Source organism: Epinephelus fuscoguttatus, linkage group LG11 (genome assembly GCF_011397635.1).
Source record: "Epinephelus fuscoguttatus linkage group LG11, E.fuscoguttatus.final_Chr_v1".
NCBI lineage: Eukaryota > Metazoa > Chordata > Actinopteri > Perciformes > Serranidae > Epinephelus > Epinephelus fuscoguttatus.
In genome coordinates, this window is record NC_064762.1 from 26,703,617 (window position 1) to 26,838,506 (window position 134,890).

A 134,890-nucleotide genomic window follows, 5' to 3' on the forward strand; every position below is an offset into this window, starting at 1 on the left:
CCTTGAAACTAACTAGTTTGTGAGTGTTTCTGGCTATTCTGAATGGGCAGACCCTGCCACGGTGGGTGTTTTAGCACAAAAAGTCCGCACAAAAAAGAGAGCTTGAAAGAGAAGTTTAACCTTGACACACCTGGTCAGTTAACAATCAAATACTTTGTCTGAAGCAAACTGTTGTCTAAAGCTTCCACCAGTGACTTCACAGCATTAAAACAATTTCAGAGAATTATTTTCCCAAAGTCACAGTCATTGTTACTCTTCTTTCACATTAAAGACTACTAAATATGATGTATATTCTGATCTTAAATCCCACAGAGGAACAAAATCCATATAAGGAAGTGTACCCAGAAATGTGGTCCGAACCTGAGGCAGCGTACACACCTCCACCTGCCAAGAAACCGCGCAAGAACTCAGCTGAAAAAGCAAAGATCAGAGAGGTGATCGACGAAGGGACCAGAGGTAAACATACAAACCCCTTTCATCTGAAGCTTCAAATATTCAAAAATTAACCTACAACCTCACCGTATATTTATTTAAACAGTGAAACGCCCAGAATATTAAATCAGAAAAAGACGGTTTCTTAAAACAAACGATGTCATGGGACTCAAAAATTAGGGGCATTTTCATCAACATCTCTAACATTTACACTTTCGTGGTACCTGACTTTTGCAAGATTTGCACTATATATTGTCTTATATGAATGCTTGGCTGTTTTATAAACTGTCTGTATGTGTTCATATTCAAAATGGTGTGTTGATGTGTTCTTATGTATTTTCATTTTCCAGAGAGGCTCATATGTGAGATCAAAAAGAAGACCAGGAACATAGAAGGTAATAGTTACAGGTTTCTTTCAAACATCATTTTTCATCATTCTAGACTTGAAATGAAGAAGTGATTTATCAATTAATCATATTCTTTAAGGGGATGGACTGTACAATGCCTTTTGCTTGAAATATTTTGTTTTATATAGTGTTGTTCTACACAATTTTTGCTTAACCCTGACTATAGAGTTGACTAGAAGTTCATTTTTTATCACGTTCTTATATGGCTGGTAAATAGTGTCAGCAGTAAGGATTTGTTAAGATCCAATTAAAATATCCATCAAACCCTTTACAAACCATTTAATATAACTCCCACATCATTATTTAAGAAAATAATATCCCTCTGTAGCAATCATCTTTAGTAAACAAATGTAATTTTGTTACATTATTTGCCATTTTTTCCCACTCTTAACCAAAACAGGGGATAGTTGAGCTTACAGGACCTATTACAATCCCAAAAAAATAATCAGCACTTGCCTGGTGTCTTGTGTTTCGAGTGGGGGAGGAGTAATCACTTCACTGGGGTCACCAGGTGAGCACCCTTCTTCAATGGTGTTTTGTTGATAGGCCCACGACACCTCCAGAGGGCTCAGCGGTGCTACTTGACGTGCCAGGTGTGCCCCCTTCTGCTTTTACCCCTCATGCTGGACACCTTGCACACCAGTTTGAGTCCTTCCTTTTCTGCCAAAGCCAGTTGCTGCTTCTCTCAGCAGCCTCTGATAGTGACTTGTCGGCTTGTTAGAGGGCCTTTTCTCGAACCCCCATGTTCTTCAGAGGCCTGGTTGATGACATGGCTACAAATCCTCTACAGAGAGCACCTGGGTACGCCAGCCACGTCGTTCTGCCTCAGCTGCTATGTCTGTGTACTTCAGGCTTTTGTGCTAATAAGCTTCCCCGACTGCAGCCTCCCATTGTACTGTTAGCCTCATGGTGTACAGGGACTTCTGCAAGGTTGACCACGAGATCAGGTCCGGCCTGAGATTAGTTGTAGCAATCTCTGGTGGAAAGATGAGTTTCTGATCTGGATCAATCTGCATTCTCCAGTCTCGGGCAGTATCCAGGAGGGTTGCTTCCACTCTTGCAAATGGTTTCACCGGAGGCTGTTCTGCTTTCATGAAGAGGGTGATGTTTGGGAATCAAGGCATAGGAGGAGGGAGGGCATTGGTGGTAATTCTCCTTCCTTCCTTCCAGGATGATTGCCGGTTGACATAGGACCTGATTGTGCCTCCTGGTGTAGTGACCTTGAGACACACTGATTTTGCAGCTGGTAAGGATGTGCCACAATGTTGCTGGAGTTTGGCAGAGAGCACATGAGGGATCTTATCCACGCCACTGGCTTAGGTTTGTGTGTGGGAAGAACATCTGAGGTGGCCCTGATGATGAAGCTAATTCGTCTTCCTTCCATCTCACAAAGATCCCTCCAGGGGGAGTTTGTGATGTTCCAGATCTTCCCAGGCAGTCCATTGGCCCTGTTTGGACTGCCTTTGCGCATCTGTCTGCCTCCTCTTGGTGTCGGACCTCATCGACCATCAATTTTCTTCTCTGGGTGGATGTTGCCTTGTGCCATGATAGTCCACGTTTCTGATTCAGATTCAGATTCAGATTCAGAATACTTTATTAATCCCCGGGGGGAAATTGTTTAATTGTTTCCCAAGACCAAAGCTGCTCTCATCTTTCCTTTGATGTCTCTATGCCTGACAGCAGATTTTGCTTGCTGTATGGCCTCTAATGGGGTTCAATTCCTCCGGCCTCTGAAGGAGCTCCTTTGACCCACTTTGAAGTTCGGATGATCACTTCCATTGCCAAGGTGAAGGCTAGCAGGGAGATGGTGCATTCTGCCATTATTCCCACTTCCAATGATTGCCATGATGTTTTGTATTTTGTTGTAATGTGGAATTTCTGACCAGGTTTGTGATGTTTTTGGCTCATGAAAGAGGTCAAAGGCTATCCAGATGAGAGAATGGGGGAAGGATCCAAAGGCATTGGCTGGGTTCAAGAATACGAGGTGCAGATCTTTTCCTCCCCTTTTTGACTGGATGTGGTGCCATATCATGCTTATATGTTCTAAGCATCCTGAGAAGTTTTTTCAAGTCGATTGTTATTCTTTAAGCTACAATGCTAGAGAAGATCTACCCTTCAAAATTTAAGCGATTGATCTGCCAGAATATGTTCAATGTTCAAGGCATCCATTTACTTGGGGATCACCACTCCCCCTGCTCGTAGCCATGGCTCTGGAATGGTTTGCTTCTTCCATGCCCTCTTCATTTGCTTCCACAGGATCGTAGGACATTAGGAGTGTTTTTGTACAGCTATGGCACTCCGTTTGGTCCAAGAGCTCAAGCTGCCCTTGCCTTCCTCTTGAGGGGCTGTCATCTAACTGGTGCTCTGGCTGAGGTATTTGTGGCATGTTTGAAGGTATCTCCCCACCACTCATGTCTGTGGATGCCTGTCTGCATTGTTTTCAGGTGGTCCTCCAGCTCCCTCTTTGGCACTTTAAGTGAACTGCTCTTTTCCTTTCTGAAAAGTCCTTTCACACATCTGAGGGGATCCTTGTAGAGGGATGTTCTTGCCATCTCCTTCCTCTTGCGTCAAGGTCTGAGGTTTTCTGCTCTTTGCTGCTTTACCAGGCATCCCTTCAGATCTACTTGCAGAAGGTCAATGCCCACTCACTCCTTCAGTGAGGATATCCTCCATTGTTTCCTCAAGTCCCTTCTTTCTTTGATAGTTTCTTGCTGCCCTCTGGACTTGGGAGGGGTCGTTGTTTCCTTCTCTCTTGGTTCTTTTGTTCAGAAATTTTCTGCCCCATATAAGTAGATCAGATGGCTAATTCCCCCCAGTTTCTTCTCCATTGTTCCTCTGAGTCTTCTAAGGATGTTGCTCAGGTCTGCATCGATTGTTGCCCACTCTTTCTTGCTGCTGGATTTTGGCCCCTTCACTTGAAGTCTGTGACCTTGGATATTTTTCTCCAAAGCAGGCTGCGCCTGGCTATGTTCCAGGTTCTCAGGTGTCATGCTCGAATTTCTCTCAGCCACTGGGGTAATGATGCTCGGTGGACTGTGGGTTGAATCCTGCTATAGAGCTTCACTCGCCTTACTTGACCTTTCTCTTAGCAGATACTGGTCAATGCGATAACTTTAATTGTATCTTGAAATGGTATTACATCATTTATTTGACTGGTATCATATCATCAATTGTTTGTTTCTGTTTATCACAGAGATAAAGTCTGTTTTACAAATTTAGTTGAAGAGTAACGGTTAAATTGCATTTCTTAATTGTAAATTAAGTTGAGGGTTCACTTAGCTTAAAGCTGTTCTGAGTGTTTCTGTAGCTCAGGGCGAAACATCTCTGGAATCCAATTTTTGTTCTTGTTTATATTTTTGGTATTTAGCTGATTCATTTATGCAGCAAGTGTTTGGCAACCCAATAATTCACTGGTCGACTGGAGTCAGGGTCTGAAAATAAAAGAGATTATGAGCTGAAAGTTATAAATCATGGCACATGAAAGGTAATTATTGAGTCTGTATTACGGCTCATAAGCACATTGTGGTTATTTTGGGCAGTAAAAGTCTTGTTGTTAAATTACTCTATTAATGTGGCCAAATGACTAAACAAAGCGTCAAATAATGTAATCATGTCTGTGTTTGATTAGATATCTGCATCTCCTGTGGAAGCCTCAACGTCTCTCTGGAGCATCCTCTCTTCGTAGGAGCAATGTGCCAGGGCTGCAAAGTAAGACACCTCCCGAGGAAAACAAAGAAAAAAATCTTTTATAAACTGAATGGCACTTTGGCCTGGGTGATATTGATTTCAAATGTGTCACCTAGCTCCAGTATCAAGAATAAATGGATTCACTCATATACACAGGAAGCAAAATACTTGCACCAAACACTTCTTCACACAAAAGCTGCAACTAATAACCTCTTCATTATTGTTTGTTTATTTAATTAACAGATTATTTGTCTTGTCTATTAAGTATTAAAACATTGTAAAAAATGTCTTACACACTTTCCCTGAGCCCATGGTGACATTTTCAGCCTGCTTGATTTGTTCAACCAACAGTACAAAATGCAAAACATGTTATAAAACAGAGAAAAGTCTTAAATGCTCTCGTTGGAGATGCTAAAGCCAGAGAATATTTTACATTTTGGCTTAATAAATTCCTTAGACGGCAAATGTCTCAGCTGCTGTCGAAGTTGCATTTCGAAAGCAATATATTGTTGAGCATTGGTTGAATATTGGTGACATCTGTAATATTACATACACACATGGAAACAGTAGAAACGCAAGATTTCATTATGGCGGACAACAAAGACATACTTCCCCTCTGGCTCTCTCCTGATTCTGTTTTGTTCCTCTGGCAGAACTCGTTCCTGGAATGTGCCTACCAGTACGATGATGACGGCTACCAGTCCTACTGCACCATCTGCTGTGGAGGCAGGGAGGTGCTCATGTGTGGCAACAACAACTGCTGTAGGTCCGTACAAAACTGTATATATACATATACTGCTGACTTCAGGATTGCCAAGCACCTTCTTTTTGTGGCCACAAAAAGGTTTTGGATTTCACATATACAGAAACAATTTACCCACAAATGTCAAAACATGATGTATGGCTCCTTTTATTGGTAATTGAGTCAGTCGACTCATGTGAAGCAGATGTATTTATGTGAATATAAAGTTTATTTTGGCATCCAGGCTCTGACCTCATCACTGCAAACATTCAACAGCTTAACACAGCAGATATTTGGAGTCATGCAGTATTGAAAGAAGCACTCAGATCTTTGTAGCAATACCAGGGTGTAAAAATACTCACGAATCCTGCTTTCAAATTCTTGTCGTGTCCCTAATAATGTAAAGTATGGTAGTGCTTGATTAATGTTATTAAATTAGCTTTTTAAAATTGTTTTTGTAGTACTGTTCACTTAATTTGACGGCATTACAGTATTGAGAGAGGGAGTTCCAGTGGTAGAAACCAAAGACAAACCAAACACTGGCTTTAAATGCAAGGAAAACACAGGTCTCATGTTGTGTGTGTGTGTGTGTGTGTGTGTGTGTGTGTGTGTGTGTGTGTGTGTGTGTGTGTGTGTTGGCAGGTGTTTCTGTGTGGAGTGTGTGGATCTGTTGGTAGGAGCCGGCTCGGCGGCAGCGGCCATCAAAGAAGACCCCTGGAACTGCTACATGTGTGGCCCCCGGAGCACCTACGGGTTACTGCGGCGACGGGACGACTGGCCCTCCAGACTACAACACTTCTTCGCCAACAACCATGAACAGGACTTTGTGAGTCTGACAGATGACTTGTTTCCATTTCAGCTCTGTTCTTCACATATAATAAATATTTAATGTTGATGATGATCATAAAGATGATAGTTTCCCTGAGAATGGGTTCACAATACTATTTATAGCAGCATATATGATTACAGTGTGCATCCACAATGTTTAATGATACATCAGTGCAGCATGAAGTGTGTCCCTAGAATAATAAGGATTTTTTTAGTGTTTAAAAAGAGTCTACTGCTACATTGATGCATAATAAAATGCTTATTTTGTGCTTAATTGACAGTATTACAGTATATTTATGTATTTATTTATTTATTTAACAGGGACAGTGCACAGCTACTTGGCTGCACTACTATCGTTTAAACAAATGAAGTTATTGTTATTATCATATTCCATCTCACACCTCTGGTGACACACTCCAGACTCTGCTACTTCTATATTCACATGTGCTTCTGTACTGTATTATGCCTATATTGCTTCTACAATTACCCATTACACTAACCCAGTCCTGACAACATGCTGTAAGTCAAATAGATGTAGTAAATATGACATATTTGCCCTCTTATATCTAATCTGTTATCATAACCTTGCTAGAAGAATTAGGCAAAATATATCACAGTTAAATGGGATGCATTAATATCTTGGGATCAGCGAGGCTTCTGCTCCAGGGCTCGTCAGCTGTAAATTATCCATACAGGCTAAAAGACATCAAAACAGACCATGTTCACATTAAATTATTGACGCTCTCCAGCCAGACTATTTTGCCGAAAGATCACATCATCATCATAAATAAGGTTGATATGTAATGTGTAGCTCTGCCTTCTGCTCTCCCCTATGTGCTGTAAAGATTAATATTTATTTTCTCTTGATATTATTATTAATGTCTCTTCTTCCTTTTTACTCTCTCTTTTAGGAGCCAGCCAAGTTGTATCCTCCAGTTTCAGCAGAGAAGAGGAAACCAATCAGAGTCCTCTCCCTGTTCGATGGCATTGCCACAGGTACATAGTGTATGTGTAGGACTGCAAATAACAGTTGAGCAAACATGAGCATGTTACAGTCCTGGCGGATTATTATTGTGCGCCTCATCCTGTACTGCTTTAATATGCACATTCAGCACATCCAATGCATCAGAACATTGTTTTCTAGTTGGAGCCGTGCCTCGTTTTCAAACTGTATGGTTTGCCTAAAATGAACAATAACAGCAATATAGTCCACGATGACCAGCGCTAAAATAAACCTGCGTAGTTGTGCCTCCATTGTGACATTAGAAAGTATCACATTTATCTTGCAAGTGTACTCAACGTTTTGTTTACTTCCTGGATTTTTTCCACATGGAAATTCTGACCAATCAAGAACAGCTTTCTCGTGCAGGCATTTTATCTGGTCCGCTTGTAAATGCTGCCATGAGAACACAAACCAACTCTAGGCAATTATGCAACTTTGTGACAAAATAAGTTCTTGATTTGGACCAAAGCAAGACAACTCTAGGTCTGAAAGCACCCTTAGTCTTGCTTTTCAATTGATTTATAAACTGTTTTGTCTTTAAACATCAGAAAATATTGAAAATGCCAAGCTCAAGTCCCCAAAGCTTATAATTCCATGTTTAAATAATATATTTTGTCTAAGCAATAAACAAAAAAGAGTGAAGCTGAAACTGAGGTTTTACATTTAATTAGATAAATGACTTAAAGGGAAATTTCAGTTTATTTCAACCTGTCTCCTATCGTCCTAAATTTGTTTCAAGTGACTAGTGACATACAGATAATAGTTAGCATGTTAGCTGTTAGCCTAGATACAGCCGGGGCGCATAGGAGCGTCAGACCTGTTAAAACGTAATTGAACGGGCATACTTCAAGTGCAAAGTTGGTCCACTGAACAAGCTTTTTTTCCCACAAAGACCGCCTCATATCGTTAGGATAAATGTCAGAGAACATATAGAAAACGACATGTAAACGTGTTGTCTTACCTTACCGGTGTGCTGCCATGCTTGTTTACCATCTAGCTCTGCTTTCCAAAGCGCGGCCCAAGTATCGCGAGAACAAGCAGCGATCTCGTACCGTGCCTGAAATCTCACGAGCTCTAGATAAAGCCCAGCTGGATACTACTCCAGGTGGAGGTGTGTCGTCCTCGGTCACATCCAGACCTTGAAAATAAGGCTGCAACCGGTCCCATTCCTTGCAACAGAGGCATTCCTCTTCTGTGGGCACTGGGGTACAGCATTCACAGGTACACCACCAATCGCCAGAGCTACACAGCCTTGCAGCAGCCATTCCTCCTCTCTCGTCCTCTACCTGTTGCGCCTCTCTCTCTCTCTCCTCCTCCGTTCTTCAATTTCACAAAGCTCTTCGTCAGTGTATTCTGGCTCAAATAAATAAGGGCAGCCATCAAACTCTGCAAAATCAAATTCCTCCTCCACAAAGTCGAAGTCTGGCAAAAAGTCAGCCATTATTCTATAAGTCTTTCATAAAATAAATGAATGAACTTTTCAGGCTACTGTCTGGTTCTGCCTTCCAGCTGTTGCTGCTTGTTATCGCAAGATTTCGGGCAGGGTATGAGATCGCTGCTTGTTCTCGCGATATTTCGGCCGCACTTTGGTAAACAAACATGGCAGCACACTGGTAAGGTAAGACAACACGTTTACATGTTGTTTTCTATATGTTCTCTGACATTTATCCTAACGATATGAGGCGGTCTTTGTGGAGAAAAAGCTTGTTTAGTGGACTAACTTTGCACTTGAAGGTTGCCCGTTCAATTACGTTTTAACAGCTCTGACGCTACTATGCGCCCCGGCTGTATCTAGGCTAATGGCTAACATGCTAACTATTATTTTTATGTCACTAGTCACTTGAAACAAATTTAGGACGATAGGAGACAGGTTGAAATAAACTGAAATTTTCCCTTTAAATGATTAATGCATTCAAAAAATGTCGCTGACTAATTTGTTGTTCATCGACAAATCAATCATTTAAATAGTAAAATTTAGCTTTTGATCTTTCTGTGAGACTGTAAGAGAAACACATTGAATTATTCCACTTCATACTGCCACATGATTTATTTGTTCTGAGGAAAATAAATGTTTCAGGTCTCATTAAGTGGTTGTCAACATGAATCATTTTGCAGTGAACACTCCTTCAGTTTTTAATCTTCATTTAACTGAATGAATTTGTCTATTTGTGTGTGTGTGTGTGTGTGTGTGTGCACTCAGGTCTGTTGGTGCTGAAGGATCTGGGCATGCAGGTTGACAAGTACGTGGCGTCTGAGGTGTGCGAGGACTCCATCACTGTCGGCATGGTCCGACACCAGGGTCGCATCATGTACGTGGGTGACGTTCGCAACGTAACGCGCAAACATGTGAGTGAAACTCCTCCGTGCTTTAAGGCAAAATAATAATGATGCGTAACATCAAAGTGTAAACACAGCATGATGTGGAAATGTTGATTTCTTTAACATGCCTGTTGTTTTTGAATATTTCACTCCATCAAACTGTTTCTTTTAACCCTTTTTTTGCTGATGTTGACCCATGCTGTAAGATCGAGGAGTGGGGACCATTCGACCTGGTGATAGGAGGAAGCCCCTGCAATGACCTCTCCATAGTCAACCCTGCAAGGAAAGGCCTTTTTGGTAAGAGGCTGTCTTTGAATCTAAGTGAGTTGAACGTTACACAAAGGTGTAAGATTTTTCTGCTGATTAAAAATTAAAAAACTTGAAATTGCTCAGAGGCAGATGATGATCTTTATGTGGAGGGAAACATGGAGATTAAACTTTCTCTTTCCTCCGACAGAGGGAACTGGACGGTTGTTTTTCGAGTTTTACCGTCTGCTGCACGAGGCTCGACCAAAACCGGGTGATGAGCGTCCGTTCTACTGGCTGTTTGAGAACGTGGTAGCTATGGGAGTCAGTGACAAACGGGACATCTCCCGCTTTCTAGAGGTACAGCAGCATGAACACAGCCACTGTATACACCGATCAGCCAAAACATTAAAACCACTGACAGATGTAGTGATTAATACTGACCATCTCGTTACAATGCAATGTTCTGCTGGGAAATCTTTGGTTCTGGCATTCATGTGGATGCAACCTAAAGCACTTCAGTCATCCAAACACCGTTGTGAACCAAGTCCCTCCCTCATGGCAATAACAGTTCTCGATGGCAGTGCCCCCCCTCCCCAGCAGAACATGAACCATGCCTCACCACAAAAACTACTCAGAAATGGCACGAGGAATGTGACAAAGACTGCAAGGCATCAACCTGGCCTCCAAAGTCCTCAGATCCCAGTCTGATCGAGCATCCATACGACATGCCAGTACCCCACCTCACAACCGACAGGTTGTAAAAGATCCACTGCCAGTGCCCCAGTACCAGACTCCACAGAACTTCCCTTGAGGTCCTGTGTCCATGCCTTGACATGTCAGAGCAGAATCTGATCCAAAATGGATACAGTGGATCGGGGGTACCAGAGCGTCCCATGAATGCTTGCTCAGATTGGGATCTGGGGAATTTTGAGGCCAGGTCGATGCAGTGATGTGTCAAGTGGTATCCACATGAATGCCAAGACCCAAGGTTTCCCTGCAAAACAATGTATTGTACAAGATCATCAGTGTTATTCACTTCACTCACCAGTGGTTTTAATGTTTTGGCTGATCAGTGTACGTTATAACATACATACGTATAAACACAGGTACATATAAACCACCCACTTTATGTTGCATTTTGGCTGCGTTCACACTGCAAGCCTTAGTGCTCAATTTGGATTTCAGCAATATGCCTTTTGCCATTTGTTTCATTTAATTATCAGGGGAAGAAACATCTTAACAAACTTTAAAGAATTTTCTTATCTTATTTAAGGATTCTTTCATGTCAGAAAAACACCAGGGTCTATGTATGATAATAATCACAGTATGACACTTGGAGGAGTTGCCCTCTCAGACAGTAGATATTCATATTTAGTGACACAGGAAGTAACCCTGCTGCTCCTCTTCAGTGTAACCCAGTGATGATCGACGCCAAGGAGGTGTCTGCTGCCCACCGAGCCCGCTACTTCTGGGGAAACCTGCCAGGCATGTCCAGGTGATGCAACACACACACACACACTTTCCATTTACTTGGGTACAGGTCAGTCAAAGCTGATTTAAGCCAGGCCTGATAGACTTACTTCACATGTTTTGATTTCTTCCCTGCACCTTTCAGACCTCTGACAGCCATGTCGAATGACAAGCTGGAACTGCAAGATTGTCTCGAGCACGGGCGTACAGCCAAGGTATCCACCCCCGTGAGCGTGTGTGCATAAGTGTGTGTGTATGTGCTACTTATCATATGGCATCTAACAAGTTTGGAAAGTAAAAAAGCCAAATGTGGGAAATTGTCACTTTTTATTTGATGGATAGAAAAACAAAAACTGGTGGAAAAAAAGTCAAAAGCCCTTCTCAGTGGTGTCAAATAACAAAATGATAAGCCTGCAACAACTGCCAGAAACATATACAGTTCTATACTTTATATTTCATTTTGTGGACTAATTCTGCAAACATGTACCCACTGATGTTTATTTTTACTGCATGTTCCTGCTGCTACAGTTTCACTTCTGCTCTTCCAGCAAGAGGAATTGTCAGTCAGCTCTTCAGCAAATAACCCTCTGAAGATGACTTTATACACGATGTATCATAGAAACCTGCTGTACATAAGGAGGACAGCTGTAGGATTAAAAAGGGTTTGTGTGTGTGTGTGTGTGTGTGTGTGTGTTTCTGTCTGTCTGTCTGTCTCTTTGTGTTTGTGTGTGTGTTTGGCTCTGGATTTTAATTCCAGTTTGAGAAGTTGCGTACGATAACAACACGCTCCAACTCTGTGAAGCAGGGGAAAGACGAGCATTTCCCCGTCTTCATGGACAACAAGGAGGACATCCTCTGGTGTACCGAGATGGAAAGGTACAGTGGTGTGTGTTTGTGTGTGTATGTGTACCTGTCTATGCTCTGCTAGTGTATGTTGAAGTCCATCTAATTTTATGTTAGCATGTTTCTAGAATGATAAATATGAGCGTCTGAGTTTATGTCTGGATTCTTTTGTGATGTTTGATTGGATTCTGTTTGTTCTCTGATGCACTTTGTGTGAATGGCATTGTTGTAACTCAGTGTTAGAGTGCACCTACTTATTAGTTGACAGTTTGTTAAATTTATTTTTCCAGTTCTGTCTTGGTGTGTATTTTTTCTATAAACCTTTCCTTTATGAAGCACCTGATACAGTGAGTTAATTTTCAAAGAACAAACTGCAATCTTGTGTCTTTTTGTGCAATATTTGGAAAGGTCCCCATTAAAACATCATGAATTAAACATATATTAGGAGTTAAAAATGAATTAGTCAAAAATCCTCTCCAAGTTTACAGCTGTTTAACTGATTTTAACCAAAAAATAAAACAACCAAGCTTGATTTTCACTTAGATTTTATACCCTATACATCCAAAATTACTTTTTCATTACAGTTAACAAGGTCCCAAGCACAGCTTCTGAAAGTAAAAAGATAAAAATAAACCAATAAATAGTTTGCACTATAACTTGCACTTGAATTTATGCCCAATATTAAGATAACACATTTTTTTGAAACAGACAAAACCCAAAATGTTAGATATGGTTGTCTGGTCTTGGCCTAGTCCACATAGACCCGGGTGTATTTCCCTCCTTGATTCTCAGAAAATTCTTGTCCACATACATTGTTCTGAAAAATTGCTGTCCAAATGAAAATGCAGAATTACAAATGTAGCGCTGTCAAGAGCACACCAAACCCACAGGCAGTGGTATAACCTTAACCACACAAGGAAGAAGAAGAAGTAGACAATTTTGGCCACTTGGAGCATAGATTTGAATAATAACTAGATGGCAAAATGGCGCCTATTCAGTCCTATGGAGTTTTTAACTTCCTGGTTTACTTTCGCAGTATGCAGCCCATTGAATATGCGCAGTAGTGTTTCTCCCGCTGATCCCGCCCACAAGTTTCGGCTTGGCTCATAGACTTCACCTTGTGATGACTTCACGGATTTTTGAATCACGTTTCACTGCTCCAAAAAAGTTTTACAAATATAAACCCTCAATAGATCAAAATAATTGACCTTGTTTGCAGGTCAGAGTGTCCTCTTTAATTGTCTGCAGGGGTTAAGTGGCTTTCCGTGGGTCCTACTTGGAGCAGTGAACTCTAAAGAACATTCTATGGATTGATAAAGAGCCAAAAACGTTTAATTATTGCGTATAAAGTTGCTCAGATGATCAGCACTTCTCCCACATCATGGAGCCCGTAGTGCTGGTGCACTAGAGACTTCTGTCTTGTCAGCAATGTTAGAGCCAGCACTACTTTGGTCACATCTGCCATTACATGAAATGTTGTCTCATTTGCAATAAGACGACAAAGGACAAAGGACATAATGGTGCTCACTCTGCCATTATGTCAGTCTAATGTACTCAGTGTTATGTTATACTCAGGCTGCAGCTAATGGTTATTTACATTATCGATTACTATCTGGACTAATTGATTAATTGTGTGGTGTACAAAAGGTCACAAAACAGTAATGAATGTGCATTACAATATCTCATAGCCCAAAATGATTTCTTTAAGTTGACCATCTGACCCACAGTTCAAAACAGTAGGACAGAGAAAAGCCTTGGTATTTGACATTTCTGCTTTAAAAAAAATAAACAATTTATTAATATGAGAATAGTTGCTGATTAACTTCATGTTAATCGACTGTTGATTGACTTATTGTTTCATTTTAATCAAATGCAGTCTAAAGTAATCAAATGTCGTGTGTGTGTGTGTGTGTGTGTGTCTCCAGGGTGTTTGGTTTCCCCGTCCACTACACCGATGTGTCCAACATGAGTCGTCTGGCCAGGCAAAGGCTGCTGGGACGTTCCTGGAGCGTCCCCGTCATCAGGCACCTCTTCGCCCCGCTCAAGGAGTACTTCGCCTGCAACTAGTCACGCACCAACTCTCTCTCACATGCAGATACACACACACACACACACACACACACACACACACACACACACATATATAGACACACACACATACACAAACAGTATGTAATGACAGACACACAGTATACAGCTAGTGCGTGAAGGTTGGCTGAAACAGGATGACACAGATGACCGGACATACACACATATATGCACATGCACACACTGTAAAGGACTGCTTCCTTAGATCCCATGTAGACCACTGGCTGAACTTAGTCCCCTGGTGCTACCTTGCTGATACATACACACACATGTACTGGTGCAGGGTTTCTGTACTGTATATGTTCACACACAGACTTCCTGTCCGACCTTGAAACTGGTGTCTTCTGGCTTTACTGTGTCACAGCAGCTGGAGCTCAAACCTCCAGGGGGCGCAAAACTGACAAAGATGTCCCAACTTTCTGTTTCTAACATCCCTTTGAGTGCATCCACACACCAGTGAATCTCTCTGAACCATAACACTTAACTGTAATCATGCATAGTGACAGTGCTGCTGGTGTATTACAGTGCAATGAACATACAAACACAAACACACACGCATACACACACCCACACCAGTTAATGCTCGTGGTGCTGGTCAGGCAGTGATAAGAGTCCAAATGGTGCCACTTTAATACAACACTTTTACAGTTTTTGGTGCTCTTGGAGACTGAACGGTCTCTGGTTGTTTCAGTCGCTACAGTTTTGTGTCCCTAACGGAGTTAAACCAAATGCTTACAAGCGGGTGGAGGCAACAACGGCCAAGAGAGGGGAATTTTCTAGATCTATTTATTTGTGGAATATAGTAAGAGTGTGCAGGAGAGTGTTCAAGAGGAAGAACAAGGTAACCATGATCAGACAGATTCATACGAAGCCTTTTTTTAACATGACTACAACTAAATCAGATTATAATTTGTTAAGTTTTCTTGGTGGAAAAGCTGCTCTGGAGTTATAAATAATTAACAAACAAAAACAAACATTTGTGTGGCAAAACAACACCAAAATAGGTCTGAATCTTCCCCTGAGGAAGACCACTTTTGTCTTAAGTATGTCAGCGATTCCCGCAATATGAAATACTGAAATATAAGTGAGTGAGTTTTGGGATGCCGCAGCAGTTTGGGATTATGTTTTCTCTTTGTTAATGTTTGCAATGCTGTATTTGTTACATAAGCTTCCACTAAAGATGGTGCTAGTCTTCCTGGAGTCCATAAGTACACACAAACATACACGGGACAAACTCTAGACACTGACAATCAGAAAGGAAATCAAACTTAACAAGAGAAACATAACAAAAATAAAGAACTGATTATAAAATAATTTAAAACAAGACTCATTTGGAACATAATCTAAAACAAAAATAGAGTAAGGCCTCATGAATTTGCTTTACTTTTAAAAAAAAAAAAAAAAAGTAGTATCATAGTCAGTATCATGGTGTAAAGCCTTGTAACTGTGAATTTTCATTGTGCAGAGCGCCCCCCAGTGGTCAAACACACCAGTGTAAAGAGAGTGCATAACAAGGACACACACTAATGTTGGGGTAAAACAATCCTTTGTGTCAGCAGTCACTGGATTAGAAAAACTGTAAGAAATAAAGACTTAATGAAGTCAGCTTTAAACATAATACCTACTTAGTACCAACTAGCACTTGTCTGCTTTTTAAAAATATATTATTTCTCAGTGGTTTTTGCAAAATTGTAGGCTGTAAGTGTACATTAAGGTTAGCTCATGCTTAGGTGAATATGCTGTGATATTCTGCACAATAGTAGCATTATAAGAGTGGGTTTTATTCCCTGGTGTTTGGTGTCAATAACTAATGTCAATAACATTTGTAAAGTGCTGTTGTGTTACATTGGTTACTGTTAACTGTCGCGCGAATTACTGTGATGTTCTTAATGGTGCAAAATTGGAATAATACTGTATGTCACTTTAGTAATTATGTTGTTTGCCTGGCAGAGGCTGTAAACAGACATTACCCAAAGCTGAGGCTGGATGTAACAGTTCATGTCTGCATAAAGTTATTCCCAGTAAACCTGGAGCGTAGATGTCATAATACTGTACCAAACCTCCAACTTAATGGGATCGTTTCAGTGAAAAAGGACACTATTTTATCATGTTGATGTACCGGAGGGAAGTTTCTGTTCGAATAATCCTTAGACAAAGTCCAGAAAAAAAGTTATACTGTGAAAAGACAACATGAGATAGTCTTTCTATGTAGCCTGGTTTGTTTTTACCCATCATGAGAGTGATTATGCACCGTCTCTGCCGCTGTTAGCAAATATTGTGACCTTTAAAGATCATGAATACCTGCCAATATCATTTAATGCTTAGTTTGCTAACCTTTCAAATGGATTGTAGACTGTAACTTTGTTTATATATAAAATATATATTGTTCATGACAGAGATACAATACAGACCTTATCTAGGACTCTGATGTTACACTGCATTAGTGTGGGCTTTCTGGATTTTGTATCAAAATGTCAGCTTATGAAGAAAAAGTAATGTCCTCATACTTTTTCCATGCCACAGAAGTTTAAGAAAGACAACATCTTGTTTGTACTTCGTCAGGTCAAAGTGTTTTAGAAGTGGAAACCACACTTACACTTATACATTATGCACACTAGTAGGTTGACAAGCTCAATCATGGCAGGTGTGTTCTGTTTCTCAAACATTTTGACCTGGCGAAGATCAGGCATTACTTTTTCTTCATGTATGCTGTTTTCTGACAGCCTTGCACCTATGTTATATGCGCATAATTGCTCATTTTAAACTCCTTAACCATGCTCGAGAGTGAAATATTTTAATTTCATTTTAAAACTTTTCTCCTCCCCCTCAAAAACCCCTAAATGCCCATGTTTTCTCACAGACATTTCTTGATTTTTTTTTTAAAACAAGCAGACTTTTATTTTGTCAAAATGCAAGTGTTTCCTGTCTCTCAAAGGTCCAGTGTGTAAGTTTTAGGGGGATGTATTGGCAAATATGGAATTTTCTCTGGTGTAGAACATGACCCAAAAATAAGAATTGTGTTTTTGTTACCTCAGAGTGAGTCATTTATATCTACAATAGGAGCAGGTCCTCATCTACAGAGATCGCCATGTTGCACCGCCATGTTTCTACAGTAGCCAGAACAGACAAACCAAACACTGGCTTCAGAAAAACACAGATTTTTTTTTAAGCGTAAAACTGGTTTATTCGGTGTTTTTTACTAATTTTAATCACCTGGTCCGTTTGTTTTGGAAAAGAAGAGGTCTCTTGTTGAAAAAAAAATGTTTCCACTGTTGCAAGCTGTAATTCTCACCATTAGATGCCAATATGTCCCCCTAAAACACACTGTCCCCATAACAGCTCTACAAAACCAATATATCTTTGGCTCTACCCAACAAGTTTAAATTCACCCAGTGAGATTATTTCTGCCTCCAGAGCAGCGCAGCCTCTGAGAAACACCAAACTAAAGACTTTTTAGGGAGTTCATAGTCTTGCTCAAAGCAGCATCTAAAGTCAAATGAACTCATTTAAACCTGAACCCTTGTTGTTACCATACAGCTTCTCTTGTCTTCTCAGCCAGAATGTTGCCCTTTTTTGTCTGCTTAAAAAGTGTAAAGTCCACCAGCTCTTGCAGTTACGCTCCTTCTTTGTTTCATAGGGATCCAAAATGTCATCCGGCAATCGCAGCGACATCCATTGAAACCAGAGGCAGACCTTTACTCTGTAGAAACTATGCTGGTTTTCTACTTCCTACGACTGAAACAGATAGCCCTGTATAAATAACTGGTAATATATCACACAGATATAATTGTACTACTTGATTCTGGGTTGTTTCTTCTGCCTTTGTACCCAATGCATGCTGGGATGAACTCAGCCGCTCTGTGACCTTGAACAGAAATAAGTAAAGAAGGTGTGTCACGATGTTTTATTTACACAGGGCTGTCTCTTGAGAAAACATCTCTTTCAGTCTGGTGCTTTTGGTCCACAGACGACCATCTTTTTCCAGGAAGCCTTCCGATCCTCTGACCTTCCTCAGATACCAGCTAACAACTGGACACATGCAGTCTATGCTGACACATACACACATACATACACACACACACACACACACACACACACACACAAACAAACACACACATCTGCACAAACAGTTACAAAAACCAACAATAAACCAGCAGGTTCAATAGTTTTTGTCCATCATGTTTACGCTCCGTTTCTACAACCAACCTTCAGGTGCTTTTTAAACTCTTAAAACTCTTTTTTACAGTGCTCTTGCAGGTTACTCACACACACACATACACACACACACACACACACACACACACACGCACACACATTTGCTGGAAACACAGTGCAGACTTTCACGCTTGCTCTAAACTCCTTTCGCTACAAAACATCAACATAAACACACATGCATACACACTGTGTTTTAGCCGACCGCCTGTTGCCACCAGGCTTCCCACGGCGCCGCAGGGCGTGACGTCATCCACCCTGCGTTGCTTGGTGCTCCCAAATAACCCCCAACCCCACCCCTCCCACTCCCCGACCCCCAGGTGCTGCATGTCAGTCAGTCAGTGTAATCTCCGATTCCATGTTAGATTAGGGAGTAATGATAATAATAATCATGGTAATAATAATTACAATAATAATCTGTTATTGTGTGTGTGTACTGTTCCAGGTTGGTGCTCAGTTCAGTTCTGTCTCAGCCTAGAGGGGAGAGAGAGAGGCTAGAGAAAGCATATATTACAGTTAGTATAGTGACTTGTTCTATTGTACCCAAGGATGCCGGAAAGAAATTGTTAAACTGATGAGCTAAAGGACACTCTTCTCAAACAAGAGCGAGTTGAAATAACACCGAAGGTAGTGTTGTAATGGAGTTGGAACTACCAACATCATCAATCAATAAATATACAAAAATCACACCCAGTATGATCTGAGTGAGAGCTTTCTCATTCAAACCAAATTAACATTTTCAGACTTCTTCTGAAATATTGGGCAGTTTTATCTATTTTAAGGGTGCTAGCAACAATTCTTTACTGATCAATCCACCGAGTTTTTCTCGGTTAAAGGTCCAGTGTGTGGGATTTTAGAGGGTATATTGGCAGAAATTGAATATAATATAATAACCATATTTTCTTTGGTGCATAATCACCTAAAAAAATAAGAACTGTTGTGTTTTCATTACCTGAGAATAAGCCATTTATATCTACATAGGAAGTGGGTCTGTATAGATAGCCATTTTGCGGCACTATGCTTCTACAGTAGCCAAGGATGGACAAACCAAACACTGGTGCTAGATAAGGCCATTCACAGTTTCGCGTTGACCATCGTAGTTAGTAACCATTGTGTGACAAGCAGCGTCAAAGAGACACTGATTTCAAAAGTGAAAATGCTTTATTCAGTGTTTTTACCGGTTTAAAACGCGGGGTCCACTTGTTTTAGAGAGGAGGAGACCTCTGCAGATAATTTGGCTCCCGGTAAAACCTCCTGAACATTTGGATCTTAGGTTATCAGAGAAAAAAGGTGAGTACACGTTAGCAGGTTCTGGGCTAGCTGCCCATCTGCGACGAGCTAAAATTGTAGAAGGAATACTGATTTGTGACGTGAAACTGCTTTATTCAGTGTTTTTACCAGTTTAAATCACAGGGTTGTTTATTTTGTAGAGCAAGAGACCAGCTTCCAGTTAAAACCTCCTGAACAACAAACGCTGAAGGAATTCTAACTGGGAGAAGTTTCGGCTAGTTGCAATCTGCAATCCTCACTGCTAGATGCCACTAAACCCTACACACTGCTTCTTTAATCGTTCAGACTTAAAACAAACCTCAAATAGTGAAAAATACCAATCTAAAGTTCCACCGAGCCAAATATGAGGTCTTCAAACATCTTGTTTTTTACTATCGTAGAGGACATAGAAAATCAGCTAATATTCATATCTGAGGAGCTGGAGCCAGATCATTTTTCACTTTAAATGATCAATCAGTCATTAAAGCCGTTGTTGTTGCTGCAGATTCATTTTCATTCCAGCTTTTGTTTTACCCCTCCACACTTCTAAAAAAATCCTTCAAATGAAACAAAGTGAGAAGGGAAAATCTTCAGTGTTTCGTTGTGTTGATTTGCACAATAAAAACAACTAAATGGCATACAAACAGCAATGAAATAGCTGACAGTGGTTTAAAACCTTTCCAAAGGTTCCTAAAATAACTCTTAAGGGGCTCAGTAGATGATTTAAGGGAAAAGAAAACACATCTCACAGAAAATTGTTCAGTTTTTAATACATTTACTCCATTATTTTGCTTTTTTCCTGTAAAATATTGGATACTCTGACCTTCTTGTGACCCATAAAACTCCTCCTAATGAGACAAAGACAACAGGCAAAAATCACTCTTTATTGAACTGCTCACAAACTGCATCTACACTAAGTAAAGTTAACGTGTGATGAGTTGGCATTGCTTTGTTTTAAGAGGTTAGAATCCACTTTTTAACAACACATTAAAGGAATCAAGACAATAAAAGTATGCTCTGTAGAAGGGCTGGGCAATATAGAAAAAAATAGATATTACAATGTTTTTGACCAAATACCTTGATATTATGACAATATTGTCAGGTTGACTATGAGATTTTTGACTAATACCCATCAGTAATGTGGATATAATGACTAAGTGGCTAAGGGAAAACAGAACAGAACAGCTCAAACTGTCTGGTAGGTTCAGAATATTGCATCACTTTACTGTAATGCAGCCTTTAAAACCAAGAAAAGACAACACTTACTATGTCACAACATCCAAAATCTAAAACAATATCTAGTCTCTTATCACAATATTGATATAATATTGATATATTGACCAGCCCCACTCTGTAGGACTTTACAGAAGATGCAGTTTAACCAAATAAGAGAAGAAGCTCCTCTTATATCTGAAATTTTTAACTCTGATTATGAAATGTCTGAGAAGATGAAGACATGAAATGCTTTCTTGTCTTTGACTTATATCTTGAACATAAAAAGACATTAACATCATACATTGTAATAAGTTGAGTTTCCTGACATATCAAGGTTGCTCGTGGTTCACCAACATGTTACGAGCGGTTACGACCAGTTGTTGCTGATTTTAAAGGCTCACAAGCCAAACAAAAAAGTTGTAAACCACCGGCTCAGCAGCAGAACTTAAGATAATTTCGTGTAATTTCAACAAGTACCTGTTTGAGAGTGCAGTCGGACAGAGGCGAAAAGGAATGGAGTCGATATTTTTAAACGATGGGTGACTCGGTGATGATGTTTCTGTTCGCCTATCAACAGCTTTTAGGCTGAGTGATGCGCTGTTTTCAACACTGATACACTTCCAAACACATCAACACACAGAACACTGTTATTAACACACAGAGACACATGCACAACACGTACAAATACAATGCTGTGGCGCATGCAGACACTCATCTCATGGACTAAAGGAAAGATGAGCTTTTAGGAAAAGAGGAGGACATGGTGGTGTTTCAAAAGGTGCTAAAATTTTATCTGAAAATAAGAAAAATATATTGTTAGGAGTATAAATCAAGTTTGTCTTTACAATGACTGTATTTAAGTTTGTCGTAGTAATGAAAAGGCACTATTATTATTTTACTCTTGTATGAATATGAACTAATTAAAAGGCATTTTAACTTTGTACTTGAACAATGTAAGAAATGAACCGTGAATAAAAAAAGGACTGTTTCTTGTGATTTAGTCTAAAGGCTCGGTGTTATCTACCTTCATGTCAGTCAAAGGTGACAATCGTCAATTTGAGGTTTTATTTTCTTTTATTGAACTGTCTTTGATGTCAGTTTCCTCTGACAAAGGTTGCTGACATCAAATCACACAATAACACATCAGCAGGATCTGGTCCACTTAATGTATGTAGATGTAGAAGTCAAAATTCGTACACCCTTAATGTCAGTGTATGTCTGTGGGGTTGAAAGTTATGATGTATGTTTTTCTTTTTTAAATAAGATACAGCTCAGTGTTTCCAGTGTGTTGAAGAACAGGATGGATTTAAATACACTCAACCAAAATTTGAAACATCTTTGTTTTTGCTCCCATTTTTCACAGGTTTAAGTTAAAGATCTGAGACTTTTTATGCACCAAATAGATATATATTTCTTTAACATTTTGGCTGCAAATTTGTTCAAATCCTTGTTAGTGAGCACTTCACCTTTTCAAAGATAATCCATCCACCTGACAGGTGTGGCATATCAAGATGCTGATCAAACAGCATCATTACTACAAAGGTGGGCTTTGAAATTGTCACAGTAAAAGACCACTCTAAAATGTGCCTTTTGATCACACAACACAATGATACACATGTTTTGAGGGAGCATGCCCTTAGCATGCTGACTGCGAGATCATGAGAGCAGCCACCCCAACAGCTGATGCAACAGTTGGTTTGAAAAACCGAAAAATTTTCGCACAAACTATCAGAAACTGTCTCAGGGAAGCTCATCTGCAGGCTTGTTGTCCTCACCAAGATAATCCATCCATCTGACAGGTGTAGCATTTCAAGATGCTGATTAAACAGCATAATTACTTCACAGGTGTGCCTTCTCCAAAGTGCCAGACACCATTGTCAGTGAACAGTTGCCCACTCAAGTCAGTTAAGAAGACAAATGGCCGTCATGTCAAAACCCTGGTGAGTATGAAAAGCATGCTGATGATGATGGTTTGTGCAGAGATTTTTCAAACTAATCATTGCATCAGCTTTTTGGGTGGCTTGTCTCACATGATCTTGTAGGTGAAGATGCTGGATGTGGAGGTCCTAAATTGGTGTGGTTACATGTGGTCTGCTGTTGTGAAGCTGGTTGGGTGTAGTGCCAAATTCACAGAAAATGCACTGGAGAAGGCTTATGGTAGTGAAATGAACATTCAGTTCAGGAGCAACAGTTCTAATGGACATTCCTGCAGTCAGCATGCCAATGGCACGCTCCCTCTAAACTTAGCACATTGTGTAGTGTGATCAAACTGCACATTTTAGAGTGTCCTTTTATTGTGACCATCCCAAGACACACCTGCTGTTTAATCAGCATCTTGATATGGCACACCTGTCAGGTGGATAGATTATCTGGGAAAATAATAAGTGCTCAGTGACATGGACTTCAACAAATTTGCAGCCAGTTTTTTTTGCATGCATAAAGAAGTCTTTGATTTTTACCTTAAACCTGTCAAAAATGGAAGCAAAAACAAACGTGGTTCAAAAATGTAATGCCACATTCCTCTTACCAAAGTTGCTTCAGTGATTTTAGGGTAGTTTTGGCAGCCTTCATGGATGATAGATGTGTCTTATTGGGGAAAAAAGTATTTGTTTCACATTTAGAACAAAAGAAACACAAGACAGACTCCAGATCAACCATGTGAGTGCACAAGTACAAGTACACACAATATATTTTACTTAAGACTAAAATTGTGAGGTCCTATGGTCTCATGGGACGTTGTGATGGATTAAGATATTGTATAAACGGCCATTATTACGGTAATTTGAACAAATCTCAATTAAACACAATAGACAGTACCTAAGAAGGTCACATTATTAACTGCTCATTATCTAGTGCCTGCTCCCTCTAAGATGACAGTTTGCCAATCTAGACATTTATGATTTATCATAGCATTCATTCAGTCATCAGCCGCTGCTCTATCATCACTTGAGAAATGATGTGAATTTACATCCACAAACAGTAAAAGACAGACTGGTAGTAAATTACTCATCAGTTTACACCTTTAACAATCCTCTGTCATCACTGCTGTCACCTCCTCAACAGCAACACACCACAGCACCAGTCAGTCACGCTGCCAAGAAGGAGGGCCCTGTCTCCATGCTGTGGTCCTTCAGCCACATATTGCTGCCTTCAAGTGCTCCTTGAGTGGATGACATGAAGCATTCAAGTGCTGCGGGTCAGAAATGATACCAAACTGAATGCAGTGTCTTTCTTTTTTTTGTACAGTGTTTCATCTTAGAAATTAATCAGCCTGTGCAACATTTATTTTGTGATGCAGCATAATCTGTACAAATTACATAACAGAGGAAATACAACATTTTCTAGCATTTTATGCAGGTTAATGGAGGGTACATTCATCTCTTGCAGAGTTTAATCTTTATTCCATGTAGCTTAAAGAATACATGCTTGTTAATCCTATCTAACTGATATACGTTTATTGCAGGGTGTTTTCCATTGTCTTCTTAGAGGGAGTGGGCAACAGTAACAGTACTGATGTGGGCCTCTAAAGCCAAGTAGAACATTGGACAGTCCAGTATGTGCTGCTGAACTTTACAAAGTACTTTTACCTTAATTATAAGATAATTTTTTTTTTTAAAACAGAAGTTTTTTAATTTTTTTCAGAGACAAAATCAAAACACATGAATAAGTATTTAACTGAATAAAAAGAAATTAGAACCATGGCATCAAATTACAAAAAAATATACATGACTACACCTTAGATTATATAACTGATATGAATAAATAATAGTAATAATGTAAATAAATATAGTATATATGCCTGTTTGCAGAAATAATGAGTCAAGTAGTGCAATTGTTATTGAGGTAGAGTGACTTGTGAGAGCCTTTTTGATGTTAAAACAACATATTTATAGCTCATTATAGTTTATAGTTAATAACTGTCTCAGGAAATATTGCTGATTCATGGTATCACAGCATTGCAGAATGTATATTATTATCATTCAAAATGGCCCGTAAAGGCAAAAAAATCGAAGGGTTATTTTTGGTCAAACAAACATTTTATGACTACAACTGAAACTCAAACCCATTTAGTTAATAGAGGTATGAGTAAAAAGTCTCCACTTTGAAAGTAAGTAAAATAATTGCATAATAATTGCATTTTTTTCCCCCAATATGGTAGATAAGCAAATACACACGAGGTCGGTGCTCACAAGAAGGACGTATTGCAACAGTTCAATGGGCCCCTTTAGTGGTACTGCACCCAAAGAAAACACTGGAGCACATGATTCACCTAAATATTTTAACAGGGTGCAAAATGACCAATGTTTCGATGTGCATTGCGTCTTTACCAGTCAAACAGTCATGGTGCTGATTGAAAAAATGAAATAACCTCCTCCATACCAAGAACAGTCTTTCATTAGACAATAATGATGGGAGGCACTCAATCTATAGACCAATACAATGACAGCACTCACTAAAAAAACAGGTGTGACATTGTGAAACAACTATCAGGTATATGCAAACTATCACAAGCTATAATAATACAAAATCCTCTTAATGAGATAAGGATCGCAAATAGCACGAGAGACTCAGTTCTTCATTAAGTCCTTGTGGTTCAAGCGTGTTTGATACAAATGCACACACACACACACACACACACACACACACACACACACATATATATATATATATATATATATATATATATGTATGTATATATATATATATATATATGTATATATATATATATATATATATATACATATATATATATATATATATATATATATATATATATATATATATATATATATATATGTATGTATATAAATTACTAAGAAGGCTTCCCTTTCCCCTTCTTAGTAATTTATTGATCATATCACCTTCTCTCTGGGAGGGAGAGATTCTGAGCCTCTCATGCTTTTTATGATCCATATCTCATGAAGAGGTCGTTTGCACCTTATTAAAATATTTAACTGAATCGTGTCCTCTAGTATTTTCTTGGGGTGCAGTGCCTCTGAAGTGGCCTAACAACATTTACTGCTTTTGTGCTCTCATGGTATTTATCACAATAATGCATAGTTTCTCCATAGATACAGCACTGATTAATAGTGGTTGTGGTTAATAGTTTACGTTTTTATTACCTGTACCTCACTGATTCGATTTAATCATGAAGAACATTCGCAATTTGCAAATTATCTTCATCTGTCCGACAGCATTTGAAGGTAACATGTCTCTGGAGGCAGCAGACACGCCCCTGTCTACTGAGCAGAGGAGACCCCTCCGCCAGACACGTCTCGTCTCCTATTGGTCAGTTTCTCCGTTGCTCTGGTCGAAGTGGCTTCTGATTGGCTGCTGCAGGACTGATTGAAGCATCTGCGGCTCGCACTGTGCCAGCTGTCCTCCTCGCGCACTCGGCTAGTGCTGGGCAACAGTGAGAAGCTCCCGCAGAGGAGGCTCTGGGAATCTGGAAGAAAAAGGGTAAGGAGCCAAAAATAATGAGAAAAATTAAGATGTCAGGGCTTATTTTATAAAAACTAGTAGTGTTTGTCAAGACTGGGAGGAATTAATTGTTAATATTCAGATTTAGACCGTTAAAATGATTGATAATACGTCGTCTGACGTTAATAACCGCAGGATTGAAACGTTAATAACCGTTAATTTTCCACCTGCTAACGTTACATTAATGTTAGCTTAATATCTGCGTATTAATTTATATCTTCAGTCATCCACTGACGTGTCTCTCCCCCTACATATGAATGTGAATTAATTAATGCGAGCCTTTTCTTCACTGATATTTTAAATGACATTGTTTGAATTTTACATGACGCTATTTCTGAGATAAACTAATAAATGTTGCAAGCTAGCATCATGTGCCTCTCAGCGACGAAATATATGTGTGTGTGCGCGCGCTTGTATGTGGCGTGCCATCAGTGCAATAAGGCTGTGTGCAATTTGTGTTGGTGTGTGTGTGTGTGTGTGTGTGTGTGTGTGTGTCAGCCGTTATGTAAGTCTCATATTCGTTTATAGGTTTGTCTCTGTTCTACCAAATACATTGAGTCACAGTGATGATGATGATGATGATGATGAAGAGGAGGGTTTGGAGGCGTCATGCATACAAACGAGACTGCTGGAGTGTGTATGTGTGTGTGGTGTGAACTGAACAGGTGATTTGATCTTCTTTGTACCGAGGGTTTTTTGTGCATGCAGACCTGCTCTGGTTTTGTGGATCAGGAGGAATTGAGGCCTTCACATCTTTGCTTTAAGGATCCTCGAGGATGCTTTAGGGGGGCTCCAGGGGTCCTCAGTGCAGCACAGTGAATTGAATATATTAGACAGCATCCTAATCACATGACGTAATCTGTTTGCCTACACATGCTGTGTTCCATTAGGGTTGCATCTGTCATTATCATAAACAGTATAATGAATCACGTTTTATCAGTTGCATAATCTTGTAAATGCTAAAAGATCTATATGAACACATCATGCATTTGCATCAATATGAAGCACAAAAGAGGCCAATCCTTACATTTGAGAGGGTGTAGTAAAAAGAATAACTATTCAGTAAATGGGCAGCACGTTTATCCAGTGAGCTAGAGGGTTTCTGGGTGGAGTACTGCATCTTCTCCACATAAAATTATGGCTGAGTCTCTCTTCGCCTGCTTTCGTTTCCTCCCACAGTCCAAAGACGTGCAGGTTAAACTACTGTGATTGTGACTCTTACTTGTCCAGAGGTGTGAATGGTGTCTGTCTATATGTGTTAGTTCTGTGACAGAGGTGGAGCTGACACCTGACCCAACATCTTGCCCAGTGTCAGCTGAGATTGCCTTGCAAATAATACAAATAATAGGAGGTCAGGATGTTTAATAAATGACTGAAACAGTATATTAATGTCTATCGACAAATCGTTAAAGGTCCAGTGTGTAGAATTTAATGACATCTAGCAGTGAGGTTGCAGAACTGAATCTTCTCCCCGTGCTAAGCATGTATGAGCACTACGATGGCTGATGCAGAAATGCGAGTGGCCCTATCTAGAGCCAGTATTTAATTTGTACATTCTGGGCTTCTGTAGGAGAGGATCTGCTCTGTATGTCGATATAAACAGCTCATTATAAGGTAATGAAAACAGAACTGTTCTTATTTTCAGGTGATTATAAAATATTGAAAACATAGTTATGAATATTATATACCATTTCTGCCAATAGATGTCCTAAACCCTACACACTGAATCTTTCAGTCAAGTAATTGGTTCAGCTACTTTGTTGTTTAACAGATATTTAACCACCATTAAATTAGCATCTTCTAAAATGTCCTTGCGGCACTCTGGTACCTTTTGCACTATACATGTCTGTAATGTAACTAACAACCAGTCTAAGCTAAATTTGTTGCTTTAACAACATTGTGTTGAACGTGCAACCAGAACAAAAAGGAATTAGCTCCTGTAACCAACAGTACAGTTTCCATCGCCTACCTACAGGTCAAATAGGTTGACACCTGTCTTCATGTTTTCACATGCTTGGAATGACATGAGAAATTATAAGGCCAAAAGAGTTTTCTTTTGTCTTTCCCTGTATGACTGCATTCTCAACCTACATTAGAAAGTTGCCGGGTAAAAAATTAACTCAGCAGCATACCTTGAATTACGTATTTGGGCATCTAGGCTGAGAATGAGTTACTGAATTGCTGTACTTCTTTCAGATTATGTAGAATGAATGCCTGAAGTAATTTATTTTACTGCTACTTTATATTACTGATATTACTGAGGTTCGCTGCTAAATTGGGGTTAAGTTTCACTTGGTAGAAGTCTGATTTAATAAGTCAACAGTTACAAAAACATGTAAACTGTGTCATTAAGGCAACTGGGTGGAATGGGAAACATCATGTTTATTCACCTGACATGGAGCCAAAATTAATACTGAATTAGGATAATTGTTCACCAAATGCGTTAACATCTGTTTATGAGTCGTAAGAAAACATATATAATCTTTTAGAGGAAGTCAGTAATTACCATAAGCTAGCTCGGGCCGTGTTAAATATATGTAACAATATGTTAACAGAGCAACCAATACTTCGAGATGGCTGTCAAAGATGGCGGAGGTATGATCATGTTACCCCCATCTGAGGTGTAACAGGTAGTGCGTTCCACAAATTTTATTTCCTATTCGCTCTAGAATAGAGGATTAGCACTGCATCGGGTACCATTACTGGAAAAATCCAGTTTAGGTTTAGTGCCAGAGGTCGTGCCCATAATTCATGCAAGATATCATAGGGCCTAGGAATGAGGTGGACACGAGTCAAATAAATGTAGTGCAGTAAAAAGTACAATATTCCTCTCTGAATCTAAGTAGAAGAGGAAAGATCAAAGGTCAGACAAAACAAATATGGCTAAAATTTGCCTGAGACAGAGGAGCGTGAGCAGCAAGAAGAGAGAAAGATGGATTGATATAAAGATGACAGACCTGCCTGCCTCTGACAAAAATGTGAAATGATAGCGTGATAAAAGAGTGCACAGAGAGAGATAGAGAGACGGCCCTAATCCTCCGAGTGATGGCCTAGTTAGTTAAGTGACCGCTGTTGTTATTGTCTATGTCTATGTTTATGTGTGTGTGATTCACTAATGGCTTATTCATCCATGGTCATCCAATAGCAGCTAAAACTCTTTAAACCTCATCCTGTGTGTGTGTGTGTGTGTGTGTCTGTGTCTGTGTCTGTGTCTGTGTGTCTGTGTGAGATGTCTATTCTTATCTCCAATTGGTTGTGAAGTTGTCTGATGCACGTTTGTTCTGGCTTTTTTAAATACCTCTCCTCACACACAGTCAAGGTAATGACACACATACACACACATTAACACACAAACAGACAGTGCACACCATCCCTCCCTGTGGCGATTACTTTCCAGATTGAGCAGGAGTCAGCAGCTGTCCGCTCCTTTCTTCTCACTTACAACATGCATGAACACACACACACATACATTTCCAGGCCACACATGTAGCTTGCACTTGCTCAAAATTAGACATCTGAGGATGTCAGCAGCTAATATGTCACATCTGAACTGTTTCTAAACATGCAGACTTTATCTGAAAATAGATATGGCTGTTCTTCATCTTTATGGGCCCGGAGCCTATCACAGCTGACATTGGGTGAGATGCGGGGTACACCCTGGACAGGTCACCAGACTATCACAGGGCTGACACATAGAGACACTTTTTTTCCCCCCAACTTTATTTATAGAACATTTTGAACATTTTAGACAAGACAATGTGATATACAGCATCAGGTAAAGAAAAAACAAACAAACCCACTGCCAGGCCAATCACTCAAAACCCAAATAAGAGAGAAAGAAATAGATGTAAAGAGCAGTTCAAAAATAGAAATGAAAAAAAAATAATAATAATAATAAATAAGTACAAAAGGAATTGAAAAATAATAATAAATTAAAAAATAAGAAATAAAGGTTAAATGATACTGAATAAAAATAAACAAAAAGTAAATGAACAATTACACCTATCAATCCTCCAACTCAGAGGAAAAGTCTAGAGGATGTATGTGATTCAGAAAAGGATCCTAAGTAACATGAAATGATTTCACCGAGCCTTTTAGTGTAAACCTGAGTCTTTTGAGCTTCAAATTATAAAGCACCTCACGAACCCAACGAGAATGCGAGTGGGGACTGGGGAGTTTCCAATTGAGGAGAATCAGCCGACGGGCCAACAGGGTAGTGAATAATAAATGCTTCCTAAGTCCCCTAAGTCACACAAAGGTTGCAATACGCAAGGCATGCCACGCTACCTTTTTAAAAAATAAATAAAATTTGAATGCAGCTAGTGAAAAAAACGCTTCTTGCGCTTTTTTATTGTTGCCAGGCAACCACAGACTCACCTCCTTCCTGTGTAATCAATCAACTGTTTATTTTATTTATTTTTTTGTTATTTGACAGTAATCAGTATTCCTAAAATGTTGAGGCAAAGGGTACTTGCTGTAGCTGTGGTTGAGGGTGAGAGGCTGTCAGCTAATAGGTTCTTGGACACAGGGAAACGGAGATCTGTGTGGGTACATGAGACCCTAAAAAAGAGGGTGGATCACGGGGAGTACCACCAGTTGGTCCAGGAGCTTCGCCTCGATGATGGACGTTTCCAGGCATATTTTATGATGACTTAGGGGCAGTTTGACAACCTGCTGTCTATCGTCGGGCCGTACAGCTCTCTAGCAACTGCTACCACCACTTTCCCCTCCATTGTTTACCAACTGTAAACTTGATGTCGTGACCACCACAGACAGCCCGCCTCTCAAATCATCCAATTGGACAATGGCAAAAAAGATGACGAAAAAATAGATGATGTGGGGCGTTTTTGTGCATTCTTTTCTTGTATAATATTGTTTATGATGCAAGAACAGTTTGCGTCCGAAAGACTGGCGTTGAGATTTTTTAAAGGACACTGAGAAGTGGCTGTGCCTCTGGTATATTATGCTGGTATGAAAACGTGTGACACTGTGACGATATGACTTTGGGAGTCTGGACTAATTCAGCCTGCTGCTCCTCATTCATTATTAATTAACACCTCCATTAAAAAAACTGTCTGCATGGAGAGAAAATTCAGGGTGTGTCTGTGTGTCAGCATAATGTATGTTTGTGCGTGTGGGAACTGATTGTGCACGTGTGTCTATAGTGTGTGTTTGTGTGTGTATGCGTATGCATGTGCATGTGTGTGCTGAAGCAGCTGGTCGCAGGGTGAGTGAGAAATGCTGCCTGGTGTGTCACTGTTTGGCTTTGTGTGTCTCTCTCTGTCTGTCGGTCTGTCATACCCACTAGCCGCTATGACACAGCAGAAAGCGAACACACACACACACACACACACACACACACACACACACACACACAAAAACACACACACCTGCACTGCACAAGTCTAAAATAGATCTGTGGCATGCTGGTCTTTGGAGTTTTTTGGATGCAGTTCATTGAGGCCACACAAACACTACAGATGACAAAGTCAGCTGTTTTAGGCGGCGTCCACATCAAAGGGCAACACCACCTAAATTACAAATTCCAACATGTTATTCCCATGGCCAAGGAAAGTTTAATCTATATTTATGAATATGAGCTACTGTCTCTCAAAACCAAAAACCAGAGAAGTCTTAATCTTGTGATGTCATCAAGTAGAAAATCTGGAGCTGCTCTACTGACAATGAAAGAGAGACTGATTTTGTGTTTTTTTTTCTTTTTTATGTCTAGTTGAGTTTTATTCTATTGTAGTGTTCACAGCTCTGAAAAAGAAAATGTTCCTATATACTCAGGACATTGTGCTGGGTGCTCTCAGCGACATCTATAACATCTTTCACCATTCGTTGTCAATAGAGCAGCTTCAGACTTTATACCGTATGACCTCACAAATGTGAAGTGAAACACCAAGCCCACCCAAACTAGCTGGCCCACTCCTCATGACACCTCACATCACATCACTTCACATCACGGCACATTCATCATAGCACCTCTTGTTGCCTTATGTCCTATATCGTCTCCTCTGTCACCTCCTATCACATCTCATCATGTTGCCCCACATCTTTTTGTAAAAAATCTGTTTCTAACATGCAACGGGCGCTGCGATTCAAATGCTCCCTTCCTGTGAGCAGCTGGAGGGCTCGCTCACTGTGTGTGTTTGTGAGTGTTAAAGGTGTCACTGTCCAGAATGTCAATTATATAACTTGACTTTAATTTCCTTTGGCTTACAGTCCTCACAGACACACAAAGCTCCCAGTGTCCGGTGCCGAGGTCTGTTTAGTCAGCGTTCCTGCTCCCACTCACAGTCAGTCAGCTGTGTGGGTTCGGGACGGAGCTGACCGGAAAATAGTGACAACAGCAGCTTCAGCTTGTAAATAACAGAAATAGGGGCTGGAATTTCATGTAAACATCACTCTGCATGTCAGACAGACACTGCATGTCATTGGTCCAGTAAATGTAAGTGACTGATCAGTGTCACTCAGAGCATTTGTTGTCATTTTGTGTTTGCCAGAAACAGGTTTTAGTCATGTTGTTTATATCTGGCAGTGACATCAGGATTTAGCATAATGCCAGCAAAGCACTGAAATGGATAAAACTGGCAAACTGTGTTTACTGTAATCCTCCACTGTTTCCAGTTTGTTGCCAGTATGGTGTCAGTTTCCATTGGATTTGTTGTAACATGTGACAGTTCCCTTCCTGCGCAAGTGATAGAGGTCCAGCTGCTGCATCAGTACCACCTAAAAGACTCATATGTGGGTCATTTGTCAAAAATCTGCATCCTTTAATCTTCTGCACAGCTGCATCTTCTTTTCACTGAACGGGGGCAGAATATTTCACAGCTGTTGTGTTAGATATTAACTGAAGTGTTTCCATTTCCTTAATATATTAAGTACGTTGTAGACATTCAATATAATAAACAAACAAACAAACAAATGCAGTATTTACACCTCAGTTGAGAATAGGCCAGTGTACAGCCATTTATACATAATTAATGTGATTCTTATTTAGGCCTTTATATAACCCACAGATTAAATGGATAGACTTTATGACAGAAGGTAGTGGGAGTAACTCAGTGGCAGTTAGATCGATGCATGAACACCAGCCTACGGATGCTGTGGTTGGAAACAGTAGCTTGTCAGACAGCAGCGTGTGATACGAGTCAACAAAAACATTTTAAACTACATTACAGCACTTAAAATGGTTTTATTGTCTACAGGAATGAAAATTGTTACATTAAACTGGTTTTGCCTGATGGAGGCACTACAGTTAAAGGCTACAAAGGTCAAACAGGTAGAGATTTTATTTGAAATGATCCAAAGTAGGAGGAAAAATAGTTTCATGTCCATCACAAGAGCTTTAACTGGAAAATCAGTCTTAGTTTTTTAGTATGCTTCACCACACTACTATGACATGCAGTTGTTTGTGTCTGTGCGTGTGTGTGTGTGTGTGTGTGTGTGTGTGTGTGTGTGTGTGTGTGTGTGTGTGTCTGTAGGCCCTTCCACTGAAAGCACTCCAGTTCCCATCTCCTGGGAAACCAGTCTTTTATTGTGGCTGCCAGGCCTTTAGGGCACTGCTTTCCATACTGCACCCCCTCTCCTCCATCACCACCATGTTTACCACGATCACTTTATCTTTCATCCATACACAATCATCCCCTTCTACTCTTCCTCTATCAGTGGACTCATCTCTCTCTGTGGCCATCCTTATTACTTTGCCTCTCTTTTTTAAGTTCTCTATCTTTTCTCACCCCTTCTTTCAATCTTCTCTGAGATCGACTGGAGTCTGACTTGGTGCCAAATGATTTCTGTTCAGTGCTGAAACAATAGGCTTATGATATGCCTCAGAGAAAACCTAGATAGTATGATCATTTTTCCTGTGAATAACTGTTCTTATTCTCTTCTTTGATGATCATATATTTCAAAAACAGCGTGTTTAGAGCAATGAATATTGTTAGAACTGAGCAAAAGAGTTAGGATGGAGCACTGAAAGGCCATTAGACCATACGTGGAAGATTTGGGTATGTTTTTATTCCCTATAAAGTTATTGACCAGCAGGAAAACCAAAACCTAATATATTTCTTTAAGTGATTTACTACCCAGTTTTCTACTCTTTGGACCAATTTTAGTGTAATCTGGTCACGGTACAAATTTCTCTCCTCATTATTCTGTCCACTGTTCTCTTCCCCTCCTCTCTTTCCTCTCCTTCCTCTCCTATTCTCCTCCATCTCTTTGAGTTTGATTCTTTGTGACTGGGAGGCCATTGTGTCCTGCCATCAAACACATTGCATACAGCCATCCATGCAGAATACACACATGCACACACAGAGAGATGTTTGTAGAAGAAGCTCTCAGTTTGTTGATCCCATTAGACTTGCTCATGCTGCTTTTTTCAATAATCATGTGAAGGTAACCCATATTGTTGCTTGATACTTAGTAAAACTCATGTGAAAAAAATACACTTTTCATTTAAAGTATACTTGAAATATGTGGATATTCATAAGAATACAAAAGCCATACAAACTGGGCAGAATTGATTTTATTTGGTGCAGAAATTTGCAGGTTTAGCTGAAACCTATCATTTAGGTCACATACAATATGCCAAGTTTATCTGGTTACATCAGGGCACTTGAAAGAAGCAGACAATACAGCAAAATCGTCTTAAAATGCCAAACTATAAGACTGAGCTTTATTACTTTAATTATAAAAATGTGTTTTAAAAATGAAACATTAGGAGCCAGTGTTGAAAAAGGGGTCTATATAAATCTCCCAAAGCACATGAACTGAGTACGACATGTACTGTACAGTAACTAACACAACCTGAAATTACCATTGCCAGAAGTTATCATTATCTTTTGTAAAGGAGGGGGCAGGGATAAGATCACAAATACCACCGGGCATTCATTTTGAAAAGTGCTCATTGTGCAAAATACAGTAGAAATCCCTAAAATTAGGTTAATTAGATCCATGTTTTTAACCAAAAGCCCTGTAGAAACATTAAATTCACCTTATTTTTTATTTGTAGAACAAAGGACTGCAACTAACAATTATTTTCATCATTGATTAATCTGGTGTTATTTTTTTGTTTGAGAAAAGGTGAGAAAAGAGTGAGAAATGTCCATAAAAGTTCTCTAAAGACCCAGATGGCATCTTCAGATTGCTTATTTTGTCCAACTAACACTTCAAAGCCCAAAAAATATTCAGTTTACTGTCACATAAGACAAAGAAATACAGCAAATCCTCACACTGGGAAAGCTAAAACAAGGAAATGTTTTGGGTATTTCCCCTAAAAAGGACTGAAACGAATCATCAATTATGAAAATGTTGTTATAAAATAGTTACTTTACTGTTTGACTAATCATTTTAGCTCTTTTCATTTCCCATGTTTTATGTTTCCTCTAAAAACTGAAGTTATATTTGATTCCTTTTCATCATACTTGAGTAGGAGAACTGCAAAATCATTCAAATAAAGTTCATTTAAAACACGTTTTTCCCCTTCCTCATTCAGTTCATAAAGCTGGTGAGGTAAGTGGGTTACTTTAAAAAGCCTCTGCGTTCCATCAGTCCTTGCAGAACTCTGACATTCTGTTATATTCTGTAATAGATTTGTAAATTATAGATCCTCTGCTCACCTCTTAATATTTCATAGGCCGAGCTGACACACTAAAAGCTTGGAGGAAGTTTTCTCTCTCCAGAGACAGAAAAAGACTGAATTTGTGTCTGGAACAGTAACTCAGCAGAAAATACAAGACTGGGGTAATTATAAACGACTGTCCCCTTGTGCTTGAGTGGAAACTTTTAATGTCTGCGACAAAGGTTATGACACACATTCACTGCCACAAGCCTCATATGAGACTTGGCACTTAGTGTCTAAGGCAACAATACACCACTCAGTCAGGATGCTGTTTACCCTCTTGAATGCATTCTTGTTGGCAGCGGCCTTAGATGTGTTGGGGAAGCACAATGAGAAAGGATCTTTGTAAAGGCTGAATTCCTGCAACTAACTAAAGGTGCATGGCCAGGTTTTTCAAAAAAAAGTGTTCTCCTTGATTGTAGTTTTAGTGAAACCTGAAACATTTCTTCACTATCCCTCTCTGTCAGAACTACTTCCTATCTACCTCTTTGTCATAGAATGATGTTGTCAAATAAATCTGTTGCTCCTTCCCCACTGGAACTGCTTTTGTCACCTATGTAATCTTGATTAGACTCCGCTCAAACCATGTGTGTTTTTCAAAGCTCAGTCTTCCTGTGCTTGTATGCAGCATCTCTTACAAATAGGTGACTCTTGGTGAAGTCGAAAGTGGGAAGGAGGGAGCATACAATGATTAGCATTTGGCAAATATTATTTACTTTGTAGTGAAATGGATTTGGGCACAGTGACAATGGATATGCCTGAGGAAGGAGTGCTCAGAGCTGAAAAGATGGGTGGATTTCAGTTGGGCTGCAACTCAAACATGACAAATTAGTCAGTCAGCAACATTTTCTTGGTCATTTTCTGCCTGTACAGAACTCTGTTAACACCTTTGTAATGTAATATTGATGTTAAATGCATTTTTTTGTTCCTCTGGTAGGTCTGTGGCTGCCAACATGGGGTCGATGCGTATCCTCATCAAAGGAGGGAAGGTAGTCAATGATGACTTCACCCAGGAAGCAGATGTCTACATTGAGAACGGCATCATTCAGCAGGTAGACCACATTTACATACAAATGCATTTTTACTCTATCGCACATGTTAAATGTACACTGCATCCTTTATTCCTCTTTACACATTTCTGCCTTTCATGCACCAACACACACACACACACACACACACACACACACACACTCACTGTGACCCACACACTCACTGTCCGGTGTATCCACAGCTGTTAGTGTGACTCATTTCACAATAATACAGTATGAGGAGAATGAACTGCTCACTGAACTCAGTGGCCCCACATGATGATAGTGAAGGCTATAATTAGCCCACAGAATGTTGTCATGGAAATAAGCATCAGTTCACGTGAAGAGGATGCATTTGACTCAGAAACCTGGAAAGCTTAGCTGTACTCCTACTGAAACTCCACTGCCATGGCAGCACATGAGCTTTTTCATAGACTGTGTTAATGCTTATTTCCATCAACTGTATTGTTGAGAGGATCCTGATCCATTATGTTATGTTTAAAATGGTTCCTCAGTTTTGAATTATACTGTAACTGAAATGTTACTTTGAAGAAGGTTTTAAGAATGATTTTAAGAAAATTCTATATATTACCATGCTCAGGGAAACAACCCTCAAGCTGCTATAAAGAACGTGGTGATTCCAGGACGCATAAGATGCCAGCAGTATTGGAAGAACTTAAGAAAAACACGTGAATAAGATTGTTTATTCTGATTTGCTGGGCATTGTGTAGGTGAGAATACACGACAAGGTGTCTAGATATTTAAATAAAAATGTCTAAGTTGAAGGTTAAGAGCACTACAATACAAAGGAGAGTCATGTTTCTCTTCCAGCTCCATGATACTTCCACTCAAGCATGGAGGAGGAGTCTATTAACAGCTGAAATGAGTAATATTAGAGTTAGAAATTAATTTAAAAAGGCAGTGAATTTAGGTGTTGTGGTCACCTGATACAAGGGTACGAGTCTCCAGTCATGTTAGCAGCTCTGTGAAGTGGTACAAGGGCAAAACAGGGCTTTAAGCTAATTGCATAAGTAAGGGCAGTCCGCTTTGAGTGACAGGCTATCTGCAAGGCGTCACTTCAGTCTATGAGTCCGATCCACCCCTTGCCCCTTCCACAGCTCCACCCTCTCGTTCAAATCTGGTCACTTATGATTTAAAAAATCCAAGGTGGCGATAACCAAATTGCTGAGGCTTCAAAATGGGAGTCCACAAACCAACGGGTGATGTCACGGTGGCTACATCCATTGTTTTTGTATAGTCTATGATGCTTACATGCTCACAGTAGCAGTGCTGACATTTAGAATGTTTACCATGCTCACAATCTGTTAGCATTCTAACATTTGCTCCAAAGAAAAATTAAAGCTGAATGTTGTTTCTGTGGCCGTGGTATAATATGCTATGTAAAACCTGTCTTAACCAAAGAGCCTTTGATGGGTCCTCTTTAATAATCCCACTCAGTCTCTGTTCACAATTTAATGGACTACATTAAAAGTACATTCACCCAAACACTGTTTAGTTCATTTTCTATATTAGTCTGACATATTTTGTGGTTCAGATACATAATAATGAAGTTGTATAATTTGTATAACCTGTGCTCTCTCTGGCAGGTTGGAAAGGAACTGATGATACCAGGTGGGGCTAAGGTGATTGACGCCTCTGGAAAGCTGGTGTTGCCAGGCGGAATAGACACCAGCGTGCATCTGCAGCAGACTTTTATGAACGCCAGCATTCAGGATGACTTCTACAGTGGGACCAAGGTACACACACACACACACACACACACACACACACACACACACACACACAGAACACACACATACAGGACTGTGCTAGGACTAGGCCTGTCATCATGCTTGTGATTAAACACATTTAGAAAGCAGAGACAGCTGTCACACACAGACATGCTCTCACTCTCTTGTCCTGTCTACAGGCTGGTCCTCACCCTGTGTTCAGCTTCATACATTCATCAAAACTAATGACCACATGTGTTGTCACACTCGGCCTATAGGAAGCAAACAGCTGTCAGTAGTTTCTGTTTGAATCCTTCTCGTTTTCCACGCACACAGCTGTTCAGTCGCACTGGGTTTATTAGTTCATTTCCTATGGATGCTCAGCATGTTTTCCACTGAGACTCAGAGCAGAGTGGATGATTTAATAATTAGGAGACTTAAAAATTCTGAAGAGGGAGTGTAATTGTTGCCTGCAGCAGTACGTGCTGAAGGATGTTGTGGGCTGTTTTTGTTGTTGTTGAGATATTTTTATCACTGGGGGGGTTAAAGTCATGGGCAACCACTGGATATATGAAGATGTCGCAGTTTTTGTACACACAAGGTACAAGATATAAGAATTGCAGCTCTTGTGATTTAAATTGGGATTTAGATTTTTGAACAGTAGTTTGGCCAAACACTCCTGAAAATCCTTTTAGTTCCATCCATGCAGCCACAGTTTGCATGTTTGCTTTCATTCTGTTTAGTACTATTACAGTCCTGCAAGTAGAGCCATTAAATTTGCGTATGTAAGATTTTGTGGTAAACAATATTACCTGCAGGATTTCTGCAGTGCTGTATCTTCATGAAATGAGGTCTGACTCTGATGGAATGCCAACTGAAGTGCAGTGAGAGGAATTTGGGGGGATTGAATCGTCCATATGCCAGCTTTACCCCGGCAACAACCCCCCAATCATCAGCCCCTACCCACTGACCTCGCTACCATGGCAACTAACCCCCGCTCTTAGTGTGGAAATCAGAGGGGGCAAATGTGTGTGTGTGTGTGTGTGTGTGTGTGTGCGTGCACGCATGAACATAGCAGTATTGTGTGGTCTCTACGGTGACTGCGTTGCTGCGGCAACAGCTCATGTGCAATTGTGATGAACCCCAAAACTATTTCTCTCCGCATCCTCTTCCCTCCCTCCCACCATTTTGTAACAGTTTGCTCCCTCTCACGCTTTCTGTCCTTCCTCCTCTCCTCTCTTCCCTGCTGTTTCCTCTGCCTCACCCCCTCCTGTGTCACCCATTACTCTCCTCTGAGCTCTGAATTGGATGACTGGTGGAGAACATGCAGTGTAGATACAGAGCTGTTTATATTTGCAGTTGTGCACCTTGTATTGAGGTTTTGTGTCCAGATATTGAGCTGTATTGTGTGTACACTTAACTTTAACAGATCTCACTCAGATAAACACACTATCAAATAAATTAGTCAGGAAAAGAATACATGTTTTATTCAATGTAAGAGTTTGATAAAGCATCTGCTGCATGCTGAAATATATTAAATTTCTTATTTGTACACCTAAAACCCACAAACAATATTTAGGCTGGTTTTAACTCAGTATTTGCACGGTGTTTATAAGTATAGAGACCTTCAATAATTTCACAAATCTCCTACCAGACAGGAAGATGAAAGTTGATGAGAGTTTTAGTCGAGTTGCCACAGGAATTATTAAAGGTATACATTTTTGGGGCTTTGGTAATCAAGCGAAAATGATCAGTGTTTTTTTTAACCACCTTTAAAACCTGAAACCTCCAACACTTTATTTGTACTATTAACTACCTACGGAATACAGTGTACTGCACACACTCTGTACTTAGGTTTTCTTAGGGTCTTTAAAGTGCAGTACTGATCGATCATAGTGAAAAAATTAGAATTTCAGATTTTATGCCATGGATCAGATCAGATCAGATTTGCTCATGAAGGACAAATATTCTGCTAAAATGGCAGATCAGCTCTGTGTCTCTCCCAGCATGCCGTTTAATGTCTCTGCAGGCAGGAGAGGGAGATGAGGGCAAGGAGGAGGAGGAGGAGGAGGAGGAGGGGATGAAAGGTGTTCAGCAGTAAAGTGAAGTATGAGAGGTGCTGATAGAGGCTGATCAGAGAGCTGCAGTAGTAATCTGTCTGACACTGATATGCACTCACAGAGTCCAACATACAGAGATCCTCTCATCCCCTCAGATCAGTCAAGTCCCCCCTTCTCTCTGTCTGTCTGTTTCACTTTCTTTTCAGGGGATTATCTTCACAGTAGGGGTTGGGGGTCTTTAATAGAGGAGGAGATTCATGATAAAACAATGTTTGGGGTTTATGTGTCACCATCCACTTTGGCTGTAATGTCAATGATCAGGAACATGTTTAAGAAACCAAAGGGGGGAGCCATCATCTCAACTAAGTCGATGAGATGATGGTGTGTTATAACAGGATGTATAACAGAATCAGCTACACCATATGGATTGAAATGTGTGTGTTTTCTTACATTATGGACCATCAAAATACATCAATTAATCTGTTTCTGTCATCTTTATTGAAATGTCTAAAAACTGCATGATAGACATCTAGCCTGGCCTGGTTTCTACACTGCATGATGGTTTTATTCTGCTCAGCAACACCAGTTACAAATAGTTTCGTCAGAACAATACCAGCTGATTACGTAGTACGACCTGCCTGTCACTGATGATTAGGTATTTGTTTGATCTCTTTAGCACATTTGAAAAGTAGAACAGTCTAAATTTGGATGTTTATTCGGTGACTGTAGTTCCAGAGTCAGTCTAAAAAGAGGAAACAGGGCAGGATGAAAGATATTTAATCCTGCAGACAGTTTCTTTATTTCAGCTTGGCAGAAAGTCTGCTACTGGCCTCTGCAGCCCTCACATTTATGAAAATGCTCCACTATAATATTTAGTAATAAAAATATATACATGGCTTCACAAGGATGCAAAAACCACATTTTTATCTCCCTTAAGCTCTTCTGTTCTGCTAGGTTGTTTCTTTCTCTTTCTCTACTCACGCAATCCCTCTTTTTTGAGAAGTGCACTGGCAGTAAATCTTAATTAAGGCCGTGCAGATAGACACTATAAATCCCCAAATCCCCAGCTGTGTCCACGTCCCCTGAGCTCCGACACACACACACACACACACACACACACACACACACACACACACACACATAGACACACACACTGATAGTGACAGTGATCAATGACACTCTTAATGCACACACGTATGCAGAGACCTCTGATGCTGACGCTGCAGATGATTCGGACTGGTTACTACGGAAACCTGATAGCTCGTTGGCTGGTGGAGCTGTCATTCAAAAGAACCTGTCTGTGTCTGCAGCACGTCTGGAGCATGGAAGAACGACTCCATGCTGACACTTAAACCAGGGTTGTGTTCAAATTTAGGAACATTTCATTTAGGGTATGTTGTAGAAATAATATAAAATGTAGGCCATTTTGTTTTGCCTTTTTATGATATGAGCTTAAAATGAATTGATGAAAGTCTTCAGGAGCAGGGCACATTACAAAAGCAATGTTTGTACTTTTCTCTGTTCATTTCCTGTTTTATGAACAGTTTTTCACATCACACCTCAGAGCAATATTCCTGTTAGACTCTGTTAGAGGATATTGAATGGGAGACTGTCAGTGTAATTCTGGATGGAGGACGTGGAGGAGGAAGAGGAGGAGGAGGAGGGTGGGGACATGTGACAGGCATGGCTGAGCAGTATCTGTTGTCATGGCTACGCAAAAGTGCATTTACCATTCAGCCAACTCATGCGAGTCACTGCAGACCACTCCCTTCACTTCATGAGTCCTCCATCCTTCCTCTCATTCTTTTCTATATCTTGTCCTCTCTAACTTTCTCCCTGCCTTCATCAGTCCCTTTCACATCCTCTTCTCCTCCCTCTCATATTTTTTGGTTTGTCTTAGAGTGTGAAAAACAGGCGTCAGGTTCAGAAGTTTATTATTTTTATTTTTGGCTTTCCTAAGAAGGAGACTTTTGAAGTTCTTGCAAATGCTCTCCTTTGGTGCGCTTTACTAATGTTTTCTTCTCCTGATCTCATTTTGTATGGTATTTGTAAACCTGAAGCACGGAGCGGTTTCTCTAAAGGGAGCAAATGAACAACATTAACTGGATGCAGTGAAATGGAATATAATTTCTTGATATAGGAAATATACTGAGAAAACAAACCTCTTTCCTCATTATCAGTTGTGTTGATTTTAAAACAGATGCAGACTGAACAGAAGATACAAGAATCACATATCTTTTCATAAGCCCTGTTCGCACAGGATGAGTATTACCAGGGGATCTCATGTGGTTTAGAAATGACCTTCTCACATCTCTGTGTTTTGTGCGGAGCATTTGCACGGGATAAGCAAAGTCTGTTTTTTACCCAAATTTATCCTTGCATATGATACACACAAGATTTTGTAACGTCTGTGGACGTCCAAGACTAGTTGATATCATGTCCACAGACGTGATATCAACTAGTCTTGGACGTCCACAGACGTTGCTTGCTCAGTGGGATGCTGTCAAACTTTCATTTATAATTGCCAACGCAGCCTCCATAATTTTTGTTTGGGATAGAGGCAGAAAAAAGGTGCGGAGAAACAAAACACCTAAAAATAACCCCAACTCACAGACATGCCAGTTCACACACGATTAATATTGTCCCATGACCTGTGTTTTGCAAAATATGGTAGGCTGATATGGTAGGCTATTTGCTGTCGAATTTTTACTTGCACAATTATGGACATAGCAGATTTACACAGGATTAAGATCACACACGACTTCTGCAATTATTACAAATGACCAGAGATCCTCAGGTGATGCTAGTCTTGTGTGAATAGGGCTCTAGAGAGCAATATGAGAAATTTAGATGAGTTAAGACTTAAGATGTATGCAGATAAATGGAAACTGATTTTTCCATATAGGATTTCCATATAGGATCACAGTACACTGCTATGCATCAAACATCAATATATTTTTTTAATTGTACACAGAGAATCAGAATAATGAAAAGAAATGCTACAAGCTTAAACTAACTCAATGTTTTGAACATTTTGAACAGCCAAGTCAGTGTTTGTGCATCATCCGTGTTTGAAAAAATCAGTTTACACAACTCGTAACAAATAGACTTTATGATGAAGAGAAAACAGTCCATAAGGAAGGACTATTGCTCATTGTTACCAGGACAAACAGTGTCTATGTGCTTTACGCTGGAACCATTGTTCTGTCCTCTAATCAATCTCTCTCTTCTCTTCCTCTGCCTCCCATTTTCTGTCTCCCTCCTTCCTTCCTCACCTCTCCTCACCCCCCTTTACCTCACCCAGGCGGCTCTGATGGGTGGTACCACCATGGTGATGGCTCTGGTCCTGCCTGAACAACACTGCTCCCTGCTGGATGCCTACGAGAATTGCCGAGCCCTGGCTGACGCTAAGGCGTGCTGTGACTACGCTCTGCATGTTGGGGTGACTTGGTGGGGGCCAAAGGTAAGACCCACAGAGAGGGCAACATGTGAGATGCAGTGCACAGCCATAAAACACTCATATCTTTGTCGTTTCTAAACAGATATCTTTCTTTGTATGTTTTACTCCTCAAGCTTTTCTCCTCGCTGAATGAATAATAAATCAACCAAACCATTTTCATTTCTGGGTGAAATGTGTAATGACCTAGATTAAACCTTACATGAACTAGGTTAATACACATGCTCAGTGGGCACATTAGGCAGATTCTATGAGTCAACGTGTCTCATTTAGCCTTTGGCTTTAATATCTGTGTTGTATCATCTGCTGACTTTATGCCACATCTTATTACATATATTAAAATGTTTAACTCTAGATTGTCTGAACTTATCTGTTAACAACATCCTTGTAATACTATGATGTAATGGCAACTAGGGCTTCAAATAAGTGTTATTGGCAACTAACTGATCAATTATTATGTAAATTAAAGGTCAGGAAATATTTTAAAATGTCCATTTAGAATTCCCAGTGCCTCTAAATGATGTTTTGTGTCTCATTTGTTAGATAAAAACCCAGAGATTTCAGTTTACAGTGATTCAATGATGTGTTATTGATCTCTTATACATAAGCAGTGTTTATAATAACTTACACTTAAGTAATATAAATTGATTAAATGATTTGATGTCTCCTTTCACTGCAGTGTAGTTTAAGTATTTTATTTTACCATATAGTTTCTGTGAATGCATTTTGAGTGAATTAAATACATTTCTATGTGGTGAATGACTGCAATGTGATCTCACTCTGGATGCTCTCCAAGCTCATTTCATGCCCCATATAACAAACACACACACACACACACTAACTCACACACTAAAACACACAGTCTCCCTGCATTACATTAACACTGGCTGATGCTCTCCCCTGTCTGCCTTTGCCGATACAAACCACAACTGTCTCCTTGACCTCTGACCTTTGTCCTGTGATCAGGTGCGCAGCGAGATGGAGACCCTGGTGAGGGAGCATGGCGTTAACTCTTTCCAGATGTTCATGGCCTACAAAGACATGATGATGTTGAGGGACTCAGAGCTCTACCAGACGCTGCAGACCTGTAAGGACATCGGAGCCATCGCTCGTGTCCATGCTGAGAATGGAGAGCTGGTGGCAGAGGTGCACATCAGATAACCAATCACATATTCCTCCATGTTTTACTTTTAATAAGAGATGTTCAGCACAGCCAAAATGACTTTTTATGTCTGTCATAAAAGTTCATTCATTGTGAAAAATATTTTTATGCCTGAAATGATATACACAAGCTATTTTGGCCACTTAATGTAGAAAAATTACAGAAGCTGTGGTCATCTGTATGTGTAAGAAACAGTTTCTGAATTAAACTGAATGTGTGTGTGTTTTGCTAGGGTGCCAAAGAGGCTCTGGATTTGGGCATCAGTGGACCAGAGGGTATTGAGATCAGTCGACCAGAGGAGGTAAATTTACTACACAGGGTATTTCTTGTCGCTCAGTTATTTTTCATTACAGTATTGCATTGCCAGAGAAGTTAAGTGAATTTAAAGCAGTTTGGATTTTCTGTCTTTTTTTTCCCTTTGCTTGAAATGTTAATAATAAAACATAAATGTAAGGGTATTGCTGTTGCTGTGTTTTCATCACTATGAATATTAGAAAGGGAAATTGGAAGCATGACTTTGACAAAACTTTTAGGAATGATGATTTCTGTGGCTCAATTTGTTATTGAAAAACAGTGAGTGGCTGGATGGAGATGATATCGCCAGTTTTACATAGAGATCCCATGATTGGACAGCTCTTTTTACAAAGAACCAAACAATGCAAGCATAATGCCATCCCAGTGTGTGATTTTAGTTAGCATACTGACATTCTGGAAGCAAGAGAGGCATGACAGACATGACCTCTAACACAATACCGTCAGCATTTTATGTCACATAACATACGTGTCGGGCAGCACTTTCTTAGCAATAAGAATGGCATAACATGGCATATGCAATTTACATCCCTGTTATATGGTGGTTGATCTTGTTCTTTGCTCAGAGGGTAAGGAGCTCCTGGACTTCTCCCCAACTTGCAGACATTTTTTTTCAGTTGCTTTTCATCTGTTTTGAGCTAGCTGCTAACTACTACTTACTGCTTTTAAAATCTCTCAGTGGTGGGTCACATTGTTTGCTAGGTCGCACATGTCGCACTTGTCCCGTCTTACCAATTGTCCCTTGTATACGTCAATTTGGCGCCGTTGCTACCTCCACTGCTGGCTTAGGGGCGGAATAGCTTTGTCTCCCCACTCAGTGTTGGTACCTTTTGTACAGAACAGCGAGATGGAATTAAGGCTCAACATTACCACCTTGAACAGGTTGTGTAAAAGAAAGAACTCAACCATGCTGAAGTAATTTAAAAGGTGAAACACAAAGATCCAGCTTTTCTGACTAATTGGTCTAAAGTGAAATGTATGTGAATGTATTCTGACCTTGACCACCCACATATTGTAGATAGAAGTTCATGAAAAGCTCTTAAATATAAATTGAGTGCTTATGAACATTCTCTGTCTTATTTTCTACAGCTGGAGTCTGAGGCTACTCACAGAGCCGTCACCATCGCCAACAGGGTAAACACAAAACCAGATTTCAATATCCAGTGTGTGCAGGTGTCTGTATGTCACAGATTAAACTAATCCACTTGTGATTTCAGGCTCACTGCCCGATCTACCTGGTGAATGTATCCAGTATGGCTGCTGGAGACATGATTGCTGCTGCTAAGATTCAAGGTGAGCTGACTAAAAATACTAGCATGAAAACTGTGACAGTGGTGATGATATGAAGCAGACGATCTTCTTGTGACAAACCACTCTTCTTTCTGTCTCTGCAGGTAAGGTGGTCCACGCAGAGACCACAGTAGCTCATGCCGTGCTGAATGGGATGCAGTATTACCACCAGGACTGGGCTCACGCCGCCGCCCATGTCATTGTCCCTCCTCTCCGCCTCGACCCCAACACCCCCAACTACCTCATGGGCCTGCTGGGAAGGTATGTGTGCAGACAGATAAAAATGTGTCCATAAAATACGGTACTGACTGTAGGAGGTCAATGACATGCACATCCTGTTTTTTTTTTTGTTATTTTTTCTAGTGACACTCTGAGTGTCGTGGCATCAGAGCACCGTCCGTTTACCATCAAGCAGAGAGCTTTGGGCAAGGAGGACTTCACAAAGATCCCTCATGGAGTGGCTGGAGTCCAGGACAGGATGAGTGTCATTTGGGAGAGGGGAGTGGTACGTACACACACACGCACACACACACACACACACACACACACACACACACAGTTTTGAAAATTCATTGGTCAAATATGTTGGAACCCTGTTACATGTTTTCAATGCAGGTTACAGGAAAAATGGATGAGAACCGTTTTGTGGCAGTGACGAGCTCTAACGCCGCGAAGATCTACAACCTGTACCCACGCAAGGGTCGCATCATCCCCGGCGCTGATGCTGATGTGGTGGTCTGGGACCCAGATGCAACAAGGTACGCAGTTGTACCACCAACACAGTAGATGTGTCGCTGTGGCTTAATGTAGTGCAGAACAAACACACTGGTATTGACGGCTCTTCTGTTTGTGCAGGACGATCTCTGTGGGCACTCAGGTGCAGGGAGGGGACTTCAACCTGTATGAGGGATTGCGCTGCCATGGTGTGCCCCTGGTCACCATCAGCCGAGGACGTTTGGTGTGTGAGAACGGCGTGTTCATGTGTGCCGAAGGATCCGGAAAGTTCTACCCTCAACGTACCTTCCCTGACTACCTCTACAAGAAGATGGTGCAGAGGGAAAAGGTGTGCTCACTTTCTATCACTCTGATTACATTATAAAGACAAGTTCCTCAAAAAGTTAAGCAGTTCTGACACCAGGGTTCATGTCATGCTTTGCTGCGTCAGCTGACAGCCAAACTCCTGCAAACACACCCATCATGCTGTGTCTAACTGCACTGATTTGACAGTCTGTATAAAGGATTTAATGCTCCTGCTCTCTCTGCGCGCTGACACTGTTTTTCTGCTGCTGCTGCTGCTGCTGCTGCTGCTGCTGTTGCTGTCTGCAAAAACCTCTTCCACACAGCCACTGCAGGGCTTCTGCTCTGTCTTAGCTTCACTGGATGCTTTAGACTGCTAATGAATGTGAAGTGCTTTTTGATACTTTCTGTGCTGGGAATCAAGTTATTTATATATCCCAGAATGTCAGCTTTGTCTCACTCCATGTTTTTATACTCAGGGCTTGTTACTTGTGAATAATTCATCTGTATATATTTGTGAAATTCAGATTGTACTTGCTGTAGTTTTCTTGTTTTTACTTTTTCTTAGCTGTGCTCACTGTTAGATGTCTAAGTTTAAGTCTTGCAACAGAGATGCAACAACATCTGGGAGCGCACGTACAGAATATTTGGGGTCAGGTTTAGCTGGTCTGCTCATTTTAAATCTAAGCCTGTATCTGTGTATGTGTCTATACTGTATTTACTCTCAACCTCTCACCTCCTCCCTCTCTGTTTCAGACTCAGACTTATAAAGGGGTCGACAGGGATCCCTACTCTGGTGATGTGGCCAAGGTGGTAAACACCATGAAGAAGGAGCTCGGGCTGGGCCCCGTAGACGGAGAGGCGGGCAACAAACCCTGTCCTCGGGCGCACCAGGGAGTTCGAGACCTCCATGAGTCGTCCTTTAGCCTCTCAGGTAGGCTGAAATAAAACTAACATTGTGGTTGTTTGGTAAAAACCTTCATAGCTGTGATTGTGGTGATGATGTTGTTATGTTTTTCTCTAAGGGTCTCAGGTCGATGACCACATCCCGAAGAGGTCCTCAGCCCGGATTCTGGCTCCACCCGGTGGACGCTCCAGTGGTATCTGGTAATCGCTGCTGCCGGAGCTTCACCCGTCCAAGTCTACTTGTTTTGTATAAATCTGCGCAACCAGGAAAACTGCACTGATTTTCAATCACAGGATTTAAAGTTAAGAGAGGAAAATAAATTGAAGCACTCGTCTGTGATTGGTGAAGACTTAACTGATGATCAGTGATCTGCCAAAGTGACTTTTACAAATCTAATTTGTGTTTTAATTAGAGAGACTGACCTGATTAATTATGTGAGAGTGAAGGGCTATCTATGAATTAAAAATGTTTTGCCAAATTCAAGCTGATCATACTAACATTGACAAAGTCTGCTCATCCTCACCCTGCTCGTATCCCGTGAAGAATCGCAAACTAAACTGTGAAAGATCAAAACCAGTACAGTTTTTAATGGTTTGAACCGAAGTGATGTCGACTGAATTATTTGAAAATAGTGAAACTGGATTCAGTGAAATATCTATTATACCCCCGTCACACACACACACACACACACACACACAAACATACAGTACACTGTTGACACCATAGCTTTAGACTCATATGAAGACGTGCGTGGATTCTGTTTGTGATTAATCACCCACTTCGCTCGACTTCCTGCTGCACCGTGGGTTCCCCAGACAGTGTTTTTATTTCCAACGGGTGAACTGTGCTGTGTGGTGATGAAATCCAACTGCTTCAAACACTGTGTGATTTTACAGCTACACTCTCTAAATAGAGTCCGACTCGACCCTATCCATCCTTTTGTTTTCACTGCCTGAAACAACACTCACATATCCCAAAAAACATCCTGCCTCACCTGCAACGTAGCAGGGTCTATAGACTGAGTCACAGAAGTTTAAAACTTGTGGGCCAGTATTGATCCCACAACAGCTCAGTGTAATCTGTCATGAAAAGGTGGTGTCTGTAGACCTTGCAAAGTGCTAGAAGACTGAAGAGAAGTCAGTTTCTTAAAGCAGTCATGAAGAGTATTTGATTTAAAGATCAAAGTGGGGACAACAAGAGGAAAATGCTTTCTGTTACTGCTGCTGATAATACAGATCGTAATATGCTTGCGTGATTTTCATCAATGAAGTTTAACGCAGTGCCTTCTCTTTCGCTGAGGAGATCACTTAGAGCTTTCTGAGTGAAAACAGGAGCTGCTAAAAACACCAGGAGGCCTCATTTATCAAAATGTGTACAAAAGAAACTCTACATTTCAGCGTAAAAAGGCATAGGAAAGACTCAAATCAACTGAAAATAGCATAAAGAGGCTCATTTACATAAAGAAAAAGTGATAAAACATCACTAACAGCTCTCATTTTAGCATCTTTCAGCTCATTGTTTTGGTTTTAAAGTGCACAATTTTACTGTTTTGGTTCACTCTTGCTGCTTTCAGTAACCCTGTTTACAGCAGTAAAGCTCTGATGAACTTGTCGTATGCTGCCTTTCCAGCACCGAAAACAGATAAATAGACAAAGTGAGTCAATAGCCAGTGAGAAGAATGGAACATCAGCTGCTAAAGAGACATGAGTTTTCTGTCAGAAGCTGGTGGAAGACCAAAACAGTTAGAAGGAGAGTGAATATTGGACTTTGATTCATCAAGTCGCCATCAATGCAGCTTTAATGACTATTGTAAGGACTATTTCATTTGGAAAAAGTAGCAGCTTTGAGAGAAATGGACAAATAGCAGAGACAGAGAGGTTTAAACAAGTGGCTTTCTTTAAGAACAAGAATGCTGTTTGATTTAAATGAAACTCATCTGAAAAGAACGATAATCCTGAGTATAAATTGTCCAATCGTAGGACATCTAATTTGGCAAGTGGTTTATCTGTGACTACACTTGTCTCCCACCAGGGGCTTATTACATACTCATGAACATTAGTAGTTTTAAATGTTCGCATATCATCAAGCACAAAAAGAATCTGATAAAACAGAGTCTCTGTGTGGAAACGAGTGTTTAATGTACAAAACTGTCCGTATGCACAAGTGATAAATGAGGCCACAGAATGTCAACAGAAGGCCAAGTAAGTAATCAAGAGAAGCTATGTTATGTTGTTGATTTTCAGCAGCATCTCGTGGGCCATATCTTGAAAGTGAGCTTCCTGTTTGTGGGAAAATAAAAGGGATTGGTATCAGAGCAGTGAGTCTCCACAGAGCAGGACGATTGAGCTGCACAGGCTAAAGGAAACCCCACTGATCCTCTCACCTCCTGACGATGTCTCATTCCTGCCTATCAGTATTATATTTATACATGAACACGTCTTCTCGTCTGTGAACTATATATTTAGTATGTTTGTTCTGTTTTTTTAGTTGAAAGAATAAATGTGCCAATGTGAATCACCCATGCCACACCCATGCATGATGAGCACCACACAGAGGCGGAGGAGGGGTGAACTCTCCCCACAGGCTCACAACAACTGGTGCTGTTTTTTACTCTTACCAACAACAACATTGTTTTATCGTTGGATGGTTTTGTTGTTTTGAAGGCACTGTGACTGGTCAGTGGCTGTGCGTGTTTGTAGATTCTTGTTGTGTTGGACAGTGAACCTGTTGAATCTGTAAGTGGCTGCTTGTTTCTTACCACGAATAACAGCAAAAGAATAAAGTGAGAAAAAACACATCTTGATTCTTCCTGTGTGTCAATGGTTTTTACTGAAATGCCTCAAAAGCTTTGTGGTCACAGTTGTACTATTTATAAAAAAGAAAAAAGTACAATTTAGCCAAAAATTAAAGGTGCAGTGTAGCATTTAGTGCCATCTAGTGGTGAGGTTGCAGATTGCACCCAACTGAAACTTCTCCCATGTGTCAGTTGTGTGGGAGAACTAATGTGGCTGACACGAAAACACAAATGGCTCTGTTTAAAGTCAGTGTTTGATTTGTCCATTCTGGGCTTCTTCAGTGAAGGGTGGAGGACCAGCTCCATATGTAAATATAAACTGCATATTTTAAGGTAACAAAAACACAATGATTTGAGGTGATTATAAACCAATGAAAACATAATTATTCATATTATTATTCTGTTTCTGCTAATATGTGCTGCAAAATCCTACACAGTGGACCTTCAATTAAGCAACTAATCAGTTTACAGTTACAATCGAAAAAGGCAATATAATAATATAAAACCTATTACAAATTACAAGCAATAAAAATCTTAAAGGTTGCATGAAAACAAAAATTGTGACCAGACAATGAAGGAAGAAACCATTTATTATGTGTCACATACAAAAAATATACTAAAGCTTGAGTTGTCTAAATGTTTATCTTACATATAAGACCATGCAAACCTGTACAGATTCTAACCAAAATCCTTTTTAAACCCATGGGACAAACTCACTTCCTTGTACGAAATCTCAGTGCTAGCTGGATGAAGCAATTGATAGCTTCATTTAGTTTTATGTAATCAGGCTGCACCCAGGATGACCTGCCATAAAATATATAGCAGGCTTGGATCACATTGGACGGCAAACTACATTTATGTGACTCTTAGTTACTAGTTTACTTTTACATATATAAAACTCATCTACCCAGTAGTATAGGCTTCTACTTCACTTAAAGATCCTAGGCAACAGGGGCGTAAACATGGACAGTGTAGGCGGTGCAGATGCACTGGGACCCATGAGGTGCAAGGGCCCGTAGAGAGAGTGGGCCCTCCAGTAACGTGTTGGGTGGAGAATGGGCCCTCATGAGAGACTGTCACCTTTGAAATAAGCCTGTGTTAAAAGATGAACTCTCATCAAATTAAAATTGGTGCCATATGCTATATATGCTCTCAAAAAGGCCAACACATCATCCCAATCTTTTTTTTTTGTAAAAAAGTCAGTAGCATCTATAAAAAAAATAATTGCTTATTCTACTATTATTAAACTAACATTATTTTACTACTTGTCCTAATATTACAGTGTATTGCAGCTCTGCCTGTGGATTGTCCAAATCATGTTGCTGTACCCCAGCAGAGGCTGTTACTCAACTGCTGTGGATACATACAATCAGTGTCAGACACTTTTCTGTCTCCATGTCATTACTTTCAAATGTATTAAAAGGTGGAACACTAGAATATGAGTGTTATGTAAGAGATATCACTGTTGATAAGTGTAAGTAAGCCTTAAAAATTGTCATAAAAGTCATGATGTAAGTCATAAAAAGGTCATAGTGTGTGCACTTTCCCTGCATGGCCCTCAATAAAATGCTGGCAAGCTAAAATGGCACTCAGTGATATGAAACTTTGAGAACACCTGCTCTAAGATTTTTGTCTCGAAATGCTCTAAAATTATCCGTTTTGCTGTTCAGTCTCTAAAAATTATCCTGGGGGAATTCCCGACTCTCCTCGTGGGAGAAGGTGTAGGTTAAATACGTGATTACGCCCCTGTCAGGATCTGAATACTTTCCCCAGCTCAGCATGGGCCGCAGTCGTACCTTCTCCCCATCATGTCCGCCCACGGGGACACCAGTTTCATCAAAAACAATGTGAAACGCCTGCAACTGCCCCGCGCATGCGCACTGCGCCAGCGGCTTAGGTGGGAACGCAGTCTCGCGCAGCTTGCTGAGGCAACAGTCGGGGTTATAGCAACGGAAAAGCCCATCATCACAGACAACGGGACGGCTGTGAGAGGGGCAGTGTCGCACTTCAGTGAGTATTATTAACTCGTCTTTACTCAAAATGTCTTTCTTTACGTTTCAAATCAGTTAATTTAACGGCTTGTTTCATTTACGCCCCACATAAATACTTGTGTCGTCCCGTGGCTGACAGTTATTCTAATGTGCGTGTGTGCCATCGCAAAGGCCTTCAGAGGAGGGGGACGGTAGGCTGAAACAAAAAGTCGCGTTTCAGTTACACTTAAGTGTATTTCGAGTTAGCTAATGTCGCTACGGTGAAATTAAACCAGGTGGAAAGTCTTTAAATTCAGCAACCAGCAGCCAGCGGCGACGGACGCTAGCAGTGTTAGCTGGGGGCTAGCAGCGTTACAGTGCAGTCACGCAGTGGCAGCAGTGCCTGTCGCACCGACCGCAGCTGTAACGTCAACTGTCAAAACACTCCGGTTGAGCCGTGAAACTGACCGTCACCGGGCTCTGGAGTTAGTCATTAACACACAAGGGGGGTTACATCTGTCATAACGTACTTTTATAACGGTTAGACCTCATTATATCTGATGAAGATAAGAATAAGCATCATAACGTGCAATAACTGTCAACCTAAGGCTATTTAGCTGGTGGTCAGAGTCCCTTTAAATGGTGATACAATCATGTTTGGACAGACTCTCTCAGATTCTCTATAACCAGTAAGGTAAAGGAAGCACACTTCAATATACTGCATAAATTTCATCAGTTACTTATGCTATATATTAAGATATTTATGCTATATGCACATTTTGGAAATCTGAAATAGATCAGTTGTAAACTAACTGAGCTAACTCAGTCGGGTGCAACGTTACCTTTAGATTTTTTAATACATATATATACAATCATTACAACTTTATGACATAATTTGCAATATTATGGACATAATTACTGAACATTTTTGAATGAAACATATGCACTTACCTGTACTTGAAATTTGATATTGTATAACTTACATACACTCACCATGACACAACTTGGGATATGAGTAACATTAGATCCTTATGTAGACCTTAATAATGTGTGTATTTTGTATTTTGGTGGATTCTATGTATCTACTTATTGATATTTTTATGTTTGAACTCTTTATATATTGAATTTTTGCCTACTTTGCGCTGTAACTGCTGCACAAAAATTTCCTTGAAGATAAAAATACAGCTCTGTCTTATCTTACATCATTTTATTTTTGTGTCTTCATACTAATAACACAGCTGTTTATGACTATTAACTGTCTTTGTCTGCTTGGAAACGACCATATTCATAAATGAAGACATACAATGTGGCCAGATAATATGAAAAAAATCTAAACTGTTAAACAAAAATATTATTATTATTATTATTATTATTATTATTCATGAAATTAATTCTTTATAATGTCAAATATAATGTTAAATGTCAATAAATTGTAATCCTGGAGCTTTTTTTCTGTGTATATGTGCAGAAGTGTGTCTGTGATTTTCCCTGTTCTGCTTGTTTGATTTAGCAGCTTTACAATATGAATAGCCTACTGCAGTATGGCAGCAATACAAGAAGTATGTTAATGTTTTGACCCATCAGATTCTTCAATTTTTATCAAACTTCATCACACACTTTATTTTGATAGCAATTGTTATCAACATGGTGACTCTTCAGTATATAGGTAGGGCCACAAAATGTTATTTAGACCTCATCTGCAATTAACAACTAACAGTTATTTTATTAATTGCCTCCTAGATTCATTGTTTTATCTATGAAATGTCACCATATTCAGTTTAATTCCACAGAAGTCTGTGGGGAAACTATTACAGACATTTACATCTGAGAAGCTATAAGTAGATCCTTTGTCATTTTCACTTTAGATATCTAGCATGTCATTGATTTGATTATCAAAATAGTTACCAGAACACTCTCTGTCAGTTAGCTAGTAGACTAACTGTTTCAGCTCCAGTTACAGGTGCACTGCAAATAACATACACAGGTGAATACAACTGCCACATACCATAAAAGAGAAAAAAAAACAATGCCTGGTTAAGATGCTAAAAGCAGGTAAGAGTTTCCAAAAATACCTAAAACAACCTTAAAAAGAGTTCAGATCCCTTAAAAATGGTCTTGAATAAACCAAAAATAATCAACACTGACAGTATCAAGCCAGATGTAACAGTTCAATAACAGCCATAGATGTTTGGATTTAATGCACCTATTTTTAAGGAAAGAGAAAGCGTTTAAGAATTACACGTTATTATTACGACAGACTTGTGTTTTAATCAGGAGCTAGATGCATATAAACAAGTGCTGTGCTGTGTTGAAGATCTGGAGAACCTTCTGGAAACGGGATCTGTCAGTTGGGAAAGTCCAGGTTTAGGGTTACACTCTTACATTCAGGTCTAGTCAATCATCTTTTTATAAAATCACTGACACACCAAGCAGGTTTTGCATGTCTGTTAGACACTTTTCTTAAGATAAACTAATAATTATTTTAATTATAAATATATTTATCAATTGTGTGGTCTTTAACAAACAAGAACATTCCCTTTAAAAGTTCCCAGAGTCCTCAGTGATGTCTTCAAACGTCTTGTCTTGTCTGAGCAACTGTGCAAAACCCAAAGAGATTAATTTCATTGTCATTTTAGAAACACAAGAGTAGGAAACATTTAGCAGCTGGAACAGCATATTTCTTTCTCATGTTTGTTTTGACACTTGTTTGACCCTTACTCATAAGTATTTAACTAAAAAGTAAGCTAACAGTTAATAGCCAGTGGTTGTATTGTTGCTGGTACTCTGTTTAAATCTGTTAATAATGGACTGTTTGTCTTCAACACATCTAAAAAGGTCTTCGTGAACAGATAGGTGTTTGTTCTTATCTGCACAGTTTGTCTCCTATGTGGACAAGACCGCCAGGGAGCACAATAGACTCTTAAATAAACCTTCAGTGACTAATTTGTAGTCTTAAATGAGTGAAAATAGATTTCAGCGCTAAAAGGAGACAGTGGTATAACCTGCAGCTTCACCAGCCATAGCCAAATCAGCAGCATCTTCCTGGTGTGCCGTGTTCAGTTCACAGGAAATGCTTTGTTATTGTTGGATCTTTCCTTATCTCAGTCTGCCATGTGATGAATCGCTGTTGTACAGTTTTTTTTATTCCTGCTGGATCCCTTTGCTGGTGATCTCAGCTGCCTTTATACACCATGATGAGTGACAGCGTGTTTGACCTGGGCTAAAGGGATTTACTGAAGCAGAGATTAGTGACCCAGTGAGTGAACTAGTGACTGACTGCTAGTTTATCTGTGGCGTTTCCCTCTGTGACCTTGTGGAGGAGCTCTTGAGCAGGACACTAAACTGTTTAGGCAGTTCAATAGAAGTGCAGGTGAAGAGGAAATAAAATTAGCATCACTAATATCTCACATTTAACTGCTTTCTGTCTCCAGGTCTTCTGTAAGGTGGTCCACCACAACCTGATTTGAACGGTTCACACCAACACACACCCAGCGCAGGTGAGTAAAGTGTGTGTTTGTTTTGGTATATGTTTTGGCCTTCCGGCAGATGATTCTCACCCTTTAGGCAGGACACCTTATTTAATAGGAGATCACTAGCACAATTACTTAAGTGTCTTACATTTGCAAGATAATAATAGTGACATTTAACTTCAGTTTAATGTCGCTGCTCTGATCCTGCTACATTGATTTGAATGGGAATATTTCCATCTTCAAAAAGAATGTTTATTAAAAGGTTTATTTTCTATAAATACTTTGTTTCCTGTCACAATTGAGCAATTCTTTAATAACTCTGTTACTGTTTTATCTTAATTTGTGGAAATATTTGTGTCACATGATCGCCACAGATTTAGTAATGTTACAGTACAGAATTATAAACTTTTTTCTTCCTGGCAGTGTCTCCTCTAATGCAGTTTTTTCCTTCTGCTCAGCCATCCTGACCTCTGAGCTTCCCTTACTTATCACATTTGGTGATGCAAAAGATGCAAAGCTACAAATTAAAGATGGAGACATATGGGCTGCACAAATATGCCACAAAAAGAAGGACTGATTAAATAACAAACTGGAAAGAATTGACTCAAAACGTGTCATATTATAGTGAAGAACATTTTTTTTTTTTAGATATTTTTTGGGGCTTTTTAGCCTTTAATGGATAGGACAGAAAAGCGTGAAAGGGGGAGAGAGAGAGGGAGTGACATGCAGCAAAGGGCCACAGGCTGGAGTCGAACCCGGGCCGCTGCAGCAACAGCCTTGTACACGGGGTGCCTGCTCTACCACTAAGCCACCGGCGCCCCAGTGAAGAACATTTTAAACAATATATGCACATATTCTTGTTTATGTAGAGTAAAGTAGTTGTAAGTCGTTTCTACACTTTTTTTTATCTTAAGTTCACAACTAAAGCTGCATAGATAATTAAACTGTTAACTATAAGTATCCATCAGCCTTCAGAATTCTATCATTCAGCTGTTTCATGTAATGTGTTTGTTTGTTTTTGTGTGTGTGCAAAGCAGGAGGATGGCGGTGAATGTCTACTCCACCTCTATGACCATAGAGAACCTGAGTCGCCATGACATGTTGGCATGGGTCAACGACTCTCTGCAGCTCACGTACACAAAGATCGAGCAACTCTGTTCTGGTAAAAAGACACATTTTTTTATGTCAACCTTGTGATTAAATTCAATGTGTATATCTAGCTCTGAAAGTAAATATGTGGGGTTTTTTTTTCATAGGTGCTGCGTACTGTCAGTTCATGGACATGCTGTTTCCAGGGTGCATATTAATGAAGAAAGTCAAATTCAATGCTAAACTGGAACATGAATACATCCATAACTTCAAGGTCTTACAGGCGTCATTCAAGAGAATGAATGTGGACAAGGTGAGAACACACACACACACACACACACACACACACACACACACACACTCACACAAACACACTCATAAACATGCACACATGCAGACCAGATTCGATTTGTCCCCCTGGGTTAACAGAGTTGTTGACATATGAAAGGTGACATAAAATACATCAAGGAAAGATCGTTATTGATCTTTCTTTACACTGAAGCTCTCTTGTCAAAGACACCCCTGACAGCACATACTGCATACTGGAGTTGTGGAGCAATACTGGATCAATTCTGTTGCCTTTAATAAAGTTAAAATTATATTATCTTATGTTAATTATTTTTTTAGGTATGCCTGCCTTTATTTTGACAGTAATAAGGGGAGTTGTAGGAGGTGTCACATGCAGCAACAGTCACTTAAACAGGAGATGTGATTACATGGTCAGCATCTTAAACATGGCCACTGGGGCACCCCAAAATAATAGTATAATAATCGATGATAATAGCAATTACTTTATCTATATAGCACCTTTAAAACAGTTGACAAAGGGCTTTGATAAACAAGTCAAAGCGGAAGCAAGAGACCCCAGAAGCAATATAACAAGAGAAGACACAAAAACAAATTAAAGACAAGACAGATGATTACCAGAAATAAAGATAAAAACAATAAAAACATATCAGTTCAAGTCAATACAATAAAAAGAATAAAATCAATAAACACAAAATAATAAGAAGAACAATAGGGGTAATCAAGAGAGAATTAAAAGGTAAATAAAATGATGACATCACATAAAAACAATTTTTTAAAAAAAGGGTTTTAAGAAGGGTTTTAAAAGAGGTCACTGATTCTGCAAGCCTCATTTCTTAAGCCGAGTGGCCCCTGATGGCAAAAGCACGGTCACCTTTAGATTTGAGCCTCATCTTTATAACGCCAGAAGGGCACCGTCTGTGGATCTAAGGCTGCGAACTGACTTATATGGGGTCAACATTTCCACCATCGAGCTGGGGGGTCTGACCCAGATGTGCTGCCAGGATTGGGGGGATGTCATCTGTTAAAACAAGTGAGAAGGCAAGCTGCTGTGTTCTAAATTATGATAAAGAAGAACTATTTATCATGTTATCCCCAACTTTCATCATTGGATTTTGTAATTTCATACAGTGACATTTTGATCACAGTAGTGTTTTTCAGGTATTAGTATTTGTTTTAGATCCATACGCAGGTCTTTTTGCTGTTTACAAAACCAATATCCAGACGATATCGACCCCTCAGCTCATCTCTCTCTCCATCTTCTGCTGTGTCTCCCTCAGATCATCCCCGTAGAGAGGCTGGTGAAGGGGAAGTTCCAGGACAACTTTGAGTTCCTCCAGTGGTTTAAGAAGTTTTTCGACGCCAACTATGACGGGAAAGAATACGACCCTCTGATGTCACGGCAGGGCCAGGAGGGAACGCCGCCTCCACCTAACCCAGGTACAAGACACACACACACACACACACACACACACACATATACATTCGTCACCATCAGCTGTGTGTGAACTCAAAGGCTTCATTTCATTGCTCTCACCTCTTCATGCAAACACATCCTCACCTCTAACCCAGGTGAACCCATTGTCCACAAACCTAAAAGACCCTCTCGTTCAGGTAACACCCCCTGCATTGAGCGTGTGTGTGTGTGTGTGTCAAGCTTGCAGAGTTTCTTACCTTCATTCAAACTGTGTTACTTTGTTTATGGATTTGTTTATTGTATCTGGGTCAAAATCTACACTACACAAACATTGCTAGCAATGATGGGAAGCAAATGTTTTGCAGTAAACGGGCTGCAACCTGGTAAAGGTGGCTAAAATACCTTTTTGACGTCCACACAGAACATTGCTTAGCTTCTGTGGACATACTCCTTCCTGCTTATCCAAACTGGGAGTGTGCTGACAGACATGTACTGTCTGGAATACACTGACTATGAATGAGTAACCCATACAACACCACTTCAAAAAATCCAAAGCATCCCTTTAAGATAACAAAACAAAGCACACTACAAAGTCATCCTAATAAGGCTGAATCTTTGCGTGGTTGTGCATGTTTGTGTGTTATCTTTTGTACTTTTATCTTTGTGAAAAAAAATCACTTTTTGTAAAGGCCTTGATGCAGAGGACGTTTTTGCTGAGCAAGGACAATTTTGCCTGTCCTCATTTTTTGTAGGGGCTTGTCGACATTTAGGACCCTAGGCTTTAAGGTTTTAAGCTCAGAATTCGGATCAGGTTAGGGTAAGAGTTTGGGTTATTTTAAGTTTCCACTTGCAGTGAAAGCAGGAGGTCAGCAGCACAACAACAATAGCTGTAAGTTTTTTTCTCATCGTCTGCACTGCATCTGTTCAGCCAAGATACTTCTGTGTATTCAGAAGTGTCTGACAGAGCTTGCAGCCAAATATGCAGTTGTGTACTTAGTAAGAGAGACCCAAAGCATTCTCATTTACGCATATATAGTGCAAGTAAAGCATGAGCTATTACAAACCCAGTGTAGACAGCTGCATTGGTTAAAATGAAGCAAATCTGTTACCTCAGACAGACTAACGGCTGACTGAAAAGCCTGATGCAGCCTAAACACCCATCCAAACGAGTGCGGATGTAAACGCGTGTGTGTTTGTGTCCCTCAGGCCCCATGAGAACATCTCCCACAGCACCCAAGACTGTTCCCACCCCCCAGAGGCAGATCAACGTAGCAGCAGCCCGCAGGACCACTCCCATGACCCGCAATGGAGGAGACGCTGAGCTCATAGAGCTCAACCAGCAGGTACCAACTGCTATGATCTGTTAGGCCATTTTTAGTTTCAGACCAAGACACCTCACCAAGGTTCCAGGTTACCAGCTTCTCTGTACAGGTCTCACATTAAATTGCATGACTGATAGTACCCTCCAGTGTTCATGAGGTTTCTCAAAATTGCACCACGACACTCGTTTCACGCTAAGAGCCTTTTGTAGCACAAGCAGCATCATATTGAGAATACCAAATGGGTCTCAGTAGGCCCAGCACTGCTCTGTCATAATGAAATAACAAGACAAGGTCACTTTGCCCGGTCTGTCAGAACTGGCTTAAGATATTCTCACATTGTTACGGGCTGTTGATTATTTCAAGTCTGGTAACTAAATGATATATTAAGTAGCTTATCAACAATTAAGAAATCTGAGTGCTTTTAAAGCTTTATTTGATGCTGCAATACAACACTCGCCCTTCCAAAGACACTTTTTACCTGATGTTTGTCCTCAAATCAACTTTGTATCGCTATTTCTATTCTCCCTAATTTCTTTTTTATGTATCTTAATTACAGTAACCCTTGTGCTGTTTATCTGTTTTTGGTATATATTTATCCCATACTCACACGCTGCTTGACCTGCCTCTCTCTGCTTATAGCTGCTGGACATGAAGCTGACCGTAGACGGACTGGAGAAGGAGAGGGACTTCTACTTCGGAAAGCTGAGAGACATTGAGCTCATCTGCCAGGAAAGTGAAAGTGAAAACCCAATCCTCAGCAAAATCATAGATGTACTGTACGCTACAGAGGTAAGCACAGTCAAATCACACAAATGGAGCACATGCATGCACAGAGTGTGTGTACTTGTCATTGTTGTCATCACTTACTCATTAGTGTGCGCTGGAAAATACATTGAAACATATTTCATAGTCACTTACGAAAAGTAGTAACACTCTTCACACCAGTAAGATGATGAGTTACTGTACTTCACAGTACATTCAACCTGAACCCAATACCAGATTCATACCATAATCAATACATTTATGTAGACAAGAAATCAGGTTGCACAGGTAATCTGAGAACACGTTTCCAAATTCAGGAAGAGAGTTCAGTGTGGCAAACAAACTTATTTATACTTCTAGAGGCAACTTATTCCACCGTATTCCTAGCCTTCATGATACCTTTTGTGAGTTATTACTCTTTCCTATTACTCTTACTCTTTCCTGGAGTGATTGTAAATTAAAACATTAGGAACACACCACCTCTTATACCTCAGACGGGACAACATGAACATACCTCTGCCATCTCTCTCAGCCTTCTTACAGCACTGGTTATCTTGCTTTTTAACCAAGCTTGTTTGTAATTAGCTTGCCTTGTTCTGGTAACATATTGTCAAATTTAACAGAGCCCGAGTGAGCTTATGTTAAACATCTACTTCTAAAAGATGATTGTTATTTCTTACGACTCATAAACAGACACTAACACATTTGGCAACATTTAACATAATTCATTATCAGTTTAAGCGCCATGTAAAGTGAATAAACGTGATGTTGCACAGCTAATCCCTGCTGGTCTGCCTTAATGAGAGTTTACACATTTTTACAGCTGCTGAATTAATGAAGCGGAGTTCTTCTGAGTGGAACATAATGCTGAATTTAGCAGCAGACCTCAGTAATATCAGTAATATATATGTAGTAGAATAAATAATTTAAGGCATTCATTTCATATGATATAAAAGAAGTGCCACAATTCAGTAATACATTTTCAGCCTAGATGACTCAACACATAACTCAAGGTGTGGTGCTGAGATAAAATTGTGACAGGTACATTTCTACTGTTGGTTGAGAATGAAGTCAGACAGGGAAAGGAGGCTGGAGGCATTATGTTTTCTGTGTTGTCTATCCAAATATACATCCCAGTCTCAAGAATGCCTCGAGGGATTTTTTTCAAATTTGGCACAAACATTCACTTGGACTCAAAAATTAAGTGATTAGAATTTGGTGGTCAAAGGTCAAGATCACAGTGACCTCATAAAACATATTTGTTCTGGGCGCATGGTTATTAGTACAGTGGCAGACAGTGAAACAGGTACCAGAGCTTTGCGAAGCATTTTATAAAACAGACAAACAGAAATTTTATCATCGTGAAACATACTTCAAAGTCACCAGAAACAACATAAAACTCACAAAAGTCATCTCCACTGTTCCGACAATTGCCAGCTCAGGTTTAAGATGCTCAAAATCCTCAAAAAAAACCCAAATGTTATGATTTCTCATGCTGATACACACTGACCTCAGCCTTCTCTTGCAGGAAGGGTTCGCACCTCCAGATGAGGATGAAATTGACGAAGGGGCACATGGAGACCAGGAGGAGTTCTGAACTCTTTTCCCTCTCTTTGTCATCCTCCCCTCACCTCTCACCCTTTAAGCTACCTGATAATTACTGTCACAATACCCCTCTTTCCCCCTTTATTTTATTTTTTACAACCTTCCCTTACTACCCCCATCTTGTCTGCGGCTGTCCATATCCATGACGACTTTGTTGCACAGCCTCGCTTCCCAAACTCTTACTAGCAAAGGACACTTAACCCAGACCTGTCTGGACTAGAGCCCAGCAGCCTGGCTTGGTTTACTGGACGTATTCTGACCTGTTACCCGAGGAGACAGCTCCACTGCGGGGCTGGTTTAGCCTGCTAGAATGGTTTATGGTTAATAGCAATGAGATTACAGGGATCCCGCACTGACAGTCGGAAGCCAACAGTGCTATCTGTCTGTCTCTAAGAGGCATGTCACTTTCTCTCACCATGCACTTTGATTGGTGACCACACGGACGCACACATGCATCAGGGTTCTCTGCAGAGTTTATATATGAAACCCACAATGTTTCCACACAATGTGACCAATTAAAGGATATATTGGCTGTTAATTTCACAAGGTGAGATTATAAAATACGCCCCATAGGGGAGAGGCCTGCACAAGTACTTCAAGCATATTTCATATTGTGACACATGTGAACGTATATTTAGCCCCCGGGACATATCACAGACTTTGAACTGCTCACATGTACATGCATAGAGAAGTCATCATTCCCAGGTGAAGATGTCTGCTTTTACTCATCGTATCCCACCAGACGGGGTTTGCTAATGACTTATTTTGACAGCTTGTTAATGAGATAGCATGATATATTTATGTTTTTATTTATTTGTCTTTTTTTAAAATCTGCTCTATACAGTTTCTGAGAAAAAAGAATTGTGGTTTTGGATTTGGATAAATTGAAGGTCTTGCACTAAATGTAGCGAAACAAACCGACTGAAATGATCCAAAATGCCAACATACAGTGAAGATACAGGTAGATGCAATTTTATACTTTGTAGATTTGTTTTAAAGAGGCTTGTTTTTTATTTGCATTGAATTCCTCAATGGCCAAGTTGGAGGCGTCAGTGTAAGAGTTATTTATCTGGCTTTGAATTCTATGAATGAACAAATGTAAAACATTAAAAAAAAAAAGTAAGACACTACAGACAGACACTACTAAATACTAATGTTTGACTGTGTTAATTGAGTTAAACATTTTAGCTGCTATCATTATTCTGTTGCCGTATTTAATTGAGTTTTGTTGCAACGCGTTAAAAACACCACAGTGGCTGCCAAGGAACTACTGTTGTGGTTTACTGTGATGGACAGCCAGACTGAGTGTGATTGACAGTAGTTGAACCAGTCGGAGAGAACAAAACATCAGACCCTCTCTCACCGTTTGTTGCCATGGCAGCCATGTGATAAACTTGCATCATTTGGAGTTACTGCTAGAATGAAATAAAGCTCTGATGTTCAAGAAAAGTCACAAACCATTTGTTGTGTGTGCTCATGTCTTTGTCTAGTTCTTATTAACCGTGTGAATCACATCGCTAACACACACTTACACTGTAACAGGAATGTCGAGAAATGATTTGCACTTGAAAACATATTTGGGGACTAAGAGAGAGCTGTAACGGCAAGGAAACAAAAGTGTAATTGATTTGCTTAAGATTAACATTTTGACCCAGTAGGATGTCCACTGTGGTCAGTGGTTAAGCTTCCACTCATATTTAACAGAAGAGCTCTTGAGAGAGATCCAGGAGGTTTGTGCCAAACACTAAGTGACTCATTTGAGCGACACTAAGTACCTCTTCTGAGAGACACTGCAGCCAGAACTCACCGTCTGTTCCACAGACGGCAGCCAGACAGATAACTGCAGCCGGCCCAATGGTTTAACTGGTCCTGGCACTTGTCGAAGGTGGAGCCAAATGCAGAGAGCTTACAGGAATGAGATGATACATTTCTGGTGTACTCAGGAGTTTGGGGTAAATATATAAGCCTGATTTTGCACTCTCAATGGCCAGCATGTTTGGAAGCACATCTGTGAGAGCAGCTGTTCAACAATGAAGAACATCAGGTCAAAATATAGAAACAAAATGACAGATAAAGCTGCAGATTGACAGCACAAACATTGACATTCAGTTAATGGTACATCAGCAGGAGAGGCTACAAGCATCCCAAAACAACATTTTACTTTTTCACCTGTGGGTAAAGGTCAATGGCTTTATACATACATGCATGCTTTAAAACATGTCATGGGACAACAGAATAGAAATGCACTGAAATATATCACTCAGCTATGTCAAAGTTGTGTTTCTGTGTTAAGCTCGTTTAATGAATAGGAGCATTACTAAATGTATTTGAATGTGGAAAATAGAAATGCTGGTATGCTAAACTCGATTACAGAATATATTTTGTTTTATTTTTCATTAGATTAGTAGCTATAATTGGCTAATTGAGTGACAGGGTTACAGGAAGTCCTACTCATAACAGTGTACAGTCACAACCTGGCCATCTGGTAATGAGTATAACATTTTTGTGGCCCTCTCTAGCATCACAGTTGCCCATCCTTGATTTAAGATACTTGTAATAAAAACTTACAGGTGCAGGGTGGGACTCAGGCTGTCTGAAGGGCAGGAGTAAGAGAAATAAAAAAGGCACCAGCATGTGGAAGGCTCTCTAGCATGTAGGGCAGCCTATGTGGCACTGCATTGTGTTTCGTCCATCGTAAAGCCACCCATTAGGTCACTGCATCTTGTTTTATTCATGGAAAGGGCATCATAGAGGGCACTTTATCATGTCTTTTCTCTACCAGAATGGCCATCTAGAAGGCTCTATATCATGTTTTCTTCTTCTGAGGGATTAGGACACTGCATCACATTTCCTCCATTGGAAGGGAGGGCACTTCATCACTCAACTATGAGGAAGGGCACCCTTGAGGGCACTTCATCATGTTTTCTTAATGTCATGGCATGCTAAAAGGCACTGCATCACATTCTCTCTACTGGAAGGGCACCCTGGTGGGCACTTCATCATGTTTTCTCCACTGGAAGGTCACTCTGGAGAGCACTATCACGTTTTTTCTCTTAGAGGGGTATTCTAGAGGGCACCTCATCATGTTATCTCTACTGGAAGGGCACCCTAAAGGCACTTCAACAGGACTAGAATGGCACCCTGGTGGGCACTGTATAACATTTTCTCCACTGGAGGGGCACCCTAGAGGGTACTCAATCACATTTTCTCTGTTAGAAGGTCACTATGGAGTGCACTTTATTAAGCTTTCTGCACTGGAAAGGCACTCTTGAGGGCTTTTATCATGTTTTCTTAATTTTATGGCACACTAAAGAGCATTGCATCACATTCTCTCTACTGGGAGGCCACCCTAGAGGGTACTCATTGATGTTTTCTCCACTTATAGGGCACCCTTGAGGGTACTCATATATGTTTTCTCCACTGAAAGGTCACTCTGGAGAGCACTTTATTAAGTTTTCTCCACTGGAAGTACACCCTGTTAGGCACTTTGTCACAATTTCTTCACCGGAAGGCCACTCTGGGGGACTCTTTATCATGTTTTCTTAATTCAAGGGCACCCTACAGGGCACTTCATCACATTTTCTCCACTGGAAGGCCACTCTGGTAGGCACTTCATCACATTTTCTGCACTGGAAGGTCACTCTGGAGGGCTCTTTATCACGTTTTTACCACTGGAGGGGCACTCTATCATGTTTTATCTACCATAGGGGCATCCATGGGGGCACTCTAGCTGCAGTTTGCTCCAACATGGGGTCACCAAGTGGGACAGTCCCCCCCTGTGCTGGCTAATTGAATGATATGGTTACAGTAGACTGTCCTACTGGTGAAACTGTACAGTAATAATCTTCCTCAGGTGGTGAGGGTAACTTATTGCGGATCTCGATCATCAAAATTGCTCATTCATGATTTAAGATACACAGTATTTTAATAAAAACACAGACTTGTATTAAATTGAAAGTAACGGTTCAAACACATCACATCTGTGACGTCATGCCGACAAAGAGACGTGGCACGCGGACCGACGGTTAAATGTGTTGGAGCAGTTCAGAGCGAGTCGTCCTGTTTCATTCAGCAGCAGGGAGGAAGGCGGCAGGAAGACACGGTACCCCGACCTAAGTAACACCCCAATCTGGACCAGAGACATGGCTTCGAATAATGGCTCCGTCGGCAAATGGGAGGTAGTGAAGAAAGGGAAGAAGAATAACAGCAGCAGCGCAGGAGCAGCGAAGAACACGAGTGACAAGAAACCCGGCAGCGGGGGAAGGAAAGCCCTGGGCGAATCTAACCAGCCGTCCAGACGTAAGTGGCCCTGCTAGCTGCTCCGTGACCCATTTACCCCACTTCAAAAGTTCAAATGAAGGGAAAAGGAGCTACCTGTGTGTCTGTTTAACGAGCTAAATTATCTCTTTTAATTTTAACTTTTCGCCGTCTTAACGGTAGTGGTGGCAGCGTTTGTACTGGACACGAAGACGGCTTGTAGCTGTCACCTGATTTGACAAGCTAGCTATTGTAGCATAGCATCGCGCAGCAACGCGACTTCCTGCGCTACTTCCTAATTATTTGTAGTCCCGTTTGGTGTTGTCTCAGTTCAGCTAAGTGCTCATACGTAAGCTCCTCTACTGATACATTTATTCCAAAATGAAAGCCATTGGGCATTTCAGCTCAATGTACTCCTTGCCACACACAGCGAGAATGAATTGCTAGCTTGTGCCGTTAGCTTGCTAGCAGCCTTTCCAGCGGTGTGTCAACAAAGGCAACGTCATCGCTGAGGAGCTGCATCTCTCAGCATGTGTTGGTGGCTGTGTGACCTTGTTGTCTTTCTGCTGCTGTCACACTCTTAAAATGCATCTCCAGGGTGCTGTTACGTTGCAGTTAAATAATATAACGCTAAGCTAATGAATGAGGCATCTGCTTATGTCCACTTAGCCTATAGGGACAGCTGTCACTGTGCTGAGTGATCAGCTAGTAATGTGGTGACTTAACCATGTATCCCCTTTGCATGATTTATAAAAGGATAAGGTGGCCATTAAACTGTATTTGTATTGTTGTCAGCAAACCAAACATGCAATCAATCATACTAACAATCATCACATTAATTGTGTGGCCACAGTCTGACATACGTTATTCCTCTATTGCTTTACAAAAAATAAATATGATGAACATGGGACATTTACTGGTCCCATTGTGATTAGCACACTAAATGTGTATTAATTTGCTCCTGAAAATAATCCCCTTGCAATGCACTGTCTACTCCTGTTTGAGTAGCATTTTCTGAAAACAACAGTCAATAGCTGTTAAAGAAAATGATCTCGCTTACTAAAAAACACTGCCCTAATTTTGAAGCTTCAGGTCTGAAATCGGTCTGCTTGGGGCTGAGTGCTACAGACAGTGTAGGGAAGTAGACAGTATTGAGTTTTAAAGCACTGCTGGTTTTGTTGACAATAATAAAAACATAGAATAAGGCCAGCCCTATCCTTAAAGGAATAAAAGCAGACAGTGTAATTATCTATACCCTATACCCCTACCCAAATTCTGTTCTGTTGTGGCATTGGGTGAATTTGCTGGATTTTTTTTCATACATTAGTAATTATTAGTTTGTTTTTCACCTGTAGCTCAAAGTGAAACTCCAGAATATCAACACAGTCCTGTGACTAGTTCAGAGCAGGGATTGGAAGACATCAAGGCTGGTTTACCAACTGGGTAAAGTGGGCAACTGACCTGGAGTCCCAAAATTCCAGGGTCCCCCATAAATCCCAGGCTTACTGTATGTAAATCACATTGACCAGCTTACCACCACAAACAAAGCACAGTGTCAGCTGATGATAGGCGGTATGATCAGTGGAAAGGTGTGTCTAGTATTATTACCTCATTTTGAATCCCTGTTTTGAAGAGTGGAGCCTATGTTAAAATCTGGTTTCACTCATCTGGGGCCAGGTAGTTTAAACTAGTTTAAAACATTGCACAGATTTGGAAGAACTTGTGGTTAAAAAGGTTTGATCAACTCATTTTTGCCCCAAGGACCCAACCAGGTTAATCTTCCCTTGGAAAACATCACAGTAACCACATTAACTCTGGCAGCTTACTGTGTGACAATTCCTTGTAGACCCACCCTCCTAGAACACAATTACAGACCTTTGATGGATTGTTTGTTTTTACATTCAGCATACTCTACATACAGAAGACCTGGCAACAACTACCATCAACAACTGCACCCTCTGCACAGCGACTTTAGATCTCACCCTGCCACTGCGATTTGTTTATGCACCAGTTTCATCAGCAAATCAGCCAGTCCAAAGTCTGTCTGATCACGGTGGCTGTGACTCTGAGTGTGGAGGTGGTGTAAAGGTTTTGTCTAAAAGAAATGCACCTCAGTATGTTGTGTATAAACTCTCCACCCGCCTAGTATTTATGCAAACTGACGCATTCAATCTAAATCACCACTGTCACAGTGAAAGTGTGCCTCAGCTTTACCAGGCCCTACAAATAATTAGATTAATACTGACAATCAATATTATAATCAGCCAAATCTCCGTTCATCCCTTTAAAGGCTTCCAGCAGATTGTTACTGTTGAGTTTGCGGCTTTGGCACAGTTAGTTCAGCTTGAGGCTTTCGTATCTGTTAGAGCAGGCTTCCAAATCTTCTGAGTGGTGTCTTCACAAGGAAACACATTAAGAAAAATCTTACAAATAAAGTGCCTTCAAAATCACTTTATGTGTTGCTTACATTCACCTTGAGAAGGTCATATTCAAGACAACTGATATGTCACCTATATTGAACTTGTTTCACATTACATGTCTGGACAAGTTCTAGGATGTCTGACATGAGCTCTTCTTCCAACTGGAGTGATTATGTAAAGCCCAGTGTGTTATTTATGTGATTTGCATGCTGCATACTTTGAGGGTACCTAAATTTAAGGAGGGTAAATAAACAACGTCAGACGTCATCCCCACTGTTATTGGTTTACTGTTAGCTTTCTAAAATAGTCTTTATTTTATCGTGCCTCTCTCCACTTGATAGAAATTGCAAACTCAAATCTGATGCACACTAACAGGTTTATTATTTATTGCCATTGATTGGTTTAACAGCCCTCCTTACAGTAAATACCACAACCTAATTCATGTGGCTCTTAGATACCAGACAAACATATTTTGACAGTAAAACAGAGAAATAAATGTGATCAGATAAGCTGACTGGCATTGCTGCAGTGTGTTCAGTGTTGTTGAGAAGTGGTTTGCTCTGTATCTATATGCGAAGCATCCTGTCAGCTATTCTTCTGCTAGTGTGAGAATCCATTCCCAGTCCAGCCCCCCTGTAAAAGGGCCACGCTGGGTACTGAACATCTACTCACATTACACCCCAATACACCAAGACCCTCACAGACACCCAGACTGTGTCCAAAAACACCCCCTCTTTAACTTCTCACTACAGTATGTAAAAGACCTGAATTGTTTCCTGATCCACTAAAGGTCTCTACACATTATCATTTCAGGTGTTCATCAACAGAGCTTGATTTAAAAACACTTACAAGACTGAAAAACATTTTTTTGTACAATGTTCCAACCTATGATTACACTTTGTGACTATTTCAAAGACTGTATACCTTGTTATACATCCTTGAAAGTTTTTATTGGGCAGCAGGTAGGAGAGAATATGAATTACGACCTCCACAAGGACACAGGACTAATGTTTTTGAAATTAAAATTCACATAGTGTAATGTCTGTGTGTCAGCAGCCACCAAAATAGTAACATAGTTTATGCGTGTCCTGGGAATGGACAATAAACTACAGAGAAGTGTTTAATACACAAGCCCAAACAGGGTCAAAATGCATCATAATTCAGTCAGAAGTGCTGGGCGGAGTTTGTAAAGTGTCCATTCTGCAGGTTCAAATTGGTCAGGTTTGCACTCTCCGTATTGCTTTCTATTTGTTTTGATTCTATGCTCCTCTTTTGCATGCTTACCTTCTTTAACTAACTCCAACATGTTCACTCCTCTCTCATGTTTGACATTTACAAGGACTGGTGGCAAATCTCCAAGTGGTTTGTTGGAGTGATGTGGTTCGTCTTCTTTAATTTAGTCATGCTGACTAGATTCTTGGAAACACTCGTCTTGGCAGTTGGCCTACTGCAAGTGGCTTACTTTGTCCTGTTTAATTACAGCAGTAGTTGCAGTTGTACTTTAGGTTTCTTCATAAGGGAGTACTTTAGTAAACAAATGACGGTGCCAAGTGTTTGACACAGGTCCTACTTTTTAGAATTCGCTTGAGGTGGAGTGGTGGATTTGGCACAGTTTCAGTGTCTGGACCTGCCTTTGAGAGTATTCACGGTGGACTGGAGCATGGCGGGCTCTGCTGTCGCCGATGCCAATTTAACATGCTGAATTGGCCAAAAAACGACAATGACAACAGCGCAGACTAGAGCGATAGATGCTTGCCGACGGCCCAACATTTACCGATGGCCGACCGTCAGCTTGGTGTGTCAGGGCCTTTAAACTGACTGCAGTGTGGTCTGCAGTGTTTCATTTTCAAGGAAAAGATAATGAGTACAAAACAACAACATGCCCATTTCTGGTCCTGTCACCCAGCAAGTGTTGATTCATCTGTTAACAGCTTATGTCATAGCAAATTTGTGCAAAGCTGTCACAATTCCTGGTCACCAGTCTAGTGGCCTCACTCGTTGTTGCCCTGTTACTGTATGTAACATGTGTCGTCTCATGTCAGGAGCTGCTGCTGGAAATGACTGACTTCCTGACAAGTGTGGATATTTGTTTAGGACATGATCACCAGGTCAGATTACCTCATACGTCAGTCTTTCAGGACTTTCCTCCCTGTCCAGCTCTGGTAATGCTAACTAAGCTGAGAGAAGACAACTGGCTTCAGTGTTCAGTTTAGGGAAGTGAAGAATTATCTGACTAACCAACATTTGAATAGGGAGGTTACTGTGATAAGAATCTGTGGTGAATCCAGACGGAGCAGTAGACACTGTGATGAAACAAGTCCCGTCTTTGTGTCACAGTCCGGTGTTGTCTCAACACACACACAGACCAGATATAGATTTCGGTTTTGTCAGCTACACGTATAGCTGAATGATCAGCGAACAACTGGTGACCTCTGTCAACACCAACTCAAGTTTGTGGGTGGGTCTGACCGGGATTCTTGTGTGCAGTCGTGTGGAGTTAAATACTGTAAATGTCTTTGCTGCATGAGTTAGGATTAGAGCTGAGCCTAGAGCCAGATATTAATCTGCAATTTAAAAATAGTCCCCAGCAAAGGCACTGTTTCCTCCTGTTTGACTAAAGGAAACTACTATGTAAAAAAGGAACTATAGATTTTCCACCTGTTTTTAAAGATTTAGGAAATAATTAGTTTTGGTCTGAGAGCTACAGACAGGGAAGGGAAGTCAGAAAGTTTTGACAAACTAACACCATGTTGAGTTTGGTCTTTTTAAGGGATTTATTGACAATAAATGAAATACAGAATGATGTCAGCCTCATCCTTTCAAAGTCTTTTACATCCTGGGAATAAAAATAAATAAATAAAAGTAATGTAAGGGCTTAAAATATCTGGTCTTTGCTGCCCCAGTACACAAAGTATATTAGTGTTGGCCTTCTAACCTTAACAGGTCAAGCTCTAATATGAACTGACCTGAGGTGGACGCAGTTTGTTTACAAATGGGGTCTTAACTAGTAACACACAGGGGAACACTTTAAATGCTGCTGGTGCTTAACTCTCCTCCTTTGTGAACTGTAATGAGTGTTGCATGAATATTGTCTCGGATAATAACAGCCTATTATGCAAGCCAAAGAGGGAGGGTGGAAGCACTGAATGTGAGGGGAGGGAGCAGTCGGAGAGGGAAATGCCATGGTTTCATGGATTTAGTTTTTCAGGACACAGGGTGGAGGTAAGAAAGTGTTATAGTAGACTTAAGAAGTTCGAAAAGGCGGCTGCATTAATTAATTAAAAAAAAAAGGGACACTCATATCCGCTCAGAGGCGTGTCTTAACCACAGCTGCCTTGTTTACTCTCAGCACCCCTGAAGATGTCAGAGACTCTGTTCGACGGCTTTGAGAAGATGGGGAAGAAACAGAACAAGGAGCAGGTTCCACCGCCAGCCGAGCCCGACAGTAAGAAGCCCTCATCAACAAAACCATCCAAGAAACCAAACTCCAGCAGTGCAGTCACCTCCTCAACTCATAAGACCCTCGAGGAAGCCTTCAAAAGTGTGAGTAATACACATACCACCCATTCCTTGTTAACGATGCTGAAATTTGTTCACAGTCTAAAGGCTTGTATTGAGAGCTTAAAGCTGAACATCTGTATTTCTTGCAGTTTAATAAGAAGAGAATCAAATATTGGAGTAGAAGATTCTGTGTTTGCTTTAGCTCTAAAACACCTTATTTGTTGCCAGAAGTTTAAATTAAAATGATACTTAACCATCTGTGATAGTTAGGTGAGAATTTGGCTGATCAAGACAAAAATAAATGCGCTTACAGTCAAATCTCTAAAAGCTATAAATGTCCTCATACAAACATAGAAACAATGCTGCACTGTGGCATCTTCCAAGCAAGCTATCACATGCTGAAACACAGTGTCCTCTTTTTTCATAATAGACATGTTGTTTTTAAGTGTACAGCCTTAAAGTTTTCGGTCTTGCTCTCTTTGTAGTTGGATATCGCAGACCTGAAGCAGCAGTTGGCCCGCAGTCAGACCTTGTTTCCAGAAAACCCATCAGTGTGGGTCAAAGACCTGGCAGGATACCTCAACCTCAATCTGACTGCACCAGAGACTGAGCCCACACTCAGCAGCTATACCCATGGTTGGTCAAACTTCCTCTTATTGAGAAGAAGAAAATGTAGTGCACAGTCAATATAGACCTTACTGTTTTTTTTTTTTTATTTATTTATATGAAGGAACCAAACTGGTATTAAAAGTTTCTGCAGGACACTTGCATGATAATTAATACACATATTTAATGCCTTCTTTTCTGTCCCCAGACTACCCATACTGCCTTTCAGGAAAAGAGCTAAAGGGTGTGATCAAAGGCCTCATCGGACGCTGCAGCGACATTCTGCCAGATTTCTTCGACCACTGTGTTTATACTATGCTCAGGGAGCTGAACAGACAGTCAGGTAGGTGTGTGTGCTGTGGTTCGAGATATAAGTGATGCAGTAATGAGACTTGAGAGTGTAGAAACAAAAAGCTAGAAGCTGCTATTCTGTGAAGACCATTGAAATTGTCAGGGACTGTTTAAATTTGTGTATATTTCTGTGTATTTTATTTGGACACTTTGCCTTTATTACACAACAGACAGAAGTGAGGTGATAGTGAGTGAGGGTAGAGATAAAAAAGGGACTTAAACCAGGGTCACTGTAGTTACATGATCAGCACCTTAGATCCCAAGGCCACCACGACACCTCATCAAATCAATGTTTCATCTTGATTTCTTTTGCTCATGGTCACCACCACAGTGACAATTCCAAAACAGACAAAAGCAGCTTTTTCCCTCTGTTTCTAGGAGAGCCTCTGCATGGCTACAGAGTTTGCATCCAGGCAATCCTACAGGATAAACCCCGGATAGCCACCCAAAACCTGCCAGAGGTGCGTGACTGTGTGTGTGTCCTTGAGTCCTGCAGATCACTGCTTCACTGTCCTCGTCTGCTGTGATTTTACTTGTTAAAAAATTAAGCAACATTACAAGTTATGCAAGTTCTTTCTTTCTTAGAAGCTCATCCAACATACTGGGGATTTGTCTTTTGCAGTAACCTTGCAATAACATGTTGTAACAGCTAACCATCTCTCTGCTTTTCCTCTCTAGTATTTGGAGTTGCTGCGATCAGTTCAGAATCGTCCTGTGAAGTGTCTGACCATCATGTGGGCTCTCGGCCAAGCTGGATTTTACGACCTCAGCCAGGGACTAAGAGGTAATAGACAGTCAAACACACAACGCATACACCCCTTCAAATATGTAGACAGTATTGTATCACGCTCTCACTGCATTAGTGCCAGTCCGTCTCCCCTTTCTCCCACTTTCCCAACATAATATGCTGACATAAATTCTGGGTTGGAGGTTAATGAAGCCACAGGGCACATTAGAGCGAGTAACACATCCACTGACAGCCATCTGTGGGCTTAAACACATGGTAACTTCAAAAAAATCAGCTGCTGCTCCAGGTCTGCTGCCTGGTATTCGGTGAGGCTGTGAGGTGGGTGTTAGTATGTGGGCAGCGGGAGGAGGAATATTCTTAGAAGATTACACAACAACCTCCTTCTGCAAAATAAGGTTAGTGAGTGCCATTCGACTCGCCAAAGGCAAGGAGAGATACAATGCTACTGAATTTAGGCAGTTTTTAAAGCTACAAGTGCAGAATGTCTTGATGTTGGGATAGTTAATCAGATAGCCTCTCTAAGATGTGAAGGAAGTTACTGTTTAGGAACGCTCTCTAATCTAGTTTAAAAAGTAATCAAAAGTTTCCTGCCTGAGCCCCAGGCTTTGATATGTTTAGACTTGGCAAGATATTAAACTGCTATTGAACCATTTCCAGCGTGATGAGCACTGGAAGCGGGACAAAATTATATCTAAAATGGCAACAGTGAATGTCACAAGAACAAAATTACATCTGACTGCATTGAACATTCTCAGTTCTTCACCAATGTATGATACAACAGTGTCTTTATCTTAAGTATCTTTAGGATGATTCGTTTCCTTTGTGAATAAATGAAGAAATGCCTGCAGAGCTCTACTTTCTGTTTTGTTTCACTATGCTGCTTAATAATTTAGCGTGCAAGAATGAAAGCCATGTTATGCTGCAGCAGTAGCTTTGGGCTGAGAGCTGAAAAGGCCGACTGTTGACACGTTTAATGGCAGAACTAAGTGTTCCTTTAATGTGAATCAAGTTCTTTATTTGTGTTTTAGTGTGGCTGGGTATCATGCTTCCTGTGTTGGGAGTGAAGTCCTTGTCTTCGTATGCCATCGCATATCTGGAGAGACTTCTCCTGTAAGTCTAAGACATATGTGGCTTATTTTATTTTATGTGTTCCTTAGGCAAAATGAAATACAACATAACTTTTTTTCTTGTTATAAAGCTACACTTTGACTCATAAATGTGTGCTCCATGTTCTTCTCCCAGACTTCATGCAAACCTGACAAAAGGATTTGGCATCATGGGTCCGAAAGAATTCTTTCCTTTACTGGATTTTGCCTTCATGCCCAAGAACGCCCTCCCTTCAAGGTAAATGTTTTATTTATTATTTTATTTATTTACCCTGAATTTAACCAGGAAGTCCCATTGAGATTGAAAATCTCTTTTACAAGAGAGACAAATACAATGCAACAAATACAACATATAATACAAAACTCCACAATAAAACAACTATTCAAACATAGTGGCCTCTCAAGAAAAACAAGCACATGTGTCTGTTGTATGTAACCTAATGCCAACACTGAAAAGCGTGTCAGTTTTCTGTAATTTTATTGCTCAGTAATTCCATATGCACAGCATGACTTCACAGTGTAGGAAGAAGAGGGTGTAGAGAGTGGAGCGTTGAGAGTTTAGCCTGGATGCTTCACTCCAAATTATACTTAATCAAATAACCACAAGACGTGACTTTGGGAAGAGAAGAGACTGTGGTTTATTTGCATATGTACTGAAGCCATTTAGGCAGATAATTGGGAATGTCACTTGTTTTTTAGTACTGCCACATTTTGAATATGACGGTTTTTGTTTTTATCTGCTACATAAAATATGTCTCATCGGACAAGTGTCCAGTTTCCACCTGTAAAGCCTCCATTCTTAAAACATAGGAAACAGCTGACATCATTCACAAATGACTCAATAACATAATGCTGTCACATTTATTGTTTCTCGTATATCCCTGTTGAAGTAAAAGCATTTCTCATGTGTATAAAACATGGACCACAGCTTAGTGCTATTTTTAGTGATTATGTTTTTTTTACCTCCCAGTGGCTGTTTCCTTATTAAAAGTAATAAACTAACATGTCTTTGTTTGTGTTCAGTCTGCAGGGGCAGCTGAGGCGTCTGTACCCTCGACTGAAGGTCCTCGCATTTGGAGCCAAACCTGAGAGCACGTTACACACATACCTGCCATCATTTCTGTCCAGAGCCACACCACACTGTCCAGATGATATGAAAAGAGAGGTAACACACACACATACATACACACACACACACACACACACACACACACACACATACACATACATACAGAATATAAACTGATGTTTTCTACATTATACTGCTGGTGCTGAATGTAGTTAGGTTCAGTGCAGCAGCATGAATCATTTGTAAGTGACCTGTCATAAAGTATGTTGTTAATGGCATCAATATGTTGATCAGTGCCATAAACAGTCAAGACAGCATATCAGCAAATGATTAAACTGGAGCAATGTTTCTTACACATAGACTTTACTTGGGCAGGGCGCCCAGGTGTATTAACGGCGGTATATTTAGACAATCTCACCTTGCTCTACTCCTCTCATACCTGTTGGTTCTGGTACAATGGCTGAGGTGGAAGAGCACCGTAGCTTGGGTGTTGTATTGAAGGCTATTCCCCTGCCATTAAGATCCATGGTTTGTTCAGATCTAAGTAGGGGGAAACGTTTATCGGCATTAATTCGCTGATATTATAAAGTCTGCCACAATACGATTGCTATTCGATGCGTTTCAGGGGCCTGCGATGGATATGAGACAATATTATCTGCCCATTTAACGCAGTCAGTTACAGAAGAAGCTGCCACCCCTTTCCTTTCTGCTTTTGGCCATAAAAGAAAAAAACAACATATAAATAATGTAAGTAATTGTAGCCGCTTATGTGCAGTGAAGTTTACTTTAAACTGATTCCACTAACACATAAAACAGCACGAGATAAATTAACCTTCAGGGCTCTCTGCCAGAGACCTTTCTGAAAGAACTCAAACCATCATCTTTTTCAGAAAACTTGAGAGCTATTTGGCTTAAAGCCCTGAAGGCAAACTTCTCCCAACAGCCACATAACGTGGACTGACAACAAGTCCGTTGAACAAAAGTGTCAAATTCAGCTCAGCGTGCACATTTTTTTAGTGAACATTGTTGAAACAGAGCAGCTAATGATGCTGTAGAGAGAAGTTAGCGCAATGAGATGCTTGTCCAGGCAGGTATTTTCTGTAAAATCCCCAATATTTCTGCTGATTTATTCCAGAGTAAATAACGTCTTCATCATCTTTCTCTTGGCTGCTTGTCATCTGCCTCCTGCTGTTTGACAGTGTCTTTCAAAATAAAAGCCTATCCTAAAGACGACGATATAGAAGGATGTTTTTACTTTGCGTCAATGATACTGGATCGTTGATCATTGAATTGATATATCGATCCAGATCGATAAATCATTACACCACTACCACCTGGTCTGTTTTCACCACGAATGAATCTGGCAAGACAACACACTGATAATCCAAACAATATGAAGTATACATTTACGATATGAATAATCTGAGTATGATAAATGATAAAATAAGCATCCCAGGCGTGCCATCCTGTTGCTGTTTCCCTGGAGACAGAGAGGTGATAAAGAGAAGCTCTACGTGTGATTAGAAAAGAACATGATGATTGTATGTATATGTTATTAAAAGAAATGTTCACTAAATCAACATATTGTGTTTTAAAGGTCACCTGTATTTGTTGTTGTCACATGTAGTCGACCATTTTTGTGCAGGAAGGTATTGCTGGCCTTCTGCCGGCTACCACCACAAGTATATTTAAGACCTATGGGAAACTGTAAGAAATTCCCAAACACTGTAACAAAGTTTAGAACAACAAGCCAACAACCTATAATATTGTTGCTAACAGTATTTCCTGGTGTGCTTTAATAGTCTTGGTTATCTTAAACATCAACAGACAAAACTTTGGTGTCCCTCAGAATTAGAGAGCATTGGCACCAGATATTCATCAACAGTTGTATCAGTACATGCAAAATAGCTACAAGAAATATTTTCTGAGCAGGATGTGATCTAGATTTGCTTCTGCACTTGAATAATTGATTGATTGTCATAAAAATTCACTGGTATGTTGGACTCTGAGAGTTTAGAGAGAATAATAGCTTCAAAATAGAAGAAAAATGAAGTCTTTCTTCCTCTCCCCTATGTCTTTTGCAGTTGCTCAGCAGTATGACAGAGTGTTTGTGTGTAGATGTCCAGAGTCTAGGAGTGTGGAGGCAGCTCTATACTAAACACTTACTGCAGTCCAGGTGAGTTATACACTTTTTTCCCCCCTTTTTAACTGTGAAAGGTAGAAAGAAAACAGTGAGGCTCTGTGGCAATAGCATGTCTCAATTATTGTTTTTACAGAAGTAGAATTTAATTGTATGTAAAAATTTTATTTCTTGACTTCAGTCATTTAAATACTGATAAATAGAGCTGACTATTCGTTCTCTCTTTCCTTCTCTAGTCTGCTGTTGAACCATTTATTGAAGTCTTGGAATGTCCTGCCACCAAAGGTACAGCACCTACCTCCCTGAGGATGGTGTAATAAGAACATTAGGGCATGTTTGCACCTAGAGAGCAACAGCTTTCTTTAATACCTTTACTAAGGAATTCTAACTGAGTCTCATGTTAAACTGTTGTGCTTTATTTTTCGTGTTTAGCTCCGGAAGAACCTTGAAGAAACAATCCAGTCTTTCAGAGTGACCAATGAGGAGATGAGAGACACTGTTGAATCTCAGGAGCTTCAGGAGTGCAATAGCCTGTGTCAGGTGAGAAGATGGTCACTGTAGAAACTGAATGAAGCCACAGAATATTTATTTTTATCAATGAGATGTTAGAAATAATTACAAGTATTCAATCAATTAACGATTAAAACTCAATTTAGTTTCATTTAAATTCCATCCAAAACACAGTCTGCTCAGTCCTAAATTTGATTTAAGGCAAGATAGAAATGAAAAAGTGTAGTAAAGTTAAGGAGTTTTTGTATTTATCTAACTACATAAGCAACAATGAATAGAAAAATTTCCCCACTTTCATTTACAAAGCACTTCCAGAATATATACTATGAGTGTTTGTGCTCAGTGTTTCCACTTCTCTTTTTTCCTCTAGAATCTGCAGGTGAAGATGCGTGGTCATGGGTTCCCCTGGTCCAAACTGCTAATGGTTCTGCTCGTGTTTGCTGCAGGCTTCATCGCTCACGACATAAGATCCCAAGGCTCCTTCGCAGGTCTGACTGAGTCCCGTTTACTCATCTCAATCATACATATTTATTTTCATAGCAGAACTTCCAAAGCTGTCTCCACTGACTTCTTTTTGTTTGTTTTAGAGGTCTTACAGTGTGTGTTATGTGTTTCAGATTCCACCACAGCCTTGTATCTGCACAACTCAGGGGTCACAGCTGTATCTCAGCAGGCGTGGGGCAAAATAAAGGTGTACTCTACACAAGGCTTCAGGTGCGACCTCACCCTAACTCCTAATGTGTCTGTTAAGCAGTATAGCTAAGTAGCTCTCTCCTACAACAGACTAACTAAATTATCATCAATTGTGGGTCAGATATTGATAGCATTAGTCTCAGGCTCTTTTCTAGACTTCTGTATGCTCTGTCTGACGAAGGACCAGTCAAACCAAAGCATAAAAATATCTCAAACATGCTTCGGATTCACTTCCTGCTTGTAATGTTTAGTGTTTGTCGACGCTGTCATAGAGGTGTTTATTTAGTTATGCTTTAGCACTGAGGTCATAGTGAGCTTCTAAAGATAGATGTTAGGGCAGGGCCTTATGGGATTACATAAGCTTGTACAGGTGTATCCAATAAAGTGGCCATTGAATGCAAATAAATATAGGTAAAAATGTCTTAAGATATTACACTACCAGCTAATACTAATAGTAAAATATCCCACAGGAACTTATTTAGTCATGTTTGCAAATAAAAGATTGAGTTGAAATGTACCAGATATAAATGAGGATGGCACACTGCAGTAGCTACTTTGCATTGGAAAAGAAGGTCAGCAGCACATTTACATATTTAAAAAGTACCTGCATGCAACTGTGTAAAACTTTGGTTTGGTCTTAGAGCACAAAGTAATTTTAACTTTATGCACCTAATGACCAAAAAGGCAAATCTTTAAACTCATATAAATAAATCACTTAACTTATATTTGTATTTTGTGTTTTTGTATCCTCTGTAGCTGGTTGGAGACAAACACTCCTCATTATTACTCTGAGTGTGTGCGGGTTTTGGGGCCACTAATGGACCAAGGTTTGGAAAAGGCAAAAACAGCAGCGATCTTCATCTCTGAAAACACCACGCAGTTTATTCTCTGGGTCAAAGAAAAGACACCACAGGCCATAGAATGGGTAAGGCTGCAAAATGGCTGCAAAACTGTCACTCACTGATGTTTACCTCATTCTGTTTAATCAGTTCCACTTCAGATTGACTTCTGATGAATCAAAGAGCGAAGCTAACAAGAAGAAATGGTTATATTTTATGTCATTAACCAGTGTGTCTTCTCTTTGTGTATTTTCACCCAGGTGAACACCAACACGCCCGACAGTGTGTTTCAGGTGTTGGCATATTTAAAGGAGCTCCTCCTCGCCCTCCATCAGAATTACATCCTACCAGCACTGGCGTACATATCTGAACTGCTACAACGAGCATGGTCCTACCTACAGGACTCTTGCAAGTCAGTACTCTGAGGCATCATTTTAACATTTACTTTATATGCATGTTCTGAATGTGAGCTGATTTTTACATTTATATTTGGCATTGAAAAGAGCCAACTGCTGTTTGATAGTTCGAATTTGGCATTCTGTGTCACTACATTAAAACCAGTGGCATCACGTAAACGAGTCCTTACTGTCACATAGCTCTGTTAGCTTGCTGATACATGACTCGTCTAGACTGAAAATGTAATGTGGAATATGTTCGACACATCTGACCGAACACTTAATCAAAATGCTGTTTTTAATAAGAGGGAAACTGGGAAGAATTTTAATTATATTTAACAAAAATGACAAAGCATACCTCAAATAACAATGTTATGCTATTACTGTTAATGAACCATACGGCTAAACTGTTAAACATTCCCCCATACATGAATAAATTAGAGCTGAAACAGTTCATGGACAGATAATCTGCGGTAATTGATAATTTAATTAATCATTTACGACATTTTAAAGCAAAAATGCCTAAAACTTTATAATGTTTTTGTTGTTGTTTTGCTTTGTTTTTGCAATTGTAAACTCAGTATTTTTGGGTTTTGGATTGTATCGGACCACGTGGATCAAATTCTGATAGTAAAATGAGTCATTTTGTGACCGTTGTGACTTAGACTTCTCTTTCCCGGGAAAAAGTCTTTTTGGGCCCCATGGAATCATGTGACAGTCCTGGGAGTTGTAATTTGACGTTAGGACACTACAAAATCAGCTTCAAAGCCCTGTGCTGTTCCTGCAGGTTTTGACAGCCCCTCAAAAGGGAAGTCAAAGCATCTTGATTGCCCCCTGGTGGCTGGCTGCAGTATAGGTCATAAACCCACCCACTCTGTGTTAGTCGATGGGACATGGGCCAAATAAAACAAACTACATACCAAATAAAATTTTCCAGAGGATGGTTCCTGTCATTTTAGATACTTCTTATCACGCTGATGTTTGTTCAAGTGTTCATTTTAGTGACAAGTTTGACTTTAATTAGTTACTTGACACTATATAAAGTGGGTGTGAAGTCATGATTGACAGCTGTGTGTGTCGGTCTGTGTGCTCACAATCAATGGCCCTGGCCCCCCAGCAGGACCTTGATACTGTGGCTCCACTTCCTGATCACTACTGCGCAAAATCAAACAGCTGCATTCAGTAATTTATTTTTAACCAGTAAGTTAAACATGCTTCTCTCTTCTTTTCTTTCCTGCAGCGGTGAGGTGTCCATATCATGTCTGCAGGACCACGCTTTGTCCTTCACCAACTCGACGTGGCAGCTGCTCCAACACACGACGTCAGCCATCAAGACGTGGGCTCAGGAGCTGCTGACACGAGCGTGATGACATCACAGATGCTGACTAATTTACACACACACAAAGTTATACACTCGCACACACACACACACACACACTGACCCAATCTGAGGCTGCCTTTCAGTGCGTCGGCTCCCCTCTCAAGCCGTGATTGGACACTGTGGGGTCAGACAAACAAACTCTCACTTAAAGGACCCTTCTATCTCTTCTATCTCTTGTTTTGGCTACATTTTTAAATCAGTTTGCTGTTGTAAAGATGTTTTTTTCTACCAATCTTTTTGTCACTGCTGGACACAGAGGTCCTCTCTTTCTCTTTGTCTCTTTCTCTTTCTCCCTCCTTCTCTCTCTGAGTTTTCTACTGCACATTTGAGCTGTGTCTTTAACCTTTGGGTTAAACAGATTGTGTAATTTATAGCACATGTAGGTTTGTAGATGATTTATAAAAACCATTTTTATTTAAAGATATATAAAAAAAAGTGTTACGTGAAAACTTGGTAAAGGGCAGAGAAAAGACCAAAAAAGATATTCCAGACTTCTCAAAGCCACTGAAGACCTCGTCTGCTAACTTCTGAGGGCCACCTCGTCTCCCATCAAACCTGAGAATCTGTCCAGTGGGCGGCTCACAATGTAAAGCCTCCAACAGGAAAGATATTGTGAAGGGTCATGTCTGCTGGTGGATGGACTCTTTCAGAAGATTTTGAGTTGACAGCATAACTCAACAGGTGTCTCACATCAGTCCAAATGGTCCAGAAGAATAAATCTACCTGCTGTCTTGTCTGTCCTGCACATCTCCTCCTCTCGTCATTGCTGCTCTGTCACCTGTCCGCTGTTTCTCCTGCTTTCTCATTAGCCATCACACCTGAGCTAAAAGCAGCAGTCGTGTACTCATACTTGAAGGCTGATGATTTTGTGCGTGTGTGTGTGTGTGTTTGTGTCTGCGTGGATCAACAAGTTTATTCTCAATAATGGGAACATGATTAACCCCGTGCCAACGTCCTCCTGTACGCTAGAATATGACTAAAAAAGAATAAACCCTTGTGTGGGCAAGGCAAACATTTCTGACCAGGTGATTCACTAACCCTTCCCCATAAACAAGATGTTTGGATGGATATGGCAATGACTGATGTCTTACTTTGTAATGTAAATGATTTATAATAAAGATTTCAACCCCACTGGTTGGATTATCTGTTTCTCTCAAGTCAAGTCTTTCATCCAAAGTGGAAATCTGCAATTCCATGAAGGCATTGCAACTCCATCTGCTGCTGTTACTGACAAGTGGTTTGATGAGAAGCTTGTGGTGGCTGCTTTGTCAACTCCCGCTTCCAAAGTCAACAATGGACTTTGAACCTCAAGAATAAGTGTTACTCTGTATTTTTTGACACAGATGTCTGACACATTTTATTACTAAAGAGTTAAGTTTACATTTTCTTAGATTTCCCACCAGTAAACAACCAACAGTCTATTATTCTATTATTTAACTGCCATTTTAGTTAATCTGGCTATTCACTTCAGTAGCATTGATGCACTCTGTTAGAAGGCACGAGGCTGCACGACAACAAATGGTCCCGCGACACCATATACCCACTGTAACTACAACTACAGTCAGTGTTATGAAATATAGGCATCTGCCTGGCTTCAAATTTTCTTGACACCAGCCCCTTCGATAGCTCAGTTGGTAGAGCGGAGGACTGTAGAGTTGATACATGAGACATCCTTAGGTCGCTGGTTCAAATCCGGCTCGAAGGAGGTAACTTTTTCATTGTCTTTCACACGCTGAACGGCCACCGGAACTATCAGCGGGGCTAAATTAGCTAAGCTAACAAGCTAACACCTTACCTGTGCTGCTAGCTAGCTTGACAACCTGTGCAAAGTAAGCTAGCTTGTTGGTTCAACTGTTCATCAGAGGTAAGTTGAAAATGACATTTGTTCTGTTACTACAGTAATGGCTCTTGTATATTTTGGTACCTTCTATCAAGTAAGCGTTTTAAATGTGTATCAAAGAAAAACCTATTCAGCAAAAGTTCCTAATTTGACAGGTAACATAATTGATGGTAACACCAGTCTCGCCCTCAATCGGCGTTGACTCGTCACTCAAGGTGTTAGCAATTAAGAGTAAGATACGAGTTCTTGTAACCTTTAATTTTTACCTTCCTTACGTAACGTTATGTATATTTTCTTAACTTTAATACGATTAAGTTTGAATTATGAACGCTTTGTGGTGGTGCGTGAACGCTTTTGGAGTTTTTTTTACTCGTCACTCCTCAAACTGTTCAACGGCATGACGTCAGAAAACCTAGTGCATCATGGGGGATTAGCTCAAATGGTAGAGCGCTCGCTTAGCATGCGAGAGGTAGCGGGATCGATGCCCGCATCCTCCAAATTCTTTGGCTTTATTAAAAGAAGTGTAAGAAGTAGGTGAAGATCTTCAGTCATCCACGTCATAGTAATCATAAATGCTATTTCGTAGGCAAAGTGGACTTGAGTTTCTTGAAGACGTGTCCAAGAAGCTTCTTCAGTTCTAAATGACTGGTAAAGTCACAGGCTGTGTGGGTGTAAACCTTTACAGTCACTGAGGTCACATGTGAGCTCTTAATTTCAGAGTCCTTAAGGTCACAATGTGAGCTGTTGATCCACCTGGCCACCATGTGAGTCTTGAGTCTGTGGGTCAGATGGGTCCAGGTGAGAATGGGTGTGAAGTTGTCTGGGGATGGATCTCAAGACTGCATTATAGGGTTATAAGTGGTGTTGTAGGCCACCTCCTCTGTTTAACGATGGTCGTTCCAGTTTGATGTAGATGGCTTCTTTCACGCCTCTTTCAAACCATCTTTCCTCTCTGGCCAAGATGTGCACATTGCTGTCCTCAAAATGTTATGATAGTACTGTTAATAAACCACATACTGCTGTATTCTGAAACATTTCCCCAAACATGAATAAATAGGAGCTGAAAAGATTCATTGCAGTCAGCTGACAGATAATTCATCTGCAACAATTGTGATGGAATAATCATTTAAGTAATTTTGTAGTAAAATGCCTGAAACTTCTATTGTTAGAAATTCTCAAATGATTTGTCTTATGTTGTTTTGTTTCTACAATTGTAAACTAAATATTTTGGGGTTTTGGATGGTATCTGATGGCTCTGTCTCTTTTTATGAACCATTTTGAATGACTAATGTCTTACTTTGTAATGTAAATGATTTATAATAAAGATTTCAACCCCACTGGTTGGTTTATCTGTTTCTCTCAGGTCAAGTCTCGCATCCAAAGTGGAAATCTGCAGTTCCATGACAACATTGCAACTCTTTCTGCTGCTGCTGACAAGTGGTTTGTTGAGAAGCTCCAGAACAGAAAATAAATGGCTGCTTTATCAGCTCCTGTTTCCAAACTCAACAATAAACTTTGAACCTCAAGGATCTATGTTGTATTTTCGTTTTGGCACAGATGTCTGAAACATTGAATCGAGTTAACATTTTGATAGACTTTCCAACAATAGACAACCAACAGCGAATTATTCGGCACAGCAGTGTTACAGATTTCTGCCAGGATATTAGGTCACAGGAAGCTGTAACATTGTTTATGAAAAGTTCATGAATAAGACACAAAATACAGCGTACTAAATGGTAAAAGCAGGGCCCCTCAGCTGTTTTTATGTCATTTATTTCACTGCAATTTTAGTATATGCACCACTAAAGTATTGTAGTAAAGTACAATATAAACTAAAGCAGGTCCAATATTAGGTAATGTCTTTCTTGACTTTAATGAATTCTAAGACCTTTATTGTTTTACATTGTGTGTGTACAGTACAATTAAATTACCAAAAAGTAGCCCACACATTGAAAACATGGTGATTGCTTGTTTTATTCCAACATAGGGGTTGATTTTAGGGTAACTAGAGTGTGATGAAGCTACCACATGTAGTCTAGTGTGTGTCTGTAGGAACGTGGAGGATTGTACAGACAGGCAACATCATATTGTTTTGCACCAGGACCCCACTAACAAGTTTATCTGGCTTTGCTTTCGTAGCAATAATGTACTCCTGCACTCTGTTAGGGGGCATGAGGCTGCACGACAACAAATGGTCCCGCAACACCATATACCCACTAACTACAACTACAGTCAGTGTTGTGACATATGCGCACCTGGTTGGCTTCAAATTTTCTTGACACCAGCCCCTTCGATAGCTCAGTTGGTAGAGCGGAGGACTGTAGAGTTAATACATAAGACATCCTTAGGTCGCTGGTTCAAATCCGGCTCGAAGGAGGTAACCTTTTCATCGTCTTTCACATGCTGAACGGCCACCGGAACTATCAGCGGGGCTAAATTAGCTAAGCTAACACCTTAAGTGACCCGTGCTGCTAGCTAGCTTGACAACCTGTGCAAAGTAAGCTAGCTTGTTGGTTCAACTGTTCATCAGAGGTAAGTTGAAAATGACATTTGTTCTGTTACTACAGTAATGGCTCTTGTATATTTTGGTACCTTCTATCAAGTAAGCGTTTTAAGTTTGTATCAAAGAAAAACCTATTCAGCAAAAGTTCCTAATTTGACAGGTAACATAATTGATGGTAACACCAGTCTCGCCCTCAACCGGCGTTGACTCGTCACTCAAGGTGTTAGCAATTAAGAGTAAGATACGAGTTCTTGTAACCTTTAATTTAATTTTTACCTTCCTTACGTAACGTTATGTATATTTTCTTAACTTTAATACGATTAAGTTTAAATTATGAACGCTTTTGGAGTTTTTGCTACTCGTCACTCCTCAAACTGTCCAACTGCATGACGTCAGAAAACTTAGTGCATCATGGGGGATTAGCTCAAATGGTAGAGCGCTCGCTTAGCATGCGAGAGGTAGCGGGATCGATGCCCGCATCCTCCAATACCTTTTTAATTTTTTTTTTAAAAAAAAGCGGACAATCTTCTGCCTCAGTGTGTTACTGGGTTTACAGTGCACAGTGATGTGGTGTTTGATGAAGATCCTCCTGAGGTTCTCAGATACTCCTGTGACATAAGGAATGTCGATGTTGTTTGGTTTTTGTGTCTCTTCTTATCTCTGTCCGCTCTGGGTCTTACAGAGTTTTTTGCAAAGGCCCAGCTAGTGTAGCCACACACAGGTTTTAAGTGGTTCCCTGATGTGATTCTGTTTCAGTCCACTGTCTGTTGAGAAAGGATGACACCTCCTCTGTCCAAATCTTTTGACCCGACCTTAACAGTTAAGCATCACATAATAAAACAGGGGTTTACTAGTTAAATTAAAAGCAAACGGGTGAGTTAAACTGTGTAGACAAAATATAAAAGCAACATTTGGTAGTCCCCGGAATATGTTTATTTTGTGACGTCACGTCCACCCATATTCAACGGGGGATTAGCTCAAATGGTAGAGCGCTCGCTTAGCATGCGAGAGGTAGCGGGATCGATGCCCGCATCCTCCACAATACTTTTCTATTGAGCTACATCATAATACGAACATGTCAGGACACTGGTGTTGTACCGTGTTGTGCTCGTCTGCCGAGACATGCATGCAGCTCACTTACGGCTAGCCATAACTATCGACTTTTACGGCAAAATAATGGTTAAAAACGATATGATCTGCTCCTAGTGGTTCATCAATTGTGATGAATGAACAGAGGTCTCGTTTATGAACGTTTTATTTGACTCAGTAGAGGCAATGTTAACATTTCCTTGATATGTTTGGTCTAAATTTGCAAGGTTTCCCAGATTAATAAAACCTACAAAGTATAAAACAAATCTAGGCGGGTACAGATTCAGTTTTGCTGATGCACCCATCTAAAGTTTTTTTTTCAGACACTTTGGGATCAAGCCGCCATTTTGCATTTTGTGCTGTTATGTCGGGACACTGTGACTTTCATACATGTAAAACTCTCCTGGTTTGAGAAAGGAGGGAAATTATCGGTAAGTAATAATACAATATATCAAACAAATTGATCGATCCATATACACTCCGTATTTCCGTATATAAGCTGACGTCAAAAATGGCGGTGCATCATGGGGGATTAGCTCAAATGGTAGAGCGCTCGCTTAGCATGCGAGAGGTAGCGGGATCGATGCCCGCATCCTCCAAAGCTTTTCCTCTTCACCTCAAAGATAAACACCTAAAGACCTAAAGAGATAGCAAAAGCGTAACTAATATGCTATTATTACTGCCTTGTAACAAAACCCTGTAGATTGTCCTCGGAATAATTATGCCATGGCTCATAATGAAAATAAAGTTGTGTACTAACAAGATTTTAAAGAAAATAATTACAGTATTTAAAAACGGACCGAGGTATTGCAAATATGCTAATCCTGGCCCAATATATAGTCTTGAACTATATGTATTTAGAGTAGACTAGATAGTGATTGTTTTTAATAAAGCCAGAGGTGAAACTGAAGAGATTAAGAAAAAAAAACAAAACAATTGTGGACCAATAGTAACTTGCAGAGGAAAAAAATAAAATGCTATATTAAATTACAAATATTTATGTTTTTTTTTCATGTCTTAGTTAAAAAAAAAGAGTGGGGTGTGGGTGTTATCAAGACATCACATTGTCATTCCTCCCCCCTCTGATCAGCTCATTATCAGATCCTTTAAAAAGCACAAAAGACACAACACCCACATTTACTAATCCAGTACAGTATTCACTACACTCGCTCTTATCCTTTTCAGGATTGTTGATTTATTGTCATAAAACAATCATCTTGGTACAATGACACTTGATTTTTAAACATTGGACAGCAGAAACATAACATCTTGGCAACTGAAATAAATGAACATTATAACAGAAATTAATTAAACTTTCATTAGTTGACATGAAGTGAAATAACTTGACATTTTATTACACTTTTTAACATGCAAAGCACCACATGAAACTGGCTTATAACTCTCCTACAACCCAGTAAAGCACATTTTCTCCACATGTAGCAGACAGCAGATCCATACAGAGAGTCACTCAGTTACTGTCAAACAAACACACGTCTGTACCACAACAGAGTCCCCAACAGTGTCCACATTAATAGACCTGCAGCATGATGTAGATGTGCTGATGTCACCACCTACTGGTGAGAAAATAAATCCTGGGATGAGCAGATTAGTGTTAAAATTGCAGTATGACTTTCCCTGCCTGCAGACAGAGCACAATAATCAGCACACATACATGTGCAGGTCTAAACTGATACAGCTGTTACATATCTCATGTGCTGGTGGTGCAGGTAGAACTGAACTTAACAGAAAGCGAGAGATGTGTTTAAAAAACAGTAAAATCTGCAGTGTCAAAGGACAACAATGAACTTTTATGCTCTGCTGTAACTATAACGGCACTCTTGAGGGCCAAAAAAGTATAATTTCCTTACTATTTTGATCATCTATTAAACCTTAAGTATTTTAAAATGTGAAGATTTATTTGGGTTTTTGACAGTAGTTGGACAGGATAAGCAATCTCAATATGTCAGCTAGAATTTTAGGAGGTGTGAAATGTGGTAAAGGTGTAAAAAACAATCGTTTGCATAAATTTAGGGCTGCATCCAAGACTTAAAAAAATCTTTCAGAACGTCAGTGATGCTGGAGTTGGATGATAGAGGCTGGTTTCTGGTGCTTTGCAAGACACTATAAGGGCTTGTCAATGAATAACAATAACTCTGAGTTTAATACTATGAATTGCATTGAATTAAATCTGACATGCAGAGAAATGAACACATAAAAGAAAGTAAGCAGAAGGGTTTGCAGCCTTCGGATTCGCCAACACTCATTTCATCACACATCAGCATCAGTGAAAGCAGTTCTGCTATTTGAGTGTTTCCCCCGAAATGATCCTCAGCATCGTTGTGTCCTGTGTTTCTTCTACAGTGTCGTCCCGTTGTGAAGAGGCCAGCCAGCTTGGTTTGGTTTGGAAGCAGCGTCTGAGCCAATCAGCTTGTGGAGCATGTCCACCGGCGCTGTCTCTCATCGGCTCGCTTTCTGCTCCAAGTGTCCAAAAGCAAAAAGGTCCATTTGTCTTTGTTTTGTTTTCAATGTCAGTACAGAGTTAGAGCAAGCAGAAGCAGCAGGGGAGCATCCTGACAGCAGGTCTGAGTGGTGGAGGAGGATTCTGTCTGCTCGCTGCCTGGTGTTCACCTCTCACATGAAGTCGTCTGAATCATTACCATCCTGCAAACGACAGGCAGCGACACACAAGCGAATGTGGTGAATGTTAGGAGAGCTGGTGTCAAACACTTTTCTTTTACTGAATGAAGTGTCCTTTCTGCTTCATTCAGGCTGTTTATCTCTATAATAATAATAATAATAACTCTTTTTTTTCACTTGGCACTGATACCAACATAAATCATAAAGTAGGGGAAAAACTTGACACTTTATTTGAGTTTAAAACAAAATATAGATCAACAGATTTGACCTCACCGCATTAGTCGACATATTTTCACTCTTCATCAGAGTGCTGTAGCTCCTGAAGAGAGAAAGACAGTGATAATGACTTGAAAGGTTGAATAACAGAATGTGCAAACTATTTCTCATCACTAATACTGTCTTTTTTTCTTTCTGAAAACAATCTCATGGAAAAGAACAACAAGAACCAAAAAACACTTTAACATCAGATCTGCAGATGTACCTGAGCTCCTCCTGTTCTTTTTTCCTCTTCTGCTCCTCCTTCTCCTTCCTCTTCTGTTCTTGGAGCTGAGCCTTCTTCTCGTTCCTCTCCTCTCGGTCTCTCGACTCTTTCTCTGCCGCCAGGTCGGGGTAGCGCTCTTCTTTCGTTTTCTCCAGGCGGTTTACAATCTCGTTGACCTTCTTCTCCACTGCCACAATCTTCACCTGTGAAACACAGCGAGACGTGACACACCTGAGCTGATCTATCAGTGACAGTAACACACTTGTGATGTGGGAAAAAGAGCACTTGATATTGGGCAACATAAATAAAACTGGCTCGACACTTCTCAGCAAACATGTTGTAACCCTGATATTGAGCAGGAAGTTGTGAATTTCTATTTGCTGCCTGTAATTTATGTAAGTATAAAAACACAAAGTTAACACGAAACATTCATCAGGTTTAATCTAATTTAGTTTTACACTCCCTTTATACCCATTTTTTACAGAGTTAAGTGTTTTTATTTCAGTGCTGGTTTACTGACCTCCTTCTGTCTAAAGAAGCCGATCTGTCCGACGTCCATGTCTCCGGTTTTCTTCAGGTTGGCCCACGGTGTGTAAACCACGTTGATGTTGTTCATTTTACAGCCTGACAGCACACAACACAGTTTGATTTATACACAGAAATGTATGTGTCACTCATGGCACCCATTGCTTGTACCTGATGCCAGTCAATCTACAAATGACATGACGTTATCAGGTAGACGATCTTTACCTTGGATGCTGTTGTTTTTCACCAGCTGTGCGCAGTCTATCAGCACCTCAGGGGGAATATCATCTATTGTCTGACCCTAGAAAAGACGCAGAGCAATCAGCAGTGCCTCTGTGCATTAAAAGCATCGGCGTCCCACAGACTATTTGTTTGGTGGACAGTTGAACAGCGTCTGAAACCCCCGACCCTTCTGAGAATTTTGGTAACTTTCCAAAACTGAAAACCTGGCATTCCCACCCTTTTTAAGAAGTGATTGGTCAGTTGCGCAGAGTACTCTTTCAGGCTCTTTTTCATTCATTACAAACCAGTTCCATGACTTTTTTCGTGCATACAAATGAATGCCCCTGAAAAATGCCCTGAATCAACAAGAACTGGTGCCCCAAAGGCAGCTCTGGAGAAAGTCTGCTGTGTTCAAGGGCTGAAATACACTCTTTACATCAAACTGACCATCACTGTTGTTAAATTTGTGCTGCTTTGCACAAAGCAACATTGGCCAAAGATAAAGAAATCTTGAGACTTTGAGAGTTAAATAAAGCTAATATGATTTGTACTGATGATAAAATTGTTAGATAGCCATTACTGCATTAAGACTGAACCAGAACTCAAACTATAGGTGCATTTGTATGTCATATGTTAACTCCTCACCTTTGGCAGTCTCAGATAAACGTGAGCTGAAGACAGTTTGTCCACATGAAACCTGGACGTGGAACAAACAACAAGACATTAACTTATAATAATCATAGTGGTATTTCTGTTAATTTTGCTACAGATGATTAATTATTACAAGATAATATTTCTGACATGTTTTAAGCACTGTACGTGTTAAAGTCTCACCAGATGTCTTCAGGCCATCCGTACTTTATCAGATCCTCATCTGCAAAAACAACCTCAGCATCATTTATGGAACATGACAAATATTTCTTCAACAAAGTGACACAATATTCAGACAGACAGCTGAAGACAAAAACTATACAACGAGCAGCAACTGTTAAAAAAGGTGTGTTTGTGTTTGAGATTATCTTCGCTCCAAGATAACGAACTTACTTTCATATTTGTCTTTTCCCATGTAGATTGTGTAGTGAGGTTTCACCACTGAAAGACACATGATACATCGATAGTTACTGAGTGAAACAGCGATGTCAGCTGGCACAAAACACACAAAATCACTTAAAATGAAAATAAAGCTAAAACTATTGGCTAATCAGGCTACTAGCTAGCATTGCTGCTAACTCAGCTGTGGCTTCACTTACCGGCACTTGTGAAGTAAAACACCATTTTACATGAATTAAAATTTGCCACTAAAATATGAATATTATGTGTTAATAGTTTGAAAGCTGACGCAGCTAATTATGGACAAGAAGAATTATAATATAAGCTGTATTGCCGACTGATCGCTGCTGCTGTCACTTCTCGCATGTACGAGTTGACCCAGGAAGTTGTTAGCTAGCTGCGCTAAGCTACAGGGAGTTAGCGTGCACTAGACAGGAAGTATCCACATTTGTTTCCAAAATAAAAGCTTCACATTTACAAACGTACCACCAAATATTTTTTCGTTTGTTGATATATTTTACGGTCACTGTTATGGAAATCACTGCCTAAATGCTGCCTAATGAAAACAATAATAAAAAAAAATATGACAGACATATTGCACATTATGTCATAAAATAAAATGCAAAACATATGTTTCATAAGTCATCAATATATACACAGAAGAGGAAAAACGTGGATGACAAAGCAGAAAAAGTAGTAAGTAAAATAATAATGATTATAATAGCAGTATTAACTGTATTTGTATAAGGCAGCACTTTCAAAAACAAATTACAAAGGGCTTTCCAAAGTGCTTTATGAAAATGTGATCTCTCAGATCAATTAAAAATAGTCATCTCTGTACTTTTTATAAAAAATGGTTGAAATCAAAGATGTTTATTTATATATGTAACATTAGAATTTCACGTGTCTACCATAGACGGCTGACTTCATTTCTATTTACTGAACAAGCACCTTTTGTTTTGAAGGTAAGCACCAGAAGTCCCTCCGCGCCTTTACTGTGATAGCTTGATTATGAAACATCGTGTTTCCGTTTCCGGTCTAGTCTGGTTGTGCAATTTTTTTTTATAGACTGGCGCGCGCTGTTCAAAAACACAGAGAAGAAACGCGGGCAGAGGCAGCAGCGACTTCAACTTTATACCGACATTTATTGTTTTTTACAGTACGACAGAAACGTGTCCGGTAAGATATACTTGTTTACGGTTGTGTTTTCGGTGCTAGATATTTTAGTTTTTTCTCCCTTAAATGACGTATTTACGTAAAAGTAAGTTTATGTTACGAAGCCCATCAAACAACTGTCCGAAGATTACGTTTCTGTATTAGCTAACTGTTTTAATTTAAAACACGGACAGACATTGGAACAAACACGTTATTGTTGCTCGATATATCGACATGTTAGCTAACGGTAGTTTGTGTCGGAGCGTCTCCTTTTGTATCAGCTAGCTAATCATCCCGCCAATTATCTATTCATCTCCACTTTAGCTGTTAAATAAGCGCTTCAGTAGCTAACATGTAACGCAAAGCTAACCTAAGCTAACGTCCGTGTCGAGATAAATCACATTTGTGCACAGACAAGATGAAATACGGGTTTGTTTAAGGTGTTAACACTAAATAGAGAGCGGTGATCAATATGCAAATCTAGCTACCGATAACCCTGATGTTACTGACCTCGGCGGCCTCCAGACGCTTTACACACTGTGGCATTGAAAAAACCAGTCCAAACTAATGTTGGAAAGCTGCCTATTACAAGTCAGGCGCACTAAAATGACCTACATGTGTCCTACGACCTTTTACTGCCACCAGTAGAAAGCTTTGTGACACTGCTAACGGCGGCTGCAGTAACGTTACGTCTACTTTCATTAGTGTTTATAAAGAAATGAAACAGTGACGATGTAGAAATTAGTATTTTTTTTAACATAGTCTGCATGGTGGAGTGTTGTATTTACACGACACATCCTGGCAACACGTCCAGTGATCATTAAAATAAAGGGCACTAAGAATATTGTGGTAATGGTTATTTGTTGCCTCACAGTATATCATAATATCATATATTATTTCTTAAAGGGGAACTTCACCCATTTTCAAAAATTTATGCATTTGATTCCTATGGTCTGAGATGGTCCAAAAATAGATAAAAAAGAAAATCTCTAACCTAAATCCAAAAACTAGAGTGCTAAAACTCAAATTTGTGATGTTATAGGATATAAAGTCGGGATCTGCTTCATTGACAGTAAATTGGGAAATATGTGGCTGATGATACCAGGGGAATGTCCTGAGTATATTGGAGCATTTTATGTGCTAGAGCTGAGACCACTACAGTAGAATAAAGCTCATTTGGGTCCACAAAATCAGGCTTCCATAAATTGTCTATGTAGCAGCTCCAGATTTTATACTCTATGATGACATCACAAGAGAGTAGCTCGTGTTCAAAAATATTGGCCGAACTTTCGTAGGGCGTGTAAATAACACTGGAATTCCTAATTTATGTGGTGCTCGCCTTTCACTTGAGGGATCTCTTTATTTTCCTGTACATGCAGTGTTACAGTAAGGTGTAAAGATAAAAACATGTTAGAGGGTAAATGCTTTCCCCCTGTTTTATGAGTTTTAGAGGTGTAACTGGATGTATATTAAAAAGGAGAGAGAGAGGACAGGAATATTTTGAAGCTGAAATGCTCAAAGTTGTGATATTTTATTTTGTGTGTCTGTAGAGTGAGGTTTGAGAAGATGATGCCCACTACTACTACTACCAGGAAGAGGAAGCTCTCCTCTCTGGACTCTGACAGGTGAGTTATGAACGCATACAGAAATGTGTCCATAGCAGAGATTATGAAAAACCAGAGGCTTTATTGAAACCTGGTCTGATTTGTAATTTTGTTCACTTATTCTTTGATTAGATGGTTTCTGATTCAAGTTAACAGTAGCTAAATGTAGTCTCTATCATTCAACACTCTTTCTATGGTACTTCTTTGGTACTTGATCCAAATCTCGGGCATCATATTAACACTAGAATAGAAAAACTTCAGACACTATTCAGCCCCTAAAACAAACAGTTGCACATATTGACAACTGTGTACCCTTGTGTGAGCAATACACTTGTGTGTGTGTGTGTGTGTGTGTTTTAATTATTGTAATATTTGGATTCTGTCATTTTCCTTTATTCATATTTTTACATCAAAGTATTCTGGTGTTATCATTCATGGTTGCTTTTGTTTATTTTTTTACAGTACTATTTATGCTGTGTACTTGTTGGCTTTAAATTTTATTTCACATTAGTGCACAGACTCAAGTTTCAATATGGTAATTTATTTAAATCTACCGAGCCGTTCCTGTCTGGGGAAACTGAATGAAAGCTGTGTTGTATCGGTGGCACTTGTTATTTCTCATCTCTCACTGTGAGTGATCTTCTGTTATGTTACCTCCAGTAATCTGGCCAAGACCAGGGTGAGGGAGGAGATGTCTCCTGTGAAGAGGAGATCTCCCAGGAAGCCCCCACAGTCTCCGACCAAGAGGCCAGTCCGGCGTCTGCAGAAGGAGAACTGTCCCTCTCCACAGAAATCCCCACGCAGACCAGCAGGTGAGGTTGACTAGTGGGAAGTAGCATGGTTTGAGTTGAATTTTTGGGTCAGCGGATGTGGCTTAAAAGTCGAAATTAATGCTCTGAGTTAGGACATGCTTTCTTCCTCCCCTTCCCCACGTATGTATGTTCTCTCACACATACATCTGTATATCCACCTTTTGTTCAAGGCTCTCCAGCCAATTCACCTCGCAGATCTCCATTCAAGCCCTCGGTGGTTACAGGCTCCTTCTACGGCCAGAAGAAGCCCATCTATCTCACTCCACTGGAGAGGAAGGCGATAAAAGAGTCTCTGCCTTCTCCTCCTCGTCCTGCTCCATCCCCTCCTTCTCAGGAGAAAAAGAAGAATAAGAGGAATGTCAAAGGAGGCAGCAAGCCGAGAAAGGCTGCAGGATCTAGTAATGCTGGGAAGACGAGTGTCAAATACAGTGGGACATTTACAAAGACGATCAAGCTGCCAAAACTTAACAGCAGGTGTGTTTCCATATAAGTCAGTGTCCAGTCAGAGCTGTTGATGCTTCTGCAGCCCATAAGTTTTTATATTTTTGTTAGAGGTCATATTTTTAGTTTTTAATCTTGTCTTTGCAATTGTTGCATCATTTATTTCAGCAGTGTCCCTGCTAAACCGGCATCCACTACAACCACTGCTCCCGCCGTCAGCGCTAAGCCAGCAGAGTCCAAGAAAGCGATCACCATCACTTTCAGCAGCCTGAAGCCCAAACCCAAGATCTTTGTTGGAGCTGCTTTCTTTGGTACAGGGAAGAAACCTACGTCCATGTACAAGAAAGCTGCACCGAAATCCTCCACCAGACCAGCTTCAGCTCCAATGAAAAGCAATACTGTCCCGCCACAGACAAAGAGTGAGAACATAAAGCCACCTGCTCCTGTGATGAACCAACTGGAGAACCGTCCTGAAGAGGTGAGGGCAGCCATTACATCTGTTTATACTCTGCATATCAGTTTCTGCCACAACCAACATTTAACAAGAAACAAAAAGTTGATATCATTTTATCCTGGTTGTTGTCTGCAGACTGCTGTCCAGCTGCTGGAGACAGAAGAGAACCAGCTGAGCACCAGGCAGAGAACCAAGTTTGATCCGCTAGACTGGATGGACTGTGTCAGCGAACAGCCTGTCGAACAGTCACCCAGGTGCTTTCCTTTTTAAAAAAAAAAAAAAAAAAAACCCTTAACTTTGGAGTGGGGGGATATGTATTGTACCAGGTGATCAATAACCTTTGTCTTCTTCCCGCAGCTCTCCCAAAGTGCTTTCAGAGAAATATGGGATCACCAAGAGGCTGTCGATCGTGTTGACAAGGACTCCCACATCAAGTCCTACATCCATGGCTGAATCCCTCAGCGCTCAGGTACAGCAGATGTGTAAACGCATGTTAATCGATAGCATTTTATTCATGTTTAAAAGCCTGATTGTTGAACTTCAGTTTGATATAGCTGAACTCAAGACTCAGTTCTTAATCGTCAGTAGACATTTGTGGCTGAATAATAATGATACGCACCATGAATTCTTCAGCAAACCTTTTCTGCTGTTGTTGCTAATAATATTGAACTCTGCTTCTTCCAGGATGGAGGCTTTGAGCCAGTGTTTGACCTGAGTGATATAAGTGCCAACACTGATGCTGCCAGCCCGCCCAAAGGTACGGACACATGCTGTTTATTAGGGCTGTCTGGAATACCATTTTTTAACATTCGGACCGTCAGCAGAATTTATAACGAATATTTGAATATTCGTTCATGGTGGGGGTTGCTGTGGCTGTGCTGTGGCCGTGCTGCCTGCTCTCTCCGGTTTTACGCCACGCGCGGCTCCTTTCAAAGACTCCTTGCGAAGCACTCCTCCAGGGTTTTTTTTGGACCTAATTGTATTGCGGAGTTTTGCACAGCAGCGACCAGATCTTTGCTGTCAAACCACAAAAAAATGTGAAGGCACAACAGTCTCCTTCAGTACATTATTCTGTGCTTTCTTTTGATTTTCAAATTGGCTAGTCATCCTGTTTAATTTGTCTTCTGATTAAATCGGAACCGTTGAAACAAGTTGTAGGAAGCCTCTGCAAGTAATTGGTTGCTGGCAGACACTCTGTGCTGCAATAAAATGGTTAATCAGCAGTGCCGTGCACTGCAGAGCCGATACGCTGCTGGTTCTGCCGGGCTGAATAGAATATAATGTCTCTAGCCTTACTGTTGTGTACAGCATTTATAGACTGAGCTGAGTAGTGATGCGCGGGTTGACCCGCGGACCTGCCGGACCCGCAAATGGACCTGCGGGTTGGGCAGCGGTGATCGTCTGTTAAATCAGTCTGTAAATGATATTTTGACATTATTGGCTATTACTGTCATGGTATCTGAAGGTACTGTTGCATTGAGCAGGTGACAGTCCGCAGTCGTTTTTAAAACACACTTGTGTCACGCACTCCAAAAGAAACTTGTTGAAACTTCAAACAATAATTTATTGTACAAAATGGGGGAAACAAACGTTGACAGAAATGGTTCCATAATTCATATTAAATTCAAAAGATAACGAAAAAAACAGCTACAAGTTAGAGGGAACAGTGATAAAGTGGTAAAACTTGGCATTGATCCACAGCCTCAGACGGATGCGCTCAAGCGTGCCGTGCACAAGCTCTGTTGGTAGACGATACTATATTTTCACATTTTTAACAATGCAATTTAAAAGTTTTGATTTTTATTGATAACCTACATTTACCAACAAAAAAGAGACTACATTTAGCACCAAAAAAATGTATTTAAAAAAAAAAAAAGTAAATTTAAAAAAAAAAACCTGAATATCCAATACCAAATTTTCATAATGAATACCTACCCATAGAAACGAATATTTGAATATCCGAATATTTGGGTATAGCCCTACTGTTTATAACAGTGCTGGTAACAGTTGAACATCCTTGGCTGATTTCACTCCACCTAAACGCTAACAAGTCACAGAGACTTCAGCAGCTTTATTGCATCCACTCACTCTGTTTTGTTCATGAAAGCTTTATTTAATATTTTTTGTTTTCTCCACAGAATCTGCAGCGGTGTATCCCATCTTTGGCTCTGCCTCCAAGAGGTGAGACAGTCCTTTAAGTGCCCGTACACATTCTGCATTTTTAGCTCCCTCAAATGTATTGTTTTCAACCTAAAAGCACAGAAAGCGCGCTAAAAAGCTAGAGCAATGGTGTTGCAATGTGCAAACATACCTGTGTGCCTACTTTTCAGGGCTGAATGGTTGCGTTCAGTTGTAGGAACACAGCACTGCATGTAAAAAGGAACAACCAATCACAGCTAGCTGACATCTTTACCTTCTTCCGTAAATATCAGATTTGTGTTAATAGATGTCCGTGGTAAATATGGAGAAGTTGATAATTTCAGTGCAGGGCTATCCAGAGCTTTACATCTGTCCCACAGACAATATTAGGCCTAATGCATACCACAAAAAAATATGAGTGTGAGAAGATCAGCTCTGCACTCAGGATTTCTGGCAAGTAGGCTATAATATGGTGCTGGTTATGGTTGAAGAGGCACAAGAGTAGCACCCAGCGCCTGACCTCCCATTTTCCAGGCGATTAAAGACAAATTGTATGACACAGAACAAGAGGTTGGCACTGTATTTCCAGCCTGTAAAGACGTAAAGCTTCGAGGTTCTGACCATGTGACCTTGTTCTTCAGTTAAGACAAACAGCGGGAAGAAAGGGATGAGCAATTAAAAGTTTAACATTTTAGAACGGGAAGCTTTAAAGATAGCTTTGATGCGAGGATGCCGCTCATTATTTCCCCTGAGTGAAGCCCTAATAAGATATTTAATATGGATAAATATAAAAAGCCCTTGGTGTCAGTTCTTGTGCGTTCAAACAACTTCTGTCACTTTGAATTCAACATCAAAGCCCCTCAGTACCATGAGCTTTAGCATTAACCCTCTGACACTGCTGTATGTTCTGGTATTTGCTGTCCTGCAGATTAAAGAATGCAGCTCTGCGGCCACCAGTGTCCTGCAGCACCCCCTCTGGCCCGTTAGCGTCACTGCAGACGACTCCTGCAGTCAAAGAACGAACTGTTCGCAGGAAGAAGGAGAAACAGGATGACGACCAGCTCATCATCGTATGTCAATATTAATGCCTTTAAGTGTGCCGTGTTGAGCACTATGTTGGGATAGCACAGAACATTTTTGAAGGCTGGAGCAGATATTTTGTATTGAAGCTGTTTAATTTATTTATACCAATATTCTATGATTTCAATGGAAACTACAAACCATGCGTCAGTATCCCATCTTTTATTGGATTATTGTGTATTTATTTTCCTGTGTTCATTAACTATACTTTCCTTTGTATTTTCCCCGATCAGGACGCAGGCCAGAAGCAGTTTGGAGCGACGACCTGCAGCTCATGTGGAATGGTGTACAGCGCAGACAACCCAGAGGACAATTTCCAACACACCCAGTTCCATCAGCGCTTCCTTGACTCCATCAAATTTGTGGTAAAAGTTGTTTCCTTCAGTCTCTCTGTGGACTCCAGCATGGAGACACTGACATGTAGAGGAAGTGCACAGATGATTAATCAGTGATTTCACAGCACTGTCATGTCTTTTGTTTTATTAACTTGCAGTATTTATTGTCCCCTCAGTTTTTTTCCTTTTTACCACTGAAATGATTTAAGTGTTTTTATTTGAAGTAGTTTGGTATTTAGTGGTGATCCTCTGCCAACGCTGTTGGCACCAGTTTGCTTCATGGGGAGGTGAGTTTGTTCTGAGTTGTTGGCTTGTCACTGCAGCTTCTTCTTCGCTCTGTTGTGCTTCCAGGGCTGGAAGAAGGAGCGGGTGGTGGCTGAGTTCTGGGATGGAAAAATCCTCATGGTCATGCCAGATGATCCCAAATACGCTGTTAAGAAGGTAAGGGTCTGAACTTTAGCTGCTTTCTGGCAGTTTGTGTGCTGTAAATGTGCTTTGTATGCAGTATGGAATTTGATTTTAGTCATTTCCAGGTCTGGTTGAGTGAGGAAAATCATACTTGCGTCCAGACTATTGCCCCCTATGCTTTTGATGTGTCAGCCCTGTGATAGTCTGGTGACCTGTCTTCAGTGAACCCTGCCTCTGGCCCAAAGTCAGCTGGGATAGGCTCCAGCACACTCTGGACCATGAACAGGACAAGCAGTTACAGACAATGAATGAATAAATGTTTCTCCGTGTTGGTTTTCATGCCTTCTTCCTCGCTGTGTGTGTTTGGTTTTTAGGCTGAGGACGTGCGGCGTGTAGCAGACAACGAGTTGGGCTTCCAGCAGGTGACTCTGAGCAGACCAACACAGGCCAAAACCTACCTCTTCATCAACAGGGAGCGCATGGTGGTGGGCTGCCTCGTCGCTGAACCCATACGCCAGGTAGGGCTGGAACTATATGTGCATGTGTGTGTGCGTGTGTCCGTAGGTGTGTGAGATTTGGTTCCAGTCTATTCTCTTTTGTTAGTTGTCCATTAAGACCAACCTTTTCGGTCCCTTACAACATCGCATCCCTGCGTCACCCCAATAACATGCGACTAGTTTAACCAAATAGTGATTGTCTTTGTTATATATGAATATTTTTAAAGAGAATAAACCATAGTTTTTGGCAAGGAGAAAGAAACATCACATTAAGAAATATTATGTGTATGAACAACCCAAGAGTTTGTGTAAGAGGAATGTGTGAAGATGCACAAAGACTCTAAAGCAATCTGTCTGTTGATATGCCGTATCATGCATCCCCCTTATATCCCATTTTAATTTGGAAATAAAACAACCCTATTCCCACTCATGAATTATCACTTCGCTTGCAGTCAACTTGACCCGTTTAGTGTCCTGTGATGACGTTGTTCTGCTCTTTGTCCTGTCAGGCTTACAGAGTCCTCGAGCAGCCGGATCAACACAAAGACATGACAAAGGACGACTTCATGGAGCGACACCGGGCCTGGTGCTGCTCCACTGTCCCAGAAAAAGCTCTGTGTGGCATCAGCAGGATCTGGGTCTTCGGTCCGGCCAGACGACGGGGCATCGCATCACGCATGCTTGACACTGTCAGGTACGATGTGTCACACGCTCAGCTTCTTCTTCTACGTGTTCTGCCTTTGGCCATTTACAACTAATGTTAAGAATGGCCACAACAAAAAAACATTAACACTTTTTTTCTTCATATTAATGTGTGTTCTTTATGGGAATGTGTGGCTGATGTAAATTTGTTACCAAGTTAGTCCTTTCTCCTTTTAAAAGCGAACCGGACTGTTTGAAAAGACTTTGAACGAAGCATAAATTTCACCTTCGTGTGGCTTGTCCAGACACAAACTTCTTTACCTCCAATTTTAAGCAGTGCAGTCAATTCCCAAAACTTTGCACTGGTGAGGTCTGTCAGGTAGTGGTGGCTAACACAACAGAGCTATATGTTGTTGAATTCCTACATAACAGTTTAGACTTCTGAAGAAACATCTTAGAAGAGTTAGAGCAAATATTCTTCTTCCCTCTCCTTTAAATCTCTTTTGTGTTTGTAGGAGCACCTTCTCATACGGCAGCCATCTAACCGTGGAAGAAATCGCCTTCTCTGACCCAACACCTGACGGCAAACTGTTCGCAACAAAGTACTCCAACACACCAGCCTTCCTGGTTTACAACTTCATCACATTAAGTAAATACGTGAATTAAAGATGTTTTAACTGACCGTTGAATTGTATTACGTTAACAGCTCTTCAGGCAGTTCTTTAATTGCCGTTCATATGCAAAGCAGAGAGTTCAGGTTTTTAATGCTGACTAGGCTTTAGTTTGTGAAGTGTGTGTGCATCAAAGCCTCAGTTGTATTCTGTGTTCAGGATGCAATAGTTTTTAAAGTTCTGTGATCACTCAGTATTTATATTCGGTACTGCCTCGTTAACTGTTGAATGTTGTGTATACTGGCAGCGCTTCTATTCAGATGTTTATATTCAGCTTAATGAGGAGCGCGACACTGCAGAGACTGTAGATGTTTTCCATTTTTGCACTGCAGAAAACTTTGACACATACATTTCATAGTCAACCTTTTTTTTACGCTACCAGTTTGAGGTTTTCTGGATGTTTTTTGAAGGAAAATATATTGATAGACCTGTTGAAAGGTGGATGCTGTTATTGTTTAGAGGCATTTTATGTTGTAAATACAGTTAATAAACATTGCTTTTTGTTTAATGATCATAAAGGCGTTTCTTAAATGTTTTCTGTCCTGATTGTATACTAACGTTTAACTTTCTTAAAGGGGAGGGACTGTCAGTGGTGTAACTGTACAATACACTGTAGTTGCTAACATGTTATTAGAAAGATAGCTTTCAGTCAAATGGTAAAGGTTGAACAACAAAACCTAACATGACTTGATCATCACAGGCCTCAGCAATGCATGAAATAATTTGCTTTAAAGCTTTTAATACAATAATAATTTAAAAAACTTAAATTTCAGATTTAAAAGCAACTGGTATGCATGTTTTTTATTTTTAAAACCAATCAGAGCTGCAGTACAATCTACTACTGTACCTACAATTATACCATAGCCACTGACAGGTCAGCAGAATATATGCAGGGTAATGAACAGAAAACAAAAACACAGGACAGCTCAAGAAGTTTACATCAGTGCTGAAACACATGAAAATGTCAAGAATTGAGAGGTACAGAAAGTAAAACATTTACAGTAAAAGTTGACGTACATGGAGCATAGATGAGACAAACAAATGACAGACTAACGTGCTATTTAGTGTCAGCAGATGAACATGAATAGTACAGAGACAACAAGAGTTTTTGTAAGTCATTCATGTCAGTTAGCTGATACTTTAACCAGTGACTGACATGTTTTTACGTTGAGGCTAGATTGGTCTCCACGTTAACGTTTCCTGGAGCTTCTAAATTACTAAAACAAAAAACTGCCCTGAATCCTCTGTCGTTTTATCCTACTCTGCAATTTCTGATACAAATCCCTGACCACAAAAAGCTAAATAATCTGTGTAAATCAATCAATAACAATCACCTCACTGGGCATTTTATCCAGTGGGGCGTTGCTCTCTAAAGCTTGGACGATCTGGGCAGCTGAGGGTCTCTTCCTAGGGTGTTCCTCTGTACAGAGACAGAAAAGCTCCACCATCCTCTGGTATGAGCTGCCCAGTGCCTCGACATCCAGGGCTGGCCTCGTGCCCAACCTCTCGTAGTAGGCATCCTCATCAAAGCTCACCTCCATCGAGTCCTCTGTAATACAATTGCAAGATTTTAACACACTGTTATACTGGTCTTTTTTTTTTGGATGGATTTAATGGCATCCTATGATTATTTGTCCCTAGTTTATGACATAATGTGACATCTATAACACAATATATTAAGACTTTGTGTGTCTTAATATGATGTCATAAAGTGATGGTATGGTATGTATTTAGTATAGGACATACTGTGACTTTTTTTTTTTTTTTACAACAAACTGTGGTATGACTTTTTTTATGACTGCAGTACTTTGGCTTTTTTTTGACATATACTATGAGGTTTTTTGACAAACTATACTATGCCTTTTTTTAGACATAGTATACTATGACTTTTTTGACAAACTATACCATGATTTCTTTTTGACATACTATCCTATGACTTTTTTTTGACATAATATATTATAATGTTTTTTGGCATACTATACTATGAATTTAATGACATACTATACGATGTCATACTATAGTATGTCATGAAAATAGTCATAGTAAAGTTTGTCATAAAGAAGTCATACTATAGTATGTCAAAAAAGTCAGAATAATATGTCATAAAAAAGTTATAGTGTAGTATGTCATAAAAAGTCATAGAACAGTATGTCAAAAAAGTCATAGTATACTATGTCATGAAAATAGTCATAGTAAAGTATGTCATAAAAAAGATAGAATAGTATGTCATGAAAAAGTGTAGTATGTCAAAAAAGTCACAGTATAGTACATCAAAAGTCATAGAAGAGTATGTCATAAAAAAGTCACAGTGTACTATGTCAAAAACGTCATAGTATTGTATGTCATAAAAACGTCATAGTATTGTATGTCATAAAAAAGTCACAGAATAGTATGTCATAAAAAAGTCATAGAATAGTATGTCATAAAAAAGTCATACTATTGTATGTCAAAAAAAGTCAGATTATAGTATGTCAAAAAAAGTCAGAATAGTATGTCATAAAAAAGTCATACTATAGTATGTCAAAAAAAGTCATAGAATAGTATGTCATAAAAGTCATACTATAGTATGTCAAAAAAGTCATAGTATACTATGTCATGAAAATAGTCATAGTATAGTATGTCATAAAAAAGTCATAGTATTGTATGTCAAAAAAGTCATACTATAGTATATCATGAAAAATCATAGTATAGTACAGTACAGGCCAAAAGTTTGGACACACCTTCTCATTCAATGCGTTTTCTTTATTTTCATGACTATTTACATTGTAGATTCTCACTGAAGGCATCAAAACTATGAATGAACACATGTGGAGTTATGTACTTAACAAAAAAAGGTGAAATAACTGAAAACATGTTTTATATTCTAGTTTCTTCAAAATAGCCACCCTTTGCTCTGATTACTGCTTTGCACACTCTTGGCATTCTCTCCATGAGCTTCAAGAGGTAGTCACCTGAAATGGTTTTCCAACAGTCTTGAAGGAGTTCCCAGAGGTGTTTAGCACTTGTTGGCCCCTTTGCCTTCACTCTGCGGTCCAGCTCACCCCAAACCATCTGGATTGGGTTCAGGTCCGGTGACTGTGGAGGCCAGGTCATCTGCCGCAGCACTCCATCACTCTCCTTCTTGGTCAAATAGCCCTTACACAGCCTGGAGGTGTGTTTGGGGTCATTGTCCTGTTGAAAAATAAATGATCGTCTAACTAAAGGCAAACCGGATGGGATGGCATGTCGCTGCAGGATGCTGTGGTAGCCATGCTGGTTCAGTGTGCCTTCAATTTTGAATAAATCCCCAACAGTGTCACCAGCAAAACACCCCCACACCATCACACCTCCTCCTCCATGCTTCACAGTGGGAACCAGGCATGTGGAATCCATCCGTTCACCTTTTCTGCGTCTCACCAAGACACGGCGGTTGGAACCAAAGATCTCAAATTTGGACTCATCAGACCAAAGCACAGATTTCCACTGGTCTAATGTCCATTCCTTGTGTTTCTTGGCCCAAACAAATCTCTTCTGCTTGTTGCCTGGTCTAATGTCCATTCCTTGTGTTTCTTGGCCCAAACAAATCTCTTCTGCTTGTTGCCTCCTTAGCAGTGGTTTCCTAGCAGCTATTTGACCATGAAGGCCTGATTCGCGCAGTCTCCTCTTAACAGTTGTTCTAGAGATGGGTCTGCTGCTAGAACTCTGTGTGGCATTCATCTGGTCTCTGATCTGAGCTGCTGTTAACTTGCCATTTCTGAGGCTGGTGACTCGGATGAACTTATCCTCAGAAGCAGAGGTGACTCTTGGTCTTCCTTTCCTGGGTCGGTCCTCATGTGTGCCAGTTTCGTTGTAGCGCTTGATGGTTTTTGCGACTCCACTTGGGGACAGATTTAAAGTTTTTGCAATTTTACGTTATGTCTGTCCTTCATTTATTATAGTATTGATGGCCACTAGTTTTTCTTTAGTTAGCTGATTGGTTCTTGCCATAATATGAATTTTAACAGTTGTCCAATAGGGCTGTCGGCTGTGTATTAACCTGACTTCTGCACAACACAACTGATGGTCCCAACCCCATTGATAAAGCAAGAAATCCCACTAATTAACCCTGATAAGGCACACCTGTGAAGTGGAAACCATTTCAGGTGACTACCTCTTGAAGCTCATGGAGAGAATGCCAAGAGTGTGCAAAGCAGTAATCAGAGCAAAGGGTGGCTATTTTGAAGAAACTAGAATATAAAACATGTTTTCAGTTATTTCACCTTTTTTTGTTAAGTACATAACTCCACATGTGTTCATTCATAGTTTTGATGCCTTCAGTGAGAATCTACAATGTAAATAGTCATGAAAATAAAGAAAACGCATTGAATGAGAAGGTATATCCAAACTTTTGGCCTGTACTGTATGTCAAAAAAGTCATAGAATAGTATGTCATAAAAAAGTCATACTATAGTATGTCAAAAAAGTCATAGAATAGTATGTCATAAAAAAGTCATAGTATAGTATGTCATAAAAACGTCATAGTATAGTATGTCATAAAAACGTCATACTATAGTATGCCAAAAAATTCATAGAATAGTATGTCATAAAAAAGTCATACTATAGTATGTCAAAAAAGTCATAGAATAGTATGTCATAAAAAAGTCATACTATAGTATGCCAAAAAAGTCATAGAATAGTATGTCATAAAAAAGTCATACTATAGTATGTCAAAAAAGTCATAGAATAGTATGTCATAAAAAAGTCATAGAATAGTATGTCATAAAAACGTCATACTATAGTATGCCAAAAAATTCATAGAATAGTATGTCATAAAAAAGTCATACTATAGTATGCCAAAAAATTCATAGAATAGTATGTCATAAAAAAGTCATACTATAGTATGCCAAAAAAGTCATAGAATAGTATGTCATAAAAAAGTCATAATATAGTATGTCAAAAAAGTCATAGAATAGTATGTCATAAAAAAGTCATAGAATAGTATGTCATAAAAACGTCATACTATAGTATGTCAAAAAAGTCATAGAATAGTATGTCATAAAAAAGTCATACTATAGTATGTCAAAAAAAGTCATAGAATAGTATGTCATAAAAACGTCATACTATAGTATGCCAAAAAAGTCATAGAATAGTATGTCATAAAAAAGTCATAGAATAGTATGTCAAAAAAGTCATAGAATAGTATGTCATAAAAAAGTCATAGAATAGTATGTCAAAAAAGTCATAGAATAGTATGTCAAAAAAGTCATAGAATAGTATGTCATAAAAAAGTCATACTATAGTATGTCAAAAAAAGTCATAGAATAGTATGTCATAAAAAAGTCATAGAATAGTATGTCAAAAAAGTCATAGAATAGTATGTCATAAAAAAGTCATAGTATAGTATGTCAAAAAAGTCATAGAATAGTATGTCAAAAAAAGTCATAGAATAGTATGTCATAAAAACGTCATACTATAGTATGTCAAAAAAGTCATAGAATAGTATGTCATAAAAAAGTCATACTATAGTATGTCAAAAAAAGTCATAGAATAGTATGTCATAAAAACATCATACTATAGTATGCCAAAAAAGTCATAGAATAGTATGTCATAAAAAAGTCATACTATAGTATGTCAAAAAAGTCATAGAATAGTATGTCATAAAAAAGTCATAGAATAGTATGTCATAAAATAGTCATACTATAGTATGGCAAAAACTTCATAGAATAGAATGTCAGAAAAATAGTATGTCATAAAAAAGTCATACTATAGTATGTCAAAAAGTCATAGAATAGTATGTCATAAAAAAGTCATACTATAGTATGTCAAAAAAGTCATAGTATAGTATGTCATAAAAAAGTCATACTATAGTATGTCAAAAAGTCATAGAATAGTATGTCATAAAAAAGTCATAGAATAGTATGTCATAAAAAAGTCATACTATAGTATGTCAAAAAATTCATAGAATAGTATGTCATAAAAAAGTCATACTATAGTATGTCAAAAAATTCATAGAATAGTATGTCATAAAAACGTCATACTATAGTATGCCAAAAAATTCATAGAATAGTATGTCATAAAAAAGTCATACTATAGTATGTCAAAAAAGTCATAGAATAGTATGTCAAAAAAATTCATAGAATAGTATGTCATAAAAACGTCATACTATAGTATGTCAAAAAAATTCATAGAATAGTATGTCATAAAAACGTCATACTATAGTATGTCAAAAAAGTCATAGAATAGTATGTCAAAAAAAGTCATAGAATAGTATGTCATAAAAACGTCATACTATAGTATGCCAAAAAAGTCATAGAATAGTATGTCATAAAAAAGTCATACTATAGTATGTCAAAAAAGTCATAGAATAGTATGTCATAAAAACGTCATACTATCGTATGCCAAAAAATTCATAGAATAGTATGTCATAAAAAAGTCATACTATAGTATGTCATAAAAAAGTCATACTATAGTATGTCAAAAAGTCATAGAATAGTATGTCATAAAAACGTCATACTATAGTATGCCAAAAAAGTCATAGAATAGTATGTCATAAAAAAGTCATACTATAGTATGTCAAAAAAGTCATAGAATAGTATGTCATAAAAAAGTCATACTATAGTATGTCAAAAAAGTCATAGAATAGTATGTCATAAAAAAGTCATACTATAGTATGTCAAAAAAGTCACAGTATAGTATGTCAAAAAAAGTCATAGAATAGTATGTCATAAAAAAGTCATAGAATAGTATGTCAAAAAAGTCATAGTATAGTATGTCATAAAAAAGTCATAGTAAAGTATGTCATGAAAAAATCATACTATAGTATGTCAAAAAGTCATAGAATAGTATGTCATGAAAAAGTCATACTATAGTATGTCAAAAAGTCATAGTATGCTATGTCATGAAAATAGTCATAGTAAAGTATGTCATAGTATGTCAAAAAGTCATAGAATAGTATGTCATGAAAAAGTCATAGTATACTATGTCATGAAAATAGTCATAGTAAAGTATGTCAAAAAAAGTCATAGAATAGTATGTCATAAAAAAGTCATAGAATAGTATGTCAAAAAAGTCATAGTATGTCATAAAAAAGTCATAGTATAGTATGTCAAAAAAGTCACGGTATAGTATGTCAAAAAAAGTCATAGAATAGTATGTCAAAAAAGTCATAGTATAGTATGTCATAAAAAAGTCATAGTATAGTATGCCAAAAAATTCATAGAATAGTATGTCATAGAAAAGTCATACTATAGTATGTCAAAAAAGTCATAGAATAGTATGTCATAAAAACGTCATACTATAGTATGCCAAAAAATTCATAGAATAGTATGTCATAAAAAAGTCATACTATAGTATGTCAAAAAAGTCATAGAATAGTATGTCAAAAAAAGTCATAGAATAGTATGTCATAAAAAAGTCATAGTATAGTATGTCAAAAAAGTCATAGAATAGTATGTCATAAAAAAGTCATAGTATAGTATGTCATAAAAAAGTCATACTATAGTATGTCAAAAAGTCATAGAATGGTATGTCAAAAAAAGTCATAGAATAGTATGTCATAAAAAACTCATAGTATAGTATGTCAAAAAAGTCACAGTATAGTATGTCAAAAAAAGTCATAGAATAGTATGTCATAAAAAAGTCATAGAATAGTATGTCAAAAAAGTCACGGTATAGTATGTCAAAAAAAGTCATAGAATAGTATGTCATAAAAGTCATACTATAGTATGTCAAAAAAGTCACAGAATAGTATGTCATAAAAAAGTCATAGTATACTATGTCATAAAAAGTCATAGTATAGTATGTCATAAAATCATAGCATAGTATGTCAAAAAAAAGTCACAGTGTAGTATGTCATAAAAAAGTCATAGAATAGTATGTCAAAAAAGTCATAGTATAGTATGTGATGAAAAAAAGTCATAGTATACTATGTCATAAAAAAGTCATGGTATTGTATGTCATAAAATCATAGTATAGTATGTCAAAAAGTCATAGTATAGTATGTCAAAAAAGTCATACTATAGTATGTCATGAAAAAGTCATAGTGTACTATGTCAAAAAAAGCCACAGTATAGTATGCCATAAAAAGTCACAGGACAGGATTTTATAAAGGTCATTATGTCATAAAAAATTAAAAATAAAAAAATAAACAAAAAAGTAATACTCTCATGTGTCATAAAAAAAGTCATTGTATAGTATGTCAAAAAACAAAAATAACAACAAGCCACAAATGTCATCATATAGTTTGTCATTAAAAAGAGAAGTCATGATCTTGTGTGTCATAAAATAAAATCCAAAAATGTGATTGTTGAGTATGTCATAAAAGTCATTAAAATGTCACAGTTTAGTATGCCATAAAAACACCACATGCAAGTACAGCTTTAAAGCATATGTTACACTGAACTGCAGTAGGAACATGGCTCCTGAAGAAACCGAAAATTACATTGAAACTGTGACAAAACTGTAACTGATCTGTAGAATAAGAACACAATTCAGCTGACTGATGTGGACGAGTGCAAAATTCAGGGCTTCCTGAGGTCTATGAGTGGCTCACCTTCATCCTCCTCTTCCTCGTCCTCATCCTCCAGCATCTCCAGATGAGGCATGGCAAGCGTCATCATCTCCCACAGAGTCAGACCGTAGGCGAAGATGTCGGCCTTGTCAGTGATCTCTCCGCCCTCGTCCAGAGCTTCTTTGGGTTTCCACGGCTCTGTACCGATGTACTCTGCCTTTGGGTCTGACACTGAGCACACAGATGAAAAAACATTAATTAAAGCCTAATCGGACTAGATGACAATTTAATTACAAAGCAAAACATTCAATTTGTCTGTTAAAACAAGAAGCTCATGTTTTTCTGGGCCATTTTACAATCACATCAACGAAGCAAGATCCAGAGGTTTGCAATTAGTTTAAGTTAAACTCAAAATAGAAGACACCTCCACTGCTAATGACATGTATGTATGAGAAGAGTTAAAGCATGAGAGACTGACGACTTAATGTTTCTGTATGGGCACAGGAACAAAGTTAATCAGCTGCTGTAAACAGTCGTTTCCACTCAAATGTTTTCTGCCAATTCTGTGCTTTAATCCATGATTAATCCCACTTGTACACACACACGCACACATACTGAACTGAACTGAACTTAACTAGTATTGTTTGTGTATCCAAAGCCTGATAATCAGTAACTTCTTCTCTGCTTCATCGACCACAATTGTTTCCCAATAACTATTAAAAACACACAGTAAGGCCCCTGCCCTTCATCAGACATCTGTCTGATGAAGGGCCGAAACGTAACACATGAATAAATTGTGCAAGGAGCAGCTTCTGGTGTGCGAACTTTATCTTTTATTCCATGAATCTTTGTACCTGCTGGGAGAGTGTATTTTTTGCAGAGATGGGATTTCAGAGCAATGGACATTTGTTTTCAAGATAACATTCTCTGTCTGGAATGATAGGTGGTTGTTGTGTGGCGGCACGATTTAGGAGGAAACATTTTTCTTTTTCTTAACAAAAATGGAACACAGCGATGTGGATAATTCACACTGGACCTGGTGTGCGTAGTTGTCAAGCGAAAAAATTTGCAAGCAGATTTTCTGTATTTCCACATTTTTGCATCATACTGTTGGGAAAAAAAACAATAACAACAACAACAACAACAACAACGGCTTTAAATCTACTATTAAAGGCTCAAAACTGACTAATAATTTTTCTACTGCTCAAGATATTACCAGTTAACTGATAGTGTTTTAAAAATAAGACTGTGTGACCTGAAAATGTAGACACAGGAACAAAATCAAGAGCCATATTACTCCTGTTCACCGATGTATGTCTGCAACTGAAACTCTTTCGAGGACATACAGTACAAGCCACAGTTTATTGTTAATAAGCTGTTGTGTATAAACTGGGCACTGTGGGAGGCTTTCTGTGCTCCAACCATCCCTGCCCCCACCCATCACACAGAGTACAATGCTGCATTTTCTCATCAAGGCTTCTTGGCTGATTTTTATCATAAATGACATGAAGACACTCGTTACCTCTCATGTTCTCGTCCAGCTGCAGAGACACACCGACATCGCAGATCTTGATGGTCTCAAAGTCTCCTTTGATGACAACATTACATGACTTCATGTCGCCGTGCAGCAGCTTCTTCTCATTGTGGAGATACTGTAGGGAGAAACAAACAAAGGCTTAACAACGTCCTTCTGTGTTTATTTTGCTTTGTTAAACAATCCTCATTTCTGAAATTAAATTAAAAGATGGCTGATGTTGAGAGGAGACAAATATGATTTGGGAAAGAATGAACCACTGGCGCTGTGAGTGGTTTTTGACTATGGTTTCCCATGGATATTTTATTAAAATCATATTCTTTTTCTTGACATGTGACTCAACCAATTAATGCCAAAGCATAAATAGAGGTCAGAAAATAAAATAAAATGTGCTTTTTGTGTGTTTCATTTAAATATAAGTTCAAAGTCAGAGCTGTAACTTGTTTTTTCTTTTAATTGTTAGGTCCACACCCTTCAGGTAACCCCTAACTACACACAAATACATATTCACACATGGACTCATATTATTATATTACTATGGAAGTATGAAGTATTACTATGAAACTCAAAAGCTACCGGGCAGTGTGAAGTAAAAAAACAAGCTCCACTACTTTCACCAGCTGCAACTTTAAAGTGATGTACACACTAGGGTATCAGTAATTGTATTTCATTAATATATATGTAGATTTTTCTGAAATTTGCTATTATGCATAATGAGTAGTTTTACTTTTGCATTTTAAGTATATTTGATGCTAATACTGTTTGAATGAAGGACTTTTACTTGTAACAGTATTTTTTTCAGTGTGGTACTTCTTCTTCTTTTACTTTACTAGTTTGTATTTTTTGAAGTGGGGTTGTATGAAGTACTTATCTATTGTCAGTGTATTGCCTATAGTAATTAATGGTCAGAGCCCCCTCAGTTTGGAGAAGAGGGCAGGAGTCTGACATGGAAGCTAAGCAATATACTATTGTTGACAGGGTCAACAACAAAATGTATTTTAGTCACCTAAAATAAAAGTGTCACTAAGTATATGATATATTTGGAATATTTTCACTTCTTTACCTTGCTGCCAGACAGCTCTTTCTGACTGGGAACTGAAGTGAAAGTTATCTGTGCTCTCTTCAAGGCCACCAGTAATTTTACCGTGCTGAACATGGAAGCTGTTGGTCTACCACTGCCTCAGTCTGCTGTTTGTTTGTGTGATCTTGTGACTTTGATGTTTTAAAGAGTTAGTTTGGATTCATCATAGTCACACAGTAACATAAATAAATTACAGATAGATGCAGCAGTAGACCAGCAGCTCCTGTGTTCAGCGAGGTAAAATGACTGTTTTTGCCAATGGAGTCTGGTGGCTCTGAAGAGAGCGATATAACATCTTCAGTTCTGGGCTGTCTGACAACAAAGTAAAATAGTATACACTTATATTATACCCACACGAAGACGGAACCGATTTCGTTTTTTAAAAGTTTTCCATAAACACGGAATCATCTCAAGATATGTGTACGTAAACATGAAGCCACTGAAAACGCTGTAGTATATATGCAAGGCCTGTAAGTGGCACTGCAACGCTGCCACAAAGTACACCAAAAACAGAGAATAAGAAATGGAGCATGCGCATAAAACAATAAACGAACACGAAGAAGAAAATGGCGGAAAATACAAATGTCAGAGGAGTCCACTTTGTATGGACTGACGACGAGGTAGAGCTGTTACTTAGGGTCACACTTGATTACAAAACTGCAGGGGAATGTTGACTAGCACATGTGGGTTAAGGGAGAAGTGGGGTTATGGTGTCATCGTTTCAGAAAAGAGGCGTACTGTGTTGTAAATATGGAAACGCGAAGGTGGCATCTTCAGATTTTTTCACTCTGGGACCCGGTTTCAAAAGTTGGTGTATTTGGGCTCCTAAAACGCTGGTTCCGTGTTTACGAAAGGTCTATAGGATAAAAAAAAAAACATTGCGGATACACCTAATCTCGTCTCCGTGTGGACATGGCCTTAAACTGATTTTCTTTATCTTTACTATCCCTTTAAGTAAAGGATCTGAGTAAATCTTCAACCACTGCAGGCAGGTTAGATAGCAACACTTTGGTCATAAAATGAATGTCAGGATACTGGATGATTGACGAGCAGACACAGGTGTCAACTACACATTTCAAAAGACAAGACATAACTTTGAAAGAGTGACTGATGTGTACAGTGTGTCATGGGAGATCAAATTTCATGGATATACAGAGATACAGGCGTGAAGTTAATCCAGCTGTAATTGATCCAGCTATATTACACCAGGTAGAAAAGAGTCTGTGAGTTACCTGAAGGCCACGAGCAACATGCAGAGCCACTTTCTCTATGTCGGCAGCAGGGAAAGCTTTCAGGCCGTCCTCTCTCCTCTTCTCTATCAGGTCATTGAGGGACTGCTCTCCTCCGTACTCCATCGCCAGACACTTTGATCCATCTTTGGCCGTGGCGAATGCACGAAACCCTTGATGGTGGGATAAGGATACAGAATTAACAAACCAGAATGTAACACAATATTACAATTACGTTGATTACGACAGCACAAAATAAAGTCAGTGTAAATGAGTAATTTATTCCATTCTTGTTGCATCAGTCAACACTGAAACTGAACTCAACTCAAACTGAATCTTAAGCAAGTGACCAGCAAGACAATAATTGTTTGGGTTATTATTTTCTGAAGGTTTTAAAATTTAGAAAACAGATGTAAAAGAAAATGATGGTGAATTATGTAACTGAGTTTTGTTGCTGTTCCCTTGGGGTAATATTGCAAGGCCTTTATCAACATAATCATCAGCTGTGACTCTGCAGTTTGTATGTGAAGTGTAAAAGTATCAAATGTGTTCCTGTGGTTCACATTGATTCTAGAGACACAAAGAGGGACTGCTCTTCTGAAGAACATAACACTAGGTCTGTTATACTCGCCACTGTGCTGTGAGAGTGCTGTCATGTCTTACCAACAATGTTTGGATGATTGATTCCCTTCAGGACCTTTGCCTCCTCGTTCAGGCGCTTCTGGTAAACCGCCACCTGTTTGGCTGCACACTTGCTGTTGATCTTCTTGACAGCCCAGGGGGATGCATTCAACTTCCCCTGTCTAGGATTAATTTAATCAGCAAAACATAATATTTATACACAGACATGAAAACATTCACATGAAGGAAGCCTGGAAAACATCACTGTTTAACAATTTATACTGAAGATGGATATGAAAGGTCATGGTGAAGCTATTTCAACTCAAATAATTTGTATTCTAATGCATGAAACTCCATGCACACATTTGGCAATTTAATGTGGCCTTGCTAATTAAAAGCACAAACACCATCCATCATGACAAAATGATTAAAAAATAAATGATTAGCGTCTCTTCTTTCAGAAGCTGTCTGCTTATTCTTTCCATGAAATAAACAATGCAAGGCAAGAGGGATGAAGGCCAAAATATTTTTTAAATGAAGGGCCTTTTGGTAGAATGTTGAACGGAAACAGACCCTTTTAGAAATTTAACTTATGCTTTTATATTATTTATGAACAAAGCCACAGTAAACTGGCATGAATACAGCACAGAAATATTGAAACAAGTGTAGAGAGAGAGGAAAGATGAAAAAGGAGGAGACAGGTGGTAGGTGAGGTGTAAACCAAGTATTTAATCATTTATATTTTAAAATGAACAGTGTGTAAGATTTGTGGTGATTAAGTGGCATCTAGCAGTGAGGACTACAGACTGCAACCAGCTGAAACTTCTGTGTGCCAAATATGAACTCCTAGTCAGAATTCCTTCAGTGTTCATTGCTCAGTGTATCTCTGACACATATTGGAGATGGGCCACTAGCCCAGCACTGCTAATGCAAGCTCACCCTTTTTCTCTGACAGCTTAAGTTCCAGACGTTCAGGATGTTTTTTTTTTACCATGAGCTGAATTATTTGCAGAGGTCTCTTCCTCTCCAAAATCAAACAGACCTGGTGTTTTAACCCAGTAAAAACACTGGATAGAGAAGTTTCACAGTGGGTTTCTCCAATGCTCTCATCGAAGAGAAGCTGCTAACTAAGGTGGCCGACACAAAAACGCAAGAGGCCCTATCTAGAGCCAGTGTTTGGTTTGTCGTGGCGGTGGAACATGGTAATCTCTGCAGACAAGGACCCACTCCCTATGTAGATAAAATGTCCTTTTTTAGGTAACGAAAGCACGATTCTTATTTTCAGGTAACTATACACCACAGAAAACATACTTATGTTATATTCCATTTCTGCCAACATATCCCCTTAAACCCTACACACTGTACCTTTAAATCAGACAACATCACACACCTGTTCATAAGGTAAACATTGACTCCAGTCCCACAGCCCAACTTCTTCATGAAAGGTGAGGCTGGGATGGTGATTGGGGTCCCTCCGTTGCTTACAAAGTTCTTCACTCTTACATTTTTAGGGGTCTTGAATGAGCCCTCATCGCTGAGTGTGGCAAGGGAGGCCATTCTGTCCAAGGAAAACAAACAATAAAATGATTAACATGAGAAAGCATATTTGGATACAGCAAATGAATCAAAGGCATGACATTATGCTGAGCAACATTAGAGGATACAGGTAAACTACATTATGGGACCTCCTCTAACTCGACACTACAAACGTTTTAAATGGGTCCAAGTGCATTTCCTTTAGTGTGTTTGTTAATGCAGTAGCTGACCAAGGGAAATGCAACAGGGAACCTAAGTAAAAATTACTTGATGTAACACTACATGATACAAACTTGCACCGAAATATATTATGAAATATCTGATTCGTTTACTACGTATACAGCTGTCTTTGTCTACGACGACATAACACGACAATAAAGGCCAAATTTTGAATGGAGGCTGGCATTAGCACGTCACTAATGGCGTTGTAAATGGAGAATCGTATCGGTGCTTGGCAGCTGTAAACGTAAAAGCAAAACGACACTGACTTGGAAGTTACTTGTTTTTCAACACTATCACACAATTTAGTGAACAATTAACCCATGGCGGAGACATATTAGCGACCAAACTTAACATAAATAAAGCTAAAAGTAACGTTAACGTCAATTGCAAAGTTAACGACACTAACGTTATATCATTCGACAAGTTACTCATACAAACATGGCGACAGTCCGATTTAAGTTGTCTTAAATTGTGTTTTGAGCCAGAAAACATAATAATTTAGCAAATAAATGTTTTGTTACCTGCGTTTTCTTTCTCTGTCACAAGTTAACACAGCTGCTGCAGTTAAAACGCGCCGAACATTCAAACGGCTGCTTCCAGCTCTCCAGGCTGTACGGGTCCCGCAGAGGGACAAACTGAACGCATGCCGTTTGCGGTTGGAAATAGAACAGTTTTAGCTAAACGGCACTGTGGCAAATCACACGCTAGTTTTATTTGTTTCAAAATACTTTATATTGTATAAATGTTACACTGTGGTTATAACGAGGGCACCGCTTTATCCTACAAAGACATCAACGGGATTTTGAAATAATTACAGTTGTAATACAGCTTTTCACCAGCTGAGGTCAGTCACGTCATAAAATTATTATGGTAGGGAGTTGCAAGTTTGTTTCATTCTCATCCATGATTATATACTCACCAGTCACTTTGTTAGGTTCACCTTGCTAGTACCAGGTTGGACCCCCTTTTGTCTTCAGGACTGCCTTAATTCTTGGAGTCATAGATTCAACAAGGTGCTGGAAACATTCCTCAGAGATTTTGGTCCATATTGACATGATAGCATCACACAGTTGCAGCAGATTTGTTGGCTGCACATCCATGATGTGAATCTCCCATTCCACCACATCCCAAAGGTGCTCTATAGGACTGAGATCTGGTGACTGTGGAGGCCATTGGAGTACAGTGAACTCATCGTCATGTTCAAGAAACCAGTTTGAGATGATTTGAGCTTTGTGACATGGTGCGTTATCCTGCTGGAAGTAGCCATCAGAAGATGGGTACACTGTGGTCATAAAGGGATGAACACGGTCAGCAACGATACTCAGGTAGGCTGTGGTGTTTGAACCATGCTCAGTTGGTACTAAGGGGCCCAAAGTGTGCCAAGAAAATATCCCCCACACCATTACACCACCACCAGCAGCCTGAACCGTTGATACAAGGCAGGATGGATCCATGCTTTCATGTTGTTTACACCAAATTCTGACCCTACCATCTGAATGTTGCAGCAGAAATCCAGACTCATCAGACCAGGCAACGTTTTTAATTTTCCTGTTCTTTGCTGACAGGAGTGGCACCCAGTGTGGTGCCACACAATAAAATAACAAACAAACAATAACAAACTACAATCTGTCAGGGGAAATAGGAACCGTATACTAACTCCAAAGATATACACCAGTGATACTGCCAGCAATTAAGTGACTAAAGGCCACATTTCCAATAATCAGCATTGTTTCCTGCCTTCACTGATGACAAAAAAATCTTCCTGTTGTGTTTCAGATTTCCCATTAAATCTGACCTGCTGTGATTCTTAGAATATGCCAATACTCTTGATGATTGTTATGCTTGTGCCAGGTAGGAATTCAGTGTTTCAGGGATTTCTTGGCTTTGGAGAATGTATATGATAGAGTATTTCATCGTGCGTCTGTTCTCTCTTAATGTTTGGGGCTCATCCAAAAGAATTTCACTCATTCAGACGATGACGTTGACCTTGACCTCAGCTCTCATGATCCCATTTTTGTTAAATCTCCTCCACATACTGCAGATGTCTCCAGCCCGGTCCTCTCATTGTGTGAAGGGATAACTGTTTCATTATGAGAAAGAGGAGCAGGAATGCGGTCCGATGATAACTGGACATGGATGGGAAGACTGGGACTATTGCTTTCTCTCTCTTTCTCCCCATCCGTCGTTCCCCTGAAGGGAAATGAGCTCATGTTTGTGGGCTCATGCTGGCACATGTTGTGGTGCGTTTTATAGAATAAGGATGGGTTACTCTCTGGTCAGACCACAGAGAAACAGCCAGAGTCAAAGAGAGGAGGATGCTTAATGTCCAGATCAAGTGAGGAACAAATGCATAATTTAACATAATGATTCAAACACAAAAACAAGAGCACTGTTGTGTAAGTCATCTCCTCTCTGTTATGTCATTACATGGATCATTCATGCAGCTTGCAGAGGATTAATACTCAAAAAAATTATCATAATATGCAGCAAGATGTTTAGCTGACACATGGCACATAATATGTATTTATACTGACAATGTAAACAACAATAAAACACATAAAAATTAAATTTTAAAAAGTGGTTTCAATCAAACTACAGACCTCTGTTGAGACCAACAACAACAAAACCGTTTGTGTTTTAACGTGTCATGTTGCCAGCGGCTTTCTAGCCTCATAACATGGTTGTTTTTTAGCACCCTGTTGTTGTTTTTGCCCTGTGAATAGTGCCACAAAAAGCAATTGTTAATTTATAGTGACATTGCTGCATTATGGTGCATTCCAGGCAACCCGTAACTCGTGTTTTCACAACCTGTAACCCGTGAAAGTGCACTGGAACGGCAGTCAAACCCGTAACTTCCCACCCATGAACTCGTACCAGATCGATGTACTCCCAGTTATGCTTTCTGACGTCACACAGCCCTCTAAACCAATTACCTTACTCCTCTAAATAACAATGGCAGCCCTATGGATGCGGTGTTGATGCAGGTGATACATGGTGAGAAATAGACATAAAATAACCCTAATGTTAACGTATTATTGGCAGCCGCTCTAACAGCTGGTTTCCAGTGCAAGAATTATCAATACAAAATACGTTTCCAAACACACAGATAACGTTAAATAAAAAGTATAATAGCATCTGTGACCTTGTGCGCTGTTTTCCCCCTCCGTTTCGCTCAAATGAGCAAGGAGCAGACACCTTTGGTGATAGAAATATTGGGGAAGCACAAACATACGGTTCGCCATGTTCAACGTTAAACAGGAAGTAACTGGCAGTTTGCTGTAACTTTCCTGGAATGCTACAAAGTCGTAACTCATGACTTGAAGTCGTGACTTACGAGTTCAAAAGTCTGCCTGGAACGCGCCATAACTTGCGGTAACTCTGCCTCCAGAACTGGGCATTTTAAGCCAAAACATGATCTTATCCTCACCATAACCAAGTGGTTTTTGTGACCTAACCTAACCATCCGTTAACCACAACAACGAACAAATGCAACAAATCTGTGGTTTGTAGAAATGTACTTGTTTGGAATATTACACCTAAAATGTACTTTGAAGATACTACATGTTGTTCTTTTGTGTGATGACCATGTAGACAACAAAAAGCACAACACAATTACAATTTCCAAATTGTTTAGAGTCACATTCATGAATAACAGAACTCATAGTTTAAAAAAAAAGGGAACAGTGAATTTACACATCTGATCCTGATGAACAAAATATTCAAGTTGAAAATCTTTACTGATGTGCAATGTATAATTTGTTGAGAACTAAATGACCTAACAAGGGTCAGTAGAAACCAAAATCATCAACTCACTGAGGGCTGGATTCAAAATCTCACCAAAAATCAAAGTAAAAAACTGAAATCACAGGCTGATCCAACTTGTGTGAATGTGATCACATCAACTCAAATGTGACTCAGCAGTGACGAATTGTGTCCTGGGGGATCTCCTCCCAGACCTGGATCAGGGCATCAGTTAGGTCCTGGACAGTCTGTGGCGGTACTTGGCGGCGTTGAATGCACCAATACATAACGTCCCATAGGTGCTCAATTGGATTTAGTTCAGGGGAACAAGAGGACCAGTCAATGGCATCAATGCCTTCATTATCCAGGAACTGCCTACACACTTTGGCCACATGAAGCAGAGCATTATTCTGCACCAGGAGGAACCCAGGGCCCTCTGCACCAGTGTAAGGTCTGACAATCAGACTGAGGATTTCATCCCGGTACCTAACAGCATTCAGGGTAATGTTGGGTATGAAATGGAGGTCTGTGCAACCCTCCAAGGATATGCCTCCCCCCCAGACCATCACTGACCCATCGCTAAACCGGTCATGCTGGAGTATGTTACAGGCAGCATATTCACCACAGCATCGCCAGACTTGTTCACACCTGGCGCCAATGGCAGACCTGCTGTTCTCTGGTGGATGCCACTCGAGCTGCATGGTGCTGGGCTGTGAGCACAGGTCCTACTAGAGGAATGTCGGGCCCTTATGGAGTCTGTTTCTGACAGTGTGGTCAGAAACATGCACACCAGTAGCCTGCTGGAGGTCATTTTGTAGAGCTCTGGCAGTGCTCCTCCTGTTCCTCCTCACACAAAGGAGCAGATACTGGTCCTGCTGCTGGGTTGATGCCCTTCTACGGCCCTGTCCAGTTCTCCTCATATAACAGCCTGTCTCCTGGTATCTCCTCCATGCTCTTGAGAGTGTGCTGGGAGACACAGCAAACATTCTTGCGACTGCACATATGGATGTGCCATCCTGGAGGAGCTGGACTACCTGTGCACCCTGATTGGGCTGCAGGTACTGCCTCATGCCGCCAGTAGTGACAAGGACACTAGCAGAACACACAACTAGAGAAGAATCATTCAGGAAGGAGAAGGAGAGAGCAACTGTCTGTGGACACCACATGTAAAACCATTCCCTTTTTGGAGGTTGTGTTGCTCTTGCCTCTCCATTTCACCTGTTGTCACTTTGATTTGCACCAAAGCAGGTAAACTGATTCACAATCACTTGTGCTTCCTAAATGGACACATCGATATCTCTGAAGTTTAATTGATTTGGTGTTTTACTGTGATGATTAAGTGTTCCCTTAATTTTTTTGAGTAGTATATTGCTAGTGATTGCTGAACATCTTATTTTAAAGTCATGGACATTAATATTCTGCTGTCACTGCCTCCAATTTTCTGGGAAGACTTAATTCAAACTCTTTATTTTTTAACTGAATAATTCAATAATTACCAGAGTGGAAAAATAGACCTAAAATACTTTAAACATCCAAATTTAGTTTATTATGTATTTTTTCAATATATGTCTGGGATACAACAGGACCACCCAGCACTCATGTGTCAACATTCACAGATAAATTAACATTTCTTTCTCTGGTTGCGGATTCTACTAGTGAGAAAACAGCTTATTTTACATCTGGAATCACACAAAACTCCAGCTCATGAAAACACTTAGCTGTCATGCAACATCTGTCCTGACACTCCAAAAACACGAAAAACATGATATAGTTAGATCTGTCTTATGAACCAAGGGGAGGGATGGCACCCACATTCATATGGAGCTGATACTGAGGATAATTTATAGCATCTGTTGTCTTCCTCTTCTTCCTTTGTCGTGGTCAGTGCAAAAATCAGAACATTGTTTTGGCTCATTTCATGCCTCTGATCTCTTGACATGGACTCCGGAGACAAAATGTTTGATTGTGACCATGAGTGTAGAATCAGAGCGTGTGAAGATACAGATGCTGCTGTAGGTCTATTTTAATATAGTGGTTGTCAAGCTGGGTTTAGGGCAGTGGTTCCCAACTGGTAGGTCATGGTCCATTCAGAATGGACCTTAAAGTAATACTCCGACGATTTGGGAGTTACGCCCTTTCTCTATCATTTCCGTATTGAGACAACATGATCGACATCTTTTTTGTGTCTGTACGTCCAGTGACTGGGTCTCAGCAGTTAGCACTGCGTCTTAGCTTAGCGAATACAACTGAAGTCTATAGGGGGTCAGTAGCCTACTCGGTAAAAGTGAACAAATAAACGTTACAGAAACCCTGAAGCTGGCATTTCTGCGCGTACATTTAAAATAAACGTTTAAGCATTAATTCGAAAAACGAGAGTCCTTCTTAGTCATTTTAGAAGAAGTTTGATACACGGAACTACAGTGTGTTTACGTCCTGCGCTGTGATCCGCGGAGGGATACACCGGTGAGCAGGCACAGGCACAGACGTAGCCTGTAAACAAAACTCAGTTGTTTGTTTAGCCTAACGATATCTCCGGACTATAGTAGCTGCAATGGACGACTTTGAACGCAATTTTGAAGAGTTTCTTGTAGTAGACACAGATCCAGAGCCATACCTGTTTGAGCCGGAGCATACAGATGAGGAACTCCAGGTGTTGGATGCTGAGCGGGCGAGAAGAGAGGCTGAATCCTCTGAGGCAGCGGAACAGCAAGGGGCCGAGGGGAGACGGAGGTCAGGGGAGGATTGGCGGTGTAGCTGCGGGGCTTGCCAACCTATGCCTACGGAGGTGGAATCATTTTGCTGCACAGAATGGGATTCGGTGCTACCATCATTGGGGAGATATATCATCAGGAGGAAAACTGCTGCAGAGAGTGCATCACAAGGAGTGAAAACTTTGCAGCAATCACTAATCCTGGCGTGATTGAAACATTCAAGTTCCTAAGATGAACTGGAAAAATGCCCCAGGCCTGCAGGAGCTGATGGGCAGCTTTCAGTCGAGTGATTAATATCGTCCGTGTCGTCTCTTTGTTTGCTTTTACCAAGTGACCTAGCGTACCTGTCCCAGAGCCAGCTGCAGCTGTTGCTCACCGGTGTATCCCTCCGCGCAGGACGTAAACACACTGTAGTTCCGTGTATCAAACTTCTTCTAAAATGACTAAAAAGGACCCTCGTTTTTCAAATTAATGCTTAAACATGTTTATTTTAAATGCATGTGCAGAAATGCCAGCTTCAGGGTTTCTGTAATGTTTATTTGTTCACTTTTACCGAGTAGGCTACTGACCCCCTATAGACTTCAGTTGTATTCGCTAAGCTAAGCCACAATGCTAACCGCTGAGACCCACCCACTGGACGTACAGACACAAAAAAGATGTCAATCATGTTGTCTCAATATGGAAATGATAGAGAAAGGGCATAACTCTCAAATCGTCGGAGTATTTGTTTAAGTGACTCTCCAACACATCAAGTTTGTAAAAACACACTTTATTTTGACGTACAGTGAATTTTCAGCACAGACCAGGGAGGGGACTACATACATGAAGCATTTAGCATTCAGACTCAAGTATAATGATTAACATTCATCAGAAGGTAGAGCGGATCAGCGGATTTGATCCCCGGCTCATCCAGTCCACAGGTTGAAGTATCCTTAGACAAGATACTGATCCCCAAATTGCTCCCAATGGCTGCTCCATCGATGTGTGAGTGTGCGCGAATGGTTACTGAGTAGCAGGTGGCACCATGTATGGTAGCCTCAGCCACCAGTGTGTGAATGTGTGTGTGAATGGGTGAATGCGACATGTAGTGTAAAAGCACCTTGAGTGGTCAGAACACTAGAAAAGTGCTATTCAGGTACAGTCCATTCACCATTTAGGTGGACACATACATGACTCCAGATAAATGATCAGACTTTTGTGCCCCAGCCGCATATGGTGATAATACATCAGTGTTGTGTTTACAGCTTTTGCTGCCCCTAAGTGGAAAAAATCAGTCAATTAATGCAGGTTTTAAGGAAGCCCCCAGGAACACGGGCTTTGAGGTCAATTTACATAGTGGCCAAATGTGGAATTACAACTTCTGGGTCCATCATGTGATGCTATGGTGTCCAAAAAGACTTTCTCCCATACACTTACATTGGGAAAGAGACATCTGTAAATCAGTGGATAAATTATTTTGAGCATTACAATCCCCGCAAAATGACTCATTTCACTATATGGATTTAATTGATTTGGTCCGATAACGTTTTGGAATTCAAGAAGGGCTGCAAGGTTAAATCATTTTATCCCCATATAAGTTAGCGGAGGGCTAAACTGGAAGTTAGCCACAAGTCTCTAGCGTGTCTGCTCTATGGGCCCCGCAACGCAGAAGATCAGAGTAACGTCATACCACATAAATCAAGCTCTTTTGGCTTCATGTGCCACTGAGCAACTTTCATTGGAATGAATGGAGCCCCGCCTCCAATGCTGTATCCAGTTTATATGTCCGTGATTTAAAGCCATAATGTGTAGCATTACATACAGTGGCAGTAATAAAAAAGACGATGTGGTACCCGACCCAGGAAAATACACCAAGACTGCATCGACAATATTTTCCCCATGATTGTTTTTATTAAAAACAAACAACAACAACAACAACAAAACCAAAACAAAATGTTAATTATGGCATCAGGATTATTTGAAAGATTATAATGACATAGAAATCACATAGAAAATAAAATCTAGACACTGTGACTCTATCTATCTATCTATCTACAGATGTGTGAAATTGGTTCCACTTGCTTGGCTACAGTATAAATTTTTCTGTGTCAAATAAAAACTACTGTAATATAGAGTCTTACCTTCCTGGAGCATAAGTGAAACCATGTTGACCCGAATCAAACCTGCTTCACGCTCTTTGTTCTGACTGTTGGCCATGTGTGTCGGACATCAGGTGATTTTTCAGCCCATCGTTTCTCTGCATCCGCTTCACATGTGGAAACATTCATACTTGTAATTACTGTTCAGAGCTGTCAGTCAAGGCACATACATGGTGTATGCACCTATGTACTTCTGCGCATGTGACCATGTGTGCAACTCACACACAGTGGAGAAAGAGATATTCAGATCCTTTACTTATACGTAAACTTAAGAGTAAAAGTAAACTTACTGTGATTAAATTTACGCACCTCACTGTAAAAATACTTACACTGGCAAAGAGGCCTCTCTAAATCAGTGCATACGTTATTCTGATTTATTAGGTCAAAGTTCCCTGCTGTGGGAAGAATAAAGGATCATCATATCGCATCGTATTGTATGATATTGTATTGCATCGTATCGTAGTGTATCTTATCGTTCCACATCCTATCATGTCGTGTTGTGTCGTACCTCGCCTCGCCTCGCCTCATCTTATCTTATCTTAAGCTTTGCTAGCACCTAGCTAATGACCCATCCCTAGGATTATTGCAGGCAGCCAAGCGACCTTGTTTCCCAACCCCTGCCAAGACGATGGGTGGTGTAAGGGTGGGCGCCCCACATCGATTTAACCAAGGGCTCAAAAATGCTAGAGCCAGCCCTGCGTAAATAAAAAATTCTTCCTGTGGTTTGAAACACTCAAAATCACCAAATTTGGAGATACATGGTTTTCACTGGACAGGAAGGGGGTGAAAAAATAAGTAACTAACTAGTAACTAAAGCTGTCAGACAAATGTAGTGGAGTAACAAGTTCAATATTTACCGTTTTAAGAGGTAGTGGAGTAGAAGTATAAAGTTACACACGATGGAAATACTCAAGTAAATACTTCGAAAATGTACTTAAATACAGTACACACACACACACACACACACACACACACACACACACACACACACACACACACGGCACATGAGTCAACTTCCTCCTCTAACGTCAGAGAGCCTGTTTCCATTCACCTCTCTCAGTGTTACCAGTAATAACACAGTTCACCTGTTTAAACAAATCTAAGTTTTATTACTTCAGCAGTGCATATACAGCATTTTAGTGGTACAAATCAACACAGCGTAAAGTAAAAAGTGTATTTTTTTAAGTAAACATGAAGCACTGTATCGAGTATTTTCTTGACATAATCATGTTTGATCTACACATGTATTCTTGTATGTGTGTTGTTAACTCCACAGCCCTTATATGTGTTATGACCAGCACAATGTAACTAAAAACAGACACATGTATGAAGCATAGTAAAGTCTTTGTTCAACCATGTATACATTAAAAGAGTCAAAAGTCTGTAGTGGACAGAAAAGACACATTTAAGTGGTTAAGTGCACTTTGCAACGTGTTCTCGCTTTCAAAAGGAATGGCATTAGGCTGCTTTACATTTTTAAAGTCAAAGTATTTGAGTTATTTGACCCCATAAGGCTGAAGCATTGAACTGAGGTCAGAGGAGCCTCTAACAATCAGGAAATCACATCACCAACATCATCAGCAGTTTTATCCTTCTGACATCTGATAGGCTGCAACTTCGCAGGGCAGAAACCTCAGTCAAAATGCATTTAGCTGTGAGAAGATCAAATGGAGGCGACACCAGTAGTGCACATTTCTGTTGGGTGAACCGTGCCCATAAGGTTTTGATATGTGAGGGGCCTGTTGCAGTCTCCAGAATACATATTTACCATTTATTTACATTTATGTGAAGGAACTTTAAGAACAATTATTACTCAGATTAGTGGAAGTTAAACCTGTTTGGATGGGGACAAAAAAATAAAAGGTTGTAGAAGGGAAACACAAAAGTCATGTCACAGATGATGTCTGTATTTCCTGGGATTTTAAAGATATGAATGTGTTCTGCATTCTACAGATGCAAAACTATCAGACCAACCAAAGTCAGTGACGACATAAAATAACAAAGAAATTGTGTGCTTTTACTTTACTTCCATACCACTACTTCAAAGTAGAAGAGATAATCTACAGTTAATCCAACACTGTATTACAGAAAAACGTGAAATGGACACGACCCTAAACAATGCATTACATGGTGGTGGGCACGTAATGTGCTACAATTACAACATGACAATAATGCCAACCCAGCTGGCCACTGACATCATTTGACATTGATATTTGGTTGAATTTAGGTTGTGACGCTGGGCTACCAAAATTTTGTGGACAGCGTTTAAGCCAACTTCAAATTGACGTAGAATAGTGATGTTGATATTTTATTGGTTTTAATTTGTGTTGTTAAATGACTAAAATCCACCATCTTCTCATGGCAATGTCATCCTAATTTAGAATAAGCACATAACGTCATAAGGTATGAAGAACAAAACCAGACGTCTGCGGAACGTCATATATTAACGCCCACGCAACGTGACATTGTTGACGTTGTTGGACTTTTATCTTCAACCCGATTTTCATTCCAACCAAAATATCTGATCAGTGCAAGAGTCTAACATCATATTGGCATCCGGTGCCAGCTGAGAGTGCAGAGTCCATTAGGAACGGTCAAGGATTCAAACATGTTGTTAATGTAGTGAATGCTGTTTGAAGAACAAAAAACATTTGGTTAATTTTAGGAAAAAATTGTGGTGTTGGTTAAAATATCTGTGCATGGGATGTAAATGACATAAACTGAGATACTTTGCTTTCTTCTGTGAAGTACCTTTAAAAAGTACTTTGTGTAGTTACGTAAAGTTCATGAAGTCATGTAACTATGTTGACTTTTGATTTCACATAGGACACAAACAGCAGTTTCCTGGTTAAATGTCAAAGTTTGTTTTTGGAAACTGCACCAATCCCCCACCAACAATCTCCTAATTTATCTGTAACTGAAGACTGACTTTTAGGGTCCACTCGCCACAATATCTTATGAAGCTACTGTAGTTAGCCTAGCTCAGTTGTTCTCAACCTGCCTGGGGACCCTCAAGGGTCCTTGAGGGAGTTCCAAGGGGGGGTCCCTTGAAAAGTGGGGAATAGTTTATTTTCATTATTTACTTAACTTTAGAGTTGAGCCCAATTTGAGTAAGAGTCATATGACTGACTATTATGATCACAGGTTTTAGTCCTCCACAGAACTCTGGTCTTAATCACATCTCACAACCAAAATCTTTCCAGATGAAGGTCCCTGAAGCAAAATCTTATCAATTGGGGGTCGGTCACCTGATGTTTGTGTATCGGTTTGGGGGTCCTTGACATGAAAATTGTTGAGAACCTCTGGCCTAGTTGACCATTCAAGACCATAAATGTCAGGGTCATGGATGAGAGAAGCCACTGACATTAAAATTTCTTAATTATATTTTGGCAATAAAGTTTGCCAGTTGGTGAACTTGTGCTCTGAATACTTGACTTTGCTCACTGAGGTAAAACTTCTTTAGCAGCTCTGCCTCTAGAGCCCCTTTTGCTAATGCACAAAACCCCACTAACACCTGTGAACATCTGGCTTTTGTATGTAATGGGAAAGAAGACAACTGGCATCCACACCCAGGTCAAATGACTCTGCAGTAGTCCATTGGCATTGATGGTAAGTTAACACAAAGGTGAACTTCCTAATTTTAGCCCTTTCACTGGCGAGATGCAATGATGCGCCACCACAAAATACCATCTGTCTCCACCTAAGCAGCGCTCAAACATTGTTTCAACTTAAATGAAAGTTAAAGTTAAAGTTGGCATTGGCAGACAAGCATAGAAACAAAAGCTGGGAGCACTGCCATGTCTGCAGTATTAGCTCCTGCCCTACTGTTCAACCTTAATAAGCATTAAAGGCCTTCTGGTAACAATATTGTGCAATAAAACATACTCAAACCTGCGTAAATACCAAACAATTTTTTGAGTAAATGCTTCACAAGCATCTTAATCAGCAATATTTTGTTTGCTATTAAAAGAGAAGATGACAAATAAGCAAGTGAGTGGAAATACACAGAAGGAGCTCTGGCTGTTATCTTTGGCTGTTGTTTCAGAAAGGCAGAGCTTTAAAGAAATAACTCCTCCACAGCCAAAGTGCTGAATGTGACGCCTCTACAAGATGGATGAGGGTCATCAGAACGAGGCATATAAAGACCTGGCTGCCACTCAGTCGTACTGTTGCTGCACTTTGGTGCTGCACAGAAAAAACAGAGCAGATATTGTACCACAGGATTGCACTTAATCATGCACACATTAGCTGGAAAGTATTCAACTGTGTAACCTTGTAAATTTCAAATTCGTTCCATTCAATCCTTTTGAGTAAAACCACCCCATGGACTCCATAAAAAAATTAACTACTGGACATAAAAGTGTAATCATACCATATATCAAGTTGCTGATACTGTAAATTTAATGTATATCGACTGTTTTATGTAGGATTGTTTGATAGGCCCTTTGATTTGTGTCACACTAGGTGACTTTGTACTTTGGCAGCCCTACGCTACAGTGAGAGCTGTCATCGGTATTTTAATTTATTTTTTACTTTTGAAGCAGTTGATAGCCAAGAAATGTCAGAAGAGATTCTGTCACTGTCAGCTGCTGTATTTCACATCATAATTTCTTTTATCGCTTCCTGAGCAGAGAGAATAATTCCTCCTGCTGGATATTAGAGAGGAATTTGGGCAAATAGAAATGAGTCTGCTGCTGTGAGATTTATGAGGATGTATTTTTTACATTGAAGTCTGACCTTCTCTCTTTTATAAGATATTAGTGTGTTTTAGGGCTGCAACTAATTAATTTCTTTCTTTATCAATTAATCTGCCAGTTGTGTTTTTGATTTATAAATGAATGATTTGGTCCATAAAATATGCAAAAATAGTGAAAAATTGTATTGTTTCATTGTCATTGTTTCATTCATCACACTTTTTTTTAGAAAAGCTACCATGAAATCAGGCATATAGCACCTTACAAAATCCTGGAGGAACTTTTCTATGCGCTAGACTGAACAATCAGAAAGAAACATTTAGGAGGATACTTGCTTTTACAAAACAGTGTGAACAAACTGAAAACTCTTAAGTATTAAGGACAAGCAAAGGATAACTAACAAGCTTCCTGGTGAGCCAAAGAAGTGTCAATGTCGAAATAATGTTTGTAATTTATTCAACTGTGCTTGTTGTTACTTGGCCAGAAGGTTAAAAAAGGTATGTGGTAATGCAGATATACAAAATGATTCCTTTCTATACCAGAAGTGACTTAAAGGTACAGTTCTACACAAAAATCAAGAATATATTTTTCCTGTAGTGCTTGTTATCATTTGAGATTGGTTTGGTGTAAGTTGCTGAGTGCTGGAGATATCAGCTGTAGAGATGAGCAGTTTTATGAGGGGACTATTTTCTCTCTACCGAACTTCGAACTACATCTGTGAATTGTATCACTGTGCAGAAAGAAGCGTGCATCTAATGCTAGCTCACCTAGCATCACGAGCTAGCTAATGCTCAGCCATGGAGGACTCCATAAATGCATTGCCACAAGCCTTTTTTTTTTTTTTTTTTTTTTAAAGATATTTTTTGGGGCTTTTTAGCCTTTAATGGATAGGACAGACAAGCGTGAAGGGGGGAGAGAGAGAGGGAGTGACATGCAGCAAAGGGCCACAGGCTGGAGTCGAACCCGGGCCACTGCGGCAACAGCCTTGTACATGGGGCGCCTGCTCTACCACTAAGCCACCAGCGCCCCTGCCACAAGCCTCTTGACCATGAGTAGATGCACTCTTCCTTCTGCTTTGATACAGTTGGTAGGTGTAGTACAGTAGAAAGAAAATAAGTCCTAAATGAAACTGGTACAACAACAAGGTCTTTGGATTGAGTAACCAGGTCATGACTACTGGAAAGACACATTAATGTTGAGTTTTTCATATGTATTTTTGAGCACAACAAGCTGAGTGCCATCTAGTTTTAGAAGACATCTCTATCTCCAACACTCAGCAACCCACACCAGAATGATCTCGATTGATAAATAGCACTACAGGTAAGAGGAAGAAATATGTATTTTTTATTTGGGGGTGAACTGTCCCTTTAATGATATGACATGCTTATTATTCCTGATTTTTGTTTAGTTCAAGCTATTGAGTGAGTTCTCCAATGAACCTTTGAAGCCCACAATTCCCTTTACTGTTGGTGTAACACCTCTTGAGACACAGCAGTCTATAGAGTCTGGTTTCTCACCTCATTTTCCCTTTTCCTAAACTCCCATTTTCCCCCTTTTCCCTCTTCAATTTGTCTTTTACTGTGGTTTAAAACAGAATCCTTCCACAAACACCGAGGCACTTGGACATGAGGTAGTGAGAGTCATTTTTGGCTGTAGCCACCTCGAAAAGTCAAATTCACATCCAACTTTTTTTTTTCCTTCCTCACATGGACACACTTTTTAAATGGACATCATGTGTGCAGTTTAATTTTCGTAAAAACAAAGTGGGCCAGACATTCCTTAATTTGTTTAAACTAGGAGAGTTTACATGACAGAATACAAGAGCGGAGGGAATTCAACTACAGCCCTTTGAGATTTGTGAGTTTGCCAAATTTTAAGGTGCGCTAAAAAAAGTTTCCCTTCTTCAAATGTAAAACACGAGCGGATTAAGAGACGGGTTCCTGCAAGGACACTTGGGAAGTACCAGCCTTTCTGGATTCAAGAGCAGCCGTAAAGATTAAGCCCCTCTGAGAGATGCATAAAACTTGGAAGATGAAGCTTGTCTGTTATGGTTAGTCCAGGGCGTGTGTGTGTGTTTGTGTGTGTGTGTGTGTGTGTGTATATGCACATGTGCATTAATGCTGAAACAACCCAACTTTTGGCAGGAAACACTGACAGTTGTAAATCGTACAGGGCCAGCATCCATGCGTTCATCTGTTTGTACTCATCTTGTCTCTCTTCTTCATAATCGCTTCAATTGTAGTGACCAATAGCATTTTAAAAAACCTTTTTTTCCATTTTCATAAAAAAGGCACATGGCAAACACAGATTTGGTGATTTGCAGGTCAAAAAGACATCAGCATGTTGAGGTTATAACTACTGGAAAATAATTTGCAATAATTGACTTATTGACACTTGATAGTAGAAGAACTTTACACCAAGCGCTGATATATTTTATCTCCTCAAGTTGTTGTGCCAGCAAACATTTGCCAATTTAGGCTCCGATCACACAGAGAGTGTTTTGCAAGATGCAAAACACGAGGTGCGCTACACTGCCCTTTTTTTTTTAAATTGGATGCCACTTGTGGGAAAAAACACTTGCTGTGCCTTTTTATTGTTGCCAGGCAACCACAGACTCACCTCCTTCCTGTGTAATCAATCTACCGTTTATTTATTTATTTTATTTATTTGACAGTAATTAGTATCTAGTTCTTAAAATGTTGAGGCAGAGGGTACTTGCTGTAGCTCTGGTTGAGGATGAGAGA

General features: G+C 39.8%; 7 protein-coding genes and 6 non-coding genes across 26 annotated transcripts in view; 11 read left to right on the plus strand and 2 right to left on the minus strand.

The window, feature by feature from the left end:
* Positions 1-18,379, plus strand: part of LOC125896529 (DNA (cytosine-5)-methyltransferase 3A-like) — a 70,962-nt gene extending 52,583 nt beyond the window's left edge. For 6 of the 7 annotated variants that reach the window (XM_049589130.1, XM_049589132.1, XM_049589135.1 and 3 more), the window contains 13 exons: positions 313-456; positions 783-827; positions 4,468-4,547; positions 5,180-5,292; positions 5,911-6,094; positions 7,008-7,092; positions 9,300-9,445; positions 9,625-9,715; positions 9,876-10,024; positions 11,077-11,162; positions 11,283-11,352; positions 11,895-12,013; positions 13,906-18,379. In XM_049589130.1, the coding sequence (XP_049445087.1) occupies positions 313-456; positions 783-827; positions 4,468-4,547; positions 5,180-5,292; positions 5,911-6,094; positions 7,008-7,092; positions 9,300-9,445; positions 9,625-9,715; positions 9,876-10,024; positions 11,077-11,162; positions 11,283-11,352; positions 11,895-12,013; positions 13,906-14,047 (1,454 nt within the window). In that variant the 3' untranslated portion in view covers positions 14,048-18,379. The remainder of the gene's footprint in view (positions 1-312; positions 457-782; positions 828-4,467; positions 4,548-5,179; positions 5,293-5,910; positions 6,095-7,007; positions 7,093-9,299; positions 9,446-9,624; positions 9,716-9,875; positions 10,025-11,076; positions 11,163-11,282; positions 11,353-11,894; positions 12,014-13,905) is intronic. The other variant, XM_049589133.1, reaches the window with a different exon arrangement.
* A 7,568-nt stretch (positions 18,380-25,947) lies between these two features.
* On the plus strand, positions 25,948-51,625 carry LOC125897474 (dihydropyrimidinase-related protein 5-like). Its single transcript, XM_049590822.1, has 14 exons — positions 25,948-26,224; positions 36,811-36,925; positions 38,509-38,658; positions 43,996-44,154; positions 45,115-45,294; positions 45,543-45,611; positions 46,712-46,756; positions 46,840-46,915; positions 47,017-47,173; positions 47,276-47,417; positions 47,528-47,670; positions 47,768-47,975; positions 48,686-48,863; positions 48,955-51,625. The coding sequence occupies exons 2-14, from the start codon at positions 36,827-36,829 to the stop codon at positions 49,038-49,040; spliced, it is 1,692 nt and encodes a 563-aa protein (XP_049446779.1). The 5' UTR covers positions 25,948-26,224; positions 36,811-36,826; the 3' UTR covers positions 49,041-51,625.
* Positions 51,626-53,529: 1,904 nt separating this feature from the next.
* LOC125897477 (microtubule-associated protein RP/EB family member 3-like) lies at positions 53,530-65,031 on the plus strand. Of its 4 annotated transcripts, none has more exons than XM_049590826.1 (9): positions 53,530-53,640; positions 57,032-57,097; positions 58,105-58,232; positions 58,327-58,472; positions 59,746-59,905; positions 60,038-60,079; positions 61,089-61,225; positions 61,844-61,993; positions 63,495-65,031. In XM_049590826.1, exons 3-9 carry the CDS (start codon positions 58,112-58,114, stop codon positions 63,561-63,563), a joined length of 825 nt encoding a protein of 274 aa, XP_049446783.1. In that variant the 5' UTR covers positions 53,530-53,640; positions 57,032-57,097; positions 58,105-58,111; the 3' UTR covers positions 63,564-65,031. The 4 variants fall into 4 exon arrangements, with proteins under 4 accessions (XP_049446783.1, XP_049446782.1, XP_049446784.1 ...); XM_049590825.1 differs by having other exon boundaries at positions 58,108-58,232; XM_049590827.1 differs by lacking the exon at positions 60,038-60,079 and having other exon boundaries at positions 58,108-58,232.
* Positions 65,032-67,591: 2,560 nt separating this feature from the next.
* On the plus strand, positions 67,592-84,727 carry tmem214 (transmembrane protein 214). Its single transcript, XM_049590821.1, has 17 exons — positions 67,592-67,870; positions 73,598-73,791; positions 74,235-74,385; positions 74,564-74,698; positions 75,085-75,167; positions 75,385-75,490; positions 76,483-76,564; positions 76,697-76,798; positions 77,584-77,725; positions 79,714-79,805; positions 80,006-80,054; positions 80,202-80,309; positions 80,650-80,767; positions 80,897-80,993; positions 81,729-81,897; positions 82,072-82,223; positions 83,447-84,727. The coding sequence occupies exons 1-17, from the start codon at positions 67,714-67,716 to the stop codon at positions 83,571-83,573; spliced, it is 2,064 nt and encodes a 687-aa protein (XP_049446778.1). The 5' UTR covers positions 67,592-67,713; the 3' UTR covers positions 83,574-84,727.
* Positions 84,728-85,203: 476 nt separating this feature from the next.
* trnay-gua (transfer RNA tyrosine (anticodon GUA)) lies at positions 85,204-85,292 on the plus strand. Its single transcript is given in 2 exon segments — positions 85,204-85,240; positions 85,257-85,292. It is a non-coding gene; the product is annotated as a tRNA-Tyr (tRNA).
* A 23-nt stretch (positions 85,293-85,315) lies between these two features.
* On the plus strand, positions 85,316-104,667 carry esco2 (establishment of sister chromatid cohesion N-acetyltransferase 2). 5 transcript variants are annotated; one of them, XM_049590816.1, is made up of 16 exons: positions 85,316-85,451; positions 91,381-91,518; positions 96,640-96,714; positions 97,354-97,505; positions 97,676-97,979; positions 98,115-98,424; positions 98,536-98,654; positions 98,758-98,869; positions 99,085-99,157; positions 100,539-100,581; positions 101,468-101,609; positions 101,853-101,984; positions 102,306-102,395; positions 102,737-102,880; positions 103,369-103,553; positions 104,017-104,667. In XM_049590816.1, exons 2-16 carry the CDS (start codon positions 91,457-91,459, stop codon positions 104,165-104,167), a joined length of 2,094 nt encoding a protein of 697 aa, XP_049446773.1. In that variant the 5' UTR covers positions 85,316-85,451; positions 91,381-91,456; the 3' UTR covers positions 104,168-104,667. The 5 variants fall into 5 exon arrangements, with proteins under 5 accessions (XP_049446773.1, XP_049446772.1, XP_049446776.1 ...); XM_049590815.1 differs by lacking the exon at positions 85,316-85,451 and adding an exon at positions 87,814-87,959; XM_049590819.1 differs by lacking the exon at positions 85,316-85,451 and adding an exon at positions 87,815-87,959 and having other exon boundaries at positions 98,118-98,424.
* Positions 85,852-85,924, plus strand: trnaa-agc (transfer RNA alanine (anticodon AGC)). Its single transcript has one exon. It is a non-coding gene; the product is annotated as a tRNA-Ala (tRNA).
* Positions 87,715-87,803, plus strand: trnay-gua (transfer RNA tyrosine (anticodon GUA)). Its single transcript is given in 2 exon segments — positions 87,715-87,751; positions 87,768-87,803. It is a non-coding gene; the product is annotated as a tRNA-Tyr (tRNA).
* On the plus strand, positions 88,344-88,416 carry trnaa-agc (transfer RNA alanine (anticodon AGC)). Its single transcript has one exon. It is a non-coding gene; the product is annotated as a tRNA-Ala (tRNA).
* On the plus strand, positions 88,897-88,969 carry trnaa-agc (transfer RNA alanine (anticodon AGC)). The gene has a single exon. It is a non-coding gene; the product is annotated as a tRNA-Ala (tRNA).
* trnaa-agc (transfer RNA alanine (anticodon AGC)) lies at positions 89,546-89,618 on the plus strand. The gene has a single exon. It is a non-coding gene; the product is annotated as a tRNA-Ala (tRNA).
* On the minus strand, positions 90,169-94,308 carry ccdc25 (coiled-coil domain containing 25). Its single transcript, XM_049590829.1, has 9 exons — positions 94,135-94,308; positions 93,929-93,976; positions 93,719-93,758; positions 93,530-93,581; positions 92,888-92,963; positions 92,658-92,761; positions 92,138-92,340; positions 91,930-91,975; positions 90,169-91,680 (listed from the first exon to the last, which is right to left on the minus strand). Exons 1-9 carry the CDS (start codon positions 94,157-94,159, stop codon positions 91,651-91,653), a joined length of 624 nt encoding a protein of 207 aa, XP_049446786.1. The 5' UTR covers positions 94,160-94,308; the 3' UTR covers positions 90,169-91,650.
* A 279-nt stretch (positions 104,668-104,946) lies between the features above and the next one.
* On the minus strand, positions 104,947-119,474 carry pbk (PDZ binding kinase). Its single transcript, XM_049590824.1, has 7 exons — positions 119,384-119,474; positions 118,495-118,662; positions 117,147-117,286; positions 116,487-116,656; positions 114,162-114,291; positions 112,682-112,870; positions 104,947-105,721 (listed from the first exon to the last, which is right to left on the minus strand). Exons 2-7 carry the CDS (start codon positions 118,659-118,661, stop codon positions 105,489-105,491), a joined length of 1,029 nt encoding a protein of 342 aa, XP_049446781.1. The 5' UTR covers position 118,662; positions 119,384-119,474; the 3' UTR covers positions 104,947-105,488.
* Positions 119,475-134,890: the final 15,416 nt, after the last annotated feature.

Excerpts from the sequence above, each read along its gene's own strand:
- ccdc25 (XM_049590829.1), bottom strand. The coding sequence starts at position 94,159 with ATGGTGTTTTACTTCACAAGTGCCG. Across the intron at positions 93,759-93,928 it reads GGGAAAAGACAAATATGAAA|ATGAGGATCTGATAAAGTAC; the intron begins GTAAGTTCGTTA and ends TTGTTTTTGCAG. Across the intron at positions 91,976-92,137 it reads AAAGAACAGGAGGAGCTCAG|GAGCTACAGCACTCTGATGA; the intron begins GTACATCTGCAG and ends TTCTCTCTTCAG.
- LOC125897477 (XM_049590826.1), top strand. The coding sequence starts at position 58,112 with ATGGCGGTGAATGTCTACTCCACCTCTATGACCATAGAGAACCTGAGT. Across the intron at positions 58,473-59,745 it reads AGAGAATGAATGTGGACAAG|ATCATCCCCGTAGAGAGGCT; the intron begins GTGAGAACACAC and ends TGTCTCCCTCAG. Across the intron at positions 61,994-63,494 it reads ATGTACTGTACGCTACAGAG|GAAGGGTTCGCACCTCCAGA; the intron begins GTAAGCACAGTC and ends CTTCTCTTGCAG.
- esco2 (XM_049590816.1), top strand. The coding sequence starts at position 91,457 with ATGTCCACCGGCGCTGTCTCTCATCGGCTCGCTTTCTGCTCCAAGTGT. Across the intron at positions 97,506-97,675 it reads ATCCCCACGCAGACCAGCAG|GCTCTCCAGCCAATTCACCT; the intron begins GTGAGGTTGACT and ends CTTTTGTTCAAG. Across the intron at positions 98,870-99,084 it reads CTGAATCCCTCAGCGCTCAG|GATGGAGGCTTTGAGCCAGT; the intron begins GTACAGCAGATG and ends TGCTTCTTCCAG.
- pbk (XM_049590824.1), bottom strand. The coding sequence starts at position 118,661 with ATGGCCTCCCTTGCCACACTCAGCGATGAGGGCTCATTCAAGACCCCT. Across the intron at positions 114,292-116,486 it reads ATGTTGCTCGTGGCCTTCAG|TATCTCCACAATGAGAAGAA; the intron begins GTAACTCACAGA and ends TTCTCCCTACAG. Across the intron at positions 105,722-112,681 it reads CGAGGAAGAGGAGGATGAAG|AGGACTCGATGGAGGTGAGC; the intron begins GTGAGCCACTCA and ends ATTGTATTACAG.
- tmem214 (XM_049590821.1), top strand. The coding sequence starts at position 67,714 with ATGGCTTCGAATAATGGCTCCGTCGGCAAATGGGAGGTAGTGAAGAAA. Across the intron at positions 73,792-74,234 it reads TCGAGGAAGCCTTCAAAAGT|TTGGATATCGCAGACCTGAA; the intron begins GTGAGTAATACA and ends CTCTCTTTGTAG. Across the intron at positions 80,768-80,896 it reads ATCCCAAGGCTCCTTCGCAG|ATTCCACCACAGCCTTGTAT; the intron begins GTCTGACTGAGT and ends TATGTGTTTCAG.
- LOC125897474 (XM_049590822.1), top strand. The coding sequence starts at position 36,827 with ATGGGGTCGATGCGTATCCTCATCAAAGGAGGGAAGGTAGTCAATGAT. Across the intron at positions 36,926-38,508 it reads AGAACGGCATCATTCAGCAG|GTTGGAAAGGAACTGATGAT; the intron begins GTAGACCACATT and ends TCTCTCTGGCAG. Across the intron at positions 46,916-47,016 it reads TGCTGCTGCTAAGATTCAAG|GTAAGGTGGTCCACGCAGAG; the intron begins GTGAGCTGACTA and ends CTGTCTCTGCAG.